A 144179-nucleotide genomic window follows, 5' to 3' on the forward strand; every position below is an offset into this window, starting at 1 on the left:
GGTTATTCCCAATTTATCTGACGCAACATCCAAGCTAGGCCTCTCAAACGAGTTCAAGTCGTAGACATTCTACAATGGCTTTGAGAAAGTCAAAGTGTCCCAGCGTCATAGCACGTAAGTCAAAGCAAGTTGCACCCAGCGTTCCGCTATTAAGTCTTACCTGCTGGAATGGCATTTCGGAGTATACATCTGCGGCTTTGCCATGAGCAGACAAAGCGATGCTGTTGTCGAGGTGGCAGGTGTCCATGGTGTTCTTACGGTCACACGATAAGACTTAATCAATATAGCAACAGAACCTGTGTAGCCCTGAACTCAGTAGATGGCTTGTTGCTCTTCCTCCTTGGGTCACAATCCACTTCTTCATGGATGCCCACTGCTTTCTCTTCACAACAACCCCCTGTTGGAATATGGGCCGGGGGCAAATACACTGGCACAGGGGGTGACAGCCTCTTCAGGTGACAGCACTGCAGAGGGCGACGGCCTACTTGTTACAATAGTGAACCTGGGCAATCTTCACAGTGGCCCCCACCTGCATGTAGGCGTTTTGAACCAGCATTTTAAGGCAATAGCCCTCTTGTGGAAACAGCACTGGACGAGGTGACGGCCATACTCTTGTCACAGCGTGGCACCATGCAGATGACCCTTACTCTTTAGTGTGGCCACCACCTGGTATATAGGCGTCACAGACTATGCACACAGGAAGATGGCCCGATCGGTGGGGCAGTCCAATCTTTTCTGAGGCCTCCACCTGGCATAAAGAGGTTGCCACTGCACAGATGGTGAGCTAATTCTAAAGTTCCAGAATTTAACACTCGGTTCCACACAACAGGATCCCCATTGGACCTCCCTCCCTCCAGATAATTTCCTTCTCCTCACGTGGCCCACTGGACTTGGGCCAGGCAGAAGCTGGTGCTCCAAGGTGAGCGTTCTTGATTCTCCTGAGTGATGTCCCCTCACTCATAAGTGAGACTGCCAGACCCTCAGAACCCAGTCATAATTACAAAAGGAAGATGTCATGCAGAGCTTTTCCGTACTGATCAACAGCTTCAGTTTGACAAACTTGGGAGGTTCTAGCTCCCTTTTTTATTAATCTGTTTCCAAACGTAAATGTAATTTAGTGTCTTCATCTTTGAAGTTTGTGTTATGGTGAATGGCCACTTTGAAGTGTTCACTCCCCTATCTTATCCTTCCTCCATAAAGCAGTCTGTCACAGCAGGAATGCCTCCAAACTTGATACCTGCAAATCACAGTCCATTTGACTGGATGTCAGCCTCACTTAGATATGTTTATCAAAACTTTACAAAAGCCCCAGCCCTACTCTTTATGATTCTCTTATAAGCTCCTTCTCCTTCCTGAGATGTGCCCAGGCCCATTTGACTAGTGACCTATTATTATTATTATTATATATATATATATATATATATATATATATATATATATATATATATATATATACATATACATATATATATATATTATATTAACATGTGCACATTTATCACAGCATGCACAGACACAGACACACTGTGCGGCGCTACATGCATCCTAATGCCAAGGGTCAGTAGAGCACACAGCAGTGGAAGATGAGAGGGATAGTAGGCCCCACTCCTGTGACACAGTAAAAACGGCTTCTTCACTCTACTGAATACTTAAAACACATTATGCTGTCATCACTGCTCTTGTGCTACAAATCCCGGTAAAGGCAGTAGCATTCTAGTACAGGAGGGTAGCCGGGACATCCCTCATGCCATAAGCAACACAGTAATCTGCGAGGCAGGCCTAGGGCCTGGCACACATGCAAGATCTGTGCTCGCCCTTGACCAAAAATCGTTACCAAGGATCAAGATATCACCACAGTTGGGGCACCCAGGGAAGTAGTATACATCAATTACCGTGCCAGGATATTTTCTATAACAACATCAGCACACTATTCGCTTCTAATATGTATTCAGACGCATTCAGCTTCATTCTACTGGGATATAAAATTCTCCCGCAAGTCGTTTTGTGGTCTGAGGAGTGTTAACACGGACCACTAGCAGTGGAATGTGCATCTGCACTTCAAACGCGAGCCTCACTGAGTCACCCACTTGGCTGTTTAACCCTTATTTGTCTACATTAAAGAATTTCAATAAATCACAAATTTATTTTGTATTTCACAAGGCTGCCCAGAGACTCTTAAGGAAAGTGACCCGGTCTTTTCTGTCTATAGCAAATTGCGTTTTTAGGGGTGTGTGATCCTGGTGTGTCTGCCACTAACTTGTTGCGTTTTCAGGCATGTGGTTTTGCTTTGAAAGACATTACAACATATTACAGTCTCATGAACCCCAACATGCAAAGCACTACTGGCTAAGCAGCCTGAATTGGCTAAATATGTTCCACATATGCTCCAACTTGGAGTATGTCTTTACATTTTACATAGAAATATATCCCATTTAAAAAAAATTGTTTGTTTCACATGCAATGCCAAAAGTCAAAAATACTTTGTGAAGATACACACTACATTAAAATCATAAACATCAAACTAAACAAAGACAATGCCGATCTTTTTGGCTTTTGTATAGTGAAAGGTTTTATATTAAGCCTCACTAAAAAGCCACAACTACAAAGTGGGCATCTACCTTCCAACCTTCCTTAACACATAGTTTATGTAGAGGACAGGTGACTGCAAAGGAGAACACACAAGGCAGTCACACACACAAAATAGTACAACAGAAATAGATAACACACATTGGGCCACATGTATTAACTTTAAGAAGAGCGATTTCCTAATAGCTATTACATCCGAACCACAATTATGAAGTTGCTATTTCTAATGTATGAAACGATTTATTTTAAAATAGTAATACCTAATCGGTCGCAAATCAATCAACCTCATGAATATTAATGCAGTAGGTCACAAATTATGACCCATAGGAATCGCTGCGACCACAGGGATGGTGGCCTACTTGGGTCTGCCGACCACCATGTCTATGATTGATTTTTAATAAAGCAATCTTTTTAAAAAAAAATTTATGCAGCCTGTTTTCTTAAAAGGAAAACAGAATGTGTTCCAAAAAAAGAAGATAAAATGGTTAAGTCCGTGGGATAACTGCCTGCGCTTAAAAAATATCTTAACATTCTCAAAGGGGAATGGGTCTCCAGGGGGTCCCTTTACATTTGCAAATGGGCTACCACCAATTTTAAATTGGAGGTAAAGAATTACTGTTTTGTGACTAGAATTCGGTAATACCACTACAATGAAGTAATTGGAAGGGATGCCCTAGACACGCCCCTTCGAAATAATGATTTGGAATTGGGTCATCAAGGCAAACTGTGATTCAGCAACAAGTCACCAAATCATAATTTGGTGTTTGTTACTGCATAAACATTTTTTTAAATGTACAAACGGCCCAATTCTGTAAACTGGGCCGTTTGCCACCACAAAAAAGCTTTGAAAATCTAACCCTTAAACCTGTAACTGCTGAATCTTTTCTCCCCCTAGTGCTAAGCCTTTTTTCTGATATTTGGAGTAGTTCACACTTAACGCTTTCATAATTTTTTACCATATGAAGCATCTAAGCCAAATTTGTGTCCTCTTCTCCTACAGGGATTTTAAAGATACTAATAGTTTCGAGACTCCTCTGGAAGGAATTGAAAAAACAGTGCTGTGCAAAAAAGTATGTTTTTTTTTCTAAAGAAGACATCAACAAATGTTTTGCTGTAATAGGATCACTATTATGAAAATACAAAACAATTTTTTACTATGCTTTTTGCATTTTTCTAAGAATTAATTCATTTTTCCTATTTGTTGTGGTTTCAACCTACTTGCAAATTGCTGTGCAAACAGATGTGAAACCCCTGGGTGTTCCCAGAAAACTATACCTTCTGAAAACAAAAGACAATTGTGAACATAGCAATAATTAATCATTGAAATAAAAATATAATGAAAATGAGCAGGAAAAAATAGCCATCAGCTATGTACGATATTTTCATCTGCAATTTGTGGTCACAATGGTTGTTTTAAAGAAACAATATACAATTACAGTTATGTCTGTCAGACAGTTCTGGTCACAGGCGTATACAGAGTTAATTGGTTTTCCCAAAACGTGATTCCCAGAGCCAACAACTGAGCTGCAGCTTATACACATTTTCCATTGTGTACCAAAAATGCAGCAATTTACCTGGCAAAATATTATGTATGAAAAACGGTTACGAATGAAACCTATTTATTTCTGAAATGTGCACAAGATACTGAGTTTAGCAACAGTGGTCACTTGTACACTTCTGAATTTGGGTTTACCCATACTATCATGTGATTCAGAGGGTATTTTGAAAAATGTCTTCTGTCTTTCACACTGGCCTACATTTGGAAGCCAAAAATGCACAAAAAAAAGTACAATTATTAAAATTTCCTGATCAAAGTGGCACGCCAGTTGTGTGGCCAGGACTCAAAACACGATGTGGAGACATCACATTTCAATCAGCAAAATCAACACTTTTTTTTACAACATGGGTTGCTGCTGGGTTTGGCCCAAAGCTCTGTCACCCCTGAGAAAAACATATCAAATAGAGACATTTCTGAAGACCAGACACCTTTGGGAACTCAGGATGGTGTGCCCTGCAAAGAGCTTACAAATGTTTTTTTAATCCATAAAGCCTTACAAACCTCAAACTTTGGCTAAAAACATGCATTTCTGTTAAAGGAAGTTCTGGAATCTGTGGAAATCCACACATTTTCTAAAACCCAGCTTTTCCACTCTAGTGCTGAGAAATATGCTACCCCACTGTAGGAAGTTGGCTCTGTATGCACTATTTCAAAGTAAGGAATAGTATGCACAGAGTCCAAGGGTTCCCCTTAGAGGTAAGATAGTGGCAAAAAGAGATAATTCCAATGCTCTATTTTGTGGTAGTGTGGTCGAGCAGTAGGCTTATCAAAGGAGTAGTGTTTAGCATTTGTTGTACATACACAAGCAATAAATGAGGAACACACACTCAGAGACAATTCCAGGTCAATAGGTTTTTGTATAGAAAAATATCTGTTCCTAGTTTATTTTAAGAACCACAGGTTCAAGATTTACATGTATTACTTCAAATGAAAGGTATTGCAGGTAGGTACTTTAGGAACTTTGAATTAGCAAAATAGCATATACACTTTTCACATAAATCACATATAGCTATTTTAAAACTAGACACAGTGCAATTTTCAACAGTTCCTGGGGGGGAGTAAGAGTTTGTTAGTTTTTGCAGGTAAGTAAACCACCTACGGGGTTCAAGTTTGGGTCCAAGGTAGACCACCGTTGGGGGTTCAGAGCAACCCCAAAGTTACCACACCAGCAGCTCAGGGCCGGTCAGGTGAAGAGGTCAAAGTGGTGCCCAAAACGCATAGGCTTCAATGGAGAAGGGGGTGCCCTGGTTCCAGTCTGCCAGCAGGTAAGTACCCGCGTCTTCGGAGGGCAGACCAGGGGGGGTTTTGTAGGGCACCGGGGGGGACACAAGTCAGCACAGAAAGTACACCCTCAGCAGCGCGGGGGCGGCCGGGTGCAGTGTGCAAACATGCGTCGGGTTTTCAATAGGTTTCAATGAGAGACCAAGGGGTCTCTTCAGCGATGCAGGCAGGCAAGGGGGGGGCTCCTCGGGGTAGCCACCACCTGGGCAAGGGAGAGGGCCTCCTGGGGGTCACTCCTGTACTGGAGTTCGGATCCTTCAGGTCCCATGGGGGCTGCGGGTGCAGAGTCTTTACCAGGCGTCGGGATCTGAGGAACAGGCAGTCGCGGTCAGGGGGAGCCTCGGGATTCCCTCTGCAGGCGTCGCTGTGAGGGCTCAGGGGGGGCAACTCTGGCTACTCACGGTCTCGCAGTCGCCGGGGAGTCCTCCCTGAAGTGATTGTTCTCCACAAGTCGAGCCGGGGGCGTCGGGTGCAGAGTAGCAAGTCTCACGCTTCCGGCAGGAAACACAAGTTGTTTCAAAGTTGCTGCTTTGTTTCAAAGTTGCAGTCTTGGGTGAACAGGGCCGCTGTCCTCGGGAGTTTCTTGGTCTTTCTAGAGCAGGGCAGTCCTCTGAGGATTCAGAGGTCGCTGGTCCCTGGGGAAAGCGTCGCTGGAGCAGTGTCTTTAGAAAGGGGGGAGACAGGCCAGTAGAGCTGGGGCCAAAGCAGTTGGTGTCTCCGTCTTCTCTGCAGGGTTTTTCAGCTTAGCAGTCCTCTTCTTCTTAGGTTGCAGGAATCTATCTTGCTGGGTTCTGGGAGCCCCTAAATACTCGATTTAGGGGTGTGTTTAGGCCTGGGGGGTTAGTAGCCAATGGCTACTAGCCCTGAGGGTGGCTACACCCTCTTTGTGCCTCCTCCCTGAGGGGAGGGGGGCACATCCCTAATCCTATTGGGAGAATCCTCCATCTGCAAGATGGAGGATTTCTAAAAGTCAGAGTCACCTCAGCTCAGGACACCTTAGGGGCTGTCCTGACTGGCCAGTGACTCCTCCTTGTTTTTCTCATTATCTCTCCTGGACTTGCCACCAAAAGTGGGGGCTGTGTCCAGGGGGCGGGCATCTCCACTAGCTGGAGTGCCCTGGGGCATTGTAACACGAAGCCTGAGCCTTTGAGGTTCACTGCTAGGTGTTACAGTTCCTGCAGGGGGGAGGTGTTAAGCACCTCCACCCAGAGCAGGCTTTTGTTTCTGTCCCCAGAGAGCACAAAGGCTCTCACCACATGGGGTCAGAAACTCGTCTCTCAGCAGCAGGCTGGCACAGACCAGTCAGTCCTGCACTGAACAATTGGGTAAAATACAGGGGGCATCTCTAAGATGCACTCTGTGTGCATGTTTTAATAAATCCAACACTGGCATCAGTGTGGGTTTATTATTCTGAGAAGTTTGATACCAAACTTCCCAGTATTCAGTGTAGCCATTAGGGAGCTGTGGAGTTCGTTTTTGACAGACTCCCAGACCATATACTCTTATGGCTACCCTGCACTTAGAATGTCTAAGGTTTTGCTTAGACACTGTAGGGGCATAGTGCTCATGCACATATGCCCTCACCTGTGGTATAGTGCACCCTGCCTTAGGGCTGTAAGGCCTGCTAGAGGGGTGACTTACCTATGCCACAGGCAGTGTGAGGTTGGCATGGCACCCTGAGGGGAGTGCCATGTCGACTTAGTCATTTTCTCCCCACCAGCACACACAAGCTGGAAAGCAGTGTGTCTGTGCTGAGTGAGGGGTCCCTAGGGTGGCATAAGACATGCTGCAGCCCTTAGAGACCTTCCCTGGCATCAGGGCCCTTGGTACAAGGGGTACCAGTTACAAGGGACTTACCTGGATGCCAGGGTTGTGCCAATTGTGGAGACAATGGTACATTTTAGGTGAAAGAACACTGGTGCTGGGGCCTGGTTAGCAGGGTCCAAGCACACTTCTCAGTCAAGTCAGCATCAGTATCAGGCAAAAAGTGGGGGGTAACTGCAACAGGGAGCCATTTCTTTACACCCACTTATGTTGATAAACCTCGCGCCTGCGACACAGCAGGCCCCATAACACAACATTGAGACACAACATTTCCCATCAAAAAATATAACCTGATTTGGGCATGGGGGTAGCTTCTCAGGGTAGTTCACTGTGAACTGGCCTGCATGGTATGCTGTAGGATATTAGGTTGTTACTGGTCGTGCCATACCAGGGGAAAGTCACAAACTCAGGCCGACCACACTGGAGTGCAGGTCAGATATAGGGAGCAGGCTAGTCCCACTGAGGAGCTATGTTCTCAAGTCTGGCGAGAAGAGTTCTATTCATATTGGAGGGACCACGCAGTGCGAAAAGCCGGTCATCGCTAAAACTTTGCATTGGTTGATCTTCACGGACAGTCACTGTAATCGGGAAGTACAGATCTTGTGTTGCTGGTGTTCGTGGATGGTTCCTGCGGTGTAAAGAGCACATCCTAAGGGAGCTTTGTGTTGGTAGCATTCATTTGCAGTTGATATTTTTATGCTAAAAGGTCACTTCGCGGTCACGAGGAGCCCAAAACATCTGTATCTTCACCTTTTCTTCAGGGGGAGCTCTCACTGATGCCAGCTAAGGGGCCAGGAAATGGGGATACCTCTCAGGGATCAGGACTCACTCCAGTACGTCAGCAGTAGGGCTCAGGCAGATCCAGTTGTTGCTGGTTATCTGGGCAGCTGCAGGGAGACCTCTGGGAGCTTGGTGTTTCCAAGGGAATTTCACACGGGAGGTCAGCCAATTGACCCTCGGAATCACTGATGGGAGACTGGGATTTAGGCAAGCAGGTTCATTCTTCCTTCTTCAGACATCAATGCAGTCCTTCAAGCAGCAAGGCAGCCATTCTGACAACAGGGCAATTGTTCTTCTGAATCTTCAACAGGTCCAGAAGGGTTCCAATGAATAGCTCTGAAGGTCCTATACCTGGTTCTAGCTTTTGTGTGGGGGGAATTCCCTGACCTACCCGCAAAATTGATTCTGGTAATTCTTACTCTTTCTCCTGGGTTTGGCTCCAAACTGTCTACAGTGACAAACAGTAGGGCAGGCCTGGTACCATGTTCCTTTGTGTACACTACAATCAGAGTCCTTTGAAGTGTAATCAAAGCAGGGTACAGCTCCTCCCCAACAATTCTGCCAAGAAGACCCTCTCCCTTCACATCTAGGCCTCTTTTCTCACAATCTCTTGAAGCAATACAAACCCTCATCAGGTGTGCCATTAACAGTTATGTGACCCAGGACAGTGGCAGAAAGGCTTATTTGGTTTCGGCAGGAAAATGCCAACTTTCTCAAAGTTGCATTTTCCGTATAGTAACTTAAAATCTGACTTTAGTAGTGAAGAGGACTGTAAATTGCAATTTACTCAAGAGTAAACAGCATATCTTTATCAGCTCACAATCTGAAGCTACCACTTGTTGAATGTAATAAGGCAACCCAGTGTTAGTCTATGGGAGAGATCGCCTTACAGTAAAAAAATACTTTAGAAGTTTCTCACTACAACATGCAAAAGTTAAACTCACCTTTCCTACTTTTTAAATACCATGCACCCTGCCACTTTAGGGCTTACCACAAGGGTGACTTATAAGTATTAAAATGTAAGGTTTAGGCCTGGCAAAAGGTTTATTTTGGCAGGTTGTAATGGTAAAACTTCACTACAAGCTGCAGTGGCAGTCCTGAAGCATGTTTTAAAAGGCTACTTTAGTGGGTGGCAGAATGAGTACTGATGGCCACTAGTACCATTTAGTTTACAGAGCGCGGGTACATGTAGCACAATATACTAGGGACATACAAATAAACTTACCAGTCAGGTGCTGGGGATATTACAATGGTTTAGGGAGAGACCACAAGCACTTTACCACAGTTAGGATTAGTATGTAAAAAGTGCATTGTGTCCGAAAAGCCAACAAAAATGTGTCCGGCAAAGGAAGCAAGACAAAGGCAAAAAATTTGAGGTGATCCTTCAAAAAGGACCAAGTCCAACAACTGCACGTTTTTTTACCCGGAAGTGATTGGAAATCTCAAACGTTGGCTAACACCACATATTTCCCTCACATATTGGTGGGGGGCAGATCAGGAATCAGTGGGGATTCACACATTTCCTACCATTCAACATCCACACAGATCTCTGATGGAAAATGGTTCTCCATTTGTGATAATGGGCCCAGTGCCTGCAAAAAGAAAGGCCTGAAAACCCAACATGGGCACATCACATTTTTCCACTCAAACCTGACCCCTTTTTTAGCAATGTGGGCTGCTGTGGATTTTGTGCCTTGGCTTGGCTGCCACCATTGAAACCTACCACACCCATATACTTCTGAAAATGACACATATAAAGGAGTCTAGAGTGGTGTGGTTGGTGTGGATCCCTCTACATTTACTTACTCATAATACCACTCAAACCTCAAACAAACACAGCAATAAATACACACTTTTCTCACTTTGCTGTTGAAAGTTCCAGGAACTGTGTGGATTCACAAATGTCCTATCACACAGCAGTCCCATGTTGAGCTCCAGCTCTTTCAGACTCGGTTTGTGAGCCAAGATAAGTTTCTTTTCTGCCAAGGCTCTTTCAGCCTCAGCCCTCTTCTATTTTTAACCTTGCTAACTGCTGCTGGAATTCTCTCTCCTCTCTCCTTTCCTCTGCAGTCATGCCATGACTGGAGACAATGCTTCCAGGTCTCACAGAAGGAACAAATCCAGAGGTGTCACCCCCTCCCCCACTACTGTAGGTAGCTCCACGAGAGCCATCAGCTCATCATCCTATTGTGAGTGGGCTTCTGGTCAGGCCCTCAGTGCCTTTTGGTATTCCTCCTTCTGGAGGCTCCACGGATAGGTACCCCCATCCCCTTGCAGAAGCCCTTCAGCTGGTTAACAGTGTATCTGTCTAGCTTAGCTACATTAAACTTCCCAGCTCCACTTGTGGACCTAGCCAGAGACATGATGTATAGGACTGATTAAAGAATGTCAAGCGGAGAAAGGAAGCAAAAAGAAACAATTCAGATTGACCTTTAACTGTGGGTAGGTAGTATACACGTAACTATTGTATGGCACTGCACAGACACAAGCCCTATCCTCACCGCTGAGCACCAATGTTAGAAATAGGGTCTCTAGTTGGCAGAAGTATAGACCCTTGTGCAAATAGGAACCACAATCTTAGTCATGGTAAGTCACAACACAATCCAAATTATCCTGTGCCCACCCTTGGCTTGGCACTGAGCAGTCAGGCTTAACTTAGAAGGCAATGTGTAAAGTATTTGTGCAATAAATCATACAGTAACGCAGTGAAAACACCACACAGGTTTAGAAACATTTATTTGAATAAAATAAGGTAAAAATGACAAAAGTCCAATAAGAACAAAATGTTTAAAAGAGTCTCAATCATTAGAAATTAACAGTAGTTTCTTTGCTACACAGAGTACCTGGAATGCTTCCAAAATAATGACGCACAGACACCGCAGAGGAGGAGATACGTAGAAAAATAAGGTGTTGTAACTGATTTTCAGGCGTGGCACAGACGATGCGCAGTCTTGGTTCCTCACTGCAATGCAGGGATATTTTGGCGCCCATGGACAATGTGTTGAAAATCCTTGATGCACTGGAAGAAGGAGCAGGCGCTGCATCAACCCGGTAAGCTATGCATCGAATTTTCTGTCAGGAAGTTGGTGCTGTATTGTTCTGGTCGGCTGTGCAGCGATTTCTCAGCGGCGGCTTCTGCAGGCGTTGCGTCAATTTTTGAGGCACAAGGAGTTTCTTGAAGAGGTGAAGTCTTTGTTGGCCTAGAGACTTCAGAAACAAGAGGCAAGCTCAATCCAAGCCATTAGAGAGCCCTTTTGGGGAAGGCAGAGTCCTTCCAGCAAAGTCAGAGGCTAGCAGGGCAGCAGTCCTTCTCAGCAAAGCAGTCCAGAGGAGTCCTTAGGGCAGCCAGGCAGCTCCTCTGACAGAGTTCAGGTGTAGATCCAGAAGTGTCTGATTTGGTGGGGCCAGAGACCCAGTTTATTTACCCAAAAATGCCTTTGAAGTGTGGGAGACTTCAACAAGTGGTTTTGAAGTGCACAAGTTCCCCCTTTAGTTAAGTTGTGTCTGCCAGGGTCCCTGGGGGGGGGGTTATCAGTCCTTAGTGTGAGGGCAGGCCACTGGACTTTGAAATGTAAGTGTCAGGCCCGCCATCCTTCCAGGCCAGGAAGACACATTCAGTATGCAAATGACTGCAGATGTGACTGAGTATCCTTTGTTTGTGGTTGTCTGGGTGAAATGAGAAAGGGAACTGTCAACTAGCACAGACCAGATGTTGATTGGATACAGGCTGTAAGGCATAGAAGGTTTTAAGTGCAAAGAAATGATCACTTTCTAAAAGTGGCATTTCTAAAATAGTAATATATAAGTAATAGTAATATAAAATCCAACCTCATCAATAAGCAGGATTTTCTATCACCATTCTGGCCATAATAACTATGACCTGTTTACCCCTTTCAGATCATATTCTACCACTCAAAATGTATATGAGGGCAGTCCTAATGCTAGTCTATGAAAGGAGCAGGCCTCACAGTAGTGGAAAACGAATTTAGGAGTTTTCACTGCCAGGACATATAAAACACATATGTACATATCCTGCCTTTTACCCACATAGCACCCTGCTCTACGGGTTACCTAGGGCCTACCTTAGGGGTGACTTATATGTAGAAAAAAAGGATGTTTAAGGCCTTGCAAGTACTTTTAAATGCCAAGTCTAAGTGGCATTAAAAATGCACACACAGGCCTTGCAATGGCAGGCCTGGGACATGGTTAAGGGGGGAAGCATCACCCCTTTGCCTTTTGTCTCAATGATAAATCCTTGGTGTGTAGTGGACTTCTACCACCCACTGAGGGAAAATTTCTAATGTACCCTATATTGGGGTAAGTTTCTTATCTGGCCCCTCCCCCCACCCCGCACGAGAGCCAGAAAGAATCTGTTGTGCCTTCTAGGGTGGGGGTATGTCCCCATTCAAGGCAGTTACTCACAGTTTTTTGTGGTGTCATTTCAAAAGCCACAGTTCTGATGGGTTTTCTGTCCCTAGTGGGGCAAACTGGAACAAACCACCTATCTGCTCGGGGGTGGGCAGCACACAAATTCTGTGTTGCTCATTTTGGTGTGGAATATGGTCCAATGCGGGTGTGTGACAATATAACTCCCTTTTTGCCTCACTGTAAAATCCCTGAGTGATTGGTGGGCTTTTGATCCCCCCGATCAAAGGCTGGTTACGGACAACTCCCCAGTTGCAGCAAATTTCTTATCTGTTCCCTGGGAAGCAGAAAGACTATTAACCCTTCTGGGATGAGAGTAGGGCACAATACCAGGGTGGGTTGCCTCTTTTTTTTTTGGCGCCCTTTCCAGATGCCTGGTGTCTGGTAGGCTTTCTACTCCGCTGAGGGGCAAAAAGCATTGCACCCTTTGGGGTTGGGCTAACTTGAAACCCCACCCCTTGAAAAATGTTGGCCTAAAATGTCATGGTGTCTAATGGGCTTTCTCCTCCCTGGGGGTGGAAGATTGGGGACAAACCCCCCACTCCGCCTCCCAGAAAGGGCATTAAGCCTGTACTGTATTGTATTGTATTGAAACATGTATATAGCGCTTATCACCCTTATATAAGGTGCTGAAATGTTTGCTTTCATTAGTAGCATGCTACACCATGCAGGGTGTGTGGTTGGAAGGTTGTTATTTGTGTTATGATCCTATGTGTGAAGCGTGATGACCACCGGGGTGCCGTTATTGTGTTACGGGACGCACCACGTAGCAGTGTGTTGGATGATGAAGTGAAAGAGATAGATGCACAGTTTTATTGTTTTCAGTATGACTTGAACAGCTCTGCTGGTCCTTTAATGTATTTCATACAGCTGGTTACTGCACCACGTTGTCCAATCTCAGATTTGTGTATAGTTGTTGTCCTATGCTGGCATAACTTGAGGGAGAAAGAAGTGGAGAGATATATTAAGATGTGTGTTTTAATTATCATCCCATATCTTAGTGTCTAAGTGAAATGTAGAGAAGCGGTCAGATTGTATAGATATTTGGGGCCTGCAGTGAAAGAGATAGGTTAAAGTCCTCCAAAATAGTCCAGTAATGAGATCTCTTCAGTTATTTAGTGACTGTTCATCTGGCTGTACAGTGCTGGTGATGGACAACCACCATACCAGATATGTATTATGTGAATTTAATAGGTATAATTTGCTGCTGACTGCTGCGTATGATGGTTTTAGTGTTATTGTAGGACATAACTGTTATAGATAGAAGTACATAACCATATAATGCCAAGGCAAACCACAGGTCAGCCCTTTTTTGCTTACATACATAATGAAAGCAGTTTGCTGGTTGACTTGTTGAAATTTGTGGGTTGTAAGCAAAGGATTGTGCTCGAGGGTGCAAATGTTTTCTGGACTCTGGCCCTCATTACGACTTCGGCAGTCTTTCAGAAAGACAGCCGAAGCCGCGGGTGCCACTATACCGCCAGTGCTGGCGGTATATGTGGCTCCCTATTTTGACTTTTCCGCTGGGCCAGCGGAAAAGTCACATCAACATTGCAGCCGGCTCATAATAGAGCCGGCGGCAATGTTGATGTGCAGCGGGTGCAGGAGCACCCGTCGCGCATTTCACTGCCCGAAATTTGGGCAGTGAAATGCGCGATGCGGCTGTGCCTGGGGGGCCCTGCACTGCCCATGCCAAGTGCATGGGCAGTGCAAGGGCCACCAGGGGCACCTCAAGTCCCCCTTACCGCCAGCCTTTCCATGGCAGTGCTTACCGCCATGGACAGGCTGGCGGTTGGGGATTATGACCGCCAGGCGGATGCCTGGCGGTATGTTGGAGGGGCTGGCGGTATGGCCGTGGCTAATGCGCCATGGTCATAATACGCTGGCGGTACACCGCCAGCTTATCGCCGGCTGCCAGGGTCGTAATGAGGCCCTCTGTTTCTAGGATGCAGGTGGTGCAGTTATCTAGGAAATAGCCAGGTTTTCAAATGTCTTTGGAAGTGTATATGCTCCTGGGTGCTCCTAATGCTGACTTGTAGTGAGTTCCTGAGCTTGGTGGCTCGCATTGAGAAAGTAGCGCTTTCTCTGGATTTCTTATGGTAAAGTGCACCCTCTGTGGTAGTGTTATACCCCTATGCCAGTATAAGCCATCCCAAAATCCTTTTTTTTTTAAATAATTCCCTACCGGGCGTTCTAACCCTCTGCCTGGCCTCCCAGTGGGACAGAAAGAATGCAATGCCCCCTTTGGGGTGGGTGCAAGGCCTTACTTCAGGATGGGCTGCCCCACCCCTGTGAAGTAATTTACATCAAACATCCCTGTATTAAGTGAAGTGAGGGCACATGAGCCAAACTTCCTTTCATTTGCGTAATCACCTGTCTAGTGTGCATGTGCAGGGATGGGTGTGGGTAAGTATAAGCAGCCATCTTGGAGAGGGGCTATGCAATGACATTTTCTGTTGAACGCTACATTCAGTTTTCTTCACATGCCAATCACACAGGTCTGCCTGATGGGCTTTCTGCTGCCAGTTGTCAGATCATTTGCCCTTCAAATGGACCTGGGGCTTTTGGGTGCCCCAGACTCTTGACCAGGTTAAACGTCCAGCACCCAAGGTCTCTAGAGTGGGCATCATGCCTCACCATTCGTGAGTAGCTGGAATCCTTCTCTCCCATTAACTGTAAACTGACTATTCTTTACAATGCCAAATCACTAGGTTTTATCCTGGGCAACCATATGAACCTTCAAGGGCAAACTGAACCGCTGTCCAAACGTGCACGACTCCAGCTAAGACTGCTGTGGGGTATTAAGCAGTTCATTCCGGAGCAGGACTTGAAATCTCTGGTTCAACCACTGGTTCTTTCGGAATGGATCATGGCAATTTACTCCTCCATTCCTCCTAAAGCACATTTAGCACCTCCTAGAGCAGTGCTCCATGCTGCTGCCCATTTTGTGACAAGAAACCTGGCCACTTCTACCATATTCTTCGTTCTCTGCAATGGCTCCAGGTTTAAAAGCTAAACATCTCTGGTGCACTACAGGTATAAAAAATGCTGATTTTCTCCTACTAAAACCCCTCCTTTCAGTCAAGAACTCTACATATGATTTACGCATTCGGAGGTTGTGCAACAACGCTCTTGAATGCCCACCCACAGCCCGTGGCACATTCTTTGAGCACCTTTAAAAGGGAATTAGAAAGACTCTTGTGAGGCACTTGGGTTAAAGGGAGAAGTCCTTCTTTGCAGCTCCTCTGTTGACTTGACCGAGTCAATCTGGTTGTTTTTCCTGTTTTCTTGGTACTCTGTGGTTGTTCTGTTATAATTGTTATCTAATTGCCCCTTGGACTGTCTATTCAGTGACTGTTTGTTTATTTTGAATACTTTCTTGTTTAGAGTTGGTTTATGTTATTTGTGTACTACAGTTTTCCTAAAGACCCCTGACTGATAACTAAAGTAAACAAAGACATAAAGGCCATGTTAAAAATGAATACAGCCTTCATATAAAGTTCCACTTAAGTATAATGTTCGGGCCTTTGCAAACTCTTAAAACATGAACAGATGCCCAGTATTTTTATCAGGGAAAGGCGGCAACCCTGCCTCAATTAGCAAATCATACAGCTAAAAGATTGGTCCACATTTGCAAATTAGGGCAGTTTTCAACTTGTAAAGACACGCTTTATGGATGTTTTCTAGGGTATGGGAGACTGCATACATTTATGCTTGCTACCTGCAATGTTTGTGGTAATATTGAGAGACATTAACAATAAAAACCAGCCCAACAGACTGTAAAACAGGCCAACAAACAAACAAGAAAAAGCCCACACACTGACCTCTCCGAACAGCCCATAGGCCTGCATTATCCTGGGTGTCAATGTACATTAAAATACATGTGTGTGTGTGTGTCACATCAGCGTGGACAGTGGTCAAATTGCACTGCAGGCAATAATAATTATCAGATGAACGGACAATAAGGGAGGTGGTGGCTTTTGTGTGACTGTAATTCTAATAACAGGTGAGTAGAACATCAGTGAAGTTAAAATATGAAATAGTATGCACCTTGGTTAATATGGTTAAATATGCATTAAAGGATGTTTCTTTGTCAAAAATTAGACCATTCAGCTTAGTAGCGAAGGTGTTTACTAATCCCCATTGAGACAGGGGCTGATTCACAAGGCTAACTTACAGTTTAGAGTACATTTACACTTTTAGGTAAGTTAACTACTTATTTTTATTCATAAACTACACTTTTGTAGTAACATACACTTTTATAGCAAACCCTGCAATACACATGGCCAACCACCAGTACTTCAACTGAGGGGACTTACTATTAAACTGTAAGTTACAACAAATGTGCAGTTTGTAAATAGCACTTTGCAGTAAGCTTTGTACTACTATTGTAGTAGTACTACAAAATTTACGACAAAATGTACTATCGGTGCATGCTCAACATCCTTTGATTCTGAGCAAAACACTTACTGTCCCAGTCCCTATAACATAAAAAGGAATGTGCCCTTGTGTAATGTAACTGGTGCTCAAGTAAAGCGCTCCAATACTTTCAGGCCGCCTGGCAAGTGCTTTGCATCTTGTGTTAAATTAACACATTTTTGGCAATATTCCTGCATTACCGCAGTGCATGAGAGTGTCACACAAGAGTTACACTTGCCAGAGCTTGCACAGCTGATTAGATTAAGCTGTGAATTAAACTCTGTCCTGAAGTGCCTTGCCACAGCCAATGGCAGCACCCTGTCCAGTCCTTTATCTTCCTGTTTATAAACAGGCACAAGGCTGATCAGCACAGCCTTTTAGAGGTGACAGGTGTTATGTTTTGCCCTTGGACTTTTGCAACTGCTGTGAGTAAACAGGGGTTCTGGTATGTTCACCCTGTCTTACAGGCTGGATAGATGCACCCATGATGTAATGGTGGCATGTAATAAAGAGGCCCGGGACGTTTCACACCCGGCCAGTAGCCAAACATTTGCTTATTCAATTCATGGTGTGCGCTGCGCTTACACTGCATGCTGATGTGCTGCAGCACACCACAACGGGAGGCCCCCCACCAACAAACATTTTACTGGAGCAACTGGCCCCTCCTCTCCTTGCAGCAATGGGATTCAAAGTTCAAGCACTCAATCAATCGTGCGCTTCTCCCCAGTTCCAGCATGCACTTGTTGAGAGATCGGCTCCTGCCCACATCCGGAGAGTGGCTGCGACACAGGACTGGTCACCAGATCACAAAGAAATTTTAAATGACTAACATCCATGCTGGCTGTTAAATTTTCCCTGCTGCGAGCGGCCGACCCAACCGCGCATCTCTAGTTTGCATGGAGTACCAAGAGTTTCCACTGAGCCTACCAATCCTTTCCACCACAAGTTAAACAACTGGCTCCTGCTCACAGACACATAAAAAGATGTTTTGCACTTCATTTCTACTAGCTGTATGCACTGTTTAAAAATGGAAATGTTGGTATTTTGCACCTTAAAATGTCTTTTGAACTAAGTAAAAATATCGAGTTCTGAAGGCACATGGTTTTCAAGCAGTTAAACACTCTCTTTTCATTTAATGCTGAAAACTATATTCACTCTCCCCAGGTGCTCAGAAATAACTGTGTACAACAACCCTGCAGACAGTCCGGGATCACTTTACACTTCAAGAAATGAGGAATTGTGCAGGCCTGGGATAACACTAATCTGTCTGCACATCTAAGAGCACATTCTCTCTCCAGTGCACGGAGCACACAGATCTAACCTGTCACTTAAAAACAGCCACAAAAACTCTGTAGTTTTTCAGCCAGTCCCCTTTTTAGGTCGAGCCTAGGCGGCACGCATGCGCAGTCTCTCGACATGTTGTAATACACTTCTGTGGGCTTTCACCATGCTCATCACATAAATTACTTCCTAGGCCTGCCCTTCAAAATTCCTTTGGTTTGTTAGGTAAATGCTTTACATTTGTCTCACCTTGAGCCTGTTTGTTACCACCTCAGAGACTGACTTTGTTATATGAATTATTGCATGATTGGCCATATACCTTATTGTCGACACACTACTTTTTTTCTTTTGCCTCTTCTTACTCTATGAAGCGCACCGCAGGCGACAAAGGCTGCAACATCGAGGGGGGGTTCCTTTTTCCTTTATTTATATATAGCGCAAACTCGACCCAAAGATTTGAGTGCTTTACATGAGCAGTGGTTACATTACACCAGGACATATTTCTTTTTAGTATGCATGGGGAGATTAAGTGATTTGCACGGAATCACAGGTTGTTGAGCCGACGCAGAGACTCAAATCTGGTTCCCCCAGCTCCGAAGTCACCAGCTCAGGCCCTTACGCCACATCCCCTCCTCATTTCAGCAATAAACTTGGATTGCGATGTCCCAAAAATAGGTTTTGTGCCGCGCAGATGACAAATACTTTTTGTTTTAAAGCAACACAAAATCAGAAACACTTGTCTCATCCGTATGCAGCAGGATTTATAAACTGGAAAGTTACAATTCCACTTCAAAAACTAATTTCAGCAAATTGCAGTACTTGATGAAAATCCACCCAGGATACTCATTAACCATTCATTGGTGTTTAGTGGTCTTACTGAGATCAAGACAATGCAAATGTTTACGAGAAGGGTTTGTAAAATTGATAAACTAACAAGTGAGAATAAAAATGCAATGTGGCAGATCAGCGTGCACCCTGGGCTATGACCATGCATAAATAGGAACCACGGAAAGCTTAGAAGCTGAAAGAATGACCTGAAAAGTATACCTGTCAAGTTTTCCCATCCACTCGGAAACACATGTTCAAAATGCCGTTTTACTTCACCCAGAAGCGAAGATGGTCTTCTTTAAATCAGTTATTAGAGAGAAGTCGAAAGATTGCACCACATAAATGCCAATTCCCCTGATGTTTAGGTAACGCTAGCTCTTCCTTAAAAGCAGCGGAAAGGAGAGGGTGACACCTCACTCAATAGAAGTTGTTGGCTGGAGCAGCAGTTTCCTGTTGTTGCCTAAAAAGTGTGATTGTCTGTACAGTGCTGTTTTGAGCAGTTTAAAACGGCAAGAAAACTACTGTGAACTGATCAGGACCCATTAAGTATTAGACGTCAATTAAGCCCACATGCTCTTTACATTCTGCAGTTTCACTGGGCCCCAAAAGATGACAAAAATATAATAAAATTTAGGTAGGGAACAAGTAAATGACAGGACAAAACCCATACAAAGGTGTCCTGGGGGCAAAATTATTCTTCCATTTATACTTGCCCGAACGGTTAGGGCTACAACTAATTGTATTCATTTACTGATGATGCTCCAAAGTCAGCACCTCTGGCCCTTCGCCACATCCCCTACCTTATGCTTCTCCCTGTGTGTGATGCATGTACTACATTAGCATTTTTATAGTGAATACTACTTCTTTGTGGGTCGCTGAAGCACTCAGCAACACAACTAGTTTTATGTGTACCACTGACAAGCACATTACTCAGACCACCAATTTTAGAATTGGAGTCATTTAAATTTGCAACCCATTCCTAAATTCTTTCCAAGTAAATAGTTGGAAAATATACAAACTGGTGCCTTTTAAACAGAAAAAACTCAAGGGAAATCCTCAACGGCTGTCCCTGTACAGGATGAGCAAGTATTACAATATTAACTGCTCTCTGGAAACTCGCCCCATAATGCTTTGCTGGGCATTCCTTTCACAACACATTTTTGCCCATAACTCAGCTTGTGGTGGTTCTAGGACAATGGGATCACCATTAAAATGTTCACCACAATGTGCTATTTCTGTCCAGATTATCTTCTGGGTCCCCACTCTAGGTTGGGGGCGACCACAAAGTCATAATCTCTCCCACCATTCAATGTCTTTTTAAGCTTTCAGATAGCTGGAACTTTTGATTTACAGCTGGCAGTAGTTTGTGTTCTATTGCGTTTGTAATAATATTCTAACAGGTTTGCTAGGCTTGAAAATGTGTAAAGAACTATGCTCTTTAGGGATTTAATATATGGTTACACTACAATGCTCTTTGCCATGTTGTTTTCATGTGGATATGGCTTTTAGGGGCTGACTATATGGTTACATGACAATGTTTCTTCCAAATGCTATTTTTATTGTGGTACCTTCTCTGGGCTGTTCTGAGCATTTCAATCTAATGCCAAGTGTATGAAAGTCTATTTCTGATAAAGGCTTTTATTGGATTTACCTGATGATTGTATATGTTTTATTGAACTCTCCTTTATTGCTATTATGACCATGATTCATGCCAACTTAAAGATAAAGTACTGACTGGACAATCATTTATTGAGTGTTATTATTGCACGTCAATGATTGCCGATTCCTAGTCCACATCACCACCCTTGAAAAGGCCTTAGATTGCTCCGCCTCGCTAATCTGAGAGTCAAGCGCTACAATGGGGTGTTTGGTTCCCTATACCATCTGCCGTTGGTACAATAACTTGAAAGTCCGAGCCAAATTATGTGTGCAAATCCAGTTTGTAAACCTTATGCTGGTACAGTCAGACAACGCAACTACCATAATTTGCATTCTACTGTTTCTTAATAATGTTTCTTTAAATGAGGACTTCTCAATGCAGTGCTATAATGTGCCTATTAGTGTCAAAGCTTCCGTGTTAAAGAACAGTGGAATTTGTAGCACCTAGGATAATGTCTTGCATGGCTAAAAACTTATAAGGTCCCAAAGGTGAGACCTATTGGCTATGCCAATGCTCATTTTCCCCCACCCCATGCTATCAGGGAGCTCAAGAATTGCGAAGGAGACCACGTGGAGCACCAAAGCATAGGTAAGGAGCTAACCTACCTTACTGAGCTGCTGCAATTGTCATAGTTGTCAAGTCGACTTGCCATGTTTCAGCTTGGCTTTTTAGCGAACATCATTTTGGATTTTGGGCATTAAAACTATAACTTGAAAAGTCCCAAAATAAAACATGATGTAGGTTAAAAAGTGAGAACAGTAGATTATTTCATATGATAAAGGGACGCTTAACATCTGTACGTGAAATAAAAGACACCCTTTCAAACTAAGAGAAGCAAAAGTAATAAAAACAAATAAGAGTCACCATGACATGGGAGAGTGAAGCAGATAGAGAGAGAAGAGAGAAGTGGTGAAAAGGAAGGAGGAGCAGAAGGAAGAGGATGGAGTAGGAGAGGGAAGGGAGAGTGAGAGAAGAGATAAAGGTGGTGGGAGAGTGCTAAGAAAGAAAAGAGGGAAGTAGACAAATAGAGGATGAAGGAGAGAGTGAGAAAGGTACATGCTGGAGGGGGATACGAGGAGAGACAAAAGGAGAGGGGGAAATATAATGAGGTAAATTGGTAAGCAAATAAAGAAAGGGGTCAGAAAGGAGAGAGAAAGAGAGGCGGAGATTGAGTCTGGGAGTGAGGACATGAGGGAGTGGGCAGAAAGAAATAAAGAAGACTGAGGACATTAGAGGAGTGAAAGACAATAAGAAGGGAGAAGAAAGGGAAAACAGGAGGAAGGAAAAGAGATCGCAAAGGTGAGAAAGATGAAGTTGGGGTGAAGCAAGAAGTGAAAAGCAGGAGAAGGGTGAAGAACTGATGGAAAAAGATGGAGGACAGATAAAGGATGAAAGTTAGAAATTATGGGAATAAAAAACAATTGTGGATGAGTAGGAGGGAGTGATGGAAGCAGGGCAGGGTCAGAGAACAAGAGGACGAAGGCAGAAAGCAAACGTGGAGGGCAGGGTAAAAATAAGAGAGGAATGAGTGACAGCCAAAACAGAGAACAGAGTGAGAAGGAAAGAAAGGGGGGGGGTAGGAACTTGCTGGTCTGTAAAAAGCAGGTCCTCCCAAGCACTACCTTAGCTTACGTGTTGTCTACCAGTCTCTGGACTTGATTTAGAGGTAGGGGGCGGTGGATAAATCAAATTTCTTGGATGAAGTGATAAATCTGAAAGAGAATTCCCCATGTAGGATTTCCAACATCATAGCATTAACGTCGCCTGAGTACTTCCACTATCAGACAGTCAGTTTATTCACTGATTGTCCTTTGTGCAAGGAGTCGATGCCGAGCCTGCTGATCTACATGCTTGCTTCTTTACAGAATGGGATGCAACAGGAGAGTCTGCCAGTTGCCGCTTATAATTAATACTCCGTTTTTCAGGGGATCCGGTCGTCTGTGCCACTGTCCACTTTGCCTGTGTCTTTTGTTTTCAGACTGTCCCATCTTCTTTAGAGTTCCATGAAGGACCGTCACAGATGAGCTAAGGGCGTCATTTCTAAAAAAAAAAAAAAATTCTTGACATTGATGCAACTGTCTTATTTCACTCAAAGTTTCACACACAGTGCTTCAAATGTGTCGGTACTGAGTACCGGTACTTTTTTATTTTGAGAGGGAGAATACTTGCTCTTCTCAAGAAAAACGTAATACCTTTAATTGGAGAGTACCGGCACGTCTCAGAAACAAGCAGGTACTCTGATACTGAGTATCTGCACTTCTATTTTTAAATTTTAAGCACTGATCACACAAAAGGCTTGAAATGTCGCACAACAAACGCACTACACACGAGAATGTCACACTTGTAGCGAGGAAACCTTGGTTCTGGCGCGTCTATCTAAACTACAAGTTGGGCAAAATAATGTTGCTCGTCTCAATCACAACCTTCCGGAACTGCTTCTTCTCCTGCGGTCCCTTCATTGGTTACCGGTGGGTAAGAGAACTGTTTTCAAAATCTGCTGCTTAACTCACAACGCCCTGATAGGGTATGGTTTAACTATCTATCTACCTCAAAAGCTCATTCAATACCGTCCATCGAGACTCCTCAGATCCAGTGACAACGCTTTGCTCATAGTCCCACGAATCACACGGACTCAAGCTAGGGGCAGGTCCTTTTCGTACCTAACCCCTCTTTACTGGAACAACCTGCTGCTTGCACATTCGCACATGCATTTATCGCCTCCTCCTTAGGAAAGCTCTTAAAGCACTGTTATAACTTAGCCGCCCTTACCTGATTGTGACTTACCCGCGCGCAGGGGTACCCCTCTGGGGGTGATTCGTGCGCGTTACAAGTTGCATTAAAAACATACATATACAAATTTTAAACCAGGCAGCTATGTTCGTGCGAGTGTATCATCATGAAAAATAGAAGATGGACTACTGTGCCTTTGAAAAAAGTGGTGCTGCTGGGTTACACTTTAAAACAGCGGCACGCTTCAACTGAAGGTCCATAAATGTCCTAAAAGAAACACACGGGGCGCTTTGATCCTGGAACGGAAGAGGAGCGCGAGACACAACACACATTCCGGTTGCCTCTGGTCAAAGGAAGACTAAATAACAGAGTATCGAAGGACTAGCGGAAGAGCTGTAGGTAACCATAGGAAGTGACGTGAGAAAGGCCGTAGTTTAGAATAGGCCGGATGGCTCTCGTCAGCGGATATGTGTTCAAAAAACTTCGTGACAAGAGGGTTTACAGTTGCTGTGGCTTGCACGTCTTTCGGTGCACGGGAGAGGTAAAACACACCCAGCGAAGAGTGTCCGACAGGCTCTGGTTGGGCTAATTCGCTTAGCAGTTGCAGGATGTACAGGGGTGCCCTGTCCGCCCTCTGGCGGTGTACTTATCAGGGCAGAAGGGGTTTATCGTGCAGAACAGTTGTGTCAGTAACGCGCCGTGAGGGGGCAGACTAAGTTCTCCCGGCCCCATGCCCATCTCGTAGCGTGTCTACCCTCGGCAGCATCTGTGCTCATGATGTGCAAAGATGTCACCTTATCGTCGGAAGTAATGTCACGGGACGTGAAGTCACAGCCCCGCCAACTCAATGGGAATGAGTCTGTTTTCCAGTCAAGGCCGAGGTACACACTGTACTCAACTGTGTTATATATACTGTATGTATGCATGTAAAAAGTTCTGTATTCAAACGGCAATGTGTTTGTGCTCAGCAGATCACATTTATAGTAAAACGGTAGTGAATAAAACGACATGCATACATTTACATAATAATGCACATACTTTTAGACGTCAGTGCTGGAATTGGGAAAAATAATACTCCCGGAACCGATACATTAATGAATTTTAGTTGATTTGTAGGTGTAAAACGGCATTTTTAACTGACTTCGCTTACCTATAACATCACTTTTTAATATATGAAGAAACAGAGTAAAAGGACGTTATAGCTAGAAGAAAAAGTCGGTTAATAATACAATTTTATTGGTACTTCCAGTTTGTGTGTAGGGGTGTGTGTGTGTGTGTATATATATATATATATATATATTTAATTAATTTAATTAGGGTAACGGATTCTCTGAGGGTGTTATTTAATTTTCTGGCTGTTTTCTGTCAGTTGCAGCACCTTTGATTAGACCTGTGAGGGGACTGACTTACTCTAAGTCTAAGTAGGAGTACATTTACATCTGAAGTGACATGTTCTTCCCTAAAGATTTAATTAAACTTCCCCAAACCCATTCCTGTTTAGTGCCCCGCTCCTATTTGCCAGCCACTAGCCCTTTTCCCTTCCGCTTTTACTACAAAAACGTACTTTTGTGGAGACCTAACACCAGAAAAGATAGGTGAGATAGAGATCTCGGTCTGTAAGTCTGTGACTGATATTTTGTAGTATGTAAGTAGTACTATTTTACTTTTTATAAATGCAGTCTGTGAATTGGGTCATGAGTTGCCTCTTCCCCCCAGAAGCCTAGCAGTTGTTGATCCTCATGGATGCCTCCTTCCACGTCAGATGAGATTATCAAAGACTCGAAGAAATGTTTGCAGATCATGACATTCATGTATAGCTAAAGAGAGAAAATTGGCCCGCATTTCAAGATGCCACGTGTTTACTACCTATACCATTTATACCTCAAATAAGGATTCATGACATCTCTAAGGCCAATTGTGAAGCATTTCTTATAACACCCCAAAAGATAATGAAAATTAGAGTGGAGCAGAGGCTGTATCTGAATTGTGTCAACGACCAAAAGGGCTAACTTGATGATCATCCGAGCCAGTAAAAAGGGTGATAATTCCACCAATGGTCATGCCATTTGGGGTTATGCCATTATGGCATTTGATGCAAGAAGTGATGAGGGCTGCGGTTGGAGGCCAAGAGAGATTCAGTCTACATCCCAATCCTTGTCTTTTAAAATGACACTGGAACTATGAATTAGAGTAATCCCTCTGATTGCCGTATGGGTGTTAATTCTTGCCTTTAAACATTTTCTTTTCTAATGAAAGATGCTGAATGCTGGGCAGCTCAGCAGCTGGAAGAAAGGAAAGCAACTGACCAGATTGTGTTTATGGTCTCATAGTGCCCATCTGCCTCCAAGAGACCCAGGGAGGTATTTTGCTTGTATGCCTGTCACACTTCAGCCTCGCCCTCCTTCATATCTTAACTCGAATATTCGTGTGGTTGAAGAGAGAAAAAAAGGGTCATAAAGGTTGTGATTTAGAGGGTGAAACATGGAAAGATATAAAGGTAAGTTTGAAGAAACCCGTGGGAGGATATTTCTATGGAGCTAGATGGGAGTTACTTAAAATTGTGAGGTTTTAAATAAAGGGAAAATGGACAGAGGAAGAGCAGAGAAATGCACAAAGGGAAGGGAAGAATAGCAAAACGAATGTAGGAAGAGGAGAGAAAACCTGGGAAGGGTGTTGGCAGGGGAAGAGAAGAGAATGTTAAAGGAGCGGGGAGAGGAAGGGAAAAGTAGCAGAGGGAATGGGAGAGGAGTGTAAAAGGAGCGAGAAGGAAGGGAAAAGTAGCGGAGGGGGAAAAGGACAGGATATAAGGAAATTGGGTTAGGGAAAAGGCTGTATGTGCGTTGGCAAGGGACTAGAAGTTTAAGAAATGTTAGGGGAGAGGTGAGGGGAAAGGAGAGGACAGATGAAGTAGGGAAGAGGAGAGATAGGGAAAGAGGAGAAGAAGGAAGGTTATAATAGAGATAGGGAGGAAATGAAGGGAAGCAGAGGGGGGAGTGGGGTATGGAGGATACAAGTGATAGGGTGGAAAGGGAAGGTATGGAATTAAGATTCAGGAAAGGGTAAGGAAAGGGAGGAGTGGGAAGAGGAGAGATAAAGAAGGGGAAGTACGTTAATAGGGTGAAAGGGAATGGTAGATTAGAGGAGAGGAGACTAGCGGTAGTAGGGAAGGGCAGGGGTGAAAAGGCAAGGCGCAATGGGGTAGAAAGTAAGGGGAGAGATGGAAAAAAGGAATTGTAGGGGAAAAGAAAAAGGAAAGGACAGAGGAAATGGATAGGATGGGGAGGAGAGGGCAGGAGAGGAAAGTGAAAACAAGGGGAGGAAGGGAAGTGAGGGGAGGGTTGGATGGGGAAGTATGGGAAGGGAAGAGGAGAGCTAGGTAAGTCAAAGAGGAGTGAAGGTGACGGGAAGGGAGAGAAGGAGAGAGGTTTGAAGGGACGTAAGTAAATGGTAGAGGAGGAGAGGTAAGTGGAGAGGATAGAAGGAAATTGAAGGGACAAGGATAGCAGAGATGGGGAAAAATGAAGTAAGGTTAGGGGTCTGAAAGTGGAATTGAATTGCAAGATAGTATAGGAAGGTAAAATGAGAGGACAGAAAAATAAGTCTGGAGAGGGGAGGAACTGGATTGATGGGAAGTGTAGAGGAGAGAAGCAACGGGGAAGGGATGGATAGAAGATATAGGAAAAGAAAGGGAACTCTGAGGGAGTGGAAGGAAAAGGACGGTGGGAAGGGGAGAGGAGCAAAAGGGAAGGGTAGTCTGGAGGAGAGTAGAAATGGGGAAGGAACGGGAACAGGACTTTATGGGAGGGGAAAGTTAAATGAAGAATAAGGAAGGAAAGAATGGGAAGAGGAGAGATGGGGAAGAAGAGTAAGGGGTTGAAGGACAGAGGATAACAGAGGGGAAGGTGAGGTTTGTGAACTGTAGACGATAGAAGGAAAGGTAGTGGAGGTATTGGATGTGGAGAGAAGATAGGTAAGGAAGGTAAGAGATAGGAAAGTAAAAGGGAGGAAGAGAAGAAGTGTGGTTTGAAGAAATAGGTAAGTACAAAGGGGAAGGAGGAGAGAAGGAGGGAGAGGATAGAGGGAAAGGGAAGCCACGGGATCAGGATGTCAGGAAGGAAACAAAGGAAGGGGTCATTATGTTTGGGGTCAAGGACAACAAGTCTTCATGTTTTTGTCCTTGGAACAAGTAGGCTCAACCCCCTATAGCACAAACCTTTTGACTGCCAGTTCACAGTAGCACATTATGGAGCTTTGAGGGGAATTGTCTGCAGTTGAGGTAATCTTTGTGTCCATATACTAATGCTGTTAGAGCTTGTATTTATGGTGCATTAATGCAATACCTTTATAATTAGGGGGAACACTCTAAATATATCTTCTAAGCTCGGACTGCAGTGCTGACAGTAGTTCCAGTAAAAAAGAAATGTGTACGTATGTCTGCAATGTATAACAGTATTAGGCTCTGTGTACTGCTCCCAGATTACTCTCTGATTAGATGCAAATATTTGCAGAACCTTGAAAGCAAGGTTGATAATTCTTTGCTTTCAAAATCATATGTTCCCAAAACAATGCAAAACATTTTGCTAAATTACTGTGAAACATTAGGTTCCATTTCTTTGAAGTGTCATTCAGTGAAATGTTTTGATGCCTGCTAGTATTATCAAAAATATTCATAATGGAAAATCAGTGAAACCAGTTTCAACAAGATTGACAAACATGAAAATAAACAAGCTCAGCAAAGCCAATAGGTCAGACGTTGGTGGTCAGTCTTTTGGTTTTGTCAATGCGTGTCTTATTTTGCCATGGCTATTGTAAAACTTTAATATTGTGGGAGCTGCCAGACCCTGACCATTGTAACAAACATTGGCAAACATATTTGTAATCTCCAAAAGTTTGTATTGCCTCAGTAGTTTCTGGCACCGAACATAACTATTTTGTGTGCCAAAATGCTCCTTGTGACAAAGCATAATGCTTTCACTCACAGTGAAGCCAGCGATAGATAGAATTTTAATAAAAAGCAAACAGTCTTGGTTAACCCTAGACCTAAGAAGGAGCCCAGTTGTTAAATGGAGTCACGGAAGGGCAACCATGATATGTCTTTGCATTAGTGCATATTTACATATTTCATGAATTTACACAAATTTACAGAAGTAGACCAGGAAATCATACTCCTAGAAACTACTTGTGTACTGCATTTTAGCACGAGCAAACATGCATATGTAGATTTGCTGATACGAAAATATGTTGAGTGTTTAGAAGTTTACTTTCCTTTTAGCCACTTTTTCCCAACCACTGAAGAAGTTTTACTTCTGCCCTTTTCAGGAGTACATTTTCAACCTCTCCCAGTTTTGAGAAGAGCTTATGAAAACCCATAAAACATGCAAGCTAGTACGTTTGCACAGACTCAAAAGGGCATTCCAGCCCTGAAACTTTTGCTTACAACTGCCTCTATCCCCAGTATGTAGATCTGCAGGAAGGTGGTAAAATAAGGAAATTGCTAGTATTCAAGCCCTACTATTGTATTAGCTGTGGCATTATCAGAGATGATATTATCAGAGATCTTATATAATGAGATTCCAGCCATGTGTCACCGCTCTACATGGCACCAAAGGGACAAGTAGATTTATGAAGGAGCATGTCCTGTGGACAAGTAGATATTTTATTAAATTCCACACTCTGCCTGAGGTAAGTGGAGATGATTGAAGGGAAGAGAAGTGTATTGGAAATGGAGGTGTTGGATAGGTAGAGGAGAGGTAGGTAAGGAAGGGATGTGAGAGAAGTAAAGGGGAACGAGAGAAGGCGATATGTTTGAAGAGTAAGGGAAAGAATAAGGGTAAAGGGAAGTGATAGGGAAGGTGAAATTACAGAAGAGATAGTGTGGGATAAGGCATAGAAGGGGAGTGATAGGGAATGAAAGTGAAAAAAGGGAGTAGAGAAAAACTCTAGGTAGAGGAAGGGAGAGGAGGGAAAGGAAAGGGTGGCTGGCCTAGGGGAGTGGAGATTTGAGATGGGGAATGAAAGGAAGGAGGGGAGTATTGGGATGAGAAGGGTGTTAGTGGTAGAGAATGGGAGCAATAGGTAAAGAAGGGAAGGCTGGGAAGTGAAAGGAAATAGGAGGACAGGAAATAAAGGCTAGGAAATGGGAAGAGGAGAGATGAGGAGAAAGTGGTGGAAGGGAAGAGACTAGAAAGGAAAATGAAGTTTGGACAATAGAATGGAAGGGAGGGGTTGTTATGGATGGATAGAGAAGATATAAGAGTGAAGTGAAGGGAAAGCTGGTATTGAATGAAGAGGTACCGAATGGGTAGACAATAGATGGCTAAGGAAGGAAAGAGAAAAAAGTACAGAGGAAGAAAAGACTGAAGAGAGAAGTAAGAAAAGGGAAGGAGAAAGGGCAGAGTAGGGAAGTGGATAGATTGGAAGGGAAGCAAAGCATTAGGATGGCAGATATGGAGGAAATGAAGGTAAAGGATGGGGAGGGGCGGAGTTCTGAGAGGGAAATAAAAGAAGAGATGCATTGAAAAGGGAAGGTGATGGGGAAGGTGAGGAGAGGGAAGTAGAGAGAATAGCATGGAAAGAGAATGAGAGGAGGGGTGGTGTTAGATGGGGAGGGAGAAAAGGGTAGATTGAAGGGGAAAGTAAGGAGGAGGAAGGGATGGAAAGTAAGGGGGAGGGAAGAAGATAAAAGGAAAGGGATGCAACGCAGAGGGTATAGGTTAGCAGAGATAGGGAGGAAATAAGCGGAGGGGGTCAGAGGGAAAGGGGAGTAATGATGGGGGAGTGAAGAGTGGAGGAGAGGAGCGATAGTTGAGGGAGTCAGAGAGGGAAATGGAAAGAAGAGAGAGTAGTAAGGAAAGAAGAGATTGGGCCGGAAGCTAAGAGAGGGAAAATGGTTAAGTAAGAAAGGAAGGGGAGAGAAAGGGAAAAAAAGGGGAGCCATTAGAAGGGGTGGAGAGATGAGTAAGGAAGGAAGTGAAGGAAAGGGAAAAGATAAGGATGTGAAGGGGAGCAGGGAAAAGAGATATAGAGTGAGTGGAAGAGATATGGAAGGGACACGAAAGGATCCGGATTGTAGAGGAAGGGAGGAAATGAAGGAAGAGGAAAGGATGGGGATGAGTGGGAATGGGTATAAGAAATATGGAAGGTGAGAAAGGAAGGGGAGGGCACTGATAATAAGGGTATAGGATAGGAGCTATAAGGACGCGACAGGAAGTGAAGGGAAAGGAATGGAAGAGAAAGGAGGGGAAGGGGCAAATAGGGAAAGATGAAGAACGAAATGTGAAAAGAGTAAAGGGAGGGATTTGAAGAGGAGGGATAGGTGAGAGATGGAAATGAAGAGAGGCAAATGGAAGGAGAATGGGAGAGGATATGACAGATAGGAAAAGGGTTAGAAGAAAGAAAGGGAAGAGAACGGATGAGGATGGTTGTTGAAGGGTGGGAGGGTAGAAGAGGGGAAAGGACTGTAGGAGAGGATAGAAAGGAAGTGAATAGATTGAGATAGAAGAGATACAGAGAAAATGGGGGAGGGGATTGGCGAGGGGGATGGAAGGGAAAGGGGAAAAGGTAGGGGCTGTAAGGGAGGAGGAGAGAGAATGTGAAGGGTGCAGAAAAGAAGGGGGGTGAAGGGAACCTTTGGGGAAGGTGAATGTAAGGTGTTAAAGCGAGGATGTAAAGCAGATGTGGAAGGGTCTATAGGGCAATCAGTTAGTAGGGAAAGTGATATGGACTGGAATTGAGCTTAGAATAGAAGGAAAGGGAAATAAGAGTGTGCACAGGAGAATGATGGCTTGATGGAAAGGAAGATAAACTGGGGAAAGAGGAGGAAAGCAATAATGATAAAGGTAGGGAGGATGAAGCGATATAAAAGCGGTGGTCACGAAAAAGAGTGGATAGGGTAGGGAAAGTGCTGGGTCCAGAACAGAATGTAAAGGTGCTGGGAAGAGAGGAATTGGCCTATTGGGTATTGAAAGGATGCAAAAATTGAGATGGAATTAGTGAGCAGGGATAACAGAGAGAGGGAAGGAAGCAGGGTTAAATGAAAGGAAGGTGGTGTTAGGAAAGGAAATGGCGAGTGGAGAGTAGGAACATATAAGGAAAGGAGAGATCAGAGAAGGGGGTAGGGTTGGAGAAGGTAGAGAAGCTGGTGAAAGTGGGTGGGAGGTACGAATTGGGTAAGAAGAGAAAGGAAGAGATTGGTTTGGAAACATTAAATATGAGGCTCGGAAGGTAAGAATAGAGCTGTAGGAGGCTATTATTTCCAATAATGGGGTGAAAAAAATAAGGATTCAATAAGTTTAGAATTTCAAAAGATTTTTCAGTACTGTTTGATTTTCAGGGAAGGGAATTGGCATTCAAGTCAGTTTCTAGTTAGTTTTCAGTTTGCTTTCAAGTTCAGTTTTTAGTATAGTTTGATTTTTACTTCAGTTTTCATTTGGTTTATTCACTCACCTTGTCCCCTTTTCCCACCACTGCCTCCTTTGGAGTCTGCCCATCCCCTGCAACTTTGACCTCTCACTGTCTCCAGGTGCCACCACTGGTACTCTCCGGCAGGTGTCCTTGAGTGCAGGACTGCAGTTGCCTGGTTACCAGCCATTTATACCAATGTCACGCCAAAGTGGAGACTTTTCTATGTGTCATCATCATAAATCACTTTTTGGGTGATGCCATGTGCTTCATTTTAATTCGGGGATTAGGCAAGGCACAGGTATTGTCCAATTTCTTGACAAAAATCCTACCATCTAGTTAGATCCTGTGATGAATGGGAAAGATTTCCATCCTACCCAACATACTTTTTCAGCAGTGGTCTCACCTTTTATGTCTGCTGCGGTGCAACTGCCCTCTTGCCCTGCCCCAGCGCCCCCTATCCCCCATCCATACGTAAGCTGGCCTTGTGACATCACATTGGATTGCCTGTCATATCAGAAGTGCTGCATTCAGAGGATGCTGTTTCTGCTCTTGATGGGAATGGCAAGCCCCTTTCACATGAATTTTAGAATGTGGGTTTTTCCTCAGTCTTCGCTTAAAATAAATTATATCTTCTTCATAAGGCTCGTTGTATTAACTTGCTCGCACAGTGCTCTTTCGATTTATATAAAAAAGATTTATACTTGGCCATATCCACATATCTGCTTCTATCATCGAGTATCATCAGGTAACCCCCATCACTTCTTTTAAGAAGTGCACATATCAAATCGAAAGGCATGGTAACTAAGAGTTCTCAAAGGTGATTATTTAATCCTGTGAACAGAATGGGCAAGTTTCACCTCTAAAGGTCTGTAGTTTCAATCCTGTGAGGTGAACAAAGATTGTGACCACTGAAGCGGCCAATTCATTTCTGGAACAATGGCAATTCTTTGCATGAGGGAGGGAAGGTACTAGGTGGCAAAAACATCAGAGACTCGTAGTTTCACTTTGCTGTTTTGCGCTGTTTTGTAAATTGGACATGGACTTGCTTTTGAGCAAAACACCTTTATACACAAACAATACATTTTCATACACAAACAAAGTCACATCACCTGTGTTGGATTCCCCAGTCATCAAATCAAATCAAATCATTGACATTTATAAAGCGCGCTACTCACCTGCGCGGGTCTCAAGGCGCTAGGGGAAAAGGGGGGGTTATCGCTGCTCGAACAGCCAGGTCTTTAGGAGTCTCCGGAAAGCAGAGTGGTCCTGGGTGGTCCTGAGGCTGGTGGGGAGGGAGTTCCAGGTCTTGGCCGCCAGGAAGGAGAAAGATCTCCCACCCGCCGTGGAGCGGCGGATGCGAGGGACGGCAGCGAGTGCGAGGCCAGAGGAGCGGAGGAGGCGGGTGGGGACGTAGAAGCTGAGGCGTCTGTTGAGGTATTCCGGTCCCTTGTCGTGGAGGGCTTTGTGTGCGTGGGTGAGAAATCGGAAGGTGATCCTTTTGCTGACTGGGAGCCAATGCAGGTGTCTCAGGTGTGCGGAGATGTGGCTGCTGCGGGGTACGCCGAGGATGAGGCGGGCCGATGCGTTTTGAATGCGTTGCAGGCGATTTTGGAGTTTGGCTGTGGTCCCGGCGTAGAGGGTGGTGCCGTAGTCCAGGCGGCTCGTGACAAGGGCGTGGGTCACGGTTTTTCTGGTGTCGGCAGGGATCCAGCGGAAGATCTTGTGGAGCATGCGGAGGATGAGGAAGCAGGCGGAGGACACGGCGTTGACTTGCTTGGTCATGGTGAGAAGAGGGTCCAAGATGAAGCCGAGGTTGCGGGCGTGGTCTGCGGGGGCCGGTGCGGTGCCGAGGGCTGTGGGCCACCAGGAGTCGTCCCAGGCGGACGGGGTGTTGCCGAGGATGAGGACTTCCGTTTTTTCAGAGTTCAGCTTTAGGCGGCTGAGCCTCATCCAATCTGCGACGTCCTTCATACCCTCTTGTAGGTTGGTCTTGGCGCTGGCGGGGTCCTTGGTGAGGGAGAGTATAAGTTGGGTGTCGTCGGCGTAGGAGGTGATGATGATGTCGTGCTTGCGTACGATGTTGGCGAGGGGGCTCATGTAGACATTGAAGAATGTCGGGCTGAGTGATGAGCCTTGGGGTACGCCGCAGATGATCTCGGTGGGTTCTGAGCGAAACGGAGGGAGGTAAACTCTTTGGGAACGGTTTGCGAGGAAGGAGGCGATCCAGTCCAGGGCCTGGCCTTGGATCCCGGTGGGGCGGAGGCGGGTGATTAGGGTGCGGTGACAGACGGTGTCAAAGGCAGCCGAGAGGTCGAGGAGAATGAGGGTGACTGTTTCACCGTTGTCCATCAGGGTTCTGATGTCGTCTGTGACTGAGATGAGGGCGGTTTCAGTGCTGTGGTTGGTTCGGAATCCGGTTTGTGAGGGGTCGAGCAGGTTGTTGTCTTCCAGGAAGGTGGTCAGCTGTTTGTTGACGGTCTTCTCTATTACTTTGGCTGGGAAAGGCAGAAGAGAGATGGGGCAGAAGTTTTTCAGGTCGCTCGGGTCAGCCGTAGGTTTCTTTAGTAGGGCGTTGACTTCGGCGTGTTTCCAGCATTCGGGGAAGGTAGCAGAAGAAAAAGAAGAGTTGATGACGGTCTGGAGGTGCGGGCGATGATGTCGTCGGCTTTGTTAAAGATGAAGTGCGGGCAGGGGTCCGAAGGGGTGCCGGAGTGGATAGAGTTCATGATGGATTTGGTTTCTTCCGTGTTGATGTGGGTCCAGTTGTTGAGGGTGATGGCCGGGGATGCGGGTTCGGTGGTGTTTGGTTGGGTCTGGTGTCCGAAGCTGTCGTGGAGGTCGCTGATCTTGCGATGGAAGAAAGTGGCGAGGGATTCGCACAAATCCTGTGAGGGCGTGACGGCGTTGGCATTGGCGCTGGGGTTGGAGAACTCCTTGACGATGCTGAAGAGTTCTCTGCTGTTGTGGCTGTTTTTGTCCAGTCTATCGGTGAAAAAGTTCCTTTTGGCAGCGCGGATCAGGTGGTGGTGTTCGCGGGTAGCGTTCTTGAGGGCGATCATGTTGTCAGCGGTGTGGTCCTTGCGCCAGGCTTTCTCAAGGGCGCGACAAGTTTTCTTTGATTCTTTGAGGGTGTCAGAGAACCAGAGAGGTTTTTTGGTGTTGGTCTGTCGATGCGTGCGTTTGAGGGGAGCAAGGTTGTCTGCGCAGTTGGAGATCCAGTTTGTGAGGTTGAGGGCTGCGTCGTTGGGGTCGGTGGTGAGGGTGGGTTGGTTGGCGGCGAGTGCGGAGAAGAGTTGCTCTTCAGGGATCTTGTTCCACTGTCGACGTGGGATGGGTTGAGTGCGGAGGTGGCGGGTCTCGCGTCGGAATGTGAAGTGGACGCAGCTGTGGTCGGTCCAGTGTAGGGCGGAGGTGTGGCTGAAGAAGACGTGTTTGCTGGCGGAGAAGATAGGGTCGAGCATGTGTCCGGCGATGTGGGTGGCGGTGTTCACCAGTTGTTTGAGGCCGAGGTTGTCGAGCAGGGTGGTGGTGTTGGGGTAGTTGTTTTGTTCCAGATGGAAGTTGAGGTCGCCTAGGAGGATGTAGTCCGGTGAGGGCGTGCAGGGAGATGAAGTCGGCGATGGCATCGCTGAAAGGGGCGCGTGGTCCGGGAGGACGGTAGACGAGGGATCCTCTGAGGGTGGTCCTCGGGTCGGTGCGAATCTGAAAATGCAGGTGTTCAGCGGCGAGAGGGGTGTCTTCGGTGGAGGTGGTGACGCTGATGGAGTCTTTGAAGACGATGGCGATACCTCCTCCTGCTTGGTTGGTGCGGTCTTTCCTGGAGATCTTGTAGCCTTCGGGGATGGCGGTGGCGATGTCTGGAGCAGAGGAGGCGTTCATCCAGGTCTCCGTGATGAAGGCGACGTCCGGTGCTGTGGAGTCCAGGAGGTCCCAGAGTTCAACGGCGTGTTTGTGGACGGAGCGAGCGTTGACTAGGATGCACTTGAGGTGGTTGATGGCGCGTGGGCTTGTGGTCGTGGTAGTTGCGTGGTGGAAGATGCGTTTGCAGGAGTTGCAGGCAAAGGGTCCATGGGTGCGTTTGGGGTGAGCTTGGAAGCAGGTGTTGGAGCGTCCTGGGTTGAGGGCGTGGAGGGTGGTGGGGTCGTAGCGGATCAGCGGGGCTTGGGAGAGCTGGGGACCAGGGGTCGTGGTGCTGGGCGCAGACGGGCTTGCCTCTGGCGCGCCTCCGGCACGCCAGCGGCTCGCCCGCTGCGCAGTCGCGCATCGGCCGCCATATGAGGTAGGGGGGGGGGGGAGAGGTCAGCTGGGGGCGAATGGGAGCTGGGGGGCGGGGGCGTGCAGGAGGTCGCAGCGGGAAAGCGCGAGGGAGGGGGGGACAGGTAGAGTGAGAAGAGCTGGGGGAGGGGGGTTTAAGGGTGGAGGGGCGTGAGTGTTAGGAGGTTTAGGAGATTAGGGAGAAAGATAGGAGTAGGGTTGTGAAGATAGGGGACGGGGGGTTGTAGAGGTGGGTGAGGGTGAGAGGTAGAGTGAGAGGATAGGAAGATAGGTAATAGAGGGGGTGGCGGGAAGGGGGGAGAGATAGAGAAATAGATAGAGAAAATAGATAGATAGAGAAAATAGATAGATAGAGAAAATAGATAGATAGAGAAAATAGATAGAGAAATCGATAGATAGAGAAATCGATAGATAGAGAAATCGATAGATAGAGAAATCGAGAGATAGGAAGATAGGAGGAGGTGGAGAGTGAGGGAGTTAGATAGTGGGATAGAGAGATAGGTAGATAGGAGGAGTGAGGGTGAGGGAGGTAGATAGGGAATGGGTTAGATAGGGGAGATAGAGAGGGGGATGCGAGTGAGGGAGGGGGATGAGGCAGGAGCAGGAGGGCAGGCGCGGGGAGAAGACGACGGAGGAGGCAGAAGAGCCGAAGGCAGAAGATAGAAGACCGGAAAAACAGAAGACCGGAAGAACAATAGAACAGAAGAACACAGAAGAACACACAGAAAACGAAAAACAGAGGGCAGAAGACCACCGAAGAAGATGAGGAAGAAGAGAGGCGACAGGAGAGGCTGAGAAGCACACAGAAGAAGAGAGAAGACGGGGAAAAGAAGAGTACAGAAGAAGATTACAGGGGAGGAGCGAGGAGGAAGAACAGAGAAGAAGAAAAGAAGCAGGAGCAGGAGAGAGGGTGAGTAGCGCGGGGCAGAGCGAGGGGCTGGGAGGTGGGGGGTACTTACTGTGAGGTGGGTCTCAGGAACTCAGGAACCTGGAGGAGCTGCAGCGGCAGGGGGAGCGACCTACCCTTGGGTCAAGGGTCGCTACCACTGTCGCGCAGCGGGCGCCATATGAGGTAGGAGGGAGGGAGGAAGGGGGTCAGCTGGGGGCGAATGGGAGCTGGGGGGCGGGGGCGTGCAGGAGGTCGTGGCGGGAAAGCGCGAGGGGGGGGACAGGTAGAGTGAGAAGAGCTGGAGGAGGGGGGTTTAAGGGTGGAGGGGGGTGAGTGTTAGGAGGTTTAGGAGATTAGGGAGAAAGATAGGAGTAGGGTTGTGAAGATAGGGGAGGGGGGGTTTGTAGAGGTGGGTGAGGGTGAGAGGTAGAGTGAGAGGATAGGAAGATAGGTAATAGAGGGGGTGGCGGGAAGGGGGGGAGAGATAGATAAATAGAGAAAATAGATAGATAGAGAAATCGATAGATAGAGAAATAGATAGAGAGATAGGAAGATAGGAGGAGGTGGAGAGTGAGGTAGTTAGATAGTGGGATAGAGAGATAGAGAGATAGGTAGATAGGAGGAGTGAGGGTGAGGGAGGTAGATAGTGAACGGGTTAGATAGGGGAGATAGAGAGGGGGGTGCGAGTGAGGGAAGGGGATGAGGCAGGAGGGCAGGCGCGGGGAGAAGAAGACGGAGGAGGCAGAAGAGCTGAAGGCAGAAGATAGAAGACCGGAAGAACAGAAGAACACAGAAGAAGATACAGAAAACGAAAAACAGAGGGCAGAAGACCACCGAAGAAGATGAGGAAGAAGAGAGAGGCGACAGGAGAGGCTGAGAAGCACACAGAAGAAGAGAGAAGACGGGGAAAAGAAGAGTACAGAAAAAGATTACAGGCGAGGAGGAAGAACAGAGAAGAAGAAAAGAAGCAGGAGAGAGGGTGAGTAGCACGGGGCAGAGCGAGGGGCTGGGAGGTGGGGGGTACTTACTGTGAGGTGGGTCTCAGGAACTCAGGAACCTGGAGGAGCTGAAGGAGCTGCAGCGGCAGGGGGAGCGACCTACCCTTGGGCATGAGAGAGCTCTCCGTCAACCCAGGCACATAGGGTGGTGGTCAGGCAGGCTCTTATTAATTCGTAGAAGGATACAAAGGAAGAAAGAATAGGCTCTGGGGATTTATAAAAGATAGAGTTAAGCTTTGAAATAAAGGTAGGAATAGGATTTAGAATCACACCATCCTTCATAAACCTGATAAAAAAGGACCTCTCAAAGCACCCAATTCTCTAATCTTATGAGCCAAAGTGATGGCCACCAAGAAAAGAACCTTGAAAGAAAGAAACTTTAAATTTTTTATTTTGGTTCAATGACATGAACATGTTAAACACTTTACAGCGAAGGAAGATCCTATGCAGAAGAGAAAGAACTTGAGATAGGCTTAGCCACTGCAAAGTTCTAAAACAATCTAGTTCCTAGAGAATCCACCTACATTCTAGGTTCTGAAAATTTCCTGAAAGCCTTGATTGCAAACTACTGATACCTCAAGGTTGAAAGGGAGAAATTAAAGTGAAACCAATCCAAGAGAAGGCGTAGAATCTGCACTAGGCCAACAGCCACACCCGCAAGCTAAGATCAGATCCCACAGTTGGGCAGCAACACTACAGTGTTCCCCGGATATTGGCCCCAATAAAGCAGAAATGGCCAGAGGGAAATATGCATGTCCAAAACACCAAAAAGTCAGATGCCACACGTAGTTAGGTGCACTCAGCCAATCTGGACACAGCGGACACAGCACATGCAGTGACCATGCTCCCCTCAGACCGGATATCTGGACACATACTCACTGGCCCAAATGGTGTCCACTGAGAAATGACAAAATTCCCCTTCGGAACACACCACACATGTTCTATGAAACAATCTTACATCAGTTACACCAACCTCTCAGCCACTTAATGACCAGTGATGAGCAGGGAATATAAAAATACTGTGTGTTTTAATGTAGATAAATAAATCACACAATTATTCATCCATATCATATTCTCTGGGAATAAAACACAGAATATAAATTAAAATACACACAGATCCCCCACCCTAAAATGCCATGTTCCCCAATCTACAGTTTGATAAAATTCAGAGACCCACATAAGACATTAAGAATTGTCTATATCTCTACTACTGATTGCACAAGCTCCTCAACGTGCTCCTTGGCCAGATACTTTTTAGTCTAAAACAAGCATGTCACACGTGGATTCAGTATCGCAATTGCGGTGTCATGTTTCGGTGGCCTTCACAGCTTTAGCACCACCTTCTTCAGGGCAAACATAATATGGTGCCTAAAATTTATCTATGGTGTTTCAAAGTATCTGTATAAAAACAAAGTGAAATAACAATATAATTCCTACACCATATTTTGCTGATGACATTTATTACAAAATGAATTTATCATAATGACTAGCAACCGTGCTTTTCCCTAACAAATTATCGTCGGTCAAAGTTGTTCTTCCAACATTCCGCTCATCTTCAAATTATCAGTTGGCCAAATGTTCTCTCGGCAACATAGTCATCCTCAAATCATTCACCCCACTCATTTCATACAACTTCACCCCTTATCAACTGGGGCAAAATCAATTTATTTCTGGATTTCATTCCATCACAATCGTATCTCTTTTGTAGGCGGTTCAGCAGTTTCCCACATCAGGTCCCATAACGTCGCATCAGAATTGTACTGTTTCTTTGAGTGATACCAGTCCAACCCCAACTGGTCTATTTCTTATTTAAGGCTCTATAATAGACAAAACCTCTAGTTAACCAAATGAACACAAAGGTATAGTTCTTGATACACTTTTCTCAACTCTCCCTCCTTCCCAGAAAGTGAAGGTCAGGCTTGGTTATGGCAGGGAGCATCACAAAAGGGTTGTGGCGGGGAGCATCACAAGGGGAAGAACGAGACACAAAGCAGAACAGGAGACATACCTGTGGGCGGGACTGGGGTACTTTAGTTTCTAAAGGAGGGGAGATGAGGCCTGTGCCAAGCACTATTTGTCCAGGTGTTTTTCCGGGTGTATCTTGTTGATAACTTCCAGGGTGAGAATTTTTCAGTAAACATTCAAATTAATTGGATGATGTCATCAGTGATGCCTGGGTACGTCTCATTAAAAAGCGTGGTCATAAGCAGTGCAAGTAGTATTTAGCTCACTGAACTGTAACTGTAACTGGCTAATAGCAGTGTTTTTTTCTTCTTTTTAAGTTTTAATTTGGCAAAACAAACGTGTCTTTCTTTGGCAAGCTAGTGTAGTTATCTATTTAATTGTTTTGCAAGCATAAGCCACAAAGTTAAAATATGAAAATATGCCACCACTTAAATGTGGTGACTGGATGTTTGTAATAAGTATGAAGTTGAAAAAGCAATGTCATATAATTTTAATAGAACAATATTCATGCTTTTATTATTGGTACCGAGAGAAGATACTATCGGCTTTGATGTAGTGTACCCTGAAGACCGTTAAAACATGCGAGTGACTAAAAAAACAAAAATAATAAAACGTGCAAAGAAAGAACCCTTAACAAAATATAATTTCCTCTTACTAGCCATTTTACTGGAGTTTTCTTTTTATACGGTTGTGCCTATATGTTCAGAAACAATGCTGTTTCCCACAATGTAAGAGAGCTAATGGTCACATGCTGTTTGCTGTGATTGAGGAGCGAAGCAAAGTGTGAATGAAAGATGGTCAGACCACTGGATAAATAGCGCTTATCCAAAGCGTCTTTTTATTGATATTTTTTTATATTGTTTTATTTATGAAGTCATTTTTTAAAATAAGACATCAGCGTTTTACTACCATAAAATACGTATATCAGCCATTATCCACTGTGAGTTATGTACTATCCGCAGAAAGATTACTGGCACACACGTGAATCATAGGCATTTGGTCACAATGGGCACTTGCAATATGCTATCTACAGCAAAACAGCATGGGTCTTCTACTGGACTTTGTACTTATTTCTTCACTAATGAGATTCCTGAAAAAGCAATCTGACAATCCTTCAAACATATAAGAATAGGTTTTCTGCTTAGACCCTACTCATTGGCTTCTAACAGTCAGTCACTATGATGTGGTTAGCATGCACACCGTGGACTGCGTTTGAAATCCAGGATGGCAGACCAGCCAGAGCAGATTGCTATCTGGGTTGGTGTTAAATCAACGCTTTCCTTTAATTCCTCTATAAAAACCATGTTCTATAAAAACCATGTTGTTGATTTTTCTGACTAAATAGTATTCTGTATTTGGACAAGGAAATTGCTGGAGGGATAGGAAATATTTTGCAGATTTTGCTTTTTAATACTTTTGTCCCCATCCTGCTTGTACTAATGCTGTTATAAGAGTATAAAATATTTTTATTTTTTTATTCACACCGATATATATGTATTCCAAGCTATGTCCTTTGTTCCCCTCCTCTTCAGATCACAATGCAGAAATGTACCACCTCCCTCACCTGTTTCCAAACCAGTATTAGCAAGCACCTTATTTGCTTTTGTGTCTTGACCTAGAGCTGTACAATTTGGCACCTGTGGCTTCAACACAATCGAAGCGTAACTGGACTCAAGCATCTTCTTTATTAGCTCCAGACATTACCAGTCTCTTTATTCAAATGTCTCTTAATTTGACACATTTAAAGCTGATATCTTTTCAAATCTACATAGTTTTGCAATGCAGACATCTGAAGTTGTCCCTGTGTATTTTTTCATTCCGATGTTTGAGGTTCCAAATATATAAAACACAGCTGTAGACTGGCCGTATGTCATGGTGAGGTTGCAGCCAGCCAATGCTTTTCAAGGCACTGTAGATAAGCAGTTCAGCAGACTTTATTTGGACCCATTTGCAAAAAAGATTAATACTCTCGTTTGCAAGTTGTGCTCCACGTTTCCAGAGGAGGAAACTTGGGAAGTAGGCGCACCATTGACAAGGTGACCCAAACGCCTTCTGTATGCCTTGCCTCCATTTCCACTGATACAGGAGGTATCCAAATTACAGGAAGAGAAAGGTCAACTCAACTTACTTGCTCCATTTTGGCCACAGAGATGGTCGTCTCCCCTGCTGAAACCCCTGACACTTCCACTGCCTTGGGTATTTCCGTATTCTCCATCCCCTCTGAAACATCCTACTCTCTTTCCCTCTCAAACCCACACTATTGGTTTGGATAAAGAAGTCCAATCTATTACCTAAAGGCTTTTTCTAGATTGGTGGAGGTTATTCAAGATTTCCATGTGAAAATCCTATTCTAAACACTGGGAGTCCTTCGATAATTTCATAATTTTTCTGCTACATCTTGTGAATTTTCTGCGATTCTACGCCTTCTCTTGGATTGGTTTCACTTTAATTTCTCCCTTTCAAACTTGAGGTATCAGTAGTTTGCAATCAAGGCTTTCAGGAAATTTTCAGAACCTAGAATGTAGGTGGATTCTCTAGGAACTAGATTGTTTTAGAACTTTGCAGTGGCTAAGCCTATCTCAAGTTCTTTCTCTTCTGCATAGGATCTTCCTTCGCTGTAAAGTGTTTAACATGTTCATGTCATTGAACCAAAATACATTTTTTAAAGTTTCTTTCTTTCAAGGTTCTTTTCTTGGTGGCCATCACTTTGGCTCATAAGATTAGAGAATTGGGTGCTTTGAGAGGTCCTTTTTGATCAGGTTTATGAAGGATGGTGTGATTCTAAATCCTATTCCTACCTTTATTTCAAAGCTTAACTCTCTTTTATAAATCCCCAGAGCCTATTCTTTCTTCCTTTGTATCCTTCTACGAATTAATAAGAGTAATGTTGAATACCTTAGATGTTAAGAGCTACCTTAACTTAAATTCACAGTTCTTAACACTACAAAAAGCCTTAGCACTTGTTTGTGATGTTTGGACAATCTAGAAGGGATAAAAAGGCATATGCAATGAATTGAGTATGTGAATTCAGTCAACCATTCTGCTTGCAGGATGAGAGAGGATAGCCACCCCCAGGGACTTTAATAAAACACAATGCAGGGGGTGGACGCAGCCTCCTGTAGCCCCAGGGACCACCACCTTCCCACAGCACATGTGTAAAACTAATGCAGGGGAGCTCTGCATCCCTCCCCGCAGCCCCACAAAACGCCACCTCCCGAGGCACTTCACTAAAACGAATGTGCCCCCACAGCCTCGGGGACCACCACCTCCCCAGGGCACGTGTGTAAAACTAATGCAAGGGGTCCGCCCGGCCCACGCACCCCTGGGACATAGCTGTTTGCTTTGAGTTGGCGGAAGCTGACAGCTCCCACCAAGTTACGGCAAACACTCTGCTCGCAGTGAGGGGGAGCTGTCAAACGGCTCTCCCTCACTGCGCGCGGAGGTTTTCTCTGTTTCCCTGCCCATGGAGATGCAGGCAGGGAAACAGGAAACCCGCGCTCTACGGTACCTATAACTCGCACCCTCGCCATTCACTGCTAATTACCCCACAAACTATGGCACTCATGATACCTTTGATAATATCAATGTAATATTTGCAGTAACATTTTTGATGAAAAACTGTACATCACAGCCATAATGGAAACCGTGCCCATCTGCCCTTAAAAAACATGTTTGCAATCGGTGCAGAAGAAGGGGAAAACAGACCATGATAGTCAAGCAACAAGGTGAGATAGACTCATTGCGTGCTCTGAACTAATTTTGACATTAATTTGAAAAGTTCAAACTGACCAGAAATGAAATAGACATTATTCGAGGAGTAAGATCCACGCCTATTTATTAATAGCATAAAACATATAATACTTATTGATGTTCAAAAAGCACAGTTTTCATGTTACAGTAAACCAAACGTGCCAATTGAATTCATTAATAAATTTTTGTATCTGAATGCTCAAAGCGATTTTCATGAAATTGAGGCCAAGTGGCCTTAATCTTATCTCACAATATACACGTTAAATTACCCCCTGTGCAGACCTCTCCCTTCATGTTACTAATTTGGGCACAGTTCACATCAATGAAAAAAATATGAATATCTCATGAGACTTTGTCAATCCTGTTAGTATCTCAATTACAAAAAACAAATCAACAAATTATTAAACGTGAACAAAAAGCTCCTCATCCGAGTTCAAACCTGTGGCTGTTGAGAGTGATAATATATTCAGACTCTATAATCTTGAATTTCTTCTTCCTGTCTCCAACTCTCTTATTGAGAATGACCCTTTCAATACCATAAAAGATAACATGTCAACATTCTGATCATGTACCTTGGACCAATGTCTTGCCACAGGATAACTAGTATCAACATTCTTAATGGCTCGCATTTGTTCCAAGACTCTCTTCCTAGCTCGGAATATGGTACTGCCAATGTAAATTAAGCAACAGGGGCACATCAATACGTAAACGCAGAAATCACTGCTACAAGTTATGAATTTGCTAATGTGTTTAGTTCTGCCAGTAGGAAGCGAATAGGTTTTCAGATTATTGCTGGCTCTTCAGGCCTTGCATTGCTCACATTTATAGAATCCTTTTTGTTCTCCGAGCCTCCCTCCATGTTCATTTTGCGCAGTCATGTGACTGTGTACCAACATGTCTCTTAAAGACTGCGATTTTCTATAGGTTACGGAGGGATAACGCGGTAAATTGGAGTTAATAACTGTATCAGATTTCACAAGATGCCAGCTTCTGGAAATCATTTTTATGATTGTGTTTGAATCTGCATTATAGGTAAGAATAAAACGTACTTGATTGGAAATGACACCCTTCCTGTCCTCCGTTACCAACAGTTCATCCCTAGATCTAAGTCTAGTCTTTTCCTCAGCTGTCTGCAAAACCCTCTTAGGGTAACCTCTGGCTTTAAATCCCTCAACCATCTTTGCTTCTTCTAGTTGATAAGATTGTGCACTGCTGCAGTTGCGTCTTGCCCGAAGTTGTTCCCCATAGGAAATGTTCCATTTCAGGTTAGTGGGATGATGGCTCAGTCTATGTAAAATGCTGTTGCCAGCTGTCGGCTTGTGATGCAAGGAAGTATGAACTGATCCACCCTATCTCCTCTTTGTCCATTTTAAATGTAAAAGCTAAATTCAAATCATTCTCAGAAATGTGCTTGAAAAAAATAAAAGAAAGCATTTTTGGAGCCGTCCCAGGTGATAAAAAGGTCATCTATGTATCTAGTCCAGAGGACCATATGCTTAGTCCATGCCTCATTGCCGTCAGTCCATATAATCTGTTGCTTCCACTAACCCATGAATATCCTGGCAAAACCTTGAGCAAAGCAACTGCCTATCGCAGTACCAAGCTGCTGTCTGTACTGTGTGTCATTAAAGAAAAATATATTAATCTCAAGACAAAACCTTAATGTGTCCAAAAGCATCATGGAATGATAATAGAAATGAGTAGCATTATCTATGAAAAAATGTCTGCACGCAGCAGTGCCCTGATCATTATTTATGCAGGTGTAGAGAGTGGATACATTAATTTTAACCATGAAATAGGTGCACTGCCAAGGTATCACAGTTATTTTGGTAATGAAATCAGTACTATCCCGACAGTTAGAATATAGACTAAGAACACATGGTAATAAATAAAAGTCAAGATAAACAGATGTGAATTTCAATAAACTATTACTTACAGACACATTTGGTCTGCCTGGTGGGTTAGTTTTATGGATTTTCGGAAGTGGGTAAAATCAGGGTGCTACAGGTCTCTCTACAAGTAAAAGCTGAAATTCCTCAAAGAGGCCTCTGTTTTTCCATTTCCCAAGTAAAGTGTGATATTTTATGATTGATTTTCTGTATACCTCATGGGTATTGGGTTGGTAGTCACCAGATCCCATCATCCGTCTCTCTGCCTCATGAATGTATCTCTTAACATCCCACAGTCTGACATTTCCACCCTTGTCAGAGGGTTTGATAACAATACTCAAGTCTTGTATCAATGAAAGTAACACCTCCCTTTGTGCTGATGTCAAATTACTTGTGTAATTATTTTCGCTCTTTTTCCAAAAGCGTAAAAGATTCCTAGTCACTACTTCATGAAGAGTGCCAATGTTATGATGCAGTGTGATTAGGTTACAAATCGACTTAGGTTTGAAGGGATTAGGGGCCATATGTACCAACACATTTTCCCATAGACCTAGAATGGGTAAATCCCTTTAATACATCTGGCCCTAGATGATGTCCTATCTAACTCCAAATTCAAATTGCACAGTAGTTCCCTAGCCCAGTCTACTTCTCCTTTCCTTAATTCCCTAAGAATAGCCAAGCCCTCTGTCACCTAAGCCTAGGTTATCAAGAGAGTGATCCACTGTACTAGGCTCTTAAATTTATTTGTTTTTGTTTAAACTCTCATCAATTTAAATTTGCGCACAAAAAGAAAAACCTCAACAAGTGCTCTACAATAGTCCATTTTATTCACAGAGCAAAAAGATAATCCTAGTTCCAAAAGGGACTGTTCGTTCTCAGTAAGTTAAGGTTCAGACAAATTAACAGCAGTCAAGCTTTTCTCATCCATTTTTTTTGCTTTGTTTGCCAAGTTGTCCTTCCATGTGGCAATTTTCGTATGTCGTCCCCCTTGACGTTTTTCCTGTTTCTCTTGGTGTTTTTTTCCAGTGTCCTTTGCTTTGCTGTGAAAAATGATATTCATCAGCAGTGGTGAAAGACGTGATTTCTTTCTCCTCAGCTCACAAATCTTCCTTCGACATAGTATTGTTTGTCTCTGAGGAACTTGCATCTTTTTTCATTTGTATTTCCGCTTCATATCTGTGAATTCTTCGTTCCATCTCTGCATATATATATGTTTTTTTTGTCTTTTTGTTTTGTTTCAAAGGATACTGCAGCTCTCAGATAGTGCCAATGGCCTTCTTGTATGCCACTCATTTTTTTATGTACAGAATAGTGTAGTCCATAGTGTGTCATCATTTTAGAATTCCGAGATGGCGAATTGCCTGCTATATTTAATTTTATTTGTTATTGTAAATATATGCCTGCTTTGTTTGGACAGCAGTGTGTTCTCTTTTTCGCTACTTTTAATCTTTTAATGTACGTTACATATGCTTTTTTATTTTGTGTGTTTTATTGTGAATGGATAAGTGGGTGAACGGATTGATGCATGAATGCAAGAATGAGCAACAGAATGCATCTTTAATTTATTAATTGCCTAAACTGGAAACAGTTGGCAGCACCCTGCCTCACACTCCAGCAAGCAGTCAGCCCCATTGCATCATGGTAAATGCAGTACTTGTTTTTACTTCATAAAGTAGTCTGTAGTTTATCACCTTAGTAGGTGCAGCAAGTGCTATATATCTCTGGACACGTGTTTCTGGGTTTAGCACTTCATCAGCAGAGAGCATAGGTCTATGTCTTGGAAATACTGCCAAAAGTCCTCTCAGTTTTCAATACCACTCACTGGCATGCAAGTGCTACAACCAGAGCTCATCAGCTTACTGGCTCAAGGGAACCTTTTCAAACCGGAAACAGTTGTGTGCACCCAGCCTCACACTCCAGCATGCAGTAAGCCACTTGCATCATGGTAAATGCAGTACAAGTTCATTTTTACTTCATAAAGTATTCTGTATTTTTTCACCTTGGTTGGTGCTGCTAGTGCTATATATATGTCTCTGAACACATGTTTGTGGGTTAAGCATTTCATCAGCAGAGAGCACAGGTCTATCTCTTGGGTTGCTGAAAATGCTGCTAAAAGTCCTCTCAGGTCTTAGTACCACACACTGGCACGTAGGTGCTACAACCAGAGCTCGTCAGCTCACTGGCTCAAGGGAGCCTTTTTTACACTGGAAAACAGTTGGGAGCACCCTGCCTTACATGCCAGCATGCAGCCAGCCCCATTACATCATGGTAAATGCAGTACAAGTTTGTTTTTACTTCATAAGGTAGTCTGTTGTTTTCTCAGGTGCAGCTAGTGATGTAGATCTCAGGACACGTATTTCTGGGTTTAGACCTTCCTCAACAGATAGCAGCAGGTGTATCTCTCGGGTTGCTGGAAATGCTTCCAAAAGTCCTCTCAGTACCACTCGATAGCATGCAGGTGCTACAACCAGAGCTTGCCAGCTCAGTGGCTAAACTCGCCAGTGGCTGAAGGGCACTTTATTAGCCATACTCATTGGCATTGTTATTGCATATTTGAGATTTGAAATGGATGTTCCGGCACTGGAGAAGTCATTTATCTCGCACATTGTCACATGCAATTATTTGTCATCACTGTTTTCTATTGCTAGCAGTGCTTTCAGATTTCTTCTGTCTTTTCAATTTCAGTGCAAGGAGGCGCCACGGTCCTTGTGGAGCTTGCGCCAGACATCCACATATGTGGCATTTGTAAAGAGCAGTTCAATAATCTTGATGCTTTTCTTGCTCACAAGCAAAATGGCTGCCAGCTGCACAGTCCTACAAATGGAACTACTAGCACTGTACATTATGTGTCCGAAGAAGCTCTGCCTGCTCCTCAAGATCCGACTACAACTAGAGCTATAACATCAGAGAGCCAGACCATCACAGGTAACAATCACATGGAGTGGGTATCACATGTATTAGAGTAATATATTGACAAAAAGTTTGATTGCACATTTTGTCAACAGCGCTTACTTCTTATTAATTGCTTAACCAGCGTCCTAGGTCTATAGAGTGCAGACACAGGTTATCTTTCACACATCATAAAATAGATTAAGTATTAGAAGCTCAGACAAATGCACACCCTAGCTGCACACAAATCTGGCCCATGGCACCTGCTCCAGAATATGGTAATTCTATGTGGGCTGTTCTGTTTCCATTTAGTCGCAGTCCACGCGCTCCCCACGCTTTGGTCCAAGCACCGGTGTTTTTTTTTTTCCCCTTTTATTCCCCTCATTTAGGGGGTCCATTAACTGACCCCTTCAGCATTTACTCCCTAGGTTTTTCTAAAATATTTATCCATATTTGCTTCCTCACTGGCACCTATTCACAAAGGTAATTAATTATACACATGAGTAAATCTACACATATAAATGTACTCTTACGTTTAATAGTAAATTTAAGTGCAAATTTACTTCAAAGTGTAGACTTGTATGCCTAACAGGGTGGGGCCAAATTGTTGCGCGTAAGATTACTACTAGTAACTGTTTTCATAAGGGGCTAAATTATTTGGAAATGTTAAAAAGTGTTTTAAACTTAAAAAGAAATAGTAAGGTATCCAGCTGTTAAATATTAATGCAAATGAATTTTATATATTTTAAATGTACAACAAAATAAAAAATATATAGCACTGTTGCCTTAATTTTGATTAAATAATTTTCATTTACGTAAATAATTTTAAAATATTCATTAAAAAAATATACCAAACACAAAATGTTTATTATGTAGTAAAGGTTACTAAAAGTTTTGTACAGAATTTAAATTATTTTTTAATTTACATTGATTTTTTTCAAATGAAAGATTATTCATTCCAATATTTCAATATTCAAATATTTTTTATAGAATTTTCCTTATCTATGTTGTGTAGCTTTAAATGTGTATATATATTTTATTAAAAGGTGAACTGAATTGGCGTATTTTAACATAATTTCCCTTGGTTAATTAAAACTCCTGTCACCATTATTTTCTGTAGGAGTGTTGCATTACCAGTGGTTGGCCTTTTGTGATGCTGGACGTACTCCTGTTCTGAGCTGAAGTACATTTGCTATTGTTTTAGGACCTTTTTCGCTCTACAAGTTTTAGAAATGAAATTTACGGTTTGAAATGGGCTTTCCGTAGAGGGTGTATGCTTGTCTCTCTCTCTCAAGCTATCCTTACCCTAACCCCCTCCTATTAAGTCATAAGGTTTTCCCCTTTTTCCAACCACTCCCTCTTCCTCCCACATTTACTACAAAAGTGGATCCATATTGGTCCGGAGATCTATGTAGTTGGACAAACACCCCCTGATGCAAGTTTGTAAATACAATTTTGTAGTACATGAGTAAATCTAGTGTAGTTCTATTAAACATACTGCAAAATGCAGTTTGTGAATAGGCTCCTGTGCTTTTCTAATTGAGGAGGTGGTGCTAGGGGTAGCGCGTTTGTAAGCATGTTATTCTGAACTTTTTGAACTGAGGTGCTTTCTTTGCCTCATATTGGGACCCACCCTACGACATCGCCACCAGTTCTGACTAATGGGTTTCGGTGAGCCTCCTAACTATTGATGTCTGCACCAGAGCAGATTGTGTGGTGGAAATAAAATAAAAAAATATTCACAAGTTTGTTCCCTATGGGGGTCAGCACAAATAGGGTGTGCAGTGAGTAGGACTAGGAAGCACATGGGTTGGGGGGAGCAGTGGCGGGCACAGGGAAGATGAAAATATTACTGATTTTAAATGTATGCTCTCCATTAAAACAATAGATTTTTTTTTTTAAACGTGTAAAGTATACAGCAATACCAGTAGAAGTCAGAATCACTGTCAGAACCAACTGTGAATGCCTTGTTTGGAAACACCCAGAGTTTAACTTGTTTTCTTAGGTAGGCCTTAAGGTCTGTTGAGACGGTCATTGTCCCTGTGGTGACTCAACCTTCTTTACTGACATTGGCTGTTCCATGCTAGTATCTTGCCACATGAAAGGGAACTTTCCATTAGTGATAAATTGGTGCTTCATGCTATTGGTGGTTTCAGAGGTGTGGTTGCTCCCAATTGTGATCCATACTGAAAGTTCAAATGAGTTGTTCCAACTGCAAACATTATAGGTGACCAGGCTAGACCTCCCTCCTACCAGTGTACCTACAAAAACGGAGAACGACCTTGATGTCTAGTTTATATAGGAGGGAATGTGTAACCTTTACAGTTTTGACTACATGCTGTTATGTGATGTAGAGTATTAATACCTTGGTTTGTGTTGGAGAATTCTCACCTAGTTCTGAATTTTAAGTCGTAGGTTACATGATGAGCAGTCTCTCATTGCATGACAAATGCACTCCTCTAATTTTAGGCTCTCCATAACTGAAGGGTTTGCAGAGAGATCTAAATGCCCCCTCTCATAAGTGAAATAGCATTCAATCTACTGCTTCTCTATGAGAAGTGACCAGGAATATTTCCTTCCTGAGGTGTTTTTTTTTTTTTTTTTTTTTTTTAAATCAATTCTCATTGTTCTGTGATGGCAGGCATGTTTGTACAACCTAACATATGCCAAGAGTCTCTTTACAGTATCGTCTTTAACGCAGTGGACCGTGTCAAGTTCTGGGAGGTCTGGGGTCATGGTGCTGCATCTGCTGTCATCTCTGTTTAGCAGGAAATTGGGGCAAAGAGGGCAAAAAATGCTCTGGGACTTAGGCAGTACTGGACCTTCTCTGATGGATCTTGCAATTAGATGTTTGAACCATGGATCAACTTTGAGAGGGGAGTGGAGTAAACTGTGGCACATCTACGGTTGGGAAGCCTGTACAAGCCACAGAGGTCTAGATCACCACATTGCATCAAACACCAGTTCATCACAGGATCACACAGGATCTGTGGTGCCCCTCTGTGTAATAGAACTCTAGTTTAGATCTCACAGCTAGAGCAGAAGCACTTCAACCCTCTATCCCTTGGTTGGGCCGAGGAACTCCGTAGATAGAGGCTTGACCTCATGGTTTTCCACCACTAAAGAACCTGGGATGACTACAGAACAAACATTGCAATATTTACACTCGTCTGGGGGCCACTCTCTTTCACATACAAGGAGTTTCAGGGCTGACTTCTTATATTCCCTTCAAATCGGCATGTTGAACATCCTCTGGTTTCAACTGCTATGGGTCCTTTACCAAGATGTGGACATTCTTAATTTTCTGAAGAATTTTCAGATGCCACTCCTCTACCCAAGAATTCTCCTTTTCCTTACCCCAAGCGGCGGGCTCACTTATCAGCTGCACTCTCCTTTTTGCAAGTTTGATGTAGGTTCTTCCCTTTGTTTCTCGATGCCCAAGGTCATTGTAGTTAGTTGTTGCAAGCCTTTGAAATTCTCTAAGATTAAAACAAGCAATATTACTATCCCAAGTTATGTCATATCTAATAGCAGTGATACGAGGAATAACAATCCTTTATGCCTGGACATGTAAAATGACTGCCCAAGTTCCTAGACGCCAAATTTCCCACGGAGTTTCCCTTTGCCATGATTCTAGCTCCAGAATAAACAGGATCTATAAAACGTATTGTGTGTGGAAAACCCCACAATATTTGCAACACAATGAAAACTGCTAGTTGATTGCGTTAAAATCAGGTCACAAACAGTAGTAGCAGGGCAGTAGAAGAATAGTTACAAAACAATAAATACCCATTGCCCCTCCTCCACATTTGAGCTCACACCAAAGTCCTTAAAGGTGTTCTCCCTAAGGTATGTAGCCGAGTGTGCAGAAAACGGCAGATAGCTGCAGTGATTTCTTGTCATTGAGTTGCTCTGATCGTGAGTGCGTAGATAAGGGTATTTCCTTTCCTCTTGGTCAGCATACAGTTTATGGAAATCCACCCACTCGTTCTTTTGAGACAAATCAGTTCTGGTTCACAGAAGTAGTGGAGAAGTGCAGAGGGTTTGAAACCGGTGAGTCAGATATAACCTACCGTGATAGGCAGCCACCTAGGTAGTGCTTACACCTTTGGCATAAGCAAGAAAGGAAGTCCCTACTCACTGATTGTCAGCTACCATGTCCACTTGATTGAAGAGTGGTGTCAGACTTATGGTTCTAGCCAGAATTGTAGTCAGATGGAAGGAGGGTAAAATGTTCATCCCATATGAGATACTTTTGGAGCAAAGTCCTTCACAAAAAAAGGGTTTCTGTAGCTGTGCTAGTAAGACTTTTTAGATATAAGTTTAGAACGTTTGATCACTCGCGACAACCAGATACCCCATACAATTTCACCAGCTGACACACCGAGATGTACCACTTGAGTAGAGACAGTAGTCCAGTGGAGTTCCCAAAGAGCCTGACAGCCAGCAGATTCCCCTTAGCATATGTAAATCCAAAAATCACAGCACACATTTCAGTTTTCCACAGTTATTGGTGAGCCTGTCTCTTCTCCGTTCTTGCGCTACCACATGAGCCCCGAGTTTCTAAAGCTCACTCCTCTTATATCGACAAGCAGAGCTTAGGCACTCCACCCAATTAATGGAGGCAGATAGATGGGGTACGTAGAGTAGATACCCGGCAGACAGAGGGAGATGCAGAATAACCGTTCTTACAAGCACCCCATGGTAATGTCATGTTTGGGTGTCTTTTAAAAATAGCACAATATCACCTTCAAACCTTCGTGATGCTGGGAGGATGGGGCCACAACCTGAAAGGATCTTACGTATGCTTACAGACATGACGGGGTTTCAACAAACGTCGAACACAAAGTGAGAGGCTACAAGTTTCAGACAAAAAAGAATGTCCTTACAATATCAATTAAAGTATAAAAGCATATGCCTCGCGTGTTTTTTTTCTATAACTATGGCGAAGGCATTCATTGGCCATTCCGGATACTGTTTTTGCAACGCAGACTGTTTCCAAAGTTGGTGTAAGGTTCTGCATCAAATTACAGATTTTGTAGAATTATTTGGGTGTGCGTTCGCTAAGAGATAACGAAAGCTGTAATGTAATTTTCCTAAAATGTCCAAACATTAACAGGCTTTTCTTTTTGTTAGTTTCTGCTCCAGAGTTTGTATTCAAACATGGGTATCAAACATATCTTCCTAGCGAAAATGAAGAATCACAGCCCGTCTCCACTGTTCCTGTGCCTACAAAGTCTCGCACGAAAAAATCAACAGATTCAAATGCAGAAAAGAAAGTTAAATGTTACTATGAAGGTAAGTTGAATTCTCCTTGGAATATAGTTCTCTTAAGCAAGCACTACGTTGTGTAGATTTTATTTGTGAGCTGCTCAATGTTTATGGCAGAAAAGAGTGGATATATCTGAACGTATGCTAAGAATGAAAGCATTAGCAAAGTCCGTAAAAGTGAATTTTGTGTTCTTTATCAGTTAATTCTACTTTTTTCCGGACCAGCATGTTTTTTTGAAGTGTCATGCATAGAACAAAATACAACTATGTGCGTTTCATGACACTGTAACAGTTGCCATGAAATGCAAGGAAATAATTATGCAGTTAAACCAATACGGGTTTTTCCGTGTAAATATTTCAGTACTTACTACATAACCCTTCATTGGCATCAACATGTTCAAATTTTAACCCAAAGCTTTTTCTAGCTCAAACACATTAAGTATATTAAAAATGGAGCACGCATGGGCCATATAACACTTTTCATATAATAAGTGGGGACCTTTCAGCTACTGATTGTAGCGTTTAGGCAGTGAAGGCAATGCAGTCCATTCCAGATTGTGACCGCATTTCCAGTTGATGGACTGGAGGAAAGAATAATATCTTTAAAAGGACATGCATGCATTAAATGCTTAAATGTAATTAATACAGGGTGAAAATAATAGTCGTTAGGAAACCTCAGTTTTGAATCAATATGTGTTAAAATATCAAAATGGACAGATAATAATGCCAAAGAGGAAGTATCTTCATTCCCTTTCTGTTTTGCCTTTGTTGTACTATGGTCCTAGGTTCTTGTTGGACCATAACCAATTTTTCCCTGCTCTTGCCTTGCCGACGGTTTCTTCACATTCACTTCATTAGATCTTGGATCGTGGCCCAAATCCCTGCTCTTTTATTTTCAGTTTCTACGGTTTCTCTTTTATGTTTTGCAATCTGACTGATTGTTGCCTTTTCTCCTTTACCGTGTCCTCTCTGTATCTTGGTGACGTGTTGTGTGCTTTTTCTGGGAATCCCTTATTGAATTACTCTGTATCACTTAGTGACATAATTCTTGTGGAGGGGCTGGCCCTGCTTGTAAAAATGGTTGACTTATTCTTTTCGGGACCTTGATCTATGTTTTGTATACAATACTCAGTATCCATATGATATACCACCTTTTCATTGTCATTTATTGGTGGGATTCCACCTAAGCACGTTCTGGGGCATATTTATTATAGGTTTTGCATCGCTTTGCACAAAAACCTTCAATGAGATAGTGCTTGGCTTGGTAAATCTGTTGTATCGCAAGGCAGCACAAATTGCTGCTTTGCGTTATACTGTGTGAGGGTGTTACGTGGGTGGAGCGTGGGTGTTCCACACATCCACCTGATGTGTTCTGACGAATTCCCAGATACCAATACTGGTAGATCTGTGAATGCATCAGAATTGTACGCCTTCCCTCAAGAGGGGCAACAAGGAGAAATTTCTCCTCGTTGTTTCCTCTGTGTATTTTTTTGTGCAGGAAGGTGCCCCTTCTTGGACAGAAATAATCACGCCTACAACACAGGCACCCTTGCACCACAACACAAGGGTGCCTGCATTGGCAGCACATTGTACGCTAGCGCAGGCAGCGAGCAGGAATGCGCTGTATAATGTTAAATGCAGTGCATTCCTGCCCTCTCCCTTTCGAGCAGAATAGTAAGGTGGCTTGCTGCGTTACTGGAATATTTATTAAATATGCCCCTCGTCTGCTTGCTAGACGTGCTGACTGCATCCATGTGCATTGTATCAATTTATGTACCCTTTATCCTCTCTTTGCGAACCTGCTGTCTTTCTTGTGGCACTCCGGAAAGAATTGCACGTTGTTCACTGATTAATCGAGTAAAATCTGCTTTTGTCTTTCTATTTATCGCAGCCTGCTGCTGCCTTGGCCGGACTCGATTACCTTCTGTTCTTATTTTGACATTGGACTCAAGGTTCTATAGTTTCACGAAGTTGAAGCGCACATTCGAGACCACTACTTTTTTTTTTTTTTTTTTTTTATGAAAAAAGTACATGCAATTCGGTCAATGTAGCCAACAAATAAGAAATACGAAATAAATGATTTCTCTGGGAAACGTGCATCCAGGTCCTATCCCATACTATGGCTGGACTCTTCAATATTTGACTTTATTTAACATTGTCATAGTGAAGAATTAGGATCCCATGTAACCGTATAAGTTCCATCGTTGGTTACATTTACAAAACAGCACATATAGTTTTTTTTTTTTTAACACCTTTTATTGAGCCTGTTTTCATAAAACATTTGAAGCCTAAAGGATAAGGTTCTCTAAAGTCCCACAAAACTGTCATGAGGGTTAGTAACCCATAGGCTTTTGTTGCCTTCTTGAAAGAATTTGGACGGATTGGATTTGTGTCACAATAAATGGCTTGAATACCACAGTATTAAATTATTATTTTACAAAATAGTTTTTACTCATATTAACACAGTCGATTACATTCCCATTTCAATTGCAAAATGAAAACATTTTCATGAGTGAATTAATTGGTGCAGGAGTTACTGTTGGTTACTACCATCAGCTTCTGCAGTGACGGCTTAGTGGTATAACAACCCACTAAATTGTTTTTGACTCTAAAAATAACAATGTCTTTTCTCAGCTGTGGCGCACGCGATCACCTGGCGTTGATGGTGCGGTCATGATCCTGTCTAAATATGACTTTTCATCACTGTTACCCACCGACGCCCAGCTTCCCCTAAAAATCGGAGAGTCCCACAATACACCGTATCAGATCAACCGGCAACTTATCATCCCATTTAAGACTAACCATGCATGCTACTATCTGTGCTTCCATGTGAACTGCTTTAACCCCCTTTAATACTGCACATTGCCACGAACCACCAAGTTGCTCTTCAATATCAAGGTCCACTGTACCACGCCATTACGTACACCTTACACCGCCATGGCACTTTAACCTATTTAATGTGCTTCTAAGACATAGCATATTTATAACTCAAAACCTTTCCAGAAAAGAAGATGAACCTTACTTTGAGACCATACCTACAATACGCCAGTCATCATTATGTTCACTGATGCTAGAAGCCTCGTCTGTCACCATCCTCTCAAATAATTCAACCACATTCCAACTGCAGGAAAATAAAGCACCCAGGTCAAATGCACCCTCATACATACAATATAAATCTCACTGTTACCCTCTCTCAAACAACACAATTTTGAACACCTGGTCTCTGGCATGACTACAAGAACTGTAGTATGTCTTCCTCGGGTCCTCTTTTCCTTCTCCTTTCATTCTCACTCATATTCTACCTTCGCAAATACTTGCTCCGTGACTCTCAAATCTCATCAAAACTGCTCCGCTACATACACTCACGTTGTCGCTCTCATTCCATCTCATTTTTCTTACCTCTCTAATCAAATGCGTCATCTTTCATAGCTTTGCCTCTTATTTCTCTTGCTTTTCTCAACTCTGTCTGTGTTCTCCCTTAAATCCCAGATCAGTAGTCAGCCGAACCAGTCATGCTTCCCTTCACTGTAACATACACTTAGTTCTATATCCACCGCCTTACATGCACTCCTCCCTTCCCTTGTTTTCTACTCTTTAAGTAGTTGAGAGATACAAGTGGATTCGGATGCAAACTACCGATCCTCAAACCCCCAAAGTAACATTCGGAAAACACCATCAGGTATGCGTGCCAGCATTGTATTACACTGTTTCTCATGAGCTCATTCCCTATTTTCTCTCTGCTGCACATTTCTGACACTCTTTACGTCCTCTCACACCCATCATCCCTTACTCTTCCGCTCTTTCTCCCCTCCGTATTTCTCTGTTGGCTTTGCATCCTCTCCTAAGTAATTTATCTCCTTCCCATCAACCTCTTTTACTACTTTCTCCTTATCTGCACTCTTCCTCTTTTCTTCATGTCATCTCATCTCTCCCTGGCCTATTTCTCTCCATCTCCATTCTGTCCTTTGCGCTCTGTCTCTTTCTTCATCTCTGCTCCCCTACCTTATTTTTTCTTCCCCACCAAATGGCATTTTTGTCTTGCTCTCCACTCCTCATACCTTAAACATCTTAGCTTCTTGAACACTATTTTTATCTCTCCACACCATACCCTCTTTCAACCAACACATCTTCACTTTTCCTTGCTGTTAATTCCTCCTGCATCCCCCACTAGAGTGGGAAGTCATTCGCCAAGCTGCTTTTGGTTCCTCACCAAGTTTAGTTCAGTCTCTGGGTTAAAACTTATTTATGCCCTTCCTTGTTCATCCTACTTCTTTCAGAACAGTATCTTTAATAGGGATACCTTCTGCCTGTATTCTCTGAAGTATTTGTGCATACAGCCATTGCTTACATTTTGATTTCAAAACCTTTAGCTCTAATACCCAGTTCTCACTCTGTAGGCTCTGCATTTCTTTGAACCTTGGTTCATGTAGTGATGTCTTGTTTATTAACATAGAAGGCAGAGTTTGATTAATGTGATATATATGCATGTTTATAGTAGTTTTTGTCTTGTAGTGTCACATTGTTCCTTGGTGCACTTTGCCATCCTTCCATTGCATCTTTTGATTCATCTTCCAGGTTGCCAGTTCAAGACTGCGTATGGCATGAAAGATATGGAACGCCATTTAAGAACTCACACAGGTAAATGTGCTTGTATTCCTTTATCATCTTCGGTTTAGGGGGAGATTGATTGTGTTTGTCAACCATCTATCTACATTCTGGCATAACTTCATGATCTTTGTGTTTGACCTAACTTATTTTTCTTGCATATAACTTTCATCTCACTAGAAATGATGTCCCTGTACTCCAGGTACATTTCTATAACCTTTTTTTGGGTTAAGCACTCCATGCAAATGCATGTGCTTTCCAGCTGCCTTCCTAGTTTATTACTCTTGTCTGCTTTGCCACACTCCGTATTAGTCTTTCTCCCCCATGTGCTTCTTCCCCACCTCCCTCTGTTATGGTCACTATTTTGTGCCCCTTCCCCGTCTCACACGTGTGCTACACCACCAGCAGCTTTCTATTTCTTTCTCTTTCTTTCTCTGGTCATTGTGCCCCCTTCTATCCATTTTCTTCTCTTGCCTCATGTGGTTGGTCTTCTGTATTGCTTCCGCACCCACAACATTGTACTTCTGCCCCGTGTTGCTTCGCATGGCATTTCCTTTCTTCCCCACAAGCACCCTCCAATTTGCTTCCCCTTGCCACGCCTAAAAAAAAAACAAAAAAAAAAAATCCTTTTGTGCTGCTTTTTATTATTTACAGAGCCAACGTTGATCCATAAAAAAAGGAAAATAAAGCTCCTGCATCAGTTTGTAGGCACATGCATGTTTGTTCTGTACATTCAAAATGAGGTGGGCAGGTGCATTGTAGCAGCTTTTATTTATTTATTACTAAGCCAATGCTGCCCAGCATCAGGGATCCTGTACAGCATAAATACAAACTATTGGCAAACTGATAGGTCCCAAAGGTAAGACTAAATGGCCTTGCCAATGTTATCTTTGTCAGTGGGAGATTGGCTTGCTGACCCCTCTCGCATCAAGTTCCATCGTTATGTGAGACCCACAACCTTCTGCTGACACTGTGAATGTTGTGCATGTATAAAGTTGAACATGTAAAACATGTTTGGTAGTACAGTTCTGTGTCTGATTACAGAAGCCATTGGGGATTCAGATTGGATGCCTCAGACTTAGCATGGCACAAATGGATGGTGAAAATAGCTTCCTTAAACAGTGGAAGAGTACTAGTCACTGAAGCAAGGAGGATGGCGACAGAGCTATTTTTTGTAATTCACAAAGTTTGTTGGCAAGGGCCTTCTAACTTTCTAACTACGTCTTCCTGAGCTCTGCCCTGTGGTTGATGGTAGGGGTGAAAGGTGGAGTGTGTTATATTTTGTACAAGATGAGGATGTCTCTAGGACAGGTCTGGCATTTGCCTGTCACAGATTACTGCTTCATAGGGGCTGATGACAGCCAGAAAACTCACATTTGATGGTGCTATGTTGTCGTGGCCCCTGCTTGGTGACTGCTCCAGTGCTGCCTGCTGTAAGAAGCATCACTTTACAAACAGGCTGTGGAGGGAACATTTTCAAGTACCATCGTCTCTGGTTGGGGCTGTAACTGCTGTTGTCCCAGCCAGGGCTGCCTCTGCTGTGCTAATTGCTTTGGCATGATGAGGACTGCAGCTGCCATTAGCTCATTCACAGCTCCATTGGCTGTGCTCCTTGCATCAGCCTTATCTGGGCTGTAACTTCAACACCGACCTGGGAGGGTCCACAACCTACATGCAGCAGCTGGGGTTCACTGCACAGAAGGAATAAACCGCACCGACATGTAGATGTAGACGTAGCCCACACCTGACCTACCAGGCAGCCTTGGACTATCTTTGCTTGTCTTGACCCCTACTAACAGGAGTATTGAGGGGCAGTGGATCCACTGTGAAGGAATGAGGAAAAGAGTTTGGGGGAAAGGGGATAAGACAACATTGTGAACTGAGTGCACTTTTCACTTGTGGGGAAACTAAAGATTGCACCTGTACCTGATTCAAGTTTGTACTTGACTACTGGAGACAGTACCAGCTAAAGAGTGGCCACCACGGAGCGGCTAGCAAGAGAAATAAGCTGCTGTAGCACAACAGGGCTGATCATATCTAGAGTCTTTACCCTACATACTAATTTGCATTGTGTAGTAGGTAGTGTGGTTGTGCAATTAAAAGGACTTTCTTATTAAAAACACAAGCACTAGCTGGATATTGAAGGTGCTGTGTACGTTGGTTGATTAAGCCAAGCCTAGAAGGGTGGGGTTAGATTCACAGACAGTGAAAGTATATTGTCTACATTCCTGTGGTTGAGAGTGGAAACCCAGACACTGACTTGAAGATCATGACCAGGCTACCCTTAGAAATTCTATGAAGAGTATGTTAGCAAGGGTCTGCTGGTTAGTTCTTCTGAGCAGTGTCATGTGGTAGATGGTAGGGGTGAAGGCAGGACTGCAGTGTCTGTTGTTCGTAGTGAGGCGTTTTTCAACGCCAAGCCTGCTCTCTAGTCTGTCCCAGATAACTGCATTAGAGAGGATGAAGACAGCTAGGTACAGAAAAGTCAGACCCGAATTTTGCTCATGTTGTGGATGTTCTTGCTTGCAGACAGACCCATTGCTCCCTGTTGCCAGAAGCATAACTTTACACAAAGGGTGTTCTACTGTAAGAGTTGAGGTTCTGCCTGAAAAAAACTAGAAGACTGCCTGCTGAGAGAGGGAAGTAGTAGTGTACCTGGCCCAGAAGGAAGAGGCATTGTCCAATGAAGGAGAATCCCAGCTTCTTCCGCTGTGATGACCATCTGGGAGGAAGCTGACTAACTTGAAAGCGATTCAGGATTGATCCGCGCTGAGAACGGGGCTTTGTTTTTTCTGCACACTTTTTAAGAATCTGCAACTAAGGCTGTGCCAGGGAGTGTCAACTTGAGTGGACCTGCAGCCTTTTGCAGAATGAGTGACTGGTGCCGTCACCACCGGTTACAAAAATCGAAGCAACTCCCAAGCAGGAAGCCTCAGACTGGCCTTGTAGCTGCAACTACATTGGCCCTTTAGGAGTTACTCTGCCTAGACATCACAGATACTGCCAGATGAAGTGCCAGTTCGCAGTTGATTCAGCTTGCTGCCATTGTTAAGAATTGAAGCTGCCAAAGGAGCCCGCCTGAGTCAGTCCCACAGAAATTGTCCTACACACAGCCGCTCGGCCCCAGAGTAGTCATCCGAAACATGTGGAATAATCCCCACTTCTTCCGCACAGCCTAGACTGCTGCCGAACAGTGGCAGGTAATCTCAGGGCCTAGCTGCATCTAGGTATCAAAGCAGCTGAGACACATGTGGGTGAAACTGCTGTGCTCTCTTGAGACTGGTTGGTACAAAAGAAATCCTAAGGCTTTGAACTTGGCTAGTTACTGAATTTATGAAAACAGTGAACAGTCTGCACCTGAGCCTTGCCTATTCCTAATATTTTGTGGATGATAATAACGAGGTGCTGATGTAAGCAGGAGGGAAGATGAATACCAAAGAGGGGAAGGGATTGTAGTACCTCATGATTTTTAGCACAGCTTGCGTCAGCGCTGTATAGAGGATAGATTGAAATGTGTAATATTTTTTGAAAGTGCTTTATTCTACTAGAGAATCAGCACTGGGCTGAAATTTATCTTATTTTGTCTGTTTGAGACTGATTTCTGAGCTCTTGTCCCTAATCCGTCTCCCTGAGAAGCCTTTCACTGCTCACCACTCACTGTCAGCAAAGTCAAGTGCCAAGTAGGTTGTAACTGGCCCAATTTAAAGAGCCTTAATCAGATGAGCGGTGGGACTCCATTGGCAAACTACTGTACCCCCTAGGATTGGGACCCAGTAGCTTCTCTGTGCTCTGGGCCCCGTTGACAAGTGCCAGTGACCATACACCTATGACAAAAAAAGACTGAAATATTGGAAGACAACACTAGTGTATGACAACAAACCAAAACTATGACTTTGTGTTTCTAAGAGTAGGCTGTGTTATCTGGTCAAGGTTACATTTGTGTGCCTGGCTAGGTAATGTTCAGCTAGTGTGTACCAAATTATATGTATCTTACTTTGCTACTTAGCCTCTAAAACATATAAGAAATATCCTCACGTGGTGCTAAAGAAATGATTCTATATCATTAGTTTGTAAAGATATTTTCTTAAAATGCTACTTTTGCCAAACCTCTAACACTTCTGATGCAAAAGATGTTGTCTTTGATGGATATTCTGAAAAAAACATTTATACCGATTGGTTAAAGCAGTTACTAACCATTTTTGCCTGTGGAAGTTTATCGATTTTGGAGTGCATTTTTTTGTTTTCACACATTTTTTGGTCGTCTTCCTGATTTTTAGCTTTCGTAATCCATGTAGTATAATGCATTTCCATGAGGTATTCACAATATGCCTATTTTCTAGCTTGCATCTCAAACATCTACCTCTACTTTGCATACCAGTCTAGTGTAATTTACTGGTAGTCTAATATCAAGTCTGTATAATTCGGGGCTACTGTTAATTGTTACTCTTTAGCCGTGGCATTTTTCACATAATTATGGATGTGCCAGACTTGTCACATAATTCGCCATCTGATACAGAATCTCAGAATTTATTGCAAAAAAGAGCACCACGCTAGGGTCACATAGTGTCAGAGACTTTGCAAAGGCTAACTGGCCACCTTGCAGTTGATGGTTGCTGTGTTTAGAAGACGATGTGTACCCAAGGAGATGAAACCTGTCCCAGACAGTATTAATGTGTATTAAACTGACAAATTAGCAAAGCACACTGTGTTCAATTAGTGCGGCTTAAATTGGTCAACCCTTCTACAAGATTTCGTCCTCCATTGTTGCATATTTCACTGGCCCTATGCATAATTTTGAATTATGCGGATTTCAGTATCTTCACACTCCTCCCCCTGAAGGCTGTCAAAATATTGTGGCAGTTTCCATTCGGTAAAAGTATGCAAGTGCCTGCCTTAATTTCTTTCTCTGAGATAATTAAACACACTGATAAAACAAATAATGTATCATGCAGCAAACCCACCACCATTTCCCCATTTATCATTGATAAGCTCCTGGGTATGGTCAAATTGTGAAAAAGTCCTATCTCTACAGCTTTACTGTTACACTCCTCTCCAGTGTTTTAATGTTTTGAATTAAACACATTTTTATTGTCAGAACTGAGCAATTTTCCATCCTGTCTGACTTTGTTTTTCTTAATAGTTCCCTATCCAGACCAATGGAATGGAGTACGTCTAATTTGCGGTTTTACCTGGTTTCAAATTGTCTTTTCAATGAACTGGACTTGAATATAACACCTCTAACAACCATTTTTGCACAACCTAGGCACATGCTAAGTCTACTGACCTCATTTGAGAGTGGGCATTCAAGATTGGCCCATCTTATTTATAAGAGGACCCCTCTGAACTGAAGACTTTATATCAGTCCCAATGTAGACTTGCATACACTGAGATAGAAGCTTAATGTTGAAATGTAAAAAAAAAATGTATCTTGGTTAGAATTTCTAAATCTGGGCTGCCATTGTCAGTACTTACGAAGCGTAGAATCATCTTCACACCATAGATGTCCTCAGAGATGTGTGCATTTGTTTGGGTCGAGAGAAATCTCAAATACCTAAAACAATCAAAGTTAGAGGTTAAATTTACCCATTCATAATGCTGTTAAGTTATACGACTTTCATTGTAGCAGCTGAGTGCAATTGGTGTGGTTACGTGTGTGTTATACAGGATTTTCCATCTCAATCCGGTAGTCAAATTATGAAATTTCACAGTATGTCAGGACTTCATGGTTAATCCTTATAAAAGAGATTCAGCCAAGCATTATTTAAGTAGTAATCAGCACGGTTTCTTTCTGACCACAGGTCTCCTTCATATAGTTATATAAATTGTTTAAATTCTTACTTTTAGTTATTTAGTTTTTAATGACTTTTTTTTCAGGAGATAAACCTCACAAGTGCAAAGTTTGCAGTAAATGTTTTAGCCGTAAAGATAAATTGAAGATGCACATGAGATGTCACACTGGAGAAAAACCTTACAAGTGTCAGAACTGTGACTACTCGGCTGCAGACAGCAGCAGCCTGAACAAGCACCTACGGATTCACTCGAACGAGCGCCCCTTTAAATGCCAAATTTGTCCATATGCCAGCCGCAACTCCAGCCAGCTTACTGTACACCTGCGGTCCCATACTGGTAAGTGCATTGGAAAGTTGCAGTTAACCAATTTTATACTATTTGTAGTACAGAATGTTAACCCCATCTACCCTTGCTCAGGAATAACTTTATTTTTTACATTGCCTGTATGAAAAAAAAACGGAATATATCTTTTTAACATGATCACTACACATGTATTTCATTCAGAACATGGATATAAATTCTGAGACCCTCGAAGCTCACTTAACATAGTCAATCCTATGGATTCCAACCACATGGAGCGTCATTTCTACCAGTTTTGTTTTCACACTTAAAACCCCGTTTTCGGTTGCGAGAATAGGAATACAGCAGGTTTTGATTTGTGACATTGGCCAAATCAGTTTTTTACAAATGTAAGTGTGCTTAACTTTATTGAAATTGCTAGAGAAAATTAGACATCTGAAGAGAAAAAAACACAAATGCAGTAGGCTTGTACATGTTACCAAGTATGCATGTTTAAAGCAGGAGAAGAAGGCGGTAGAACGGGATATGTATATTAAAATAAATGTCATCCTCCCAATTGAGTAGTCTATGCTTTGGTATTTTTCGAATGTCAGAATCTTAGGCTGAAAGTCCAATGAGCCATGGGCAAATGGGTAAACCAAGGAGACCTAAAAAATCCAAATTTTTAGGAACTGAAGAGACATGCGGCCCTACTGTGCGTGGTGCCCAGGTACTATCTAACTTTACATGCCATCCTTACTGCCTTGTAGCTCAAAGAAACCTGCCCCCTCATGTTGCACTGTGCAGCTAGCTGTGGGAGAGTAATTTAAACAACCCATGTTTGTGTGTATATGGGGTGTGTGTGTGTGTGTGTGTGTGTGTGTGTGTGTGTGCGTGCGTGCGTGCGTCTGTGGCAGCGTCTGAATATTCAACAGTGTAAATGGATGTCTTTAATATGGTGGGTTAGGTAGCCTACTACTACTTCAGCTTCTCAATAATGTAATTGAAACTTGACATGCAGAAAGTGGTTGTGTGTGTTTTTTTTGTTTTGTTTGTTTTTTTAGGAGAAACATTTGGTTCATAGTTAAGCAGATATACGGAACTACATTTATCACAGCCTCTTAAAGTCGGCTAAATTAAGAAATATATTTTAACATGATTTTGTAAAGTAGATTTTGCAGAACAGCAAACAGGGTAGGGTAAAGGTGGGGTTGTGACCTTATCTGAACCCATAAAACCCTGTTTGGTGAGTGGGAGGAGAAGCACACCTTGACTAGGTTTCTTAACTGAAGAGAACAATACGTCATTGACTTTTATCGCAGCCATGAGGAAAGAAAACTGTTTGCTATGTATGTTTTTGATCAAAACATTTTTCCTGTCAGAGACTCGCAGGTTTCTGTGTAAGGAGCCCTGGTCACTAAACGCTAGAAGTAGGCACAAAACAAAATTAATGTTAATGTATGTTTATTTATGACCCACCTATGATGATTGTTTGCTACTTACATTTTTTTTTAAAGCAGTTGTTTTTATCCCTAGAAACTATAGTTCCACACTCGGTAGGCTCTATCCTAGTTATTAATAAGATGTTAGTAATATTACTATTGTTCAGTTACAACCCAAGCCAGCAAGGAGTTGAGCCACCAATACACAACCTCTTCTCATATTGGAAGCATCAGGTGTATATGTATGAGCTTCGAAGGTTTGTTATTCCAGGTCGTTTGCATGTTATGAGGGAGGCAGGAACCATTGGCTTAGATTTCTCACTCAAATGAACAAATAAGATGTGTGTCTTGTTCTCTTGGCATCAGTGCATAAGCATGTATAACATTCTATTCATCTTTCTTTCTGCTGTCCGTTCTCTCTTGATTCAAGAACAAGCCTTTTTAAAGAAATTCCGACCCACACCCCAGAGTCAAATTAAAACATATGGAAACATGATTGGCTTAGATCTCCTCAAATTTAGATGTCATCACATTAGATAGAAGTATGGCAGTTGTGCATGCTTGAAAATTTATTTTTCCTCTCTTGAAGGGGGGGCTCAACCACAGCAGCTTGTATGATCCTTTTTTTGTGATTCAAACACAAATGAATCTGAAAAAAGCAATAGCTGTTCCCAGGAACCTCTCTTTTTGGAGCAAAATCGGAGGACTAATAAGATCTTCATTTTATAGCTGGCCTTGTCCTTTTAGTAAATCGTATAGTGAGCAACACTTCTCCGGCTCTGAGAGTTCATTGCAGGGGATGGAAAAATCTAAGATGAAAGAAAAAGCATGCATCACCAAGTCTGAATAGTCTCTCCAGACTGGCCTCTTGTTGCTAGTTGGCAGAAGTATTCACAGCTTTCATCAAACAATGGAGGCATCTGTTTCAGACTAATGGGTGCTTAGAGGGTTGGTCCTTTTACTATAAAGCACCTGCTGAGCAAGAATGCCATCATGCCTGTCTTGGCATTAGAGACGTCAAGGGGTGTACTCTGTTGTTTTTCCTGTTCATGAGAATGGATGTATTTTGTCTTTTTGTAGCCCTAAAAATGCAAAATGGGTTGTTCCTCGACCGTTCAAGATTGAGACTTCTTCAATGTATAATTCTCTTGGTGGCTGATGGACACTCATTGATAATCCTGGACTTGATGGATTCTTATTTGCATATGTCAATGGCCCAGGAATCCTGATGATACCTTTTTGTTACCTTTTGGTGTGCTCTGCAAGAACTTCACTTTTAGACATGCTCAGCTTGGCCCTGAGTAATGATACAAATGTAGTGTCAGTTGCATTTCTAGTACATCTGCAGTGGCTGACACTGTTTTCATTCCTAGATGATTTGTTACTTCTGGGATCATCAGCAAAGGAAGCCAAATGGGTCTTTAAGTTTTTCAGTCTTTTCTAGCTGCTTCTGGATTGTCAACCAAGCTGTCAAATATAAAAACTGGTTTTAATGAGGACAGACCTTTAATTGTCACTGGTGTCAGACTGACGTGTGTTGTTGAATCTTCCTTTGCAAAGTAACTTCAATCTTTCCTGCAAGATCCTTTGACCAAGTACTCTGTTCCAGTGAAATATTAGCTCAGAATCAAAGGTTTCATGATGACTGGCGTTTTCCTGGTTCTCTGGGTATGACTCCACATGTCACGTTTTCTATCACCCCTTCTAAATCATTGAGATCCACCTTCTCAATAATAAGGCAGTGTTCTGTCTTTGAACTACAATTCTTCACTCTGAGCTGGTGTGGTGGCTACAACTTCCCCACTATTTTGAAAGGATTTGCATTAGATGTCCCAATAGGTGTGATAAAGGTTGTAAGTTCCTGAGAAAGTTTTCTCTATTTCAATTTGATAAGTTGCCGCCAGATCTAAGGTCGTGAAAACACAGGCATCAGCCAGAGTTGAAACAATCCTGCCAGTTTTTTGGGAGAGGAATCCTGTCCACTACAACCTCTATTAAGTGTTCTAAAGGCAATGCACATTTGAATTTCTCCATTGGCTTTTTTTGCCACCACTATGGGAGCCAACCAATTGGTGGCTTCTACTGGTTCAGTTTTCCTCAACGTAATTAAAGACTCAGTCCTTCTCTGTACTCCATCCTGAACATTCAACAATATTCTGCGCACTTTGCTGCGATGGGTTGTGAAACCCCTCACCCTGAAATGATGTTTGTATTCTCCCAAACACCCCAACTCATTGCAGAATGCTCCTTCAAGCGCTTTTCCAAACTGTACTGGGTTGTTACTTATCTCTTGTACTTGACCATGTGGTTCAGCATTGAGGTTAAGAGTTACACCTAACTTTTGTGCCCAACGCAAATTTAATCTCGCTTTTTAAATACATACATTTTTCCTGTTAACATTTTCCCTCTAAAATTCAGCGGATGCCATGAAGTAGTCCCCAAATCTCAAAGAGCACACATATATACCCTGCATGGGTTATATCCCTTCTGCTCATTTTGATCTTGTCTCTAAAATGTGCATCAAACATATTTTTCTAAATTATGGAGAGGTGTGAACAAATTGATTTCATCTCCAAAACAACCCCCTCATTTTTTACTTTATCAGTTGGATGATAACTCTTGCGTCCACCTACCAGAGACATCTCTCACCTCTTATCTCATCTCTTTCCCCCTTTACCTCTACAACATTTTGAAAAGGGTCCTTTTCGCCTGCATGCATTACATGTGTATTGTAATGCCGGGCATATGTTCCCATTACCCTTTTGCTCAGTTTTTCCACATCTGAAAGATGCACCCCTAAACTCTGGTGTAACTTTTCCCTTCTGCTGCATGTGTGGCTTTCCCTTCCACTGCATGTGTGGCTTTCAGTTTAACATGACACTACTACTACTACTACTACTACTTTACTTTGTCAGTTATTTCTACCTTTGACTTATTCTTTGCGCTACTCAGCTCATCCACACACTTTATAATGTGTTCTACATGTTTAGCAACTGCAGTTACTTCATTGAGAGGCACTCATCCTTTAACCAGGGCTCCTCTCTGACTTTGCCATTATAACATTTCAGTACACATTGATCACATAATTCTCTCTTCTGTTGCACCCCAAACTGACAACCTGCTGCCACTTGCCTAGCGCTGTTACAAAATCCTCTATCGATTTTCTCTCTGCTTTGTGCCCGCCACCCAAAGTAATGTCTTTCCATAATCATGCTTATACATTGAAGATAATGTCTGTCTAATTTTGCAAATCATATTCATTTAGTGATCTTTGATCTGCTGCGCTCAGGGAAAATATCTAAAATCTCCTGACTCTTACCTCCAACACAATGCAGCAGTAACAAATTTTTGCATTCCGAATTGTGCCACCAATCCTTGCGTAATTGGGGAATATGTTCTTCCATTTTTGCCATTTAATTACACATTCTCCTGGACTGCATAAGAAAAATGGATGCGGCATGACATTCTGCATTTCACATTGTCATGTAATCATAATAGACCAATATCCCTGACAGAAATATACTTCACTTACTTGTCACAATGTTCACCATATACACCAGTTTCTTTTGTGTGGGTACAGTAAATCTGAATAAATACAAAAATACTAACAATCGTATAATAACTTTTGTTATCGTAGTGAATCAATGTGTGCCTTTCACTGACTTGATAGGCTTCAAGAAAATAATTTTCTCATCAATTAATTATATCACAACAACACTATGTTGTTAAGTTGGTGCTTGAAAATTACCCAAAACAACTCACTTGCCCTCAACCTTGAAGTAACATGTTTCTCCAATTACCGGCAGACAGTTACAGTTATTCAATACTCGGCTTGGAGATGGAATGGAATAAACAAACCTGTTTCTGCCCTAGTTAAGAGCAAATGGTGTGCCTGTCACTGAGATGGGCAGGCCCAAGCGGTGTGTGCCTATCATCGAAATAGGCAGGCGCTAACTTCTGTTCCTTCATGTTAGCCTGTACCTAGATGCTCTATTCCCTTTTTAACTCCATGTGCCGATACACCTTTATGTGAAATGTCCCAATACTTCAAATGGGCTGCTAATTTGCATCATGTATACAGTCAGGTCTGTTTCAGTGGAAGGTGGGCCTTGTTTTGCCCAAAATCAAGATGGCAGCCTTGCATCAGTACGCCAGTGAACAGGCCGATTTCGGATGAGAGTTGGGGTTGTATTTCAACCAACTCTCCCCTCTCTGCAGATCTGGTGCATCAGTTTCCTAACCGCTCCGTGGAGCACAAACGTGTTTCACAGCGGGCCTCAAAGCCACAGAGGCTTCCCAAGACCTGTGACGCCTCACCAGACACGCTGATACACCTTCCTCATGCCAGACAGCAATCCTTTTTTCCTAGAAGTCTTCTGTCAGCAAACAAACAGCAGCATTGAGGAACAGTTTTCTTGGTGGGCACATGTAAGTTGTGCAGCCCGATGTTAAGGTGAAAACTTTCATTGACAGGCTGCTGCGTTCTCATCGCCAGTTTGTGGTGCCTTATAGATGTCAGAGAAGACACACACCAGGGTAACAGTGGCAACACCCTTTCATGCACCTCAGCCATCAGACTCCAAGCCTTAACTGATACCTTTAGAACTCCCCAACACTATTCACCTTAGCATGGAATCCCTGCCATACGGTGTTCTAAATGAGAACACTTACTAGGTCATCCCACACAATGGACTGAGGTTTGCTGTTTGGGTCATTCAGTCCAGTCTTTCCTAGCTTGAGGAGTTGATCAACGTGTTGTTGGTGTCAAGTTTTATTTTTTAATTGGTTAGATTGCCGGGGTTTTGCTTTGGAACTCCTCACATCGTTATAATGGGGCAAGAAAGAGGGACGTGAAGGTAATGCCTTGATTATTTAAAGCATTCCTTGTCCTACTCTTACTCGCCCCATCCATTTCTTGACCTCCCACACCCCCTCCTGGATTGGTCGGCCTTTGTTGCCTTTGTTACTTTTTGGCTGATACTGTGGGTGATACTCTGGTTATGACATAGTAGTGGCTCTGCGCTAGTGTCGACCAATTCTGGCTATAGATTGTCTGGAAGATGCGGTCCACATCACACTGTTAAGACTTGGACAAGTAAGAGGACGACTAGTAATGGTAAATATTACCAGCAAGTCGTCTATGCATTTTGTTGGAGCAACAGCCCTATAAAAATGTTTCTTGTGTAAATCACCACAAAGTTGTCAAATGTTTTAAATTTGTGTTACAAAAACGTTCTCTCTAAGAATCCTGCATTGGTTTACAGCACCATTTAATCCAGAGGCCGAAGCGGTTGCGATGTGAAGGGCTCGACGTGCCTTTCCTTTTTAGGTCAAGCGCGCAAATGCTTTGCCCGGTTGTAAGAATTGTGGGCTTTTAACCACACCCACAGCACGCCCATCACTTGGTGGGCTGTCCTTTCAAAAATCCTTTGCTATCATTGGTAAACGCTCCTTGGGCCCGTTTTGTTATCGCCTTGACTGTCCCTGTTTCATGGAAAATTGCACGATCCCTGATACGTTTTACTGCGAGTAAACTTATTTTTCCTTTGTGTCTCTCCTTCACCCTCAAGCTAATGGCGACCATGGCGCTTTGAAGTGACTCACTTATGTCAACTGTTTTACTTTCCTTTTTCAATTTAAGTGGCGTGAAAAGTCCAGTTACGAATTTACAACGTTAATAGCTCTAACTCGAGCAAACACGAGACCTATTTTATTGCAAATGCTTGTTTAATTTTTTTGCCAAACTGTTCCCCTCCTTTATGTTCTAAGACAACCGTTCAGGAACAGTTAATTCCAATATTTGAGATGCCTCAGCTAAAGTTGATAGGAAGAGAGTCTCCGGTGTTGCTGTGAAGCAGAGGAAGGACAGAGCTGAACAAGAAACCGGTCTTTTTTCCCATGGTATCTGCTGTTTAATCAAATATACACACTTGCATTTATTTCAATCTGCAGACGTAAAGGGTGTTTGGGACCGGGTTTGTCTTTAATTGATGGAGTCACTTGAGAATTATTTTGAACAGTATTTAAAGATCACCTCATCATCTATGGATTGTGTACTTTTAAGGGACAGTTAAAAAATGTTTCTACTAGGTACACAGACTGCATATTACTCACAACTTTTTTGGAAGCTCTTTTTTTTAACCTTAAACCTAAATCTTTTCGTGCCTAGCTTATACTGTGTGTAATGCAAGTTTAAAATAATTACGCACATATTCAGTGTTGTGTTTTTTTTTTTGGTCACACGGTGGGACCTCGTAACGCTAAAAAACACAAAAGCCACTATTCCTCACTGCAGCAACCAGATTCGATTCTTTAGCTCTCAGGTTACACACAGAGATATATGAAGTGATTATATTAAACAATAGAGCTTTCACAACAACAAAAAGTGCATATCTGACTTATTTGTTTAACATGCATTCATTTTTCATTTAGTTTATGATACTTATTTATATATACATTGTAATGCATTTCGGCCACTGATTTAATCCCCTGTACTTTTCTAACATGCCTAGGACCTTTTAAACTGCAGTCTGCACAGGTTAAAATACCCGACACGTCATGGCATCGGCTCACTACTGTCTTTGATTATTCTAAACGAAGACACTCCGCTTAAAAGCTTTATGCCCGAAGACACTTCCTAGCACTGTCTCTCCCATTAATGTGTAAATGGGGGCGTATTTGTGAAGAAGATGCTTCCATCCTTCATTGTTCAATTCTCTGATCTCTGTTTTCATTGAAATCATGTAATATCTTTTGTGGAAGGAGCTAAAATTTCATGGTATTAGCTTTTAACTCCACCATGGTATGCCAGTGACATCTAGTGGTGACAGCATATATCAGTGCAGTTCTTGCAACTTTTACATCCTAAATATTTTGTACAACATTAAATGTATAAAGAGCTTTCACAACGAAATAGTCCTCGCATTTGCTAGAGTTAGAGCAATTGACGTTGTTAATGATAACGTTTTCTACCCATGTGTTTTCGTCTGAAATGGAGTAGATGTATGCAGTGTGGAATTATGTGGGTTATGTTGTGTGATGTTATGTTGTATTATGTTATGCCAGTGGTTCCCAATCTGTGCGCCACGGCTCGCTGGTGCGCCATCAAAACTAGCCAGGGGCGCCGCACACAGTTTGGGAACCACTGAGCTATTTATAGCCCTTGGGCCAGTTCGTACAAAATAAAACTACTCAGTTGTAGCAGCTCTTTTTTAATTTTGTCCTTGAGCGCCCTCTGGTGGTTAAACACAACTAAAGGGATTCTACATTTCACAATATTTAAACAGTTATGTTATAACTACATAAAAATGAGACCTGCCCATTTTACTAGGGTTACCGTCAACCAATATTTTCCCCTTACTAAAAAACCCTATGCATGCTGTAATTAAACAACTGTTACATTTGTATTTTTTACAGTTATATATAGAATTACAATACCTTCATTGGCGTCATCCCAATTCTTTTCAGGGAGAAAAATGGATGTACTCCCTAGGCCAGGCTTACATCCCCCACCCGCCAACAAAAAGTAACATAATGGGGAGCCGCAGCCAGTGGCCAATAGATCAAGGGAGCCGTGGGTCGAAAATGTTTGGGAACCACTGTGTTATGCTATGCTGTGTTAGGTTATGCTGTGCTATCTTGTGCTATTATAGGCTGTGTTGTGTTATGCTATGTTATGCTATGTTGTGTTATGCTATGTTGTGTTATGCTATGTTGTGTTATGCTATGTTGTGTTATGCTATGTTGTGTTATGCTATGTTGTGTTATGTTAATTTATGCTGTTTTATGTTGTGTTATGCTAAGATAGGCGATGTTGTCTGTTGTTGTGTTCTCCTAGGTTATGTTGCGTTGTTTTGCGTGGTTGCTTTATGTTGCTTTATGTTGCTTTATGTTGCTTTATGTTGCCTTATGTTGCCTTATGTTGCCTTATGTTGCCTTGTGCTATGCTGTCTTATGTTAAGCTATTTTGTGTTATGCTGTTTTGTCTTATGTTGTGATAGGCTATGTTGTCTTATCTTATGTTGTGTTATGGTATCTCGTCTTATGTTATGCTATACTGTCTTGTTATGCTATGTTGTGCTACTTTGTCTTATGTTGTGTTACGCTATCATAGGCTATGTTGTCTTATGCTGTGTTACGCTACGCCATGTTTTCTTATGTTGTGCTGTGTTGTGTTATGTTACGCTATGTTGTATTATGCTATGCCATGTTGTGTTAGGCTATGCCATGTTGTGTTATATTATGTTGTGTTATGGTATGCTGTGTTGTGTGATGTTCTGCTATGCTATGTTGTGTGATGTTCTGCTATGCTATGTGTTATGTTATGCTATGTTGTGTTATAGTGTGATATGTTCTGCTATGTTGGGGTGTTAAGCTATGCTTTGTTGTTTAATGGTATGCTATGTTGTGTTATATTATGTTGTGTTATATTATGTTGTGTTATATTATGTTGTGTTATATTATGTTGTGTTCTGTTATGTTGTGTTCTGTTATGTTGTGTTCTGTTATGTTGTGTTCTGTTGTGTTGTGTTCTGTTGTGTTGTGTTCTGTTATGTTGTGTTCTGTTATGTTGTGTTCTGTTATGTTGTGTTCTGTTATGTTGTGTTCTGTTATGTTGTGTTCTGTTGTGTTGTGTTCTGTTGTGTTGTGTTCTGTTGTTGTGTTGTGTTGTTTTGTTGTGTTGTGTTGTGGTGTTGTGTTGTGTTGTGTTCTGTTATGTTGTCTTATGTTTTATGTTATGCTTTGTTGTGTTATGCTATTTTGTATTGTTATGCTATGCTTTGTGTTGTGTTATTCTATGCTACGTTATGCTGTTTTATGTTATCCTATGTTGTGTTACATTATGGTATGTTTTATGGTATGTTGTGGTATGGTATATTGTGTTATGGGATGCTATATGTTATGTTAAGCTATGTTGTGTTATGGTATGTATGCTATGCTGTGCTGTGTTGTGTTATGGTATGCTATGTTGTGTTATGGTATGCTATGTTGTGTTATGTTAAGCGTTATGTTATGCTGTGTTATGTTGTGCTATGTTCTAAATTGTGTTATGCTATGCTGTGCTAAGTTGTTATGCTGTGCTAAGTTGTTATGCTGTGCTAAGTTGTTATGCTGTGCTAAATTGTTATGCTGTGCTAAATTGTTATGCTGTGCTAAGTTGTTATGCTGTGCTAAATTGTTATGCTCAGTTGTTGTGCTGTTTTGTGTTATGCTGTTTTGTGTTATGCTGTGTTGTGTTATGCTGCGTTGTGTTATGCTGTGTTGTGTTATGCTGCGTTGTGTTATGCTGCGTTGTGTTATGCTGTGTTGTGTTATGCTGTGTTGTGTTATGCTGTGTTGTGTTGTGTTGTGCAGTGTTGTGCAGTGTTGTGCAATGCTGTGTTGTGTTGTGCTGTGTTGTTGTGCAGTGCTGTGTTGTGCTGTGTTGTGCAGTGCAATGCTGTGTTGTGCTGTGTTGTGTTGTGCTGTGTTGTGTTGTGCTGTGTTGTGTTGTGCTGTGTTGTGTTGTGCTGTGTTGTGTTGTGCTGTGTTGTGCTGTGTTGTGTTGTGCTGTGTTGTGCTGTGTTGTGCAGTGCAATGCTGTGCTGTGCAGTGCTGTGTTGTGTTGTGCAATGCTGTGTTGTGTTGTGCAATGCTGTGTTGTGTTGTGCAATGCTGTGTTGTGTTGTGCAATGCTGTGTTGTGTTGTGCAATGCTGTTGTGTTGTGCAATGCTGTTATGCTTTGTTATATTGTTATGCTATGCTTTATTGAGTTGTGATGCGTTATGCCATGTTATTTTGTCTAATGTTACGCTATGTTGTGTTATGTTGCGTTATGCTATACAATGTTGTGTTATGTTGTGGTGTTCTGCTATGCCGAGTTATGTTTTGCTATGTTGTGTTATATTATGCTATGTTATGTTATGTTTTATATTATGCTATGTTGTATTATATTATGGTATGCTATGTTGTTATGCTAATCTTTGTTGTGTTATGTTGTCGCGGCAGTCACATGATGCTGACATCTGAGAGGCCAACAGGGCACGTCAGGTGCAGCTGTGAAAGCCTGCTAGAGCTCAGGCAGAGTCAGTCGATATGATATCTGTATCAGATATTCTGCTGTGGGTCCGGCAAATGTGACAAGTCAGGCTCGGTTAAGAAAGACAAATATATGTGGAAAAGAGCCCGTCACATGCAGGTTCGGCTGTCCAAGGCTTGTAGAGTTGCTGAAGTCAGTTACATGCCATGGTCACTTATGGAAGGCTGACAGAGTTGGGATAGAGCCAGTCTCATTAGGTTTGGCCATGCAAGGCTTACAGGACTGGTGAAGTCATTCATATGCCATGGGAACTTATTGAATGTCGATAGAGCCAGTCACTTAAGGTGTGGCTATGCAAGGCTTACGAGGCTGATGAAGAGGTATTCACATACCACAGTCACCTAAGGAAGGCCGAAAAAACTTGGAAATAGATACATGTCACCACCCATGGAAATAAGTCTGTCACATGTTAGGTTTGACTGTGAAAGGCTAGCTGAGCTGGAGAAGTGGCAATCACATGACTGACTGATCACTCAAAGGTCATTACATAAGGTGAGAGTTGGTCACATGTCAGGCTTGACTGTGAAAGGTGACGGAGTGAGTGACATGTCAGGCTTGGTTGCGGATGGCTAGGTGAGGCAGTATCTGTCATATGTCACGTCTGACACTGTGCAGTAACACATCATCACTCGCTCACACACCGTACTCAACCCAGACTGAAGTCTGCAGTCACGGTGTGTGTGCTTTGCGATGAAGCTGACAATGGAGTCTTGGAGCCAGGGCATGCGGGGGGGGGTTGCTGGATGTCTGCCTGGCTGTGGCAGCCAGTGTCCTTGCTGGGCTGTTGGCCCACGAGGCTACTGGATGTGGGCAGTCAGATTGGGAGCACACTGCCTCACATTCCAGTCGAATTCGCCCCTTTGCATCCTGGTACATGCAATTTAACAATTAACATATCTGTAGTATTTCACTAAAGTTAGTGCAGACAGTACTGTTCATCTCTAGACACGTGTTTCTGGGTTAGTGCCCTTCATCAGTAGATACCAAAGAACCACCAAGAATATCTGGGGTTGCTGGAAATGCCACCGAAATCGTCTCAGGTTTAGTACCATTCCTAGGTTCACAGGTGAGTTTCCAGAGCTCGTCAGCTCAATGGCTCGAGGGAGCCTTTTAAACAGGAAGTCAGATTAGGAGCACACTGCCTCTACTGGATGTGGGCATTGTCTGTTGGCCGAAGAATGTAAGTGGCATCTGCTGGTGCCTCTGTGCCAACAGCCACCAGATGTAGGCAGTGTCTGTCAGTGTCGGTACCCAGGACAGCCTGGCAAAGGTGGTGTTTGCTGGTGTTTGCTGGTGTGTGCGGTGTCTACCCGTGCATTTGTTCCCATTCAAGGCCAGGGTTGTTATTTAGATGGTATAGGCCCTGGCTACATTGTGCCAGCTCAAGGGACTGGAAACTCAATCTGCCAAGCTAGGACAGAATAAACACCAGGCAGCCAGGCCGCATGCACTTTTATTGTTTATTTTGTGAACCTCTATAACATGCTTGAAGCACCCCAGGTCGCTATGCAAGGGGTGCAACAAATATACCGAATAAAGAGGCTTATCTTATTTTCAAGAGGGTAGAAGGAAAGTTAAAAGTGCATTGTATCTGTACAAATTATTCTGAATAAACAGGATTTATACAACGAGTTGACACTGTTGTGCCTGTTGACGCTGTGCGCGAGATGGCCGCCATGTAGCACTTAGGGAAGAGACAAAAGAAGAAATAAAATGTTGCCAACGTAGAAGTAAGTCAGCAATCGTGCAACTATCCTTGTAACAGGCAGTCTGAAAGGCGTGACAAAAACATATCATGCCTCAAGGCATGACATATGTGGAGCATTTACCAATGACATCAAGTGAGTTCTGAAAGGCAAGCCCACAAATGAGTGCAAGTGATGGGCGGGAGGGTGAGTGTGGTTAAAAGCCCACAATACTTGCAACAGGTCAAAGCGCTTGTGTGCTCGACCTAAAAACATACATGAATGTTACCCGAGGTTTTTGTGTCTTAGAACTTACAATTTGGCACTTACAAAAATGAGGGTTAAACAGTTTTCTAAGTTCTGGACTACGTTTTGGGCATCTTATGAATTGAAGCGAAGTAAGTGCCTTTTGATCTCATACTCATTATGGAGTGGCTAACAATTGCTTAGGTTTTTACTTTATTTGCATCTTAACCTATAGTAGTACCCAGTTTGAGCTGAACTAAGCAGACTACTTCTCAAACGTGTGCGTGCTGCTTTAGATCCAGCCGAATCTATTTGCAGTTGGTCACATTAAATGTACACCAGGATTGAACAAACTGTACGATCTGATTGCTTGGTTGCTCGAACACCTGCATTACAGGGATACTTAAGGGGGAGAGAAACAAGTAATCCCACCATTTAATTAGGTGTGAAATTCTGCTCTTTGTCTTCGACGTCAGAATGCCTGTTGAAAGGGTTTTTCTTCTGCCACATGAGCCTTTCCTTGAGCCGCCGTCTTTGCAGAGCAGGTGGTATTTGCAGTTTTGCATAGGATGTTGGCATGGCTTCTAGACGCCAGATGCGCTTCTGCAAGACTCTTTAATGTTCTGATGCAGGTTTCGTTCTCCCTCATCTTCTTGTTCCTTGCACATCCTCTCACTGTGGTGGACTACAGCAAGTGTGCCTGGACATGACATAAGGGGCCTTCCTCCGAAGCATTTTTTTTCTTCTTTCAGCGGTGGCTTATCCTGTTGCACCAGTAGGTGTTTGCGGTTTTGATTCTCAGTAGAAACAAGTAATTCTCCTTTTAAGTTGTGTTTCTGCAGGTCTGTTCTGTGTGCAGATATGACGGGTATAAATCATTGCGGTCAATCGTAGTATATCTCCCTTGAGGGCTGCTGTGTTTACCATTCCTCTGAAGCTGATGCCATCTGGTTTTACTATTCTGGATGGATATTGACTGCTGAAAGCTTTGTCCTACAGTGTAAAATCCTGCACATTTTTGCATAACAAAAACTTTTTCAGATTTTAAGTACCACGGCCTTAGATGCCTTTGTATTTTTGAGGTGCCAGAAAGTACTAGCTGTACTTCTCTGCAATGGGCCCTTTCTGCCTTTTCCTCCTAGCGGTTTTGGGGTTTACCCTTCTCTCCACCACTGGCTGAATGTCCTGTCTTAGTGGGGTTGTGTTAATCCTCGTTTTTGTCTCCTTTCGGGCAGATGTCCTTAGTTGTGGCCTCTCCTCTTTCTGCTGCTCTGTGAATTGGTGTGTTTCTTGTTTTGCAGGTGTTGATCTCACATTAAACTTTATTTATTATATCTGTTGGCTTAGTATAGTTTTCAAACCACCCAATGTTTTATCATAACATAACATGTAAACACAGCGACAAGGAAGAGCGGCCATGACCGTGCTTGGATTACACAACTAGTCTTGCGTACTCCCAGTCCTTGTCCAAGCCAGTGTCCTGTTTGCCACCCAGCCACCTTAGTGGACTGGGCGTCCTAGTAATCCGTCTCGCCAGCGCTTGCTACAAATTATTGCTGCTCACTAACACTCATGTGGACTTAATCCTACAAGAAAGGCAAAGTGATTTTAAAAATAAAAATAGAGGATTTGTTTCGACTCTTTGGAACATGGGTACTCACAAACTTTTTCTCGGGGGCCAAAATTGCAGTATGGTTTGCGGCCGAGGGCCGCACTGAAGTGACAGCGGGGGGCGGGGCTTAGAGGGGGCGGGGCTTAGAGGGGGAACAACCACCCCACCCCCTTTTTCAAAACAATGCCCCTACCCCAGTAACGCACACAGCGCGCACACATACAGCGCCATCTGCTCTCACCCCTACCCCAGTAACACACACAGCGCGCACACATACAGCGCCATCTGCTCTCACCCCTACCCCAGTAACACACACAGCGCGCACACACACACAGCGCCATCTGCTCTCACCCCTACCCCAGTAACACACACAGCGCCATCTGCTCTCACCCCTACCCCAGTAACACACACTGCGCCATCTGCACACAGCGCCATCTGCTCCCACCCCTACCCCAGTAACACACACAGCCCCATCTGCTCTCACCCCTACCCCAGTAACACACACTGCGCCATCTGCACACAGCGCCATCTGCTCCCACCCCTACCCCAGTAACACACACAGCGCCATCTGCTCTCACCCCTACCCCAGTAACACACACTGCGCCATCTGCACACAGCGCCATCTGCTCCCACCCCTACCCCAGTAACACACACAGCGCCATCTGCACACAGCGCCATCTGCTCTCACCCCTACCCCAGTAACACACACAGCGCGCACACACACAGCGCCATCTGCTCTCACCCCTACCCCAGTAACACACACACACAGCGCACACACACAGCGCAATCTGCTCTCACGCCTACCCCAGTAACACACACTACATTAAAAACAAATAAATAAAAAACCAAAGAGCCTTACCTGACTCAAAGCACTGTAAAGATGCCACAAATGTGGAACAGCAGGCAGGCGGGCAGCAGACGTGGAGCCGGTGAAAGGAAGCAGACGACCAAAGCCCCATAAAAGTTAGCTGCAAGCGCTGACTTTTATGGGGCTTTGGCTTCCAGGATCGTCAGGGCAACGCCATAAACAATGGCCGCCGTACGTAAACAGAGGAGGGCCGCGGGAGCATTCTCCCGCGGCCCTCTTCTATGTTTACATACTGCTGCCATTATGATGTGGCGTTTGGTGTGCGTCTCGCGGGCCGCCAAGCTAGGTCCGTGGGGCCGCTGGCGGCCCGCGGGCCGTACTTTGAGTACCGTTGCTTTGGAACAATGTTTTGGGGTGTGCATTTATCCTGATTTATTTTCTTTATAAAACAGCGGCAGGTCATAAGCAGTTTAGGTGTCATATGTTAAAAGCATTGTGGATATGAAAAAATGTGTAACGACCCAATACCTTTACTTATGTTATATTTACAAAAGGAATCATTGAGAAGATAGGGGAGATGCATGCATTATTAAGGGACAATGAGATTAATCTTAATTTCTCGTTGTTACAGAAGGTGTGTTTCTTGGGCAGCCTGAGAAGTGAGGATTCCAAACTTTTTAAATGATGGGAACTGTAAGACCACGTCAGAAGGTTATAGTCTACTGGGGGAAGGTTAAAGGAGATGCATATTTGACGAGCATTTCCAATAAGTAATTCTGGGATAAGCTATTGAGCTATTGATAGGCTTCAATCAAAGGGACAGAAACATTTATAGAGCACATGTTTGATGGGACTTCTGCCTGAGGTAGGGAAGGTTCTGAGGTAGGGTGTGTCTTGGAAAGTTATAGTCGTTTTTTTTTGTATTTTTTAAACACTTGGATATACTGTCAGGGAAAGGATTTTACCGTACCACTTCAATTTAACACCTAAAGACGGCAGTAAGGAACTGGAAGATGACTAGTCAACCATTGAGAATTGCTTTCCAGTGCGCAGGTGCACGTCACTATATTTTAGTGACTTTTTTGAGCTTGAAACAGCATATTTTTGTTGAAATTTGCATATTATGCAGCAGATGAAGGATTGTGTGGCAAACGCATCAATTCCATAATTGATGTCTAAAATTTCACAGCGGCATGTTCTCATTATTCCAGTTGCTTTGGCTATAGAGGCCTCATGGTGAAGTTTAATACTCTGTCCAAAGGCAAGAATGAGTGAAGGGTGCTTTAGACTGGTTTGCAAAACATTTCACCTGGGGTTTATGAACGTTTAAGACTTTGTGCCTGGCAAGGATGGCATTTATAAGGATATTGTTGATCTAATTTATAGAATACATTAGAAATCTAGGATCTGAATTTGCATGGAAGTTAATGTGTGTATCCAGCATGGCTGCAGATGCGCATGTTCTGCATAATCCTGCTATCTTTTTTTGGGCTCAATCATTACAACTTCGTCATAGATTCGGGTCACAGAATGTGATGTAACTCCTCCCTTAGTTCACAATGCGCATAGGCACCGACTCCTGCCTTAGATTGTGTTTTTTTTTTTTGTTTTTTTTCTGTCATTGGGTTTGGAAGTGTTGAAGAAAGGTTCAGAGGTTGACATGATACCTGCAGCCTTTTGGGCCTAACTGCTCCAATTGTTTGTGACGGACTACTCTGAAAGCAATCGCTACGTGGTCAACTGCTGTTCAGTGGCTCTCCTGATGGGAACATCGTTCTAATTCCACCAACTGACACAGTTTTTGTTCAGTTAATTGGGGCATCCAGCACCAAGCCAGCTAGGAAGAAAGTCTCAGTCTCCAGTCCACTGTGGCTTTCTTTGGGAGGAAGAAAAGGCTTCAGAGCTGAGAAAGCTCCCACAAAAGGGTGTTGCACCCTGATAGTCATCGATTCCCTCGCATCCGAAGGGCTCCAACATCCCCCTTATGAACCGAAATAGATGTCAAGAGCGCCTACGAAATGACGCGTTAAGCCACCACTGAGAGCCTGTTTAGTCTAGATCAAAGGAATTCAAGGCTTCCATCTTGAAGAAACTGCCTTAAGAAGTCGGCAGAAGAAAAAGGGGCTCTTCCTCCATCCAGAAACCCGCAACGTCTCTCTGCCCAGGTGCTCCCAGGAAAACCATCAACCGCACTGCCTCAATTTCCCAAGAAACAGAGGCTGATGATCAAGGAGTAGATTGACTTTAATTCACCACGACACTTGGTGTCGAAGAGAGGCAAGGGCAAGGCAACAAACCCTCAGCCCCAGCCTCAGCCTCCTACACCCAGGAACTTAACCACCTCCTCCTGAACCTCGACCACAACATCCATATTCACCTGCATCCTGCCATTCATGGCTTTGTGTCTTTTGGTTCAAAATAGTTGCCCAACAACAACACTGCAACATGCTATTTAATATTGAACACCTACTTGGACCCAAAGTGGGTGAAATGTTGGAGAAAATAAAGCATAACTCACAAAATCTATTTTTGCCTACTGTTGGCTACTCTCTGGGTCTCCTTTGGTAGGCAGCAAACCAGAGGCTGGAGCAAGACACACACAGACTCTCTCTCCCCCCCCCCCCCCCCTGTCTCTCCCTCTCCCTCTCCCTCTCCCTCTCTCTCTTCTAATCCTTTTGTACCATTTGAGGAGCAGTGCATGCATGCATGTTTGACTTTTATAGAGGAGATGGTGAGTGGTCCACAGGTGTTGGTGGCGTGAGCTCGGTTGAAAGGTTATAGGGTTAACTTGAGTTATATGCATGTATGGCTTGTCTTGTTATTACTGGTTAGTAATTACAGCATTGACAGTTCTATTTCAGTGCATCATTTAAAGTTCTATTTCTCACCTTAGGCCAGACTTAGCAAAATTGTCTGTTACTATAAGTTTATATTTAGACAAATTATTGTGGTTCTGGAAACTGCATCACAGTGTTTGCCTGTTGCGTAATACAACAGTTGTTTCTGTAACCCGTAATAATTAGCATTAGAAGAAAGCGTTCAGCTAGTCTCTCACATAATTGTATATAAGCATTAAACCGGTTTAACTTACAAGTGTTATTATAAAAAGTAAATTGAGCATTATTAACACTCTATTTTATGCATCTTATGTTAACTGGATTTTTGACTTAATGCGTCTCTAATATATATATTGATACTGTTTTCACAGGTGATGCACCCTTTCAGTGTAAATTGTGCACCTCTAAATTCAAAATAAACTCTGATTTGAAGAGACACATGCGTGTTCACTCAGGAGAGAAACCCTTCAAATGTGAATTCTGCGATTTTATATGTGCCATGAAGGGAAATTTGAAATCTCATGTAAGGATCATGCACAACTCCTCAAACATATTCAAGTGCCCAGTGTGTGATTTCCACTGTGGAAACAAAACAAGCCTCCGACAGCATGGACGAACACACCAGCCTGAACAGCCTGTGAAATGCTTGGACTGCAATTATTCTTGTTCAAACAAAGCTGCACTTAGGGTCCATGAGCGAATACACTCCAAGGATCGTCCTTTCAGATGTGAGTTTTGCAGTTTTGATACTAAGCAGCAAAGCAACCTGACTACACACATGAAGAAGATCCACGGAGACAAAGTGAGATCCAAGAAGTCATCTATGGAAAAAAAAGATGGTGTGATTCCAAAGCAGGGTGGCTCACGGCAAGTGGCTAAACTTGACGCCAAGAAAGCCTTCAGGTGTGATATCTGTGATGCATCATTTGTTAGAGAGGATTCGCTACGTAGCCATAAAAAACAGCACACAGAATATAATGACCCTAAAACATACGAACTAGCAGTACTACAACTTCAAATGGATAATGGACAAAGCAGTGTTCCTGTTGCTGTCAAGCACCTTCAGGTTGCGCACCCACCTCATCACGCTGCTTCCTACAGTGAGAGCAGAGTCATGATAATCGTGGGGCATCAGGTTCCACAGACTAATACTGTTGTACAAACGATGTCAGTGAATGACGGTCCTCATGCTTTGAGTAACCCGAATCATGAAGACCTGGCGCACAATGCACAGCTGCAGGTTTTGCGCCAAATCAGTTTGATGGCACCGTCTGATTCTGTAGTGACCAACAATGAAATCAGCTCACTTGGTCAGCAGGCTGTTCTCCTTACAAGACACGATCAAAGTGAAGTCAGCAACATCCATCAGGATTTAATTCCAAGCACTACAATCAGCAGCCATGTGCCATCAGCCAACCAGGCATACATCACCAGCTCAGATTTTGAAGGTCTCAGTGCTTTCATTCAGAAGGGAGCAACTGAGGTTACAGTTGTTACCGAGGGAGCTGAACACATTACTGTGTCGACATCGGAGCAAACCACGCCATTGTTTTCTTCGTCTACCCATTCAGAAGTTCCTAAGCAAGCCTATTCCATTGTTCAGTCTGCTGGTGCACATTCCGCTTTACTTTATCCAGCAGATGCCATTCCTGATTAGTCTAAAACATCTCTCGTGTTTATTTATATAGATGAACAAATGAAATATAAACAGATTAAAAACCAAAGTGGCTTACCTTTTTATGTATATTTTTCCCGTTAATATTTTGTATTTTAAAATAAAGGAAGGCCTTGAATTCTAGTAATGTTCTAGGAAAGGAGAGACTCTCAGACATGACAAGTATTCACACACGTTCAGTGTTATACTACTGATATTAAAATAACTAAATCTCTTATGCCTGTGTCTCAAGAAATAACAAAAACCATGCAAATGTCATGCTTAAAAAAACCCACACATAACCAACATCAGTTAAAAGATACAAGAATACGGTGAAACAGAAGATAGAGGTGCTTCCAGCAATTATAGAGACCCTTGCTCAATCTACAGGATGATTGTAAAGCAGCATACTTGACTGACATTTCTTTCCGTGTTTCTCAGTCGCCGCAGTGCGAGTGTCAATTGTGTGTTCAAACGATGTAAATCTAATGTCGCTAACCCCTACTCCTCCCTGACTGGTTTTGAGACACTTTTTCAATGCTGCGTATTTTTTTCTTACATGCATTTAATTTCGAATCTTCTGGCTTCTGTGATAGTTTGTTAAAGTGTGACTCTGATTTTGTTGCATTTGATATGGCAGTGTTTTGCATAGATTAACAAATCATTAAGGATTAAAGTGCAATAATGTTTTTAATACTGAGTAAAACACTTTTCAAATGTCTGTTTCCTATTCGATTAGGATCCTGTACATAAATTGTAGAATTAACTGTCCGGAGGTCCCTATGAATAATTGGCTTGATGTTCTGTTTACCTTGTAAAGTTAAATAAAGTGGTATACATGTGTGACAAATAGTAAATAGATCACATGCTTTTCGTAGAATGAGATTTAGTTATTGGTCCATAATTCCTAACATATGCTGGGCTTCGACCAGAAATGATGTAAGCCGTACACAGACCTGTTTTGATTTTATATGACAACATTTTTTAATTTGGAAAATGTCCTAACACAGTTTGGGGGCATGAGTGAGAACCATGATAATACTGATTTTCTTTTCGTTGTTACACATTTAGCACTTTGAAGAGAAGAAAATCAAGGCATTGTCAGAATGTGTATTTTGCACTCACTGAAAAACATTTTTAATTCGGGGCTTTTGTGGGTGGAAGAGTGCTATTGCACCTGAAAATGTGTGCATTTAACTGCTAAACCACGATATCTTGACTTGGTAGCATGAGAAGAGACATGTTTTTTTGTGTTCAGAAATATAACATGTTGCTTATTCTACCTACGGAAAATTATTTGTTTTACTTTTGGTGTACATTTTGTTATATCTTCACATCACTCAACCACGGACACTTGATAATGAGACTAGCGGCATAGCGTTTTAGAGTCCCTAAAGAGAAGTGTTAAAAATATCTATAGGTATTTATATTTAATATTTAGTGCATGCATTTGCAATGGTTGCATTCTATTTGCTCCAGTGTGTTAGTATTAAAAGTGATTTTTTTCATATTGAAGAAGATATTGCAGAACAATGTTTACAAGTAAAAGGGACTTTAAAAAGTAAATGAGTGTTCTTTGACACTGGAGAGCAAAGATTTAGCCTGGTGTATTATGATTTGACAAGCAACTTTAATTAGTCGTGTTACTGTTCTTTCTAATCCAGAAAGTCAGAACTCATGCGCCACAACCTTATCAAAGAATGTATTGTGCAGACTTGAACCAGACTGCTAAATGTTCATATTAATTACTGGAAATTTCATTACTTTGAAGTTCTCATCCGTGTCTCGGGCCTTCATTTAGAGTAGGTTGACTCCATACAGGTACCATTAAACTAGTACCCATGTACAGAGCAAAAAAAGACACCTACACCTGTTTGTGCTACGCCACGTATGGATCAACCCACATCCTGGTACAACTGCCTAAGCCTAATGGCGAAACTGCATCCAAGACGAAGGGCAGGAGAGAGAAAGACCGAACAAGGAAGAGAGAAAATCTAACTAATGGAATTACTGGCAAGCAAGCTGGATATTACTTCCTTACTTCTCTTCCTCATCTCTAACCTTCTTTCGGAGGACATACTCAAGCTAAGGCGCACCTTTCACAAAAGACCAACACAGAAGTGCAAATAACTAAGACTGTGACAGCTATGCGAAATGTATTGAACTCTCAATGTCTGTGTCAAAAAATGGAAAATTGTGTAAATGAACATCTTATCTGCAACGAGACATGGTCGTAGTGAGTCACTGACCAAGTAGCTGCCAAATAGATGGTCTTGAGAGAGATTGTCTGACCTTCTGCTCACGGTGTGGCTTTGCCTCTGATGGAACGTCAGTGCATGTAAGCACATGAACTGGTTCAACATATCCAGTGTCTTAGGGTGGAAGAAGGAGGAGCCATGCCCTTACTTCCAGGACCAAAGTTCACAAATAGATTACCACACTTGTAAAAAAAGAAGAAACCCTGTGAAATTGACCCAGCTCTGCAAACGTCCAGTGTGAAAGGCTATCGCTTTCTGAGGTCTGATTAATATAGAACACCAGAGGAATAATTGAACCATCCCTGTGACGTTTGGAAAAACTGTTGGGGTGTCAAATGAAGAGATATCCTATTGGGAAAAGCAACAATGTCGTGAGCCTGACAGTTTGAAAATCCCAAATCTTCTAACCTTCTGGCTGAAGTAATATTAAGCATGAAAAAGATCTTCGTGGCTATATATTTAAGGAAAAATGTATCAAGGGATTGATTCCAAAAGAGCCCTCTGAAGCCCAGAAAGAAATAGAGGGACGGTCCAAGGGAGAAGTACTCCTTTGACTCTGAGAGAGCAGAAACCCCTAGGAAGACAAACAAGTGAGAGAGTGCAAACCAATCTGTGACTTTTTAAAGGCCCTAATGACTGCTCACATTCTTCAAAGTGGCCTGGGACAAAAAAAAACACACAAACCATTCCGGAAGCATTAAAACCGAGTCAGATTCCCAAAAGACTAATCCTTTAATTATACCATTTCTGGAAAGAAGCTCAAAGTTTATTATAGGCCTTACAAGTACACTGCTTCCTAGAAACTTGAACAGTAGTGTAGGAAAGTACCATCTTGCTTGGCATGTTACCCCCAATTTCTGCCTGTTTGTCAGTGTGTTTTGCCTCTCCTGCTAGCCAGGACCCCAGTGCTCATAGTTTGTGGCCTATATGTGTTGTCAGTATGCTTGACTGTGTCACTGAAGTTCTGCTGACCAGAACTCCAGTGCTTATGCTCTCTCTACGTACCAAATTTGTCACTATACATTAGTGACTCCATATTCCAATTCTGTTTGGCACACTGGACCCCCCCTATAAGTCCCTAGTATATGGTACCTAGGTACCCAGGGCATTGGGGTACCAGGAGATCCTTATGGGCTGTTGCCACCCATAAGGAGCTCATACAAACCTTTCTTCATGACTGCCACTGCAGCCTGAGTGAAATAGTGCACACACTATTTCACAGCCATTTTGCACTGCACCAAGTAACTTATAAGTCACCTATATGTCTAATCTTCATTTACTGAAGGCTAGGTGCAAAATTACTGTGTATGAGGGCGCCCTTGCACTAGCAAAGTTGCCCCCACGTTGTCCAGGGCCAATTCCCCGGACTTCGTGTGTGCGGGGACACCATTATAAGTATGTACTGTGTAACTATAGTGGTATTGCACAAGCTTTGCATGTCTTCTAGTTCAGCCTAAGCTGCTCTGTTACAGCTAACTCTAGGCAGCCTAAGCTGCTATAACACTGCCTACATTTCACTAATAAGGGATAACTGGACCTGGGATAAGGCTACCTTAGGTACCCACTTCAAACCAGGCCAGCCTCCTACATTGGTGGTGCAGCAGTGGGATAAGTACGTACAGTTGCTTTACCACTTTGTTACTGGTGCATTTCACAAGAAAAGTGTACTCCACTCCAATACTTAGAGCTATATACAGTTATACCTAGCAGTAATTTTTTCACTATCAAAAAGTTATTTTAAACTTTCTAAAAGTTTTACAAAGTTCAGAAAAGCTTTTCCTTTCCTCTAAAAAGTTAAGTTAAATAGTTTGCTAACTTTTTACTCTTCTTCTTAACTTTTTCTTTCACTATGTCTGTTGTAGAGGCTACCCCCAGGGTTTTTAAGACCAATTATGAAAGTCTGAATATCAAAAGTCTGAGGGGTCTCTGCTTGGAAAGAAGCTTAGGGGTTGGAAAGAACCCTAACAAGGAATTTCCCTTGAATCTCCTCTTGTAAGATGACCAGGAGCATCCTGATGGTCAGGTACAATCAGAAGGGGAGGTAGAGGGAGATTCCCCCCCCGGTAGATTCAGGAGAGGATCCTGAAGACCCAGGGGAGGGTCCTTCCACAGATCTTTCCCTTACAACTCCTAGTGTAGCTGGTAGTGGGAAGGCGTCATACACAGGTAGGTACCCTTCACACCTTGAGGCCAGGTCACTAGAGTAACTCAAGTTAGGAAAAGGTCAACCTCTGCTCATTTCCATGTCACTTCTGTATCAGAAGTGTCCCACACATCCAAACCTGAAGATCAATCCCTATATAGTGAACTCAGAAAGCTGAGGTTGAAGGAGGCCAGACCGAGGCTACAGCAGCAACAGTTGGCCTTAGATAGGGAATCTCTAGCTGTGGAAAGGGAAAGGCGGGTTCGGGTTAGTTCCCCATGGTGGCAGCAGCAGCAGTAGTTTCAGAAGTTCCAGTGTTAGAGCAAACACATTTGATTCTAGAAACCTGCACAAGATTGTCCCCCCCCTTACAAGGAGTGGGATGATATTTACAAGTGGTTTGCTGCACTTGAGAGGGCCTGTAACATTCGTAGGGTCCCTCAGGTACAGTGGGCTGCTATCCTATGGTTGTCTTTCTCTGGCAAGGGGAGAGAAAGACTCCTTACTGTTAGAGAAGATGACTCAGACAACTACAATGTTCTGAAAACTGCACTCTTGGATGGATTTGGCTTAACTACTGAACAATATAGAATCAAGTTCAAAGAGACAAGAAAAGAGTCTTCACAGGATTGGATAGATTTTGTAGACTGTTCAGTTAAGGCCTTAGAAGTTTGTTTGCTTGGCAGCAAGGTGTCGGACTATGAAAGCTTATACAATCTGATTTGTAGAGAGCATATTCTTAACAATTGTGTGTCTGATTTGTTGCACCAATATCTTGTGGACTCAGATCTGACTTCTCCCCAAGAAGTGGGAAAGAAGGCAGACAAATGGGTCAGAACAAGGATGAGCGGAAAAACTCATACAGGGGGTGACAAGGACAGCAAGAAGGATGGTAAGTCTCATGATACGGGTGGGGACAAAGACAAAAAGTCATCAGAGTCTCCATCAGGCCCACAAAAATCCTCTGGGGGTGGTGGGTCTAAATCTTCTTCTAATCATCAAAAAAAGCCTTGGTGTTCTTTATGTAAGAACAAAGGCCAATGGGTAAGTGACCCAACTTGTCCCAAGAGAAACACCAAGCTTCCCACCACCACAACCCCCACTGCTTCCACTAGTGCCCCTAGTAATAGTAGTGGTGGTGAGAAAAACTCTACAAATAGCCAAACAAAGGGTGTTGCTGGGCTCACTTTAGGTAATGTAGTGGGGGTTGGTCTAGTTAGGGAAACTACTGAGGGTGTTTTAGTCTCAGATGGTGGCATTGACCTTGCCACCTTAGTTGCTTGTCCCCTTAATGTGGATAAGTACAAGCAACTACCCCTAATAAATGGTGTTCAGGGTGATGCCTAAAGGGACACAGGTGCGACTGTCACTATGGTGATGGAGATACCGGTTGCCCCTGAGCAACACCTACTTGGTCATCATTGCTGTGTTACTGACGCCCATAACAACACAGTTAGCCACCCCATGGCTGTTGTGAATCTCAACTGGGGGTGCAGAGAGGGGAGGGGGGAGAGTTTACTGGGCCAAAGAAAGTTGTGGTATCCACTGATGTACCTGTAGAGTGTCTCTTTGGCAATGATTTGGAAACTTCAGCTTGGGCTGAAGTGGAGTTGGAAGCCCATGCTCCCAAAAACTAGGGGTAGAAAGGGCAAACCCTTGTCCGCTATCCCTCCCTCTCCAGAAGATTCCCATTTTGTTGAGGAGGAGTCAACTCTTTGGGCAGAACCTACACCAGAGGAGCTTCAAGCTGACACAGCTGAGCTCTTGGGTGCATGGGGGTCTTCTAGGGAGGAACTGAGTGTGGCACAGCAGACCTGTCCCACACTGGAGGATCTAAGACAGCAAGCTGTCAAACAGCAAAATTGGGATATCAGTGACTCACACAGAGTTTACTGGGAGAATAATCTCCTTTATACTGAAGCAAGGGACCCCAAACCTGGTGCTATCAGGAGACCGGTCATTCGCTTGCAGTATAGGAAATTGCACATGATATTCCCTTGGCTGGACATATAGGACAAAGCAAAACCTGGGAGAGACTTGTCCCTCACTTTCACTGGCCTCATGTCAGAAGACACAAAAGAGTTTTGTCGCTCTTGTGTGACTTGCCAAGCCAGTCGCAATACTGGTGGCACCCCAAAGGCCCCTTAATCCAACTGCCAGTGGTTGGGGTGCCCTTTGAAACGGTAGGGGTTGACATTGTTGGCCCCCTTGACCCTCCAACTGCTTCTGGTAATAGGTTCATCTTGGTGGTAGTGGACCATGCCACAAGATATCCAGAAACCACCCACTTAAGGACCACTACAGCACCTGCAATGGCAAAGGCCCTCCTGGGAACATTTTCCAGAATGGGCTTTCCTAAAGAGGTAGTATCAGACAGGTCTAATAACTTCATGCCTCCATACTTAAAAGCTATGTGGGAGTAGTGTGGCATAGCCTACAAATTTACCACACCCTATCATCCACAAACAAATGGACGGGTTGAGAGATTTAACAAAACTCAAGTCATGATCATGGGACTCTGAAAAACTCAGAAGGAGATGGGATGTCCTCCTGCCATGCCTCCTTTTTGCCTACAGGGAGGTACCCCAAAAGGAGTGGGCTACAGCCCCTTTGAACTCCTCTGTGGTCACCCTGTTAGGGGTCCCCTTGGTCTTGTGAAAGAGGGGTGGGAGCAACCATTGAAGCCCCCCAAGCAAGACATTGTGGGATATGTACTTGGCCTAAGATCAAGGATGGCTGAGCATATGAAAAAGGCCACTAAAAACCTCCAGGTCAGCCAAGAGCTTCAAAAGCAATGGCATGACCAGAAAGCTGTCCTAACTGAGTACCACCCAAGACAGAAGGTGTGGGCTTTGGAGCCTGTGGCACCAAGGGCACTCCAGGACAAATGGAGTAGACCACATCTATTGTGGAGAAAAAGGGTGAGGTCATCTATTTGGTAGACCTTGGCACTGCCAGAAGTCCCCTTAGGGTACTTCATGTCAATCACCTTAATCCCTACTATGATAGGGCAGATTTATCCCTACTCATGGCCGCAGATGAGGGGCAGGAGCAAGAGAATAACCCTCTCCCTGACCTCTTCTTCTTCACTGAAGCAGGTGGCTTAGCAGAAGGAGTTGTAATTGCAGAATGCGTCACAGCAGAGCAGAGGGAGGGCTGTAAGAACTTTCTAGGCCAATTTTCTAACCTCTTTTTACTCACAACTGGTACCACTACTTGGTGTGAACATACCATTGATACTGGAGACAGTTTACCTGTCAAAAGTAAGATTTATAGGCAGCCTGACCATGTCAGAAACTGTATTAAGTCTGAGGTGCAGAATAAGTTGGACCTAGGTGTTATTGAGCACTCAGATAGCCCCTGGGCCAACCTAGTGGTGCTTGTCCCCAAACCTCATAGCAAAGAAGGAAAGAGAAATGCGGTTTTGTGTGTACTATAGAGGGCACAATACTGTAACTAAAACAGATGCTCACCCTATAACCCGGGCGGATGAGCTCATAGATACAGTGGCCTCTGGCAAGTATCTAAGCACCTTTGATTTGATTGCATGGGATTGGCAGATCAAGTTATCAGAGAATGCTAAGCCAAAAACTGCATTTTCAACCATTGGAGGGCATTATCAGTTTACAGTTATGCCCTTTGGTTTGAAAAATGCACCTGCCACTTTCCAAAGGCTGGTGAACAGTCCTCCAAGGTCTGGAAGCCTTCAGTGCAGCATACTTAGATGAAATTGCGGTATTTCGCTCCACGTGGGATGACCACCTGTGGAAAGGTTTGGAGGCCATGCAAAAAGCAGGACTCCCTATCCAGGCTTCAAAATGCCAGATAGGGCAGGGGAAAGTGGTTTATCTGGGCCACCTGGTAGGTGGAGAACAGATTGAACCACTACAGGGGAAGATTCAGACTATTTTAGACTGGGCTCCCCCTTCTACTCAGACCCAGGTCAGAACCTTTCTTGTCCTCACTGGGTATTACAGGAGGTTTGTTAAGAACTATGGCTCCATTTGTGCCCCTCTTAATGACCTCACATCTAAAAAGATGCCTAAAAAGGTATTGTGCTAAAAAGCCCAAATTACTCTAAAAATTCATAGTCCAGACAGATGCATCTGAACTGGGGGTTGAAGCAGTGCTATCACAACTGAACTCGGAGGGCCAGGATCAACGTGTTGCTTTTATCAGTAGGAGGTTGACCCTTAGAGAGAAGTGTTGGTCAGCCATAGAGAGGGAGACCTTGGCTGTGGTCTGGGCCCTGAAGAAGTTGAGACCATACTTATTTGGAACTCATTTCATTGTTCAGACAGACCACAAACCTCTCTTATGGTTAAAACATATGAAAGGAGAAACCCTAAATTGTTGAGGCGGTCCATTTAACTACAGGGGATGGACTTTATAGTGCAACATAGACCTGGGAGTAACCACTCCAGTGCAGATGGACTCTCCAGATATTTCCACTTAGACAATGAAGACTCATCTGGGCAAAGTTAGCCTTATTGCCCCTTGTTTGGGGGGTGGGTTGTGTAGGAAAGTACCATCTTTCTTGGCATCTTACCCCCAATTTCTGCCTGTTTGTCATTGTGTTTTGCCTGTCTCACTGGGATCCTGCTAGCTAGGACCCCTGTGCTCATAGTTTGTGGCCTATATGTGTTGTCAGAATGCTTGACTGTATAACTGAAGTTCTGCTAACCAGAACTCCAGTGCTTATGCTCTCTCTACTGACCAAATTGTCTCTACATTAGTGACTCCATAATTCCAATTCTGATTGGCACACTGTACCCCTCCCCCCCCTTGTAAGTCCCTTGATTATGGTACCTAGGTACCCAGGGCATTGGGGTCCCAGGAGATCCTTATGGGCTGCAGCATTTCTTTTGCCACCCACAAGGAGCTCAAACAAATCTTTCTTCAGGACTGCCACTGCAGCCTGAGTGAAATAGTGCACACATTATTTCACAGCCATTTTCACTGCACTTAAGTAACTTATAAGTCACCTATATGTCTAACCTTTATATACTGAAGGCTAGGTGCACTAGCAAAGTTGCCCCCACGTTGTCCAGGGCCAATTCCCCGGACTTCGTGTGTGCGGGGACACCATTATAAGCATGCACTTCATATATGTCAATACATATATGTAGCTTCACAATGGGGGCCATGTGAGGTATCTAAGATCATGGAATTGACCCCCACAATCCACATCTGGTATTGGGCAGCCAATCCAAGGCACCCTGGGGGCTCCACCATGGACCCCCAGTACTGCCAAACCAGCTTTCTGAGGTTTCCACTGCAGCCCCAGCTGCTCCCACCCCAGACAGGTTTCTCCACTCCTGGGGATTGAGCAGCTCAAGGTTGGGGTACTTTACTTACCTTTAGTGTTTTCCTACACTCCCAGCACCCCTCTACACACTACACTTGCCTAGGGGGGAATTCAACATTTGCATTCCACTATTTTAGTATATGGTGTGTGTTGCCCCTAGGCCCAATGCAATTTATTGTATTTTCTACTGTTTGCACTATTCATTGACTGTTTACTTACCTGATTTTGGTTACTAGTGTATATATTGTATATAATACTTACTTCCCAAAGGAGTATTACCTCTAAGATATTGTTTGGCCTTGTGTCACTAAAATAAAGTACCTTTATTTTTGGTAACACTGAGTATTGTCTTTTATTGTGTATAAGTACTGCGTAACTATATTGGTATTGCAGGAGCTTTGCATGTCTCCTAGTTCAGCCTAAGCTGCTCTGCTACGGCTACCTCTAGGCAGCCTAAGCTGCTAGAACACTGCCTACGTTTAATTAATAAGGGATACTGGACCTGGTGTAAGTACCTTAGGTACCCACTACAAACTAGGCCAGCTTTCTAAGTCAACATGCATTCATAGCCATAACTTCAAGGAATCCCAGATTTTGTAAGCTTAATTGTTAACTTCCACACCTGCAAACACATTCTCAGGAGAGTCAACTGTAATAGAGTAGGAATCTGAAGAGTATATAGGCACTAAGGAAGAATTTACCACTGGGCTGATTAAAGTCTGGTGGAGGATTGGGAATTTAGTGCCAGGCGGCCCTCTGAAGACACCTCAAGAGTCGAGGAATAAGCATTGAGATGAACAGAAAGGGATGAAAAGTCAAAAGCAGATATGCGGTCCATGGGCCAATAAGGGAATTAATCTCATGGCACCCTCCTACAGAAATCCTGAATAGTGCACATGGTGAAGTGTGTTGGCCTTGGCAGCAGAGAGCCCCATCACCAGGATGCTGAATCTCCTGCGTACCCGGAGAATCACTCCCCAAGAAAGACAAAACTCAGATTAGGGTAACACTCAAATCATTCAATCTGCTCTTGGTTTGTCCACTCTCTTGATGTGGGCTGCTGACAATTCTAACATATGCTCCTATGCATACTGCAGTCTATAGTAGAGACTCTGCCTAAAGTCCTTGCACAGGATGACTCTCTTGACAGTTCTCATGGCCCTTGATCATTGTCTTGTCCTTTCGTAGGATCACTTCCCTCTACACCAGTGGTCATCAAACATTTTTCTGTTGCGCCCTCCCTGTGGGGGAAAAATAAAAAAATCATAGGCCGCCACGCTGTCTTTTTCACAAGTGTTCTATTAAGTTGGCAATGCTTGACTATGTCTAGGCTTATTTAAACATTGCAGTTAAGTTCTGTTACATATTTAAAAATGCAATCAAATACATGTTAGACAAACGTACTTTTCTGGTCAAATAGACTAACATGTAAAGGTATCCACAGTGTGAGTATGTGAAGTGGGGGGGGGGGGGGGGATTTGTAGTGTATTTGGATTCCCTTCCTTTTTTACATATTCTCCCTGCTAGAATATTAACAACAAAAGATGTTAGTGACGGCCCATTACAGAGTGGTTTACTGCACCTCATTTTTTCCACAACAAAGCCCTTTTATCAGCATAATGCTTCTTTTGGCCAGAGCCTGGCGCCCCCACTGGGATCACTTGAGTCCCTCCAGTTTGAAGACCCCCTGGCCTACACCAATTTGAGCTCTCCTTCTGGGTGCTTAGGTCTGTAGACCTCTTCCTTCCACAGATCCCAAGCAGAGATGGTGCCTAGAGCTGCTCCCCAATCCAGTTAGAAAGCATCCATGGTCAGAATGACTGCAGTCAGGAGACATCCCCACTCTAAGTGAACTGGGACCATCCACCTTTGAATTTTTTGGTAAGATGTCTGAGTCACAGGAATCCTGAGCTCTTGAAGATGAGAGGCAGAATCCAACCATTCTAGGATGTCTCCACACCAGACCCGAGTAGAAACGTTCCTATGAAATGACAAAAGCTGTAGAAGCCTAAAAAGGAGGAGTCAGAATGTTTCAAAAGGAATGAACCATTTCATAGCCTCTGCAAAAGAGAGAATAATTTACCATCTCTACTTTAGTCCTCGTCCAAATCCAACAGGAGCTGATTAGAGAGCCAGTACGGTTTTGAAGGGGGGAATGGCTTCTACATGCTAAGTTCATGGTGGGATGCGGAAGAAACAACTCCCACTTCTGTCTGGAAATGAGCACTGATAAATTGGGGGTCTTGCATCGGTAGAATTTTGTATTTCTTGCGAAACTACTCTGTGTTAATCAAAGACTTCCATCTTAATAGTGCAGTCATCGGAATAAGAATGTTTGGAATCATTTGTTTTGCTGTAAAAGCCACCACTGAAGCTAGAAATTTCTAAAACACACTTGGGACTGGTTTCAACACACAAAAATGACCTCATACCAACCTGTGCAGAGACTGAAGAGTGAACCACAGATACTTGTGATGAGGAGACAAAATCGGAGCAAGAAGACAGGCATCCTCTTGGTCCAGAGCTGACAGATGCTATTCCATTAAGATTTGAGGATTACTGATTAGATGAAGATCAATGATGAAATGCAACCCCCCCGCAGAACTTTTAAACCAGAAAATTGTAAGTGTACTTCTTTGCCTGCTCTGCCCAGAACAGGAGTAATTTCTCATTTAGGAGTGGTGGAATCCTGACATTAGAATTTCTTGCTTCTATGGTGAATGGGTCCAAGGAGTTTACACAAGACCTAAATGTGGAGGAAGCAGAGAGAATTTTGTCTTGCAGCCTTCTTGAACATCTGAGGCCCAGATGTCTGAAACATTGTTTCCAATTTTCCAGAAAGAGCCTGAGCCTTCATTGTACTTGAGGAACAAGATCTGATGACTGTGATTGTCAAGAGAGATGGGATTTGGCTGAAGGATCTGAAGGAGTTTTAGATGAGTCTGTCCAGTTCCTGTGCCTAAATCGATTAGAACTACCTACCTCTAGACTTATACAGAGCAGGTGGCGAAGCTTTGACAGAAATAGTCCTTAGATTTAGCAGAACACTTGGAAGAATCAGTACTCTTACTGCCTGACTTAAAGGGCAACGCATGATTCTGATTCTTGTATGATTTGTGCTTTTCAAGTTAAGTGCATACTGAGAAACAGGAAGACTTAAAGCTGTAGCTTTTTGAAGACCTTCTGCCTTCCAATTGCGGGTCCACAGATGGTGTCAGGCAGCAGTGACTCAGAAGGGATCGTAATGGCTGCCTGAGTGTTGAATGAGCATCCTCCAGAAACTGCCTGCAGTTGGATCCTGGCCAGATGATGTTCACAGTGTTTGCCAAGGATGGCAATTGTCAGGGACTGCAAGTTTCTAATCAAATTCTAAGAGCATAGGCAGGGGCATAGTTTGGTCAGTAAGATAAGGGGGCGTGTGAGCTTCAGGCTTTCTGACAACCATGCTGGCATATAACGTTAAAATACTTTAGAAGAGAAACACTGCAGAAGAGGAGCTCCAGGGGTGGAGAAAAAGGAGCTGAGTGCATATTGTAAGGGGTAGCTAAAACAATATTTTGTAAGATCACAAACATTTTAAATGTAAAGAACTTTAAAACATGAGGGGGGGGAGGTGTGTATGTGTATGTGTGTAAGGAAAATTCTCAGAAGAAATCCGACAGATTGCACACCAGACCTGACTGAAACTACCTGTACCCAACTATTTTCTAAATAAGATTTATTAGGTGGGTGTAGCACCGCAAACAACCCCCTCCCCCCACCCCCGAAGCTAGCCCCTGTTCATAGGAAGAGCGGGTAGAATACCCCCATGCCTAGCGTATGCTCCGAATAGACTTTGATTTGTTACCCATCCACCACAGCAATAGGAGAGCCCTCTGTAATCATCATCCACCAGCCTGTCAAGATCAGTGGCATTGAATTGAAAGATACTGATAGAGGCAGGTCAACATCCTCCACAGGGTACAGGTTGGGTAGTAAGTGGCGGTGCAGTGGTTTCCTCCCATCTTTTGCCACCCCATTAAAATGGCATTCTTCACCACAGGATTCATTGGCAAGGATCGAACAGGAGGCCAATGGAGTTTAGAAAGATTAGAACTAGTGGAAAGTGCCTGTTCAGATCCGAGTGCAGTCTCTAATAATTCAAGTAGGAAAGAGCCACATGCAAGCTCTCTTTAACCACCAAACTCCCACTGAGGACTGGCAAAGTTAATATGTATACTTTGTATTAAGGGAGATTAGAAGGAAAGGGAAATACGTCCTGTTTAGGAGACTTGTGTTGAGCAAGCAGCTCTTTAAACATCTAAGACACAGGCTTCATTCTTGATTCTGACACACTTTAAACTCCTACCTGACTGTCGGACATTGAGGCCAGGGAGGTCTCCTTCACCCTTTTACAGGAGCGCTAGTCCTCCATCATCATCAATCTAGGCAACAAACACCCTTTAGACAACAGTGCTGGGGGTCCCAGCAATACTCAAGACAACCTGTAGAAAACTACCTGCGAGGGTCCTCAACATCAGCTTGTCCAACACAGGTCAGCCAAAGAAGCAACGGCCAGAAGGGGCTTAAACTTGAGTTACTTAAAAAGGGGTTGCATACCATACCAACACCGCTGTGAGAATATTTTATTACATATTAAATGTATTGAACACATTCTTAAAGTGCGAGTAAATCCACTTACATTTTCGTGAATCTATACCATGAATTTGTATTTGTTAAAAGAGTGTGATATTCAGCTTAGTGAAAGGGTCCCGTTTTAGCTACACCACTGAATTCTCATATCTTTGCTATGTGTTCATCTGTTATGTACTGCAAAAATCTATTTTCCAATTATATTTGGTGCATTCCCCATGTAATAAGTGGTATATACAAAGTGTAGGAAATTGGATAAAAAGCCACCTATAGAAGTATCAGTAAACTGTGACCTGTGTAAGCCTCACCGATCCATGTGTTGTGGCATCAGTGAGGCAGAGTGTTGGAAACAACATAGTGGTATTATAACTCAAATTACAACATGGTACCTAGAAATAATGTGTTGCAGATAAATATGGGGTTTTCAACAAAGTGCACACCATGGGAACTTCAAGATATATATATATATTTTTTTTGTAAAACCAAATTTTAATTATTAGCACACATTGGTGTTTAGGCGAATCTCATCAATAGTTTGCACACTCCTGTATTCATTTTCTGTCATGCTTTAAACACTCACATTTTATTAGGTAAAGTATCATTTGTAATAATTTTTCCACTGAGTTACTTAGGATGTAGATTCAATTTGGAGACCACAAAACAGATGAGCGAGGGAGGATCCATGGAATAAATAGCAGACTGTGACCTTAAACGCCTGCTTCCTCTGCCCTTCCTGATTTAGGTAGAGTATCTCATTCTGTATTGCTTGTTTTGTGCCACACAACTGATAGCCCATTTCCATCCACTCTGCGTTTTGGGATGAGCTCATTTTCACTGTGGGATGACCTATTTTGCATGCATCTCTATTGGAAGTTGAGTCTCCGTGAATGAAAGTAATTACGTATTAGACAAGTTAGACTTGTAATTATAGCGTTTCTGCGGGTTTTAAAATACAAACCCAGAACATGTCCATTCTCCCAAGAGGCCCTGATATAAAAATAGTAAGGTTTATAACGGATCGTGCTCCCAGCATACCCTACAGCTGCTTGTTTTCAGACTTATGATGTTTCTGAATAAATTAGTTTGCGTCTCCATGCTTCTCAGTTCGTAACCTGGTTGTTCATTCTTTCTAGCGTCTGCCTCTGAAGAATTTAAGAGAGCTTTCTGTAAAATGTATTTGACATTCTAGTTCACTTTATTGTGTCTGAAGTTGAAGCTGAAGGTGGTGTCCGATATTTATCTCAAGCAGGCTTTGTCCTCGGCACTGCTACATACGTTGGAGAAAGCTGCCTACACTAGAAGTCAGAATGGCACTTTTCTGCTGCGCCACTAGGACCCGCACTAGGAGAAACTGTGGCTAAGTCAGTGAAATCCAGATAGCTTGTAGACTAACAAATGTCCCTAGAATAGACAGTGACAACTTTCAGGGTGGGTACAGTCGCTTTAGCTGACCTCTGCAGAGCGGACTCTTGTTAGTCACACCGGTCTTCTGCTAGCACCATTGTCTAGATGACAAACAATAGTTTGGAGAAGCCAGTGCTGAAGAACCTTTCAAATTATACTGCAGCTCTTTGCACACCTCACTGCTAGCAACTCTTGTGATGTTCCATACAAATATCTTCGTTGACTATAAAACATCTTGTCTATTTAAAAAAAAAAAAAAAAAAAAAACCTCTATGCCTATTTCACTTCAAACGACTACTTGGTATTCTATACAAATAGTATGTGTGTTTGTAAAATATCCAGTCTATGAAAGGTCTGAATCATATGAAGTGAGCACTGGAAATGCTAATATGAGACACGATTCAGCCACAGTTGTTGGATGCTTGATTTCTTAAATAGTTTAACAGCTGAAACAGCAGTAAGTTATCTCGTTAGACAGCGGTAAATGATCATTTGCCAGTGGAGTCTCGTAGGAATAGGCTAATTTTGCAGGAGCACAACTCTATAACAACATGAAGCTAAATAATAGTATTACAAAAAATCAAATGGAACTGGGCAACACCATAGAACAAAAGCTCAACCACAAAACAGCACAGTGATGGCACACTACAACACTAAAAGACAAAACAACTGCAAATATTTGCTGTTGTTTTGTGGTGGCATGTTAAGTTGCATTGGTGAGTTGATGCTGTGTTTTGCTGCATTTTGTTTGTAGATTGATTTGTGTAGTATTTGTGCATGTAATTTGGAAGGCCATGATACAGAGAGAAATAAAAGTTCATGCGAGAAACAATCGGGCAAGAGAGCAGTTTGAGCAGGAAAGGGTAGAAAAATGTTTTTGGGGATGTTACGAAAGCAATAGTTCTTGACCGCTGAAGATAGTTGCTTTGAGAAAGTAATTCAAAGAGCAAAGGTGATACCAGGGTTTCTATCTGAAGAGGAAAATGTGATAGGAACTGAGGAAAAGTTGATGAGAGTATTTGTATCTGATAAAGGAAAAAAGAATGAGAGATCTTAATTTTTTGTATTTGAGTTTCAAAAAAATGAAGATACATCCAGTTTTCAACTGCCAATAGACAAGTCATGATTACGGAGAGTTGGTGACTGCGGAAAATGCAAAATGGATTTCAGGGTCATCGGCAAAAAGTAGGAGAAATAGACACTTAAGGAATAGTGTACAGAGAGAAGTAGACCAATAACCAAACCTTGAGGAATACCAAAAAGAATGTTAAAGAGGATACACCCCCTCTCCAGGAAGCTGTAAATGTGCGACTTGTGAGTTAAAAGTGGGACCAACTAAGAGGGTTGCAAAGGGTGTCGTATTTCCTGGCCTCTGACGGAGCTGGGGTAGTGGTTAGGAAATGGTAAATTATTTACTTGGAAAGCAGGTAAAAAAAAACGTAAAATGGTTATACACTTCACTTCTTAGAACTGCAGCACAACCAGGCCAAATCAATGTCTGAAGTACAGTGTAGGGTTGATTCCTAGGCCCAGTACGAAGCTCTTTCAGGCCCAACCTTCTTTGTGTAGCACTAGCCCTCGGTGCATGTGAGCTGCCATTAGCAATGCAATACCCAAACTGTGTTCAGGGTGAGCGATTGGCATTGGAGCTGGTTGTTCCTAAATGCTAGAGCACCATCTTTTCCCGGTCTTTGGATAGCGCAGTGAGACACACACACATTAATGTGCTGATGGTCCATCCTACAAAGCACAGTGGTTGGCCAGCTCACCTCAGTTACGGGTCTGGTCCTGATGTCCACGAGGAACAGTCCAGCCCGAACTGTTCATCATGTCACCTCAAGAAAATAACACAGACAACAAATTCAATCAACTCACTATTTTTTGTGTTTTTCAGTGAGATTTCCTAGGCTTGGAAGATATGCAGTTGTGTCACTGATAAGGCCCATAAAGGCAAAAACAGATCTGAGGTTGTGTTTGTTCTCGTTCAGAGGGGGGACATTGCCTGGCAGTTCATGATGGTCTGTTCCCATTAGGTCACGACCCAGGCTGATTTACATAAGATTGACAAAGTGGGCAAATACCCATGTGTTGGAATGCAGTGCAAGTAATGTCCATTGACTGATTTTTATTCAAGCATTCCAGTCCTCTTTTTTAGACTTTCTCTGTAAAAACGCATCGTGAGAAGACTTGTACCTGTAGATATTGCTTGCAACAGTTGTTTTCTGAGTGGATGGCCACTTCTACACCTATAATTTCATGTGTAAATATAATCTATCACCTTAGCCTCCAATATAGGTCTAGCTTTATATGTACAGCCAAAGCCATTTACACAATACATTTACATTCCCCAATTCTGTCTTTTTACCTGGTACCTCTGAACACTTTCCCACACTCACCCTTAACATATCTCGGATAGACCTCCTGGGCTAGTAGTCACCATTTGATACAAATTTATACTTTTATTTTTCCTTGTCTCTCTTGCTTCACTCTCCTTCTACCAGACAATAACATCTGTGTTGGAATATATCTAGTTTGGACTGCAGACTAATCTGATGTTTTTTAAATTACAAATGTGTTAACAACACTCAAATAGTTTCTTAGGTTACCACATCCAAGAGATTCTAGGAATAGTAACATTAGGCTTGAGATAAGGCCCGTGTGGTGTTAAAACATTTGTAGGTCCCAGTTATAGTATTGCTTTGGGGTGGTTAAACTTGTCATAGCAAACCAGTATAAAAAGAATGAAGGTTCCTCCATAAATCAATGGTGCTGTAACTTGTGCAGCTTTCTGGCACTAGATCAGCTATGATGCATGGAACAGATATATTTGATAAGATCTGGAAACCATTACTAGACTGTTGGAGGGACAATGAACATAATTCCACCCAGATCCCCAAAGACCTGGGGCTCTTTGCATAGCTAGAGGAGTGAACTATTTTCCTAAGGAAACAGGATTGTAAAGAATGAAGGTGATCCCAGAATTAAAGTGGCTTGCCTTCATACAGTAATAGACTTCAGACTGATATGTACAATGGCAGTTTACCAGTGAGACGAGCAAGTAGCTAGGGGTCCCCTATTTTATGTTTCGCTTGTTTATTAAGATGTCTACCATTAGAAAGTGGAATATGATTGAGAGATGCTACTCTGCATATGGAAAACTAAGAAATGTTTACTTTAAAATACTGCAATTTCCCACATAACCTTTTTATTTTATTTCTGATAACCAACTTTTAATTGATTTTTCCATAAGCAGGTACATTGAAGGCATTACAAAATGGAGCGGAGAAATTATGAGAAACATTTTGTCTGAACAGCTCACAATATCTGTCCTTGACAGTTCCTTACCACATCAGCTCCTACTTTTCATACAACCATACAATAGGCATCTTACAGCCAAACATCCAATCCATAGTTTTCCCACCATTCGCCCCAAATTTTTATGAACTTCTTAGGACACCCCTGGGCTGTGTACATTGTTTCTTGTTTGGGGGCACCAGTCACATCCCAGCATGCCATTGAGCCATAGTGGATTTGGGGTCCTCCACTCCGTGGCAATGTCTCTCTTGGCTACCATAGTTGCAATGCCCACCAAGGCTCTATCTTCCCCCCCCCCCCCCCCCCCCACAAGACTGCCCATGTCCCCATCACCCCCAACAGTGCCAGCTTGGGAGTCAGCTGCACCTGGAAGTCCAGGACAGCCGAAAGTGTTTGTTTAATTGTGGACCAATATCTAGTTATGGGGAGACATTGCCATACCTTGTGGAAGAAGTCAGCTCGGGGGAGGGGAGGCTCCCACACCTTCCACGGTTGGAGTCAGGAAGGAGATTAGCTGCATGGAGATGCCGAGGGGAAATATATGTGTGATGGAGAAAGTGTAGCTGTACCAAGCATATGTGTGCTGATATTACTAGTTCATGTGGGTCCATATAAGCCTCCTGCCAGTCCACCCTGTCAAGGTCCCCAATCCAGTCCTCCCAAGTCTGGCGATGATGATCCAACGTTTCAGGACCGTTGTTAATCAAAGTGCAGTATAGTTGGGAGATCCCTCTCCTCCCCATCTCTCCCATCAACAGCTTTTCCTCAAAGGGATTAAATTCTGGTACATCCTGGAGTGTCGATGAGCAGCAACCCAAGGCAGGCCGCACTATAAGATATTTATGGATTTGTGTATGGGAGAGGGAGAAGTGAGCTTGAAGGTCGCCAAACAAGCATATGGTCGATCCGCGCCACAGGTCAGCTAGTATTGTGATTCCCAATAGGTCCCCTTTCTGAAAGCCCTCCTCTGTCAACATCTGCATAAGTTGGCAACTCCGCCAGAGAGGAGGTTGGTCCGTCAGGTGGGCCTCCATTTTAGAAGGCTTACCATGGTGATCGCAGGAAGCACTTGAGATATTGGACAGCAATAGAGATGGTCAAGCACTCCATCCAGCCAGAGGCTGTCAAGTTCCAGGCGGTATGTGGATTTGTTCCAACCGTCTGTCAGCCAATCATTCACTACCACGAAATGGGACGTCCAGTAATAAAGCTAGACATTTACAGCAGCAATCCCTCAATCAAAGACCGACCTCCGACATTTAGTGTGGGCAATCCTAGGGGGTGTCCCTTCTAAAGAAAAGAACATAGCAGCACTGTCACTCGCACAAAACCTAGCCTCAGGAATATAATGTGGATAGTTCAGAAGAATGTAAAGAAATCGGGGCAGATCCATCTTGGTCAGGGCCACACTCCACAACAAATTAAGAGGAAGATTGTGCTATGCCACCAAGCTCTGTTTAGCTTTCTGTATAACAGGTTTTAAGTTAAGAACGTGAGCCTGTTCAGGCATTGTGGTGATGTGGATCCCTAGGTTTTAAAGTTTAGGCAGCATATGGGAATGTTCATCTGCCATCGCAGATGGCCTAGAGGGCAATTCTTTCCTCCAGAGTCCTCCCCCAACTCCACCCCCCATCTGTGCATGACATCTGGTCAGTCTCACCAAAGGCTATATGGCCGCAGCAAAAAGGATGGGAGAGAGGGGCAGCCCTGGTGGATTCCCCCCTCGATAGTGAACAAAGCAGACCACCCTCAATTAATAAGCACTTGTGCATGCAGGAGTGAGTAGAGATGGGATAGCAGTCTGCAAAATCAGGACTCAAATCCTATACACTCAAGCACCTGGTACAGGCAGTCCCAGTCCATGTTGATTTCGAAAAGTCCTTCAAAGGATTTTTGGAAATCGTCAAGGAGAAGGGCAAGGTCTGTTGATAACTTATCTCTGTAGGCGAGAGAGACCCGAAGGTGTCATTCACAGAGCCTCATGCTACAATTGGGCATAAAGCCACATTGATCTGGATGAATTAGGGAGGCAATGACTGATTGAAGTCAGGTTGCTAGGAGTTTAGCAAATATTGTAATATCTGTGTTCATTAGGGATATGGGGCGGTATGCCTCACAGTCCTCAGAGGGTGGGTCAGTCTTGGGGGAAGATTACAATGGTCATCAGGTCCAGATCCTGGGGAATCCCAACCCTTTTGCAGTGCCTCATAGCAACGGAGCAGGTAGGGGGATAATGTATCACAAAAGGTTTAGTAATACTCCAAGGGAAGCCCATCTGGGCCTCTGAGTTTTCCTAGACATCAGGTCACAGTTTCCCCTTAGATCTCCTCAATCACAATAGATTCATCTAATGAGGTATGTTGGACTCTGGTGAGAAACGGAAGGCGTATGTCTGCCAGAAGGGGATAGGAATGTTCTGCGAGGGGCGAGGGTGCCGGGCATACAGGTTGCAGTAGTAAGCAGTGAAGATGGCTGCTATGTCTTGTGTGTTAGTGACCAGCTCACCAGATCTGGACCATACCACCGGTAAGAAGCGCAATTCAAGATGTTTGGTCATCGGCCTGTAAAGCAGGATACCACTTTTATTTCCTTGGCCTTACACTCACTGGACATTCGCTCTCCAACACAGGCAGGCTTCATGGAAAAGGAGTGTCAGAGCACTGTTTTATAAAAGTCTACTTTGCGGGTGAGTGTTTTGGTTGAGGAAAGGGCAAGTTCTCTTTCAGTACGCAGTATACGCACTGCTAGGTCAGTCATGTCACTTTGGAGCTATTGCTTTTCATCCCAAGTATCTTTTCGCCACTCACTGAATCGTTGGCTTTCTCACTCTCAGCTGTTCCATTATTGGAATCAAAGTAAAGCGAAGGTTGGCCCCCAATTGGGTGTTTAACTGTTCGTCATTGAGGAATCATGCATTAAGGTGCTACATGTGCTGCCTATTTGGGACAGAGAATCCACACTGGAGGAGTTGTGGGGAGTGTTCGGAGATGCCTCTAGGCAGCATGGCTGATCACATTGTGTCTGGGAGAAGAATGTAGTCTATTCGGGACATTGTATGATGTGAAACAGAGGTGTGTGAATATGCAGTACTTCTGGGATTCCAGGCTCTCCACACATCACAGAGCCCTAGAGAATCCAGCTCTGGGTGCCTCTGCGTTGAAGTCTCCAACAAAGAGAATGCAATGCAGGAGTGTAGCAATCACAACGGTGAGGGCCTGCAAAATATGTTTGTGCATCTGGGGGGGAAGGTACATGCCTAAAAAGGCATAGGGTGCCCCCTCTAGTGTACCTGTTTCCCCCATGTGTCTACCAGGAGGGTCGTGGAATATTTGAATGTTTGCAAGAGAAAATGACTTGTGTAATAGAATTGCCACGCCTCTAGAGCCTCTGGTGAATCCTGAGTGGAAGACTCTAGTGTATACATAGCTACCTATAAAGGAACATTGTGTGCCAAGTAGATGGGTCTCCTGCAGCAGGACCACTGCTGGACAGAGGCGATGGAGGGACTTAAGAACACTGGTGTGCTTGATGCGATCTAGAAGACTGTTAAAATTACAAGAAATAAGGGTTAATTTCATTACAGGGTTGAGGTGCGATGAATGAGAGTACCCAGTGGGAGCAAGTGCGGTGGAGTCTCTGAACATGTAAGAGGACTGGAAAAGCATGCCTGGTTGCTGATAGACAATAAAAACACAACAAAAGCATATTAAACTTGATCCCCAAGAGAACAGCATCCACCACCCAACATTTCAACCCATGAAGCATCTGTCGCCCATAAAACACCCAAGAAAGCAAACAAACTTAGAAAAGGAGGCTTTTGAATGTACATTTTCTTAAGGTTGAAGGATGGAAGCAAAGGGATACAGTACATTTCTAAGATGGCACCCTGGGTTGTGAGTGTTCCTTACAGTTTACTCATGCAGTTTATTCAGTCCATTAAGGATTCCACTGTGAGATCTGCGGTCGACCTGGACACCTCCATCCCCTCTCCCATTGAGGCCTGGGAAGTTGCAGTAATAGAGTTGTCCGGCTGGTCTGGGTGAGATTCATCGCCATCAGACAGCTGGGTCTCGGGATATTGATCCCTCCCATTGTTCTTGTTCCTATGTTTGGGGCAGTGGCAGGACCGGGAGCACGCACAAGTCGGTTTCTGGGCCACAGGGCTAGTCTAAGAGTCCTTCTGTGATAGGTTGTGTTTTCTAAGCAAGTGTTGCAGTGGCCCATTCCCAGGTGGCCTCAAGGGTGTTGAAGAAATTGGACTTGGAGTTGTGCACAACCCGGAGCCTGGCAGGGAAGTGTAGGGCATACGGGATAGACCTCCCCATGAGCTTCTGCTTGACTGCATCATATGATTTCCTGTGGGCCTACATGGCCATGGTATAGTCTGGAAAAATCATCATTCATGAGGATTCGTATATGAGCTGGGTTTGACTTCTGGCTTCTTTAAGGACAAGATGACAGTCACAGAAGTTCATGATTTTGATGATCATTGGCTGTGACAAATCCCCAGTTGGGGGGATGCAGCATCAGTGCAAGTCGAGATCGAAGTCGCCGGCATCCAAGATCAAAACCAAGTCTCTATAAAGTCGGTTGGATTGGGGGATTCGACTCCCTCCAGAAAGCCCACTAGCCAGAGATTGTATCGCTGGGAGCAGTTTTCTGAGTCTTCTGCTCTGGTCTCCAGGGTGTGGACCTTTAATGTTAAAGTGACCACTTTGGATTTGAGGTCCGAATAGTCATCTTCTACGGTAGAAACATGTTCTCACACCTCAGATACTTGACCAGTCACCAAGCGGAGGTCTTGATGGAATAGTCCGACCTTCACACCAACCTCCCCTATCTTTGCCTTGAGGGCAGCCTGTCTAGATGCTTGGATTACCTGGAGAATACACAGTAAATGGAGAAAGCTGGTGGTGCCTGGTTGGGGTCTCTGATGATTTCTTGGTGAGTTCTGGAGCGCTAGTGATAAATCTGTTGATCTTAGACTAGGAAGGGGAAGCAGGGGGTTTACCTTTACCCATAAGGACCGGAGCTCAGATGGTCCAGGCCAACATCAACCTCCATGATTGTTCTTGCCTTGAAACCCCCCTCTGGACTCGCATGAACAGACAGGAGAGAGGATAGTGGTATCTGCGCTGTTTCCAGTGACAAACCAACTACCAGTGGGTTTGAGGACCGTCACCCCACCACCACCATGACCTGCTTGCCCATGATGGGGCAGAACGAGCATTCGGGCAGAGCAATCCAATGGCTACGCAGTATGGGCTCCTGAGGTCTTCTGATCCCAGTGTTGTGGGGGAGTCAGTGATAAGGCAGTCTGCGCACTGCATAAAGAGATTGTCTGGGGGAAAGGGTTGGTCTAGTAAGATCCATGCAGGCCCACCAAGACACCGTCTGCACTGAGTCTTCTGCCATATAACCACGGGCACACACCGGGCCACCAAACACCAATGAAGAGAACAAACCCCCTGGGGCAGTTGTGGAGGAAGATCTCCCACCCCAAACTGCAGTTTACACTGTCCCATGTAGAGGGCCTCACTAGGTGTGCAGGCAGTGGGCATGCAGTGATATTGTGATGTGTGTGGGCTCTGGGTGGGTGAGGCCTTGTAGCACCACAAGGGGGCCCGCCACGTCCAAAGAGGTCCGCTCCACTGCCATTGTATGGCACGTTAGGTTCACAGTCATGCATTGAATTTGTCCCCCCACTCCTTACTTTCAACTCAGTCACCTCTCTCACCCCCAAGGCAGTGTACAATCTAATCAAGGCAGGGGCCTGCGCTTGCTCACTCAGTCAGAAGGTACCCCCACAGTAGGGGCGCTGCAGGGCCATCATCGCTCTCTAGAATCCTATCTAGAACCCAGTCGTGGGCAGTGTGGGGTGGGGCCGAGCATGATTGCACAGACAGTAGATGACTCAGGTCAGACCTTGAAGAAAAGAGGCCCGCCGCCGGCCACGCCAAGCTCAATGCTCCAGGTCTCCAATCCGGCACAGGCCCACACAGCTGCCTTCTCTCCTGCAGCCCCAATGCAATTCCCGGGAGAGAGGGGTCGCACTCAAAGCAGTCCAGCTTAGACTTGTTCTTTGTCCGGTCTGTGCAGCAGATTGTGCTCGTCCCACACTTGTAGTCGTTGCATTCACACCTGCTCCTCTGGAGTGGTGCCACACTCATCCACCATCCCAAGCCTCCTCACAAGCCACAGGCCTCGTCCTTTCGGCAAGGCAGAAATTTGCACCCACTATTTTGGCTGCTTCGGCACCCCCACCGCCCCCACACATACACATAACTATTATTTACTGCTGATCTCCTCACAGAGAGCCTTGTTTTAGCTCTGCACACGCTTCCTATACTTTTAATTCTATATTTCCAAGTGTCTTTCATTCATTGCCAATGGGAATGTCCACCCCAGATATGATTATAATTTGTGTGGAAAAAAAACTTTCATTTCAGCTACTTTTGCCAATCCCATTTAGTCACACAAAACCTGAACAAACGTGTCATGAGGAAAATAGCCCAGAATGAAGAGAACAACTGTGGAAATTTGTGTGCAAACACTGATTCTCGTGGTTATTCCTCATTCTGAGGGTCAAAATCAATATTCTAGATGAGATATCCTGCACCCTATAGTTACCACACAAGAAGTACCCATAAACCGCAGATTAGGAGTTTTGTCTCCTTTACTCCACAACTTTTAATGGGGGCCCTGTTTCAAGATTTTAAATTCACTTTTTAAATGTTTTATTAATATTCCCTGTATACAGAACAGGTTATGTACAACTACATACTGTTAAATACACAATTCTCGCTTACCAGTAGTGCCACTCTAATATGAATAACTTTGAGGAGTTAATAATGCAGCTAACCTGATTATTATGCTATTGTCCTAAAATATGTTTATATTACTACCAGATATGTGAACCACTGCAGTCAGTGCTCATTGCACAGGACACTAATACTTTTCCTTCACTGTGCGGGGCAATGGTTGGAAAAAAACATGTTTATTATTATCGGTTCATGCACTCAAATTTTTCACCAAGATTCTTCTATAATTGCCAGCTCTGTTGATTTTGAAAGCTGTGCTTAAAATGGCGTTCCTAATCTTAAGAACTCTTCAGGTCCCAAAAGATCTGAAACATGGCTCCTTGTAGATTTGTTTACAGTATTTCCTGTGTGGTACCAGTAGGAGGGTCATTACTAGCTGTATTTACAAGCAAGCTACCGTATAGTACTAATTTTGTAACAACAGAATAGATTCCATTACAAAGACATGCACATTTTATCAATACACAGTTGTTGTTAAATTTCACAGTTTTTTTCAGGAAGTAACTGTCCGATTCACTAAAATGCACAAAAATATCTTAAAAGATATACATTGCTGGCTAAGCGTAGTTTTACATTGATCCATAACATCGTGGCTTCAATACGATTTCTCGTTAACATCCTCTCAATGTGACAGGACTTAGTCCAAAGTCAGGATTTTCATTCACCACCTGTCGAAATGATTTTTCCACAAATCCTTATTTTCGAACAAGCAGTGTCAGAAGAAACGAAAGCCATAATAAAAAATTTTTTCCGATGATGTCCTAAGAGCTGAGTGCAGCGCACTGTTTGTCTTTAAAAAAAAAAGAAATCATCATCAACAGGAGATAGAGAAAAGTGGAGTTATAGTCCTGAAGAATCGATCTGACTGTTTTAAGGAATGCCGGAGATTTGTGCCTAACGAAAATTTCTATGGAAACCTTATGGCAATTACAGTGCTACCGTTAAAAGAGAGATTAAAGTTCTTGTCAAGGAAGCTCAAATTCTTTAAGGATATCTAAATAAGAGAGTGACTCTCTTTGTGTAGGAAATCCATCCTTCAATATTTCTACTGTCATCATAAAATACAAACCCATATGGTATAAGTATGGTATCTGGGATTTGGCCCCCTTTTGAACAATTGGCTCAGTTTGTAGATTTCTGTCTTCAGCAAATTGATACTCTTACAATGTAGCAATTTTTTTTTTTTTAGAATCTATGCTACTTAACACTTGGGAGGTGTGTGTCTCCATTCTCCAGCAGTCACGGGTCACGGTGATTCCTGTTGGTGGGGCGGGAGCCGCGTGGGGGGGTGGGGGTGGAACGGAGGTTTGGGGGAGTGAATAACATTTTTTTTTTTTAAATAACTAAAAAAAAACGTACCTCCACTCCCACACCTCTCCCTCGTTGTCTCAGCAGCAGGCAGGCACACGCTCCCAGCCTGCCCTGCGGCCAATCCTCACGCTGCTGAGAGCAGCCTGAGGATTGGCTGGAAACGCCCAGCCAGGGCACTCCCAGGCAGGCTGGGAGCCTGTGCAGGCTCTCTCCAGCCCGGCAACTGCGGGGGAGAGCCTACAGCGCATGTGTGCTTGGCCGGCCCTAGACAGCCGGCCAAACACAGATGCTCTCTGAGGGGAGTGCATAGTGCACTCTCCTCTGCTCGTCACCCCCAATGCCCCACCCCTTTCACAAGGAAAGGATAATAAACACTGTTTATTATCCTTTCCTTGTGAAAAGATTTGCAGCGGTTGCTGCTGGTGGTGGGGCGACGCTCCTCTGCCCTTATGGAGGAGCCACCCCTGTCCTCCATTCACCTGTAGACCATATTTCCCTTATTTAGGTGAGCACCACTGCACACATTATTTGTCTCACCTTCTTTGCTGTCTTTTAATAGGCGAGTGGCCGTATGAAACGGTGGATGTTATTACCAAAAGGTGAATGTTTTCCTTGCTATTAGTACTAATAATTGGGGCTGTTGCATACTATTATAATGCTTGTTTTGTGACTCTGATTTATGTCTACCCAACTGATCTCAGCAAACAGGATTACACTGGTAGGTAGGATGCTTTACATATTTGCTTACACCAGACAAATAGCGAAATAGGATAGAGTACACTTTTGAGAACGGTCACTTAGGTCCCGTTGCAAGCCCAGTGATGTTACATGATAGGAGGTGAAATAAAATGTTAACCTTTTAACAAGAGAAAAGGGACGTAACCTAATCAATACTGTTGACCCCATTCATTTATAAATGTGTATAAGATAGTGTCGCGTGGGCTCTCATTATCCTAAATGAGACTACTGGATTTCTAGGCAGCAGGATCGATAACGGTGTGGGGGACTGAGTCTGACCCACGTGTAAGGAACTCTGTCACCCTAAATCCGGTTTTTGGTCACTCAGATCCAAACCAACTCTCTCATTTACAATATGGTCTCATATACAAATGACAAAGACAGTATAGGTTTTATATAATGTTTTAATAAAACGACTGTATTTTAGATAATAAGGCGTGAGCCGCAATAACCAGAACAATACAACATAGTAGGATTGAAATAGTCACCAGGAGAGTAAAACATAAGAACAAAGCTATCATATTTCCTAACAGTTTCTACTCTCCCTCTGCTTGATCTATTTAGAGCACAGCATGTTAAGCTTCTAGCTTGCCTTTCCGAATCACCGGGGAGACATAAGCCCTCATACCTGAGCAAAGGCCTGTGATCTGGTTCAGCATCTGCAACGAGGCAGTCAGCGTCTAGCTGTGGGTCTCTGGTCGGAATCTCCCTCTTGCATGTATTGGGACAAGGAAGTGATTTTATAACTAACATGTCATCGTGATCACAAAATGTCCCTACGCAGGAATGCCAAATCTAAACTCCTACCACGTCTATCGGCAATGTACCAGACTGTATCCTTGACTGAAGCACAGAGTGAATATGTTATGGAGAACTCCAGTGCTGAAGTAGGCAAAACAGTGTGATATGAATAAAAAACAACACTGTAGAACTGGCTATTTGAAAAATAACAGTACGAAGCCTAATAAAAAGCATTTAGAGCAAAGTGCACAGAGGCTCTAAGCTGTCAGCAAATGAATAAAATACATTCAGGGCAAAGTGCACAAAGGCCTAAAGCCTGAAGCTAATGCGCAAAGGATACGTAAAACTAACCACACTACACCCTCCCCTTGTCGGTAGCAAGTGGTTCCAATAATATAAAAGCATGCCCCAAATATAAACAATATATTTCGACAGGGTAAGAAGACAACAAAGCCATAAATTTAGGAAACATGTGACGATAAAGCCAAATTCAATATAGTGTCAATTTTGCTGGAGAAAAATCCAAATGTCAGACAGAAGCAATAGAACGTAGGAGCTCCTCCACTTCGATATATGTTAATATCGGAAGATCCACGCCACAAAGTACCATGGAGCAGGTGTGTTCCAAAGCCCCAAACCATTCAGGGCGGCACCCCGTGCAGGGCCAATGAAAGAGACAATACCATCTTCCTCCAGGAAGGGAGTCTCATAAACCGCCTCACGAAGCAAACGCAATCGTAGTGCACAAGTCTGGGAATGAGCCCTAATCGGGAACATCAACAGATCAGGATCGACCACTGGAGGGCGCTGCAGTGAGAGACAGAAAGCCAGTGCATGTTCAAACGAGCACCAAAGGCACAGAAACACGGGTTGCACACAATCCAAAACCGGTCTGAATGACAGAGACCAGTCACACTCCAAATGTCCCAGGAGTGTAGCTCCAAAATGCTGCATCATGCGTTCACGACACAGCTGCGCTGACGGGAGCAGCAATATAGGATCTCGTCGTGGCGGGACAGCCATTGCGAAAAAATAGCAACAATAGCAAGACTCCAGCCAATCAAGCCAAAGTAATCGGGAAACCCCCAAAAATGCTTCCGAAAATAGACTGTATAGCCGAAGGTATCAAACCGAATATGGAAGAGAAGGTGTGAGCGAAACCAACACCAACGGCTTTGAAAAAATGAGCAATACCAGCAGTGCTGGATGCATTAAATATACGTCCCACAAGTTCACCGAAGTGACTTGGAAAGTTAGTATTCAAAAGGGACTGTATCTCCGCCGATGACCTTGCCACCTGAAGTGCGTAGGTCTCGCTAGCAGATGTAAGGGCCACATGCTTTTGAAACAATAAAGCTTTCAGCCGACTCAACTTGTCGAAATCAACCTTGGAAGTAGCAATATGAGGCCAGATGTCCGCTACCTCCCTAATTTGAGTGGGGGGAAACAACACATTCCCGCAGCACGTAACGGCCTTGTTGACAACGACAACGTAAACTATTCCGGCACGCATGCCACAGCAGCGTTCGCTGTTAAGAACAACGTAACTGCCGTTAGAAAGCACCTGGAAAGTGTTTTTAATAACCGGGACTGGAACACCCTTTAAATAACAAGCTAAGTTAGCAATCGAAGCGTTACACGCTCCGTGCAAGGACAGCTGTTTACAATCCATGGAATGGCTGACAGAAGCTTCGCATTCGCTACCGCTAAGAAAAACCTCTCTCAAACCATTAACACATCTGTATTGAAAGGGAAGCTCCCACACCTCGTGTATGTAACTGTCTCCCAATAGTTCATATCTACCCACCGGAATGTGCTTCAAACAAGAAGTAAATTGCAGAGTGGAGATAGGCAAATTAATAACCCCATGAATCAACCACTCAGCTGACGGAATCTCAGCCACCGTGAAAGGCAGTTTCTCCAATTTCTCAATATTCAACATAACATACGTCGCTTCCTTTTTAGCCATCAACTGCTGTTGATGAGTCAAATTAAAGGAGATAAAGATCTCTCTGGCACGAATGTGCTGCCATGGAACGCGACCCGCCTTCAAGGTCTGAAGAGTCCAACCCAGCTGCATGATGGACCGTGTCTGACTCTGCCCATGATATAAAGAAGACATGTCTGATTTAATAATGTCAATAGCAGAGGAAACAATGCTGTCAATCGTGTAAACACGGTCAGAAAGTGTATGCATGCCATTATCAACAACAGACAAAGTCTGCAGTAGATTTTCTTGATCAATCTGCCTCAACCGGGCTGCAGCCTCCTGTTGTGAAAGTTTCCAAATCTCATTATAAACTTCATATAAAAACCTTTTCTTCCGTGGTACCTTGGGACCTGATAAAAAATCTTGTAAATCAGTACCATTAGACAGTAACTTGAGATGTGACTTAACTGCATCCAGCGTGGATGACTTCAACCATTGTTGACAAAGCTTCCCCACGCTGTATGTAGTTATAATATCAGCATGTTCTGGTGAAATGTAACGAGGGTCTGCCCTACTAGTCCTGAACCCCCCTGAAGACGTGACAAAACGTTGATGACACTGATTAGTGTCTACAGGCCATAATAACCACCCGCCCGGATGTAACGATGAAGTGCTAAGCGTACCATTCTGGACCCAATGCGTAAATTCACTAAAAGTAGCATTCACATAGTGCTGCCAGTTGTTTAATTTGGAAGGGACAGGTATATTAGGCAAAGTCAACTCTCTAATCGTCGCCAAGCCCAAACAGCTAGTCTGTTGTACCGTGTCATTGAGGAAAATCATCTGCACAGGGATAAGACATGCTCTAAATAATGTATCCCTGCCTTGCATCTGCCAATTTTTCGTACCCCAAACACTTTACAAGTCAACAGTCTTCAACCAGTATTCATATCCCTCGACCGAAAGTTTAGATACAAACAAATTTGAATATAGTAATTTAGTATCGGTCAATAAAATTTGCTTATTAGAATACGGTGCAACTTTAAAATAGTAAGACTTAGCATTCCGCTGATCATGCCCAGAAAAATATGCAAATTTATCATAATACGTTGTTGAACTCCCTTGTGGAGGAGTCGAGCAATGTTCCCATTGCACATAATTAAATATGGACTTAGGGCTACTAGCTTTATGAATAAAGTGGTGTCCATAATAGTTGTAGCAAAACATGTCACCATGATTATCTCTAAATTGGTAAGCATCTTCATCGTCATAGACAGTATAATATTGCAAATCTGTTAGCATAGAATCTACTGTCTTCACATCCCAATCATCAGAAACAATGCCTGGTATAACAATATCATTCAATGATAACTTGAGGACATACGGTATTTGAATCAATTCAGTGGGACCATATATATCAAACATTACTTTATCCCATACAATCCCATCCGGAATCGGTATTGCAGAAATGTTCACATTGGACAAGTCTCTTCGAACCATATGAGACGAAAAATGTGGTCTCAACACAGTCACCACGTGCTCAATGTCAGATCGATCAGGAAGAAAATGACCATGTATTACTAGAAATAAAGTAACCACAAATCCCAACCATAAAAAAAGAGTCATTATAGCCATAAAAAGCCACAAATAGTTCCAAGGAAAAACAAAATATGTACGTTTAAGCCAACTCAGCAGCTTACGTGGACCTCGGACAGAAGACATCGAGGACGAGGAGCTGGACACTGCTTCATCAGCGTCGTTGAAGCAGCCAGAGGCAGTTCTTGCAAAAGGTGCAATTGTGAACAAAGAAGCAGATGGAGGCTCTCTCTTAGGCACGCTATAAACCACATGTTCAGAAACATCAGTAGAACGTACAGCAACTTGATCAAAAGATTCCATATTAATCGTTGTCTGTGGAACAATCGCAAGATCATCTTCCACCCTCCCCAAGCTCGGAGAGGAAACAGCGTCGGTGTAAATCACCTGCAGCGGGACTTTTTCCCCAGTAGTGAGAGGGATGCCGGAACTACTGGGTGTCCCTCTTGGTCTGCTGTGCAGAATCGGCCACTTGTTGTAACTTGACATTATCAATAGAAACAAAGCGATTTCCTTTGGCCCCTTGCAGCGGCGGTAAAATCACAGTTCTCGTGCCGCTCACCCCTAACACAGGGACAGGTGCTCGATAAGAAGGACCAAATTCTTTCTTTACTGCGACCTTTTCACGCACTAGATCCCCAATCCTGGGTATCCAACCAGTAGGTGTTACTGGCTCATCCTTAATTCCTGAGGAGGCAGCACTTGCAGAAGAGTTATCTTCACGGAATTGTTGTAAATCCTGCAAAACAGTGACACGATCATTTATGTCAAAGGGCGTAACTGCCGCCTCCACACCAGGACCATCTAGCTCAGGAACATACATTCGTGTTCCAAACAGGCACTCATATGAAGTACGACCCCCCAGTGACCGTCTAGGCAAGTTACTAAGTGCTCTCTGTACTCCATATAGGTGGGCTAGCCAACTACGACCCGTACCTATAACCCTGGCCGTTAAGGATTGCTTTAAATCACGATCTAAACGCTCCACGACAGAATTTCCCTCGGGATGAAATGGAGACGAGAATTGGAGTTGGACCCCCAACGAAGCCATGGTGTCCCTGAATGCCTTAGAGGCGAAAGCAGGGCCCTGGTCCGAATGAAAAGCCGCAACTGCAAATGTATCGACAAAGATGCGCAAATCTTTAATAACAGTCCGAGCGTCAGCCGAGCGTTGTGGCCATACCCACACAAATCTGGAGCACGAATCTACAGCAACCAATATATATTTGTATGCACTATCTGGTGTCAGCGGACCACACTGATCCAAGTACACACACTGTAACGGTTTGTTTGAAATCAGAAGGGGCGTCTGCTGCGGGCGTCTAGCTGACGATGCTTTAATTTGTTGACAGACGTCACAACAAAGGACATACTGCTTCGTCTCTTTATAGAGACCAGGCCACCAGTAACGAGCCTGTAAAAGTTAAATCGTGGCAGCCACACCAGCATGTGCAGATGCCACCCCTTCATGTGCCGCAGAAATTAATCGAGGTCTCTCAATTCTATTGGGAAGTTCACGTACACCAATGCCTGGAATATTAACAACAGCATTTAGCGCACTACTCAAGCAGTAACTATATTTAGAAGGAAATCCTTTAGGAAACGGCGTGCCATCAGCCGTAGCTTTTATGGCAGCCGAAATCTCAGTGTCTGGTTTGGAACTCGAACGAGTCACTGCGGCCACAGTGGCGACAGCCACTGCCGACTTTGCGGCTTCATCAGCCAAATTATTCCCAGCAACGTGTATTCCAACGCGCTGGTGTCCAAGTGTATGCACAACATGGACCTTAGGAAGCGTTTCTTTCAGATCTGCAACCTTACCCCACAATAATTTATGTTTAATGGTGTTGCCTTTAGAATCCCTGAACCCATTCAACTTCCAATAGTGCAGATATTCATTGAAAGACTGAACACAGTCGTAGGAGTCACAGACCAGCAAGGTCAAAATCGCCGGATCCGCGTGCTCCAACGCTAACAATAGAGCTTTGAGCTCAGCCAGCTGCGCCGTGCAATCTCCCAAGGTTTTAGTATAAGTATGTCGGGGGCAGAACACTTCCCTCTCCGTAGTGCCGCTCACCACCGCACATGCAGCAGAATACTGTTGTTTAGTCCCAACCGCCGGTTGCGCAGAGCCATCGGTATACATGTTCACTTGATATTGGTCAATAGGCAATGTGCCAGCAGGAAATGGGTACTCTATTTCATATTGAAGAAATTCTTGAGTCTGCAGTTTAGGGTCAAATATGTAATCTACATCAGTGGCTGTCAAAAGACGTAGCCCATTGTATCCATCGCGGGTGTAAAGCTTTCGAATTAGGAACACTCGCTTTTGTAACAGCCTCTAAGGCCGGAATCGGGGAAACGACAATGATGCGTTGGCCCTGGGCAAGCGGTCTTTCTTTAATTACAGCCATCTGTACTGCAGTGAGTATTTTCTCAGTCTCTGAAAATCGTTGTTCTGCAGCAGAATACAAGTGGGACTTGTATGCAATCGGGACTGTCTCACCCTCATTAAAGGTGACATACGTAAACCCAACAGCCCCAGGTATCACCCTGATGACTAAATGTGTCTTATTGTCCCGCGTATGTAAATGTTTAACTGCTAAGAGATCAGTCTGTAACTCTCGCAGTATGTGTGTATGCTCAATCGTCCAAAATCTACTCGAAAAATTCGGGCGAATCAGTTCGTATAAGGGTTTTATACGCGTAGCATAATCAGGAATGTAAGTTCTGCCAAAATTCAGAAACCCCAACAATGACTGGAGCTTCCGAACCGTATTAGGAGGCTGCAATAAAGCACATTTCTCCAAAAAATGTGGCGCTAGGCTCTTGCCCTCACTCGACAACTCATATCCCGGGAAAATGACGCTGAGGAAGGCAATCTTTGATTTCTTAAAATTAAACTTATAGCCAGTATCAGCAACCCCCACAACAATGCGCGATACGCGCCTTAGATGTTGCAGAATCTCATCGTCTGTCAGATATATGTCATCAACATATGATAACGCTTCAGGGTCCAACTCGTGCAGCATTTCAGTCACACGAGCCGAAAACAGTCCTGGGCTATTCTTATAGCCCTGAGGCAAACGACAAAAAATTTTCTGAGAGCCAAAAGCACTGAAACTGGTATAGTCCCGACTTTCGGGCGCTATATTTTGGCAGAAAAATCCATTCGAGATATCCAACGTTGTTTTGTATTTCTTACGCACTATATTGTTCATAAGCGCTGCGCTATGTGAATTCTGTATTGCATATGTGCGTGTGTGACTATTCAAATGTCTGTAATTCACCACTATCCTATATGAATGGTCCGGTTTAGCAACTGGAAATAAGGGATTATTCATCGGCGAGACACAGGGCTCAATTACACCCTGGTACTCCAATTGTGTAAGAATTTTCCGAACCAATGCCCTTGCCTCAAATTTAATAGGATACTGCGGCTGTGGCTGAGGTGTGCCCTTTATTGGAATTACATGATAAGGTGATTGTCTATCCCACCCCACATTATTTCTATATAGGGCGGGAGCCTGTGCTAGAGCCCATGTTTTACCATAGGACTCCACCAGCTCTCTCGGAACAAGTGGTGAGAAGGAAGGTACAATAACATCCTCCCCAACCGGACAGTCGCGAACAAAGTCAGGTGGCCAATCCTGTTCGGCCAACAGAACATCATATGATTTTACCACATGGTCCCAAAAGATGGCGTGTACAATGCGGTCAATGTCCCCTTCTAATCGTAGAGTCACTTGATATACTCTATCAGGATCAGAGGCACGCATGTCCGCCGTTTTGACTTGTATGAAGTCATCAGTTGCTTTCACCTCCAGATGCTCTAGAAGACTCCGGCGACCTATTGTGACCTCTGCCGCGCTGTCTAACAGTGCTAACGCCCATGTCTTGTTCGTCAAGAGAACTCTCTTCTTGAGCGGCATGTCTAACTGAGACTGCTGCCACTTTTTTCTTTTTATATTGCTGTTTTTGTTGCAGCGGTTTCTCTTCTTGTTTGACAGAAACCTCCGCTGAGCGTTGTGAATCCTGTCTCGGTTTCACGTACTCCGTCCTCCGCTCTGACCGCCCACCTCTCTCACTTCTCTTCTCTGAGGAGTCCTGAAAGGAACGAGATTGGCGTGTATCAGTATATTGATATCTATCAGGTGTCTTCAAATTTTCCCTATTCCTGAGATTATACCTATTCTGCGGGGTCTCCGGTTGCGGAGACTGTCCCCCATCTTTTTTAGGTGTTTGCTGTTTCTTTTCCAAGCGCTTTTTTTTACCCACAGGTTGCTGTTGCTTAGCATTATCTTTATTATTTTTACCCTGCAATTGGGGTTTCTGTGGTCTAGCCCCTAGGCTATCGCAACCAATACTTGAATATGTCTCAGCTATTATTCTCGGAAGTTCCCGTTCTTGATCAATCTGCGGAACATCCCGAAGACGCATTCGCACTGCTAGTGCTACTGCCTCTCCCTTGAGATTACTCAAAATAATAGAAGAAACTGCGGCAAAATTGCCCATCAACTGCATGCCCAAATCTAAGGCAGGGGCAGCCCCATATTCATCTTGAATTTGTTTAAGCACGTCCGGTAAATTAGCTAAAGTCGGTGTACCGTGTGCTGTAGTGTAGAGCGCGGCAAACACCGTGCCCCAGGTATTACAAAGGTCCACCGGAGGAACCATCCCATACGGCAAACACATCGTCAAAATTCTATGTTTATCCTGAGGTCCGGTATGGGGAAATACCGCTTCCAGCGTATTAATTTTTTGCGCCAGCCAAAATGGAGTCTCCTCCCGTTTAGCCGGTACCTTGCCCATAACTGAGTGTACAGTGGCCGGATTGATTCCCGTACCACTGCTTGTGGGTGCGCCGGAGCAGCACGCGCTGCATTAGTATTTAATGTCTCCATCACAAACTGAACCAGTCTTCTGTATGTTGTAGCTAAGTCTATATATAAACGACGCACTTAAGCCACTGCCAAATTTGCAACCGCAGGATATGGTGTGTAAGTAGCCAATAAAGGCCAGGTAGGACCATCATTATTCAACGGATCTAACCTCACTTGTGCTACTGTATGTGGGAGGGCGCCATCAAGCCAATTATGGTGTTCTTGATAAGATAGAGGTATCTCTAAATAAGCGTAAGCCCTGTATTGTACAGGGGCATTCGCCACAGTGTATTCGTGAAAAGTATTTGTACCCCCATCAACTGCTGGAAATGCGACCCAAGAATAAAAAAGTTCTGTCCTATAGGCTGCATGGGCGTCCACCACAAAAGTGACTGGACCCTCCTGGACTGTTAGTCCATGTGCTATCAGATGTCCTGTGAGCGGGTGACGCATATTGATTGCTATATTCACTACATTAGGATTCGCCATTTGCAAAAAATAGCTCTAGGTCAGAAAAGGCACACCAAAATCGGGGTTTTTCCTTTTAAAGTTCAAGCTTGAACAACCAACCACTAAGCAATAGGACGTACCTATCCCGTGGTGGCGGAAACCCTCAGCCCCACGGACGTCTCCGCGTACGGAACCGAGGAGTCAAAATATATATGAGACCGAGAGAGTCAGTCGGACCTAAACATTAGAGCCAGACCAATCGTTGGCGGAGCCATGTCGCGTGGGCTCTCATTATCCTAAATGAGACTACTGGATTTCTAGGCACCACGGTGTGGGGGACTGAGTCTGACCCACGTGTAAGGAACTCTGTCACCCTAAATCCGGTTTTTGCTCCGGCTAACTAGCAGTGCCTCATTTCTCCCACGGGGAAGAAATGATTAGGCAGCCGAGCGCATGACATCTTTGGAACTTCTCAGGGTAATCGTGGTCACTCAGATACAAACCAACTCTCTCATTTACAATATGGTCTCATATACAAATGACAAAGACAGTATAGGTTTTATATAATGTTTTAATAAAACGACTGTATTTTAGATAATAAGGCGTGAGCCGCAATAACCAGATCAATACAACATAGTAGGATTGAAATAGTCACCAGGAGAGTAAAACATAAGAACAAAGCTATCATATTTCCTAACAGTTTCTACTCTCCCTCTGCTTGATCTATTTAGAGCACAGCATGTTAAGCTTCTAGCTTGCCTTTCCGAATCACCGGGGAGACATAAGCCCTCATACCTGAGCAAAGGCCTGTGATCTGGTTCAGCATCTGCAACGAGGCAGTGAGCGTCTAGCTGTGGGTCTCTGGTCGGAATCTCCCTCTTGCATGTATTGGGACAAGGAAGTGATTTTATAACTAACATGTCATCGTGATCACAAAATGTCCCTACGCAGGAATGCCAAATCTAAACTCCTACCACGTCTATCGGCAATGTAGCAGACTGTATCCTTGACTGAAGCACAGAGTGAATATGTTATGGAGAACTCCAGTGCTGAAGTAGGCAAAACAGTGTGATATGAATAAAAAACAACACCGTAGAACTGGCTATTTGAAAAATAACAGTACGAAGCCTAATAAAAAGCATTTAGAGCAAAGTGCACAGAGGCTCTAAGCTGTCAGCAAATTAATAAAATACATTCAGGGCAAAGTGCACAAAGGCCTAAAGCCTGAAGCTAATGCGCAAAGGATACGTAAAACTAAACACACTACAATAAGATCCAGCTGCAAGAGATTTTTAACTTTTATCCTGTTCTTAATACAATATTAGATTCCACACACAACCCTTGATACAGTCAAAAAACACCCACTTCAAACAGTGCTCTGTATGAAAGTGCTTAGCAAGAGTTGGTGCTGACGAAGGAGCACCCCTATGATGAAGCATGCCATTTAGTGTGGATCATGTGTTCACTTTTTTTTTAATGCAAATATTTTTAGAATGAATTTTTTTTTAAAGATTTTTTCTAAATAGTTTTTGTAAGATGCACATAAGTGACTCATGTAAGTAGAAAAAAAACCAGTTTTATTTACACAAAAGAAACTATATGCTTGTTAATATCTGCATCATATTGGTGGTAATCCTTGGCAATACACTGGCCATGACCAAATGTCGGTGATGCCCTCTAGGATCTTTTCCCTCATATAATGCTGGTAATCTCCGTAAACATGCACATCCTGATAAAATTGTGGTACTCCATGGCAACATGCTGGGCCTCGAACAGTGGTACTAATCCCTGGCATGTTTGGTAGCTGTGATGCTACCAAACGTAGATACATTTGAATGCATTATAGTCAAGGCAAGTTCAAAGAGAAGAAACTGTGCAAGTGTACATATGTAACTAGAATGTTAACATAGACGCTTACCTAACATTTCCAAACCCAAGACAAATTTGTTTGCCATTGCCCAGGATTTGGTGAGGCGGTTGGACAAGGTAAAAACTAGTGCACTTGTAAACGCTTGTTACTGTAGTAGAGGTATCTCAAATATGAGGTGCTATATGTAGAAAGGTATTGTTGGATCGACTAGCCAAGTCAAGATGCAGAAACTAAGCTATGATGAGGAGGCTGGAGAAGCTGTAGTACAGAACTGGAACTGCACACTTTAAATTTAGGGTCTCATTTATAAGGCCCTTGGCCAGAGCAGCACAGCAAGTGCCTTGCTGCGCCACCCTGCACCACCTGGAAAGGGCAGAAATGTGCTGTATGTACATCTACATAGTGGGAATGATTGTTTTTGTGCAGGAAGGGACACCTTTCTGCACAAAAACAATCACAAGATGCGTTTCCTCTTTCTATGTGTGCTGCAGTAGGAAAATACAGGGAGAAGATATTTCTCCCCGTTGCGTCGTTCTTCAGCCAACCCCTGAGGTGGCGTAGGAATCTGACACATTCCCAGTCTTGTAACTCTGGAAATGCATCAGATTTCTTCGGGTTCCATGGGTGTTGCATTGGAGCAGCCCAAGCAACACTCATGGAACGCCCCTTTCACGTAGTGTTATGCGTGAAAGAAGTCCATATTTACAAGGCCACGCATGGTGGCTTTGCATGGCCTTGTAAATATGGGCTGCCACACTGCACCACCGGAGCACAGTGTGCCGTAGGGCCTCGTAAATTAGGCCTTTAGTTTCACGTATTCATCTTACCTAAACTTACAGTTAAGAAACTGGGAGTTAATGTGATGCTCTTAGAATAACGTGATTTGATTTGTTGTCCAATTTCTGAGGTTAGACTAAGGACCTAGGCTTCATGTTCAAAGCTCAGCAACTTGAAACTATTGCTTGAATTGTAAAACTTTGGATCCAAAACTTTGGTTTTTCCGTCTTAAAATGTGACATCCAGTTGTGGGGATTTGTATTTATTTATATTTTTGTGTGTGTGAAAGAAAGAGACATTGAGTGAAACGAACGTGATATGAAACCGAACCCAGAACACACGCCCAGATTTACAAAGATTTTGCTTCCGATTTGGGCTACTTTTTAAACGCAGACCCTATTCCAAAATCTAGGGAAGTGTTTGCAAAGCAACACAAATGGAGATTAGCATTTGTCTGAAACCAAAAGTAACGCAAGGCAGCGCCATGCACTGCCTTGCTTTACTTTTCATCAGGGTGTTTTTCCGTAGATGGTGGATGGGCATCCTCGTGCACTCACTCATGGATTTCGGCGGAACTCGATACCTACAAAGAATTTTAGACATTGATTTGCGCCAAACTCCTGTGAGTCCCTCAGGCTGGCGTAACATGAAGAAATATTTGTATTTCTCTTTGTTTTTTTTTTCCTTTTGCATGTCTACTGCATTCTGCAGCACAAATACAAATCGGAAATTGCTCTAAAGTGAAAGCTTTTATAGTGAAAGCGACATTTTTCTGCACAAAAACTATGCTGGTCACAAGGATGCCTACTTTATGCCTTAACTGTCAGAAGTGCACCAGTGCAGGGAGAGAGCAGAACTGCGCCACTTCTAATGCGAAATGGAGCAGTTATCTCTCCCATTCAAGGCTGCACAGCGACTTTTGCTGCGTTGTGTGAATTGTTTGGAAACCATGGCCAAAGATTATAACAAAAAATGCAGCTGCATTTCTCAAACGCAGCCTTTAGGTGGCACCATTTATCTAGCTAAAAGCTTTATAGGTCATTGTATTGTTCCTGCTAAAATAATGAGTTTGGGTAATCGGAGTTTTTCTTTAAAATAAATTGGATGACGAAAAAATTATAATGCCTTTTTGAGTAAACATTTTTAATAGGATTAAATGTAGGCATGCGTGAACATAAATCCTGGGCAGTTCTTTTCACACGTCACTACAGTGGACCTCTTAGACCCAGTGCAGCGGCGTAACAAAAGCCCCTGCATCCCCCGCCGTGCGGAGGTTGGGGGGTGGGGGCATAGCTCCAGGGGTCTCTCTCACCACAGTACTCTGGCCTCGGAGCTCCTGTATTAGTCCGAGGGGAGGGGAGTGGGCATGGATTGTGTAGTGGGGCCCCCTCAAGTTTTGTTACACCACTGAGCCAGTGAGATTGTAATTAAACCTTTACAACGGTTTTCCGAATACATTTAAATAACGGGGTCTAACTTCATATCACACTTCTCGTTTTATTTCGGCCTATTTGCGAGGTATTGTGCCAATTTGCATTTGATGTGAAAAGGGGCGATAAACAATTTCTATGAAGTATTTAAAAATAGAGATTGCACTTTATATAGTATCTATTGCAAGTACTGCTCCACAAACATCAGGAATCTTTCATTCTCCTTAGAACTCAAACTTTTGTTTTCAAGAAAATCTGATGAATCCTAGGGCACAACAGCCCCAGCGGCGCAGTGGGCTCCCATTCATCCAAGCCCTGTACGTATCCCTGAGATGTGGGAGTCTCCGGAGTCCCTCCCCATATTAGGCATTGGGACACTGTTATTTTTTGTTACAACCTGTGGATCAGCTTGTTTCCTGGTAATTTCAGATATACTAATTTTATATTCATTTTTATATTTTTACAGCACCTAGAGGGCGCGAAAGTGCATTAGACTACGGGCATAAAACAAACATTTGTAGTTTAAGAATAGAGCAATGTTGAATTTGCGACACCCAGCTTCAAATAGAAAGCACTATAACAAAATGACCATAGGTGTGATATGGCCACAGCGTAAGGCCATTTTCAAAAGATCTTTCCTTTTGTAATTGTAAATGTATTAATATAGCGCTTACTACCTCTGACAAGCGTTGAAGCACTTTGTGGCAAGTAGCACTCTACTCCAGAACCTAAGATTAAGTGGTTATTGCAGTCAGTCATGTGCTCTCAAGAATAAATTACATCTACTCCAGTTACTTTGTGATAGATTATATAAATATCATTTAGGTGTGATCATTAGTGGGGGCTATGTTGTTTCAGGTGTATGTTTGGTGGATAGACTGGCAAAGATTAGCTCATGCTTGCGTTGATTTGTGAAAAGCAAACTGGATAATGCCTGAAACAAAACCTTTGTAAAAGTGGGTGCATGTTTTGGGTTCGGATTCATATCAAGTTTGTCTCACTCAGGGGCATATTTATACTCTGTTTGCGCTGAATGTGCGTCAACAATTTTGACACACATTTGGCGGAAACCGTGCACCATTTTAAACTCAAAATTCCTCTGTGTGAGTAATTTTTTGGATGCAGGAAACTGCCTTGCATTAATGACATGCAAGGTAGGTGTTCCCGCCCAAAAAATTACTTTAAAGCCTGTTCGCCTTATTTATACCCTGTGTCATTTTGACGCACAGGAGAGGGAGGGCCTTAAAAAAAGGCGCACAGCCTGATGTGCGCTGTTTTTTAACGCCTGGGTTAGGGCAGGCGTTAAGGGACCTGTGGGCTCACTTCCATGGTCTCTGACCATGGAAGGAGTCCAGTGGTGCCCTTCCCTGCCCCCATGGACACCCCCTGCCACCCTCGCCCACCCCTGGAGGACACCCATGGATGGTAAGTACAGATAAGTTGAGGTAAGTAGTTTTTTTTACATTTTTTTAAAGTGGCATAGGGGGGCCTAGGTTGCCCCCCCCCCCACATGCCACTGTGCCCAATGACCATGACCAGGGGACAGAAGACCCGTGGGCATGGCCATTGGGCAAGAGGGCATGACTCCTGTCTTTGCTAAGACAGGAGTCATTTCAATGGGGGTTGTGCGTCATAAAATGGCGCAAGTCCGGTTTGAGGCATGATTTTTTCCTCAAACCTGACTTGCACCATTTTTTGACGCACAACCCCCATTTTGCCCTACGCCGGCGCTGCCTGTTTTGAGTCATTTTTTTTTTACTCTGACCAGTTCGCAGCGCCGGCTAACTTAATTCCTTAAATAAGGCACCCACCTGGTGCATAACAATGGCATTAGCCGGCGGAAACATTTTTGACACCGTCGCTGGTTTGCGTCAAAAAGTAAAAATATGGGCCTCAGTGTCTCTCTGTTTCACACAGATAAAAATATCAGTACATATAAATCCCTATAGCTGGATTTCACGTTTTAAGATTAAAAAAAAACATATAGTTAATGCTAATTAGCTAACTTTAGCTTGGAGAGATAGGGTTTTAAAGAGGAGGGGTAGTGAACTATGGAATGAGGTTACTAATTCTGTACCTACAACAGAGAGGTGGCTTTTCTTCGCCCCACAGAAGTACTGCTATCTCCACTCATTATGGTAGTTATTTGGTATAACATTCCACTTTCTATGGAGTGTTAGCACTTTTCTGTTGACTGCATTGTAGTGACTCTATTCTCTTCCTGCAGCTCAACTAAGAGGGTGATATAGTTGTATCCTATGGTTTACGTGTGTTAAAAACGGGGGGGGGCAATATCTATAAAACAATCTTTGAGGATGTGGCAAACATGTATAACTTTAAGGACTAATAAACCATTTAAGAGGTGTGGTTTGTATATCTAAGGAAATGGCTAAACAGACGTCCGCATCAAACCCCTAATAAAATACTTTATGTGCAGAGCCAAGCTGAAGTGAGCAAAGAGCTTCACATAACCAAATTTTGGAAACGCCCCATTCATAAATTTTCTGCAGGTATGACTTTGTATGACAATGAAATTATCTTAACCAATAATTGCATAAACAGTAACCAGAAATATGAAATGCACAAATCATTAAGTGCATAAAAGGTACACAATTGACTTAAATGGTCAGTGTAAACAGGTTAGGACTGGGATAAAAGCCATCAGGCAGTGCCCAATGGGCTGGTCTGACAGATTAGTGTGTGGGCAATTTGTGGACCGATTTTATGGCCAAATTTCTATTGCCTGCAGCAAAAACAAATACATGCAGTCTATTATACCTATCAAAATGTCCATACATCGTGAATTTACTAGTTAAAAACTGTCCAGGTTTTCAAATTTAAGCCACTTTATTAGCTATCTAGTTCGCTAATGAGGGCTACATTTATTTTTGATGCCTGGAGCCGTTCTTGGTCCAAGTTCGACACTGGTGATATTCCCCTAGCATAGTAGACATTTAGGGGCATATTTAAGAGCCCCTAGTGCCACAGGAGCATCACTTTTAGTGAGGTTCCGGTGGCGCTATGCCTTGCAATGTCTTTAAGCTACTTTTTGTGGCTTAACGCCACCTTGTACATACGGCCCCTTCACGTGTAGCCCTTTGCGTGGAAGGTGCATGCATTGGGTGTTGTTATGGGCATGCCACAGCAACATCCATTGCATTTTGACGCTGCCTCAGTTTTAGTTTTCCTAAACCTGAGGCAGCACCAAAATCTAACCCCAGAGGTGGCGTAAGAAAGGTGCAACTAGGAGGAATACTTTAATTCCTCCTTGTTTTTTGCTTTTTCTATGTGTGCTGCATTCTGCAGCACGCATAGAAAAAAGCAAAATGACATAAATTAATGTTTATGTGCAGAACGGTGTCCCGTCCTGCACATAAACAATCATTTGAAAATGACAGTTTGGCACTTCTGTGGTGTGCTCCATTCTGCAGCACACACAGAAGTGCCAAATCGCCATTAGTGATTGTTTATGTGCAGGAAGGGACCCCTTTCCCCACATAAACAATCACACCCTTCAACGCAGACATCCTTGCACGAAGGTGCAAGGATGCCTATGTTGGCAGCTAAATTTAGCACCAGCGCAGGGGACAATACAGGGGTGTGCCGTATTCAAATAAATACGGCGCATCCCTGCATTGTGAAAATGACAGAGCGTGGCACTGCCAATTTTGACGCAGCATCGTGCTTCATCATTTTCCAATAAATATGGGCCTTAACGCCCACACTTAGTTTATTGAGCTAAACTAATGGGAATACATTTGATGTATTAGATCAGTGGTTCCCAACCTGTGGTCTGTGGACCTCTGGTGGTCCCTGAAGCCTCCTCATGGGGTCTGCGACTACTCAGAAAATTAAATAATATTAAAAGATTAGGACCCCAGCTTGCAGCAATGACTCAGTGGGGGTCCCCGGAGTCCAAACATGATTCAGTGGGGATCCCCGGGTTCCAGTAATGATAAAGTGGGGGTCCACAGAAGTTAGAAGGTTGGGAACCACTGTATTAGATCGTTTTGTCACAATTACTTTACCATAATTCCCATGATTATATTTACTTTAACTACTTCATATACAATGTCATCCTTTGTGTTGTGATTTAACATTTAAACGTAGAGTTTGGCATTGGGACTTATGTACAGTGTTTTTGGTTGATTGTTATGGTAAGGATTAAGGGGGTTATTACAACTTTGGAGTAGGTGTTAATCCGTCCCAAAAGGTGCTACTTTTTTACTAGTTTGTGCTTGGAAAGTTTTGAAGCAATCTGTCAAGTGGGGGCTGTGGAAAACAGGAAGTCCCAAAATGCAAATTGCCCATGCATTTTCCGTAGACTTCTTAAGAAGGGCTACAGCAAAAACTGCTGAACAGAATTACACCAAATTTGACAGGAAGCTAGATCTTGGGACGCAGATTGTGTCTTCTGTGATTTGGTGTAAATCTGCTCAGTAGTTTTTGAGAAATTAAGGGTCAAAATAATTGTCCAGCTGGACGGTTGGGCCTACAAGCAGCTCCAGAGACTTTCGCAGGAGCGACAGTTTAAAAGTAGAGCATTCTGATTGGCTCAGGGCGCTTTATTTCCCTTGGGTCAGGTTACTTCCATGGGAGTCAAACTTCCGCAGGAGCAAGCACTCTGATTTGCTGCCAGGAACATGAGAAAAAGGTTGCTGGCAGTCATTACAGAACTCTGCGACTTAGTCCCCTGTCCTCAAGTAAAAAAAACAAATTTATTACAAGGGGCAGGTTAGGGATAATCTGATTCCCTAGGACTCATTGGGGGGGGGGGGGAGACGCCCCTGAGGGATTCCCCATCCTTGTGGCCAAAAACAAATAAAAACCATTTAAAATTCTGCAAATATGTGGGTATCCCGTGGGATCGGGCAAAAAAAAGAAAATGTTGACCGGACCATATTTATTCATAATAAGCTCCAAGGAGCCCACCCTGTGGCTGTATTCATTAAGGTGAGGCACAGCCCCTCTCACCAAGCCCTTTGAGGCCCTGGGGAGCCCACTCCAGGGCTGAAATCATGAAAAAAGGGCAAGGGCCCATGCAACCCCTTTCCCAGAGCAATTAAAGACCCAGGAGCCCACCTCTGGGGTCAAAATTTGCATGGAAGGAAGGGGGGTGTATGCCCCCCTCCCTAAGCCATTAAGGGCCCCAGGGAGCCCACTCCTTTGGGCTGAAGTTTCTTAAGGGGAGGGGGGCCGCACCCCCCCTTCCCTTAGTCATTAATGGCCCCAGGGGTCAAATTACTGCCTATGTCCTGGGGAGCCCACACCTGCACGGGCAGGTGAACCTGAGTTACCCCCCCACTTGGCAGAAACATTGTTTAATCTGCCAAACAGGAGAATGCATTTGATCTGTTTCCCTGTCTGCAGTGTGCGGCATGAGAAACGGATCAAAATATTGCTTGTGTCCGTAGGGAGCTGAGTGGGAGTAATGCCGGGTCCTGCTGCCTGCAGGGAGCCGGCAGGGGCTGCAGGGGCCCTGGGGCTCCCCGCAGGCCCAACAAGTGTATGGTGGGTGACTTGTGTGAGCACCAGGGCACCCAACTTTCATAGTATTGGCCCCAGGGGATTGGGTCCGCGTGACAGATAACAGCTCATGGAGGGGGCCACATGCCCACAACCCATTTATTTGACTAGTGGCCTTAGTAATGGGGCCCCCATGGCTCAACAAGGCACGGGGATGGGTGCTGCATGGCCCCTCTCCTCTTTATTTCTACTAGTGGCCTTGGGCGATGGAGTTCCCAGGACTTAGCAAGGCCCACACCCCTGTTAATAAAAAAACAAAAAAATAAAAACAGGTTCAAGCAAGGCTTAGGGAAGGGGTCTGCGCAACCACCCTCTCCTTTATTTTTACTAGGAGCCCTCCGGGATGGGATCCCCAGGTGCTAACAAGGCTGGGAAGGCACAGCCCCTCTCCCCTTTAATAAAAAAAAAAGCTCTGCGGATGAGTCCCAAGGGCCTAATAAGGCTCAGGGAGTGGGGACACATGGCACCCTGTCCCCTTTCATAAAAGAAGAACCTGGGGTATGGGGTGGACAGGGCCTAATATCGCTTAGGGGGACACACAGATCCCCTCCCCTTTAATAAGAAAAAGACTCTGGGAAATGGGGTCCACAGGGCCTATAGAGACTAAGGAAGGGGTTGATTGCCTTCCTCTAATTTTTTGTAAGTTGAGGCCCTAGAGGTCGGCTCCCTGGGGGCCTTTAATGGATTAGGGATGGGGTCTTCATGGACCCCCACCGCTTTTAAAGAAAAAGCCCTGGGGGATAGGGTCCCTACTTCCTATTCAGGCTCGGGGAGGGGGTCACTTGGCACCCCTCCCCTTGAAAGTGTATAAAGCCCCGGGGGAATGGGCCAAGGCCTAAAGAAGCATGGGGAGGGACCACACAGCATCCCTCCCCTCTAAAAGAGATATTTCCCTTGGGGATGCAGTTCTCAGGGCTTTTTAAAGGCTCAGTGAGCGGGGCTATGCAGACCTCCTCTCCTCGTAAAGAAACAGCCTTGGGTGTGGGGTACCCAGGGCCTAATAATTCTTTGGGAGGGAGAACTTGGTCCCACTTCTCATTAAAAAGTATAAGGCCCTGAGAGATGGGGTCCCTCGACCATATGAGGCTCGGGAGGGGGCTATGCGGCCCCCCTTTAAAAAAAAGACCTGGGTGGATGGGGTGCCCATGGTCTAATAAGGCTCGGGGAGGGGAGACACTTGGTCCCCTCTCCTTTAAAAAAAAGGACTTGTGGTTGGGGTTCCCAACACCTAATAAGGCTTGGGGAGGAGGGGCCATGTGGCCACTCTCCCCTTTAAATAACATAAGGACCTGTGGCCAACTTCCCACCCTCACATCATCCACGGAGTGTGATAGTTTGTTTTATGATTTACATAGTGGCAGGTAACTATCATATTAATTTCTACCTAATTTTGTACAGGCTGTGTCAAGCTAATTGGGGTAAATGTTTACAAAATGCATGTGCTCCTAATACACCATAGGTGAGTAGAGGTATTGAACATGTTATAAATCTTTGTATTGAAGAGTAACACAGTGTGCAGGTGACAGTTGAGTACTTGTGTTCAACACAAGTTCATTATCTTCCACAGAAAGATTCTACATATTACACACTAAGGTCCTTATCTACAAAGAATGAAATAATTCATGAGGTATTAGACATAATCGTCTCCGCATGACAATTTCTACTTAACGTAGATGACTGTGAGCACTAGGTACTAACTTGTGTACACATGCTTGTTTTGCTTACGAAGATGGACTATCTGTAACGTTTTTACCGCACTATGAAGGCTACAGGTAGTATGATATTTATCACTTTCAGACCTTGGTTATTTTAAGTGAATTGTCAAATTTGTGTACACTTTTCTTAGTAGATACTTCTTAATGCGCTGTGGTGTGTTTCTCATGAGAGTTCCACTGTCCGCAAACAGTGTGGTACAGAGCAAACTCTCTCCATAGAGTAAACAGTGTTAACAGACCCCACTCTTCTACTTATATCCACTTAATTTCTCAATCTAGTTTCACTGACTGTCAGGGGTTTGATACAGGTAAATACTGTCTGTAGTAGGGTATTAATTATGTAACAGGGCTTCAATGTCCGGTGGAATTTGTTTTCCTGGAACAGATGTATACAGATTGAACACCGTGTGCAGGATAGGTTACACTTTCATCCGTGGTTCGTGAACTCAGCTACCCATGAAGTGTATGGTATTGGGGCAATGTTGCATATAACACAAGCTTGATTTACATATGGGGGTTGTATGGATGATAGCAGTAATAATGCTAAACCTGTTTATACAGCAATGTGCACAAAAGAAGCTTGGATGATGTCATCAGTTAAGTCATCAATGTGTTATTGGATATGTCTCTGTGATGTCATAAATTATGTCATCGAACAACACGAGTGATTCGGGCGGTAATAAGCAGTGGCGAGGGGCAAGTTATAATTATCTCTGCTAACTATAGTAGGTGAATTTATGTGTTTTGCGTTTAAAACGTTAATGTAGTCACTGGAACTATAATGTTAGTTTAACATTAATTTTTTTCAGAAAGTTTCTAAGGTTTTTTTTTGTTAAACAAAAGCAGATATTTTTATGAGACCTATTTTTTTTGGGACCAATTTTTATTGATTGTTATATAGCCGTACTGATACACATCGTGTGCAGATACATTAAAATGACAAAAACATTTTATCAAATCAAATCATAAATATTTATAAAGCGCGCTACTCACCCGTGCAGGTCTCAAGGCGCTAGGGGGAAGGGGTTACTGCTGCTCGAAGAGCCAGCTCTTGAGTAGTCTCCGGAAAGCGGAGTGGTTCTGGGTGGTCCTGAGGATGGTGGGGAGGGAGTTCCATATCTTGGCCGCCAGGTAGGAGAAGGACCTCCCACCCACCGTGTTGCGGCGGATGCGAGGGACGGCGGCGAGAGCGAGGTTGGCGGAGCGAAGAGGACGGGTGGGAGTGTAGAAGCTGAGGCGGCGGTTGAGGAGTTCAGGTCCCTTGTTGTGGAGGGCTTTGTGTGCGTGGGTGAGGAGTCGGAAGGTGATCCTTTTGTTGAAGGGAAGCCAGTGCAGGTGTCTCAGGTGGGCGGAGATGTGGCTGTTGCGGGGTATGTTGAGGATGAGGCGGGCGGAGGCGTTTTGAATTCGTTGCAGACGTTTCTGGAGTTTAGCGGTGGTTCCTGCGTATAGTGTGTTGCCGTAGTCCAGGTGGCTTGTGACGAGGGCGTGGGTCACGGTCTTTCTGGTGTCAGCGGGGATCCAACGGAAGATCTTTTGGAGCATGCGGAGGGTGAGGAAGCAGGAGGATGATACGGCGTTGACTAGTTTGGTCATGGTGAGAAGTGGGTCCAAGATGAAACCGAGGTTGCGTGCGTGGTCTGAGGGGGTCGGTGCGGTGCCAAGGGCCGTGGGCCACCAGGAGTTGTCCCAGGCGGTCGGGTGTTTCCGAGGATGAGGACTTCTGTTTTGTCTGAGTTCAGTTTCAGACGGCTGAGTTTCATCCAATCTGCGACGTCTTTCATTCCATCTTGCAGGTTGGTCTTGGTGCTGGTGGGGTCCTTGGTGAGGGAAAGTATCAGTTGAGTGTCGTCGGCGTAGGAGGTGATGATGATGCTGTGTTTGCGTACGATGTCGGCGAGGGGGCTCATGTAGACATTGAAGAGTGTTGGGCTGAGCGAGGAGCCTTGTGGGACGCCGCCGATGATCTCGGTGGGGTCTGAGCGAAAAGGTGGGAGGTAGACTCTTTGGGAGCGGTTGGAGAGGAAGGAGGTGATCCAGTCCAGGGCCTGTCCTTGGATCCCGGTGGAGCGGAGGCGGGATATTAGGGTTCGGTGGCAGACGGTGTTGAAGGCAGCCGAGAGGTCGAGGAGGATGAGGGCGACTGTTTCTCCGTTGTCCATCAGGGTTCTGATGTCGTCTGTGACTGAGATGAGGGCGGTTTCTGTGCTGTGATTGGCTCGGAATCCGGACGATTCCTGAAAGGGGTCTGTACGTACTGTTACAACAAGGATAGCACAACAGGAAGCACTGGTTCAAACAATGTGTAGGTTAACCCCTTCTGTGCCCAGGACGTAATGGTTACGTCCTGAGGCACAGTGCTGCTGTGCCCAGGACGTAACCATTACGTCCTGTGCACAGAGCCCAGAGGGAGCGCTCTCACTCCCTCTGTGGGGTTCCCCCCCCCCCCCAAGTCAGGGATGGAAGGGGAAGCCCTTCCCCTCCCACCCCCGACCCCCCCAACCCCCCCTGTTACGTCAGCGCACGAGCGCGCACTGATTAGTCACAGGGTCTCCCCCATCGCGCTGGAAGCAGAGCTTCCAGCGCGATTGAAAAAGAAATGCTTTTGCATTTCTTTTTCAATCCCATGGGGGAGGCCCCGAGAGGCTTCAAAGGGAAGGAAATGTATTTCCTTCCCTTTGAAGTCTCTCACAGGTTTCAAAAGCTGTATTGCTTGCAATCCGGCTTTTGAAACCCCACTAGACACCAGGGATTTTTTTTTTCTTCTTGAAATTGGCAAAAGGGAGCGACCCCTTGGGCAAGGGTCGCTCCCAGGGGGGCATTTTTTTAGGAAGGCCTTTTCTGCCCCCCCTGGGGGCAGATTGGCCTATTATTAGGCCGATCTGCCCCCAGGGGGGGCAGAAACCTCTAGGCACCAGGGACCATTTTTTTTTTTTGTTTGTTTTTGTGATGAATTCTTTTTTTTTAGGTGGGGAGCGATCCCTTAGGCAAGGGTCGCTCCCCTACGGGGCAATATATATTTAGGCCATTTCTGCCCCCCTTGGGGGCAGATTGGCCTATTTTGATAAGGCCAATCTGCCCCCAAGGGGGGCAGAAACCATTAGACACCAGGGAGTTTGTTTTTGCGCGCGAATGTCACGCAACAAAGCGACCCCTTTGGCAAGGGTCGCTCCCAGGGGGGGGAATTTTTTGGGAAGGCCTTTTCTGCCCCCCCTGGGGGCAGATCGGCCTATTATTAGGCCGATCTGCCCCCAGGGGGGGAAGAAACCTCTAGGCGCCAGGGCAAATTTTTTTTTGTGTTTTTTTTTTTTGTTCTTTTTTTTTTTTTAGAGATGGGGAGCGACCCATCAGGCAAGGGTCGCTCCCCTGGGGGGCAAATTGTATTTAGACCATTTCTGCCCCCCTGGGGCAGATTGGCCGATTTTAGGTCAATCTGCCCCCAAGGGGGCAGAAACCACTAGGCACCGGGGATTTGTTTTTTGGCGCCAATGTCACGCAGGGGGAGCGACCCCGTAGGCAAGGGTCGCTCCTGGGGGGGGGGTGGGGGGGGTGGGGGGGTTGGGGGGGCAAATTTATTTTAGGCCATTTCTGCCCCCCCGGGGGACAGATCGGCCTATTATTAGGCCGAACTGCCCCCGGGGGGGGGGGCAGAACACTCTAGGCGCCAGGGCAATTTTTTTTTTGTGTTTTTTTTTTTTTTTTGTTTCTTTTTTTAGAGATGGGGAGCGACCCATCAGGCAAGGGTCGCTCCCCTGGGGGGGCAAATTGTATTTAGACCATTTCTGCCCCCCTGGGGGCAGATTGGCCAATTTTAGGTCAATCTGCCCCCAAGGGGGCAGAAACCACTAGGCACCGGGGATTTGTTTTTTGGCGCCAATGTCACGCAGGGGGAGCGACCCCGTAGGCAAGGGTCGCTCCCGGAGGGGGGGGTGGGGGTTGGGGGGGCAAATTTATTTTAGGCCTTTTCTGCCCCCCCGGGGGACAGATCGGCCTATTATTAGGCCGAACTGCCCCCGGGGGGTGGGGGGGCAGAACACTCTAGGCGCCAGGGCAATTTTTTTTTGTGTTTTTTTTTTTTTGTTGTTTCTTTTTTTAGAGATGGGGAGCGACCCATCAGGCAAGGGTCGCTCCCCTGGGGGGGCAAATTGTATTTAAACCATTTCTGCCCCCCTGGGGGCAGATTGGCCAATTTTAGGTCAATCTGCCCCCAAGGGGGCAGAAACCACTAGGCACCGGGAATTTGTTTTTTGGCGCCAATGTCACGCAGGGGGAGCGACCCCGTAGGCAAGGGTCGCTCCCGGGGGGTGGGGGTTGGGGGGCAAATTTATTTTAGGCCATTTCTGCCCCCCCGGGGGACAGATCGGCCTATTATTAGGCCGAACTGCCCCCAGGGGGGGGGGGGGCAGAACACTCTAGGCGCCAGGGCAATTTTTTTTTTGTGGTTTTTTTTTTTGTTGTTTCTTTTTTTAGAGATGGGGAGCGACCCATCAGGCAAGGGTCGCTCCCCTGGGGGGGCAAATTGTATTTAGACCATTTCTGCCCCCCTGGGGGCAGATTGGCCAATTTTAGGTCAATCTGCCCCCAAGGGGGCAGAAACCACTAGGCACCGGGGATTTGTTTTTTGGCGCCAATGTCACGCAGGGGGAGCGACCCCGTAGGCAAGGGTCGCTCCCGGGGGGGGGGTGGGGGTTGGGGGGGCAAATTTATTTTAGGCCATTTCTGCCCCCCCGGGGGACAGATCGGCCTATTATTAGGCCGAACTGCCCCCGGGGGGGGGGGCAGAACACTCTAGGCGCCAGGGCAATTTTTTTTGTGTGTTTTTTTTTGTTGTTGTTTCTTTTTTTAGAGATGGGGAGCGACCCATCAGGCAAGGGTCGCTCCCCTGGGGGGGCAAATTGTATTTAGACCATTTCTGCCCCCCTGGGGGCAGATTGGCCAATTTTAGGTTGGGCAGAAACCACTAGGCACCGGGGATTTGTTTTTTGGCGCCAATGTCACGCAGGGGGAGCGACCCCGTAGGCAAGGGTCGCTCCCGGGGGGGGTGCGTGGGGGTTGGGGGGGCAAATTTATTTTAGGCCATTTCTGCCCCCCCGGGGGACAGATCGGCCTATTATTAGGCCGAACTGCCCCCGGGGGGGGGCAGAACACTCTAGGCGCCAGGGCAATTTTTTTTTGTGTTTTTTTTTTTTGTTGTTTCTTTTTTTAGAGATGGGGAGCGACCCATCAGGCAAGGGTCGCTCTCCTGGGGGGGCAAATTGTATTTAGACCATTTCTGCCCCCCTGGGGGCAGATTGGCCAATTTTAGGTCAATCTGCCCCCAAGGGGGCAGAAACCACTAGGCACCGGGGATTTGTTTTTTGGCGCCAATGTCACGCAGGGGGAGCGACCCCGTAGGCAAGGGTCGCTCCCGGGGGGGGGGGTGGGGGGGCAAATTTATATTAGGCCATTTCTGCCCCCCCGGGGGACAGATCGGCCTATTATTAGGCCGAACTGCCCCCGGGGGGGGGGGGGGGGGCAGAACACTCTAGGCACCAGGGCAATTTTTTTTTTCTGGTTTTTTTTTTTTTGTTGTTTCTTTTTTTAGAGATGGGGAGCGACCCATCAGGCAAGGGTCGCTCCCCTGGGGGGGCAAATTGTATTTAGACCATTTCTGCCCCCCTGGGGGCAGATTGGCCAATTTTAGGTCAATCTGCCCCCAAGGGGGTAGAAACCACTAGGCACCGGGGATTTGTTTTTTGGCGCCAATGTCACGCAGGGGGAGCGACCCCGTAGGCAAGGGTCGCTCCCGGAGGGGGGGGGTGGGGGTTGGGGGGGCAAATTTATTTTAGGCCTTTTCTGCCCCCCCGGGGGACAGATCGGCCTATTATTAGGCCGAACTGCCCCCGGGGGGGGGGGGGGGCAGAACACTCTAGGCGCCAGGGCAATTTTTTTTTGTGTTTTTTTTTTTTGTTGTTTCTTTTTTTAGAGATGGGGAGCGACCCATCAGGCAAGGGTCGCTCCCCTGGGGGGGGCAAATTGTATTTAGACCATTTCTGCCCCCCTGGGGGCAGATTGGCCAATTTTAGGTCAATCTGCCCCCAAGGGGGCAGAAACCACTAGGCACCGGGAATTTGTTTTTTGGCGCCAATGTCACGCAGGGGGAGCGACCCCGTAGGCAAGGGTCGCTCCCGGGGGGTGGGGGTTGGGGGGCAAATTTATTTTAGGCCATTTCTGCCCCCCCGGGGGACAGATCGGCCTATTATTAGGCCGAACTGCCCCCAGGGGGGGGGGGGGCAGAACACTCTAGGCGCCAGGGCAATTTTTTTTTTGTGTTTTTTTTTTTTGTTGTTTCTTTTTTTAGAGATGGGGAGCGACCCATCAGGCAAGGGTCGCTCCCCTGGGGGGGCAAATTGTATTTAGACCATTTCTGCCCCCCTGGGGGAGCGACCCCGTAGGCAAGGGTCGCTCCCGGGGGGGGGGGTGGGGGTTGGGGGGGCAAATTTATTTTAGGCCATTTCTGCCCCCCCGGGGGACAGATCGGCCTATTATTAGGCCGAACTGCCCCCGGGGGGGGGGCAGAACACTCTAGGCGCCAGGGCAATTTTTTTTTTGTGTTTTTTTTTGTTGTTGTTTCTTTTTTTAGAGATGGGGAGCGACCCATCAGGCAAGGGTCGCTCCCTGGGGGGGCAAATTGTATTTAGACCATTTCTGCCCCCCTGGGGGCAGATTGGCCAATTTTAGGTCAATCTGCCCCCAAGGGGGCAGAAACCACTAGGCACCGGGGATTTGTTTTTTGGCGCCAATGTCACGCAGGGGGAGCGACCCCGTAGGCAAGGGTCGCTCCCGGGGGGGGGGTGGGGGTTGGGGGGGCAAATTTATTTTAGGCCATTTCTGCCCCCCCGGGGGACAGATCGGCCTATTATTAGGCCTTACTGCCCCCGGGGGGGGGGGGCAGAACACTCTAGGCGCCAGGGCAATTTTTTTTTTGTGTTTTTTTTTTTTGTTGTTTCTTTTTTTAGAGATGGGGAGCGACCCATCAGGCAAGGGTCGCTCCCCTGGGGGGGCAAATTGTATTTAGACCATTTCTGCCCCCCTGGGGGCAGATTGGCCAATTTTAGGTCAATCTGCCCCCAAGGGGGCAGAAACCACTAGGCACCGGGGATTTGTTTTTTGGCGCCAATGTCACGCAGGGGTAGCGACCCCGTAGGCAAGGGTCGCTCCCGGGGGGGGGTGGGGGTTGTGGGGGCAAATTTATTTTAGGCCATTTCTGCCCCCCCGGGGGACAGATCGGCCTATTATTAGGCCGAACTGCCCCCGGTGGGGGGCAGAACACTCTAGGCGCCAGGGCAATTTTTTTTTTTGTGGTTTTTTTTTTTTTTTGTTTCTTTTTTTAGAGATGGGGAGCGACCCATCAGGCAAGGGTCGCTCCCCTGGGGGGGGGGCAAATTGTTTTTAGACCATTTCTGCCCCCCTGGGGGCAGATTGGCCAATTTTAGGTCAATCTGCCCCCAAGGGGGCAGAAACCACTAGGCACCGGGGATTTGTTTTTTGGCACCAATGTCACGCAGGGGGAGCGACCCCGTAGGCAAGGGTCGCTCCGGGGGGGGCTGGGGGTTAGGGGGGCAAATTTATTTTAGGCCATTTCTGCCCCCCCCGGGGGACAGATCGGCCTATTATTAGGCCGAACTGCCCCCGGGGGGGGGGGGCTGAACACTCTAGGCACCAGATCAATTTTTTTTTGTGTTTTTTTTTTTTTTTGTTGTTTCTTTTTTTAGAAATGGGGAGCGACCCATCAGGCAAGGGTCGCTCCCCTGGGGGGGCAAATTGTATTTAGACCATTTCTGCCCCCCTGGGGGCAGATTGGCCAATTTTAGGTCAATCTGACCCCAAGGGGGCAGAAACCACTAGGCACCGGGGATTTGTTTTTTGGCGCCAATGTCACGCAGGGGGAGCGACCCCGTAGGCAAGGGTCGCTCCCGGGGGGGGGGTGGGGGTTGGGGGGGCAAATTTATTTTAGGCCATTTCTGCCCCCCCGGGGGACAGATCGGCCTATTATTAGGCCGAACTGCCCCCGGGGGGGGGGGGCAGAACACTCTAGGCGCCAGGGCAATTTTTTTTTTGTGTTTTTTTTTTTTGTTGTTTCTTTTTTTAGAGATGGGGAGCGACCCATCAGGCAAGGGTCGCTCCCCTGGGGGGGCAAATTGTATTTAGACCATTTCTGCCCCCCTGGGGGCAGATTGGCCAATTTTAGGTCAATCTGCCCCCAAGGGGGCAGAAACCACTAGGCACCGGGGATTTGTTTTTTGGCGCCAATGTCACGCAGGGGGAGCGCCCCGTAGGCAAGGGTCGCTCCCTGGGGGGGGGGTGGGTGTTGGGGGGGCAAATTTATTTTATGCCATTTCTGCCCCCCCGGGGGGCAGAAACCTCTAGGCGCCAGGGGAATTTTTCTTTTTTTTCTTTTTTTTTTTCTTTGTTTTTTTTTTTTAGAGATGGGGAGCGACCCATCAGGCAAAAGTCGCTCCCCTGGGGGACAAATTGTATTTAGGCCATTTCTGCCCCCCTTGGGGGCAGATTGGCTGAGTTTAGGTCAACCTGCCCCCAAGGGGGCAGAAACCACTAGGCACCGGGGATTTGTTTTTTGGTGCCAATGTCACGCAGGGGGAGCGACCCCGTAGGCAAGGGTCGCTCCCGGCGGGGGAGGGTGGCGGTTGGGGGGGCAAATTTATTTTAGGGCATTTCTGCCCCCCCCCCCCACCCCCTGGGGCCGGCTGAGCTACAGGCCAAACACCACAGGTAGGCACCTTGCAAAAAACACCTCTGTTTTCTGTGAAAAAATATGTTGTGTCCACGTTGTGTTTTGGGCCATTTCCTTTTGTGGGCGCTAGGCCTACCCACAGAAGTGATGTACCATTTTTATCGAGAGACTTAGGGGAACGCTGGGTGGAAGGAAATTTGTGGCTCCTCTCAGATTCCAGAACTTTCTGTCACCGAAATGAGAGGAAAAAGTGTTTTTTGGGCCAAATTTTGATGTTTGCAAAGGATTCTGGGTAACATAACCTGGTCAGAGCCCCGCAAGTCACCCCATCTTGGATTCCCCTGGGTTTCTAGTTTTCAAAAATGCACTGGTTTGCTAGGTTTCCTCAGGTGTCGGCTGAGCTACAGGCCAAAATCCACAGGTAGGCACTGCTTTTTATAAAAAAATGTGATGTGTCCACGTTGTGTTTTGGGCCCTTTCCTTTCGTGGGCGCTAGTCCTACCCACACAAGTGAGGTATCATTTTTATCGGGAGACTTGGGGGAACGCTGGGTAGAAGGAAATTTGTGGCTCCTCTCAGATTCCAGAACTTTCTGCCACAGAAATGTGAGTAACGTGTATTTTTAGCCAAATTTTGAGGTTTGCAAAGGATTCTGGGTAACAGAACCTGGTCCGAGCCCCGCAAGTCACCCCTCCTTGGATTCCCCTAGGTCTCTAGTTTTCAGAAATGCACAGGTTTGGTAGGTTTCCCTAGGTGCCGGCTGAGCTAGAGGCCAAAATCTACAGGTAGGCACTTCGCAAAAAACACCTCTGTTTTTTTCCAAAATTTAGGATGTGTCCACGTTGCGCTTTGGGGTGTTTCCTGTCGCCGGCGCTAGGCTTACCCACGCAAGTGAGGTATCATTTTTATCGGGAGACTTGGGGGAACGCTGGGTGGAAGGAAATTTGTAGCTCCTCTCAGATTCCAGAACTTTCTGCCACAGAAATGTGAGGGACATGTGTTTTTGTAGCCAAATTTTGAGGTTTGCAAAGGATTCTGGGTAACAGAACCTGGTCCGAGCCCCGCAAGTCACCCCTCCTTGGATTCCCCTAGGTCTCTAGTTTTCAGAAATGCACAGGTTTGGTAGGTTTCCCTAGGTGCCGGCTGAGCTAGAGGCCAAAATCTACAGGTAGGCACTTCGCAAAAAACACCTCTGTTTTTTTCCAAAATTTAGGATGTGTCCACGTTGCGCTTTGGGGTGTTTCCTGTCGCCGGCGCTAGGCCTACCCACGCAAGTGAGGTATCATTTTTATCGGGAGTCTTGGGGGAATGCTGGGTGGAAGGAAATTTGTAGCTCCTCTCAGATTCCAGAACTTTCTGCCACAGAAATGTGAGGGACATGTGTTTTTTTAGCCAAATTTTGAGGTTTGCAAAGGATTCTGGGTAACAGAACCTGGTCCGACCCACACAAGTCACCCCTCCTTGGATTCCCCGAGGTCTCTAGTTTTCAGAAATGTACAGGTTTGGTAGGTTTCCCTATGTGGCGGCTGAGCTAGAGGCCAAAATCTCCAGGTAGTCACTTTGCTAAAAACAGCTCTGTTTTCTGTGATGTGTCCACGTTGTGTTTTGGGGCATATCCTGTCGCGGGCGCTAGGCCTACCCACACAAGTGAGGTATCATTTTTATCGGGAGACGTGGGGGAACGCTGGGTGGAAGGAAATTTGTGGCTCCTCTCAGATTCCAGAACTTTCTGCCACAGAAATGTGAGGAACATGTGTTTTTTTAGCCAAATTTTGAGGTTTGCAAAGGATTCTGGGTAACAGAACCTGGTCCGAGCCCCGCAAGTCACCCCTCCTTGGATTCCCCTAGGTCTCTAGTTT

At 44.3% G+C, this 144179-nt stretch overlaps 1 protein-coding gene across 1 annotated transcript; it reads left to right on the top strand.

Annotated features, from left to right (window-relative positions):
* The first annotated feature begins 23808 nt into the window (after nt 1-23808).
* Nucleotides 23809-85588, top strand: ZFP64 (ZFP64 zinc finger protein). Its single transcript, XM_069243629.1, has 6 exons — nt 23809-24253; nt 48227-48466; nt 53567-53728; nt 58277-58339; nt 64181-64432; nt 83456-85588. Exons 1-6 carry the CDS (start codon nt 24220-24222, stop codon nt 84739-84741), a joined length of 2037 nt encoding a protein of 678 aa, XP_069099730.1. The 5' UTR covers nt 23809-24219; the 3' UTR covers nt 84742-85588.
* The last annotated feature ends 58591 nt before the right edge of the window (nt 85589-144179 follow it).

This window comes from Pleurodeles waltl, chromosome 7 (genome assembly GCF_031143425.1).
Source record: "Pleurodeles waltl isolate 20211129_DDA chromosome 7, aPleWal1.hap1.20221129, whole genome shotgun sequence".
NCBI classification, from domain to species: domain Eukaryota; kingdom Metazoa; phylum Chordata; class Amphibia; order Caudata; family Salamandridae; genus Pleurodeles; species Pleurodeles waltl.

Excerpts from the sequence above, each read along its gene's own strand:
- ZFP64 (XM_069243629.1), top strand. The coding sequence starts at position 24,220 with ATGGGAATGAGTCTGTTTTCCAGTCAAGGCCGAG. Across the intron at positions 24,254-48,226 it reads GTTTTCCAGTCAAGGCCGAG|TGCAAGGAGGCGCCACGGTC; the intron begins GTACACACTGTA and ends TTTCAATTTCAG. Across the intron at positions 64,433-83,455 it reads ACACCTGCGGTCCCATACTG|GTGATGCACCCTTTCAGTGT; the intron begins GTAAGTGCATTG and ends CTGTTTTCACAG.